Source organism: Furipterus horrens, unplaced genomic scaffold (genome assembly GCF_987537825.1).
Source record: "Furipterus horrens unplaced genomic scaffold, mFurHor1.1.pri manual_scaffold_2, whole genome shotgun sequence".
Taxonomy (NCBI): domain Eukaryota; kingdom Metazoa; phylum Chordata; class Mammalia; order Chiroptera; family Furipteridae; genus Furipterus; species Furipterus horrens.
Window position 1 is genome coordinate 211,964,449 of NW_028327172.1, and position 144,179 is coordinate 212,108,627.

General features: G+C 42.8%; 1 protein-coding gene and 1 long non-coding RNA gene across 3 annotated transcripts; one reads left to right on the forward strand and one right to left on the reverse strand.

Moving 5' to 3' along the window:
- Window positions 1–17,675: 17,675 nt before the first annotated feature.
- Window positions 17,676–19,814, reverse strand: LOC150020351 (uncharacterized). Its single transcript, XR_016509126.1, has 2 exons — window positions 19,741–19,814; window positions 17,676–17,880 (listed from the first exon to the last, which is right to left on the reverse strand). It is a non-coding gene; the product is annotated as an uncharacterized LOC150020351 (long non-coding RNA).
- A 1,165-nt stretch (window positions 19,815–20,979) lies between these two features.
- RAB28 (RAB28, member RAS oncogene family) lies at window positions 20,980–94,348 on the forward strand. 2 transcript variants are annotated; one of them, XM_090267069.1, is made up of 8 exons: window positions 20,980–21,242; window positions 25,668–25,764; window positions 30,931–31,019; window positions 45,716–45,845; window positions 82,607–82,710; window positions 85,668–85,745; window positions 92,655–92,749; window positions 94,004–94,066. In XM_090267069.1, exons 1-7 carry the CDS (start codon window positions 21,168–21,170, stop codon window positions 92,742–92,744), a joined length of 663 nt encoding a protein of 220 aa, XP_090123195.1. In that variant the 5' UTR covers window positions 20,980–21,167; the 3' UTR covers window positions 92,745–92,749; window positions 94,004–94,066. The 2 variants fall into 2 exon arrangements, with proteins under 2 accessions (XP_090123195.1, XP_090123194.1); XM_090267068.1 differs by lacking the exon at window positions 92,655–92,749 and having other exon boundaries at window positions 94,004–94,348.
- The last annotated feature ends 49,831 nt before the right edge of the window (window positions 94,349–144,179 follow it).

Below are 144,179 nucleotides of genomic sequence, written 5' to 3' on the forward strand. Positions count from 1 at the left end.
AGAGAAAGACAAATCCTGTATGATCTCATTTATATGTGGAATCTTAACAAACAAACAACTGAACTTAGGAAAAAAAGCGGTCAAGCTTGTGGTTACCAGAGGTGGAGAGCGGGGGTCGGGGGAGACAGGAAATTAGAAGAAAGATTTCAGAAGGGCCAAACATACAGTCGTAAGATAAATAAGGACCAGGGGTGGAATGTACCACATGGCGACTATAGCGGTGTGATGCATAGGAACGTGGTTAAGAGAGTAAACCCTGTGATTTCTCAAGGAGAAATATCTTTCTTTTTTAAAAAAATTGTATCTCTATGAGAAGATGCATGTTAGCTGAACTTATTGTAGAAATCATTTCACAATAATGTAAGTCAAACCATTATACTGTTTGCCTTAAACTGGTAGGATATGTGTCAATTATGTCTCAGGAAAAGTGAAAAAATTTCAAAAAAGTAAAAAATAATAATAAATTAAATTTAAAATAAATTAAAAGCAAAATAAAATGTATTATGTAATACTTCATGATATGAATTGATACATTTTTTAAATTAGTCAGGCTTATTCACAGGGATATTATAGAAAATATAAAACGGATTGAAGTCATATAAAGTGGGAAAATAATGTGGGGAATAAAATCTTGGTAAGGATTGTCTAAAATTTCTAAAATATAGGAGAAGCATTAAGAACATGTATAGACCAAGGCTCAGTTTATTGGACAAAATAATAATCGGTTTTTCATTAAGGAAAGGCCAGCGCTAGATTGAAACAGTTGCTTCCTGTGCACTCCGCGTGCTTAATAACAGAAGCGCTGCCTTTCTGTTTATCGTCCTATAGAGAAACAGTGTCAATTGATACCTGACGAATGTCAGAGTTTAAACATAGTAATTGAATATGCAGTTTGTCAAGCTATATGACTTTAGCTCGGTGAATACTGTTGCTATAAATGGCTTTTCTGATGAGCCTTCGGAGAAAGCATTCGGCCACCTGCAGCTGTTAAATATCGCCCTGGCACTTTTTCTAAGAGTTGAAGTATTACCCTGAGTTTTGGCCCCATTCCAGTCTGGGCTAATGGCGTGCGTTCTTTCGAAGTTTCCTTTGCAGTTTTAATTGGGTCTGACCCTTTTCTTCACTTTAAGGAGACTTCTCCCCTCAACACCCCCATTCCGGCAGAAAGAGAGGAGACAGTCCTCCCTTCTTCGGCTTAATTTCGGGAGAGTATTACAACATTCTGTACATTAGCAAAGTAATTAAAGGTGAATTTCAACACTGTGCCTGCATAAATGTTGGAGGGCTTTGGCATTTGTGAGTTATAAACGTGGTTTGGTGCGTGCACAGACTCTTTCTTCAAAATATTTCATTTTTGGGTACTTTAGGGGCAATGTACAACCATTATTTTAACTGCGGTGTTTTAAGAGCTTATTTTTTAAAGGGTGGAAATCAAGAATGCCTGATGAGAAGGGTCTGTACAGATATAAAGATTATTACCAAGATAGTAATCTCATTTTGGGGCCTAACTTTCCTTTCTGTATTTGAAGTCCAAGTTCTTTCTCAAAGACCTGTGTGGATTGGCAAATCTGCACTGGAAGCTGTTCCAATTTTAATACCTCTTGCTACTGCCACATCTACTGAATCAAAACTAGACTTGCGTTTAGAGGACATATCAGTCAAATGGTTATTAAGGTTTCCTTAGCTAATACGTTTAAATTTGAGAGGTAGTCACTGTTCAGATTATTTCTGTTTCTGGTTTCTCACCTCCTCTATCACTTCTGGCTGGATCTGCTGCCAAGGTCAACTCCCCATCCTGTTAGGATTGGTAGGGTTACTGGTATTTTGGCATACAGCTGTCCAAGGGAGGGAGGTGGAAGAAAAATAGAGGCATGGCCTTAAAATCATGAAATTTCAGAGTTGGAATCTCAGGACTCACAGTCAGCCACCTTATATTAATCTACTTCATACTTTGTATTTGTAATTTCAAAACTAATATGTGACTATTAAAAATACATATTCTATAATGTGAAAGAATTCACTTTCCTTCTTCCTGTATCCTGCTCTGCCTCAATTCTGGAACCTTCCTGGTGGTAATTACTAACGTTACTTTGCTGTTGGTCCTTCCAGACACTAACACGTTTTTGTACATAATTTTGTGTGATTTATCTCAAACATACCTCTTATGCAATTTTTTTTTACCTTATAAGATTACTTACAGAAGTTTACAAATTAGTGCATATAAATTTAATTATTTTAAATTTGGGGCTTGTAAATCAATACTATGAAGCACCTCTCAAGTGTTGAACGTTTCAGTGTTATAACCACACAGCTTGTCCTCCCTTTCTGTGCATGTGGGATTGTTGCTCTAGAGCAAATACCTGTGAACTAGGCTGTAATCCTCTTATTTTATAATTGAGGCAACCAGGGTCCATAGAGATAAGGTAACCTGCCTAAGGACACGCAGTTTTGGCAAAGGCAGGACCGAAGCACACATCTGATTTTTAGGTCACTCACCTTCCTGTGATAGCCTGTGTGGTGGCTACTTCGATGCTCTGCAAGGTCCTATCTTCATGGCAAATGTTCTCATCCTCAGAGGCTGGGTCATCAGCTTCGACAGCTCGCAGCTACACCCCTCACTGAAAATTGCCCTTGGCTGCAGGAAGCTGCTTTAGCCAAGGTCATGCCCCCATCCAGAGAGTGTCTCCTGGTTCATGATTGGCTGATTGAGGAACACAAGGACCTAGCTCCCTTAGCTCCCTTGTTTCAATCTGGGATGACTCTGAAGAGCCACCCCAGCTCTATAGCATGTTGTGGGGTGTGCTGAGGCCTCCGTTGGAACTGTTTTCAGGGTGGGCTTCTCATTCTGCAGATCTGGATTTCCTTACAGGAGTCTCGCCGGCAAACATGCACACAATTGTCTGGCTCATAGCCTCTTTCCAGAAAACCCCATTCGAGACACCATAAGGTTTTCCATTGTCTTCCTCAAATGTGAAGTTGGAGGTTCAAAGGCAGGGCAAGAAATAATGCTCAGAACTGGGGAGTGTTAACGAGATCCATAGCTCCTGTGGGCGTTAGGACTAAGTCTACGCATTCAAGGCGAACATCGTCCGTAACCCTACAGAGGAAAAGGTGGGGAAAGGGAAGAAGGAGTGAAGACGAAGGTGTGGAGATGAGGGGAGCTGCCTCCAATTGTTTTTGGGAAGAGAGAGAGGCTAAACATCAAGGGTAAATAAATAGATGTGACAGATGGAGAAATTTTACTCACCCGCATTCCTTTTACGTCTATGACTATCTTTTAGGAAGGAGGCAGTGGTAAGTGTGGTGTTCTCCCATTCCCAGCCCACCCCCCCATATGCACCGCCAACATGTGCCATGAGCACAGAGGACAGAGGACGAAGTCCTCTGAATCTGAAGTCCTAGGGAATCAGGGAGAAGCAGGGAGAAGCCAGGATGGCTGGGTGCTGCCTAGAAGAGGGCCAAGAGGGAGAGACCCACGGGGAGAAGACATAACTGTTTCCCTCTGTCAAGCAGGGTGAATTTTGAAGCTTTAATGAATTAAAGTTCAGTGAGCATTTATTATAGATATAGTTCTTCGGTCTTGGAAAGGGGTGCTTTACCTCAGAGAAAAATTTATTGATACTTATAACATTCAAAGATATCTGCCCTCTAGTCCCAGCTCTGCTCTTTATTTCACTCTGATCTCATCCCTTTGTAACACTGAACTAGAACAGCACACGGCACCCAAATCCTACACGCACATGAAGTGTTGTGTTGGTCGGTTGGTTTCTACTTGTTTATTAAATTAAATTGGTTGGGGTGACATTGGTTAATAAAATTACATAGTTTCAGGCACACAGTTCCGTGGTCCATCATCTATAGACTGTATTGTGTGTCTACCACCCAAAGTCAAATCTTTTGTCATCATATATTTGACCCCCTTTGCCCTTTACTATCCTCCTTCCACCCCCTTTTCCCTCCGGTGACCACCATGCCGTTGTCTGTGTGTGTGTAGTTTTACATCCCACATATTAGTGAAATAGTATGGTTTCTAGCTTTTTCTCACTGACTTGTTTCACTTAGCGTAATATTCTCAAGATTAATCCATGTTGTTGCAAATGGCAGTATCTCTTCTTACGACTGAGTAGTATCCCATTGTATGTATGTTCCACGTCTTCTTTATCCAGTCCTCTATCAAAATATCTTTGCGAGTAAATGTTTTCAAAATTTTCAGGTAGACACCTGGAAGAGGGGCTGCTGCATCATATACTCACTCTATTCTTCATTTTCTAAGGAACTTCCCTACTGTTTTGCACAGTGGCTGTTCTGGTTTACATTCCCACCAGCAGTGAATGAGGGGTCCTTTTTCTCCACAGCCTCTCCAGCACTTGTTATGGCCTGTCTTGTTGACAGTAGTCATTCTGACAGGTGCGAGGTGAAACATAACTTTTGAAGGACTAGAAAGTCTAATAGGACTAGTCAACTTGTTGCCTACGGACTATGCAGTTGAAGCCCTCTTCCTCTCACCCTTTCTCAGTCAGTAATTTGGAGTTGGGACGTAGAGGCAGAGTTCATCTCTGCGTGCAATTGGAATTGCAGTGAAGTGATCCTAGGAGCTGAGGCATGGCTGTCTTCCAGGATGGGGCAAGGAAGCAGAGAATACAAGGCTAAGAGAGTGAGTGGCATACGTCACACACACAGAAAAAAACAGACATGAGAAGCAGAGTACTCCCTGGCTTCCTTGTGTATTTCTGGGTCTTGCTTAAAATCCCTGTGAGGCTTACTTCCAGCCTTGTCTGTAGGTTCCATAGGACACCCCTGTATCCCAGTAACAAGTGACTAAGTCTAGTTCACGTTACATTCTGCTACTTTAATCAAGAGTTCTGACTGAGGTATTGGTATGAGAAGCTGGGTTGTGAGCAATAGAAAGAAGAGTAAGACAAATAAACACTTATTATGGGAACAGACTCCCATTTGCTTGACCAGCTGAGGATAAAAGGAAGGCTTTCTTGATAGACCACAAATATGAACACTGGCAAAATAAGTTAATTTAGCTCAGTGGTTAAGAAGGACTCTGAAGGTGGATGGGGTTGGTTGGAATCTCTGCTTTCCTGTTTATGTCTGGGTAAACCTAGAAAAATTATATCATGAATCTGAAATTCAATATTTTAATCTATAAACTAGGGATAATAATACATACTTCATAGCATTAAGGCATTAAATAAGCTAATGTACATAACCTAACAAAAGTCTAGTTCATAATATGAGCTAAAATATAGACAATTAAAAAGTAGAAAATTTAAAACTCTACCTTAATTCTAAATAAGTGGGGCAAATTAGTTGATGTGGTAGGCAGAATTCTATCACAGTGCCCAAGTTCCCTATGCCCTGGTATATACATCCTTTATGTGACTATAATGGGACAGTCACTCCAATGACTAGGTTAGATTATGTATGGCACAGTCAACTTCAAGAATAGATTATCCTGGGTGGGCCTGGACTAATTAGGTGAATCCTTAAACATGACAAGGCTCTTCCTAATGAAAGAGATTTGAAGCACAGGAAGGACTTGATGTCAGGGACATACTTGGTTGCTGGTTTTGAAGTTGGAGGGAGCCACATGATAAAGAATAAAGATGGTTTATGGAAGCTAATTTATCAATGTTTCTTTTGGATTTTTAATCTATGCAAATATATCAACTTCAGATAATGACAGTTTCATTTTTGATCATTATAATTTCTTCATTGTCTTATGTTACGGTGCTAGCTAGAATTGCCAATACATCAATTAATAGTATCAGTGATAGTGAAGATCTGCTTTCCAACCTCAGATAGAAAACTTCCAATATTTTATCACTGTGTATAATATTTGTTATAGGCTCTTTGTAAATTCCTTTATAAGATTCGGGGAATTCCTTTCTATTTCTAGTTTGCTGAAAGTATGAAATAATGTGGAATGCTATTGAACTGTAATCTTTTCTTCTGTCTACTGAGATGCTCATAATTTTTATTCTTTAACCTTGAAGTGTAGTATATTGCACTATTTAAGCCAGGCAAAGAAAGAAAAATACCATATGATATCACCTAACACAGGAAACTAAACAACAACACAAACAAAAGAACTAAATAGAACAAAGAGCAGAATAGCAGTCAATGGGGGGGGAGGGGGGAGGGAGAGAAGGGGGATAAGTAAGGGAGGGGTTTAGTCAAGGAATGTGTATAAATACTCATGGACATGGACAACGGGGAGGGATATAATTGTGGGAGAAGGGGTGGGCTCGGGGGGGGAGCAATGGGGGAAAAATGGGACAACTGTAATTGAAAAACCAAAAAAAAAAAATAAGAAAGAAATACAAATTGGGAGGTACAGAACAGTCACAGGGATATAAAGTACATAACAGGGAATACAGTCAATAATATTGTAATAACTATGTATGGTGCCAGGTGGGTACTGGAAATACCAGGGGACACACTTTGCAAAATATATGATTGCCTAACCATTACATTGTACACCTGAAACCAATACAAAATAATATTGAATGCCAACTGTAACTAAAAAAAAAAAAAAAAAAATTTAGAGTGTTAAACCAACCTTGCATTCCTGGGATAAGCCTGGCTTTATCATGACTTTAAGCCACTCTACTCAATTTCTTCTTTTCTTTTGCTTATATTTTATAATTATGTATTTTAATTTTACTCTTTTAAACACCACAGGATGTTATAATTATCTTATATATTGTTTACTGACATATTTGTCCCTTTCTTTGCTTGTCTTATGTGTCAGTAGATATGGGATGATTTTTTCAGCCTAAATTGTTTCTTAAACATTTTCTTTGAGTAGGTCTAATGGTGCTAAATCATTTTTGTTACCATGAAGTAATCTTCATTATAGCTCCTATCTTTTACACTATTTTCTGTGTATAAGAAATCTTTTCCCTGAAATTAAAGTATAGTTGGAGTCATAGTAATCTCATGGAACAATATGTTTCTTTTTCTTTCTTTTTTTGTAAGTTTATTTTTATTGTTTTTCTATTACAGTTGTCCCACTTTTTCCCCCATTGTTGCCCCCCACCCAACCCACCCCTTCTCCCACAGTCAATCCCCACTCCATTCGTTGTCCATGTCTATGGGTCATTTATACTAGTTCCTTTACTAAACCCTCCCTACTTGCCCCCTTCTCTCCCCTGCCCCGATAACTATTACTCTGTTCCATGTATCTCTGGTTCAGTATTTTCATTTGTTTGTGTTGTTCCTTAGTCTCCCGTATTAGGTGGTATCATATGGTATTTTTCTCTCATTGCCTGGCTTATTTTGCTAAGCATAATTCTCTCTAGTTCCATCCATGTTGTTACAAATGGCAGGAGTTCCTTCTTTCTTTCTTCTGCATAGTATTCCATTGTGTAAATTTACTACAGTTTTTAAATCTACTCATCTACAGGTGGGCACTTAGGCTGTTTCTAGCACTTGGCTATTGTAAATAGTGCTGCTATGGACATAGGGGTGCATAAGTTCTTTTGAATTGGGGTTTCAGGATTCTTTGGGTATAATCCTAGCAGTGGAATTGCTGGTTCAAAAGGCAGTTCCATTTTTAGTTTTTTTTGAGGAAATTCCATAGTGTTTTCCATAGTGGCTGCACCAGTCTGCATTCCCACCAACAGTGCACTAGGGTTCCCTTTTCTCCACATCCTCGCCAGCACTTATTGTTTGTTGATTTGTTGACGATGGCCATTCTGACCAGTGTGAAGTGGTGTCTTATTGTGATTTTAATTTGCATCTCTCTGATGGCTAGTGACGTTGAGCATTCTTTCATATGCCTACGGTCCCTCTGTATATCCTCCTTGGAGAAGTGTTTGTTCAGGTCCTTTGCCCATTTTTTAATTGGACTGTCTGTCTTCTTGGTTTTGAGATGTGTAAGATCTTTTTATATTTTGGAGATCAGTTCCTTATCTGAGGTACCATTGGCAAATATGTTTTCCCATATGGTTGGTTCCCTTTTCATCTTGCTGATTTTTTTTTTTTGTTGTTGTTGTTGTTGTTGAGCAGAAACTCTTTAGTTTGATGTAGTCCCATTTGTTTACTTTTTCCTTTATTTCCCTTGCCTTCGGAAATGTATCAGTGAAAATATTGTTACATGGGATATCTGAAATTTTCCTGCCTATGTTTTCCTCTAGGACTTTTATGCTGTCATGGCTTACATTTAAGTCTTTGATCCATCTTGAGTTTATTCTAGTGTGTGGTGTAAGTTGGTGGTCTAGTTTCACTTTTTTGCATGTCCCTGTCCAGTTCTCCCAGCACCATTTGTTGAGGAGGCTTTTCTTGCTCCATTTTATGTTCCTTTCCCCTTTGTCAAATATTAGTTGACCATAGAGGCCTGGGTTTATTTCTGGGCTCTCTATTCTGTTCCATTGATCTATATGTCTGTTCTGATGCCAGTACCAGACTGTCTTGATTACAGTGGCTTTGCAGTATAGTTTGATGTCAAGTATTGTGATTCCTCCCACTGTGTTCTTCTGTCTCAAGATTGCTGTGGCTATTCAGGGTCTTTTTTGGTTCCATATAAATTTTTGAAGTATTTGTTCTAGGTCTGTGAAGGAGCCCAGAAGGATACGTTTCTTATTAGAGGCACTCATAGCAGGGAAGTTAACATTGTCTCTTGACAAAAGCACAAATCAACTTCATAGTTGACATAATGTTATTGACAGTGCCAAATGCTGAGGGACTGCATTTTCACATGGAACATGAGGACAAGGTTGTTATTGTCCTAGAAGAATCAGAGGGAAAATAAAACTAAAAGAATTATAGAAAAGTCTGAGATCTTTATGTTCAGTATGCGCTCAGGTAAGAACTGTATGCACGTGTGTGTGTGCATTAAAGTGCCATTGTTTATAGTATTTAAGATACAGCCTTTTCTAATTTACCATATCACTTTTCTTAGTTTGAGCTATAACTTTGTATTTATAACTACTTCCCTTTAGAATGGTTTTACCTGCAAAATCTGAACCAGATATCGTGCCACTGTTAATAGATAATTATTCAGTAGCTCTGAAATTAAGTGAATTATATTATATAAATAAAAAAAATGACTTTCTAGATTTCTAGGATGGGTGTTAAATTGCTATTACTCTTTGAAAGCATGCACCCTCCCCTCCGCCCCCCACCCAGGGAGTCACCAGTAGAGAACCTTCACATGCATTCCCATCAGGAAGTATATTTGCTCATTGTCCTAACAAGAGAGTTGATGCTGAGGGTGAGGGTTGTGGTGGGCAGAAGCAGCGTCTCTCAGGAGGCGAGCGTACCATGCAGTGGAGCTCAGAGACAGGTATCCCCCCCCCACCCCAGTACTTCAGCTGTGACCTGAGCTACGGGAGTGCAGCTTCAGCCTAATTGCTGCACAGCAAGGAGTCCCTTCTGGAAACCAGCTGCTTGATCTAGGATTCATTTATCAGGAGGATTATGACTACAAACATTTTCCTAGACTGTTGTGGCCATTCAAAGGGGGGGAGGCGGGAAGAGAGGAGTCTGGGGAACTAATTAGGAAGGAGCGGCTCCCTCTGAGTCTTGACCTTAACCCCACTGAGAAAGTATGGGATTTACTTTACCTAAGTCAGGAAAGAACATAAACAGTTGGCAGAATGCTTTGTGGCATGAGTTCCAGCAAGTAATGAATTGGCCTGATACACAGAGAGAGAGGAGAGAGGGAGGAAAACAAAACACAGGAAAACTCCAAACGCTTTAAAAATAACAATTAAATGTATCGCATGGCAGGAAAATACATTAATTTCAGTCTGTGATTCGCCTATACAATATATGATATAAAAACATAGCTTTTGGGTCTTGGGCAGGTTGTGAAGTGTTACCACAATGAGCCTAGATGTCACTTTCTATTAACTTACTTAGCATATTGTTTTCTCTCTCTGCTTTTTCAGTGCCTTTCATTAGCTTTTACAAGTTCTTCAGCTTTATCTTGTAGGATATTACTTCTTATGCATCTTCTCTCACCTCTCTTCCTCCAACTCTACTTGTAGGCAGTACTTTCTCATCTTAATCTCTATCTTTCTAAATTCCTCTCATTAAAAAAAGTCTCCTAAAAAAAATAAAAAGTCTCCTAAAAAAAAAAAGGTCTCCTGATGTATTTGTGTTCCATTCAGGGTAATTTCATTATACTTATCTGGCAGTTACTGAGCTTATTCAAATGTACTGGTTTAATCCATTCACAGAGATTTTAATTTCAATGATTATAATTTTCATTTCTAAAAGTTCCATTAAAAAAAATCAGAGTATTAGTTTTTGAAAGTCTTTAGTTTTATGTTAGTAGGACTTTGTAGAGCATAGTTGGCAAAACTACTAGTAGCAGAAATTTAGCCTTTTTTCAAGACTATCTTTACTATAACAAGTAAACTGTAGGACAGAAGAAAATGTCATATCTAGGAAGCTCAAATTGACAAAAGAACAAGTACTTGAACATTCTTGTATAGTTTACAGAATTCTTTAAAATAATGGTATTTAATTTCATCTTCAGAGTACACCTGTGAGATGCTTACTCTTATTTCTATTTTATAGGTAACAAAAGTGAGGCTAAGAGACTTACCTAAGGTTTCCAAGGAATAATTAGAGCTGAAATTAAACTCATGTTTTATGAATCTCAATATATTCCATAATTTTCTAAGTATACATACTAAAATAATTTTCAGGTATATGCTACAGGATAGTGGTGATTTGAGTAATCAGGGAAATGCCTGCTTTATTTCACTATATCAAAATAAAACTTTCTTTGGAAAAAGCTAATTAGGTTAGCCCAAGATAACTTAAAATGGTTCCTGAGTAAATGACAATGGATTTTCAGAGTAATTTCTTTTTTTGTACTTATTTTTTTATTTTCACATTTCCTTACTTCCTGCTTTGTTTCTTAAACAACCCCCCCCCTCCTTTAGGGTGTTATGTTCTGTAAAGCAGTTTATAAATTGTAATCTGTAATAATTTAAGCTCTATTACTTTTTAATCTGTTGGGTCATTATGAAGCTGAAATTAGATAATGTCTGCTCAAGTTCCTTACAAAGTGTCTGGTTCATAATGGGCACTCAAACAAACAAACAGAAAAGAGGCATTAGTAAATATTTTTATTTGCTAAGGCAGCATAATAATGAAGTCATAATTCATCTTTTTGTCCCTTACCACATGTATCAGGGCCCTCCAGAGAAACAGGAGCACTAGCTTTTGTGTGTGTGTGTGTGTGTGTGTACAAAGAGAGAGTGAAGGAAAGAGAGCCACAGAGACTGGCTCCTGTGATTTTGAGCGAGGCAGCGCCTCTGAAACTTGAGGTAGACCAGCAGGCTGGAAGCTCAGGCAGCCTATCCGTGTCATAGTCTTGAGGTAGAATTTCCTCTTCTCCAGAAAACTTCAGTTTTAAAAAATTAACCATCACACAGCATGTAATATTAATCCATGGGTTTGCATATACAGGGCTTACATCAAATGTTTTATTAATTTTAGTAATTTTTGTAGGAAAATGCTTTTCACACATCACACCAAACTTTAATTTATCCATGTTTAGTCAGAAGCTAACTCTCTCTCTCTTCACTTCCCTTCCAAAAAAGATATTCCAAAAACATTAGTACCACTGGCTTAACTGTAGTTTGTCATGGTGACTGCTTTACAGGCAAAATTCATTTGAGTATTGATATTCTAATATGCTTACTTGATATACAAATGAGACACTTTAATACTTGGCTCTAACATAGATTTGGGGTTGTACCAAGCACTGTGTATGTATGGTAAGATTCATAACAAACTTATGAAGATTATGTAACTACAACCTCTGTTTTGTAGATGAGGAAACTGAAACTCACTGATTTTAAATTACTTGTCTAAGGTCATAAACATGACTACAAATGGAAATCCCCTCTCCTGGGATCTAGGCTACGACTATAATTAACCCTATGAGCAGCGCTTCATGTTCTTATGATACTAATATATTTTAGTAATAACGACAAAGGCTCCGAGAAAGCTTTATGTGTGTTCTTAAAACACTTCCATGTTGTAAGACTGAACTCTCCATATATGGATGGAGAAACAGACCTTTTGCATGTTGTTAGAAACAAGGACATAGTGACTCTCAAACCAGTGAAAAGTCATTAGTAACAAAGGGCAAATGTAATTAAAGGGTCTTAAGGGCAAATGTAATTAGAGGGTCTCTGAGAAGGGAGCTGACATCACTGGCATATCTACAAACCACAGAAGGGGCATTTAGATAACCGTGTTAGATTGTAACTCCGGAGTAACCAGTAATGGAGAAACGGGGAAGAAGGAGCGGGGAGGGGGAGCTAATTGCGTTAGGGCGGGGAAGCTAATCGCTCTCACTTTAGGGCAAATAAGATAAACACTTTAGGGTGGCAATTTCAGGATGGAAAAGATAATCACTTTAGGGTGGCAATTTCAGGGTGGGGAAGCTAAGACTATAAAACCAGTTTCCTTTGTCTACTTGGGGCGCATTCTCCTGGCTGTGAGGGTGCGCCCGGCTCTGCAGACTCGTGAATAAAGGCCTCGTTTTACTGCTCAAGTCCTGTGTCCCAGTTTTTATTGTGAGCATTTCTCACAATGTGACCCTTTCTATCACGAGGAGCTAAGTATTGGAAATCAGTGCCTTATTGCCTTTCGCTCGCAGAATGCTTCAGTTTTGAAGTAGTGTTTCTGAAATAACACTTTATACAACATTAGTTCTAGACGAGATCAGTCAATATTACCTTGGTCAAAGAAGTTTGGGAAATTTGGGGTTCAAACAGTCCAAAGAGTTCGTTGACTGCCTCTGAGCGTCACACGCTCAAGGGCATTGTCGCTTCCCGAAAGCGGAAGAGCTATGGCGGTTTCCAGGTTTTATTTGAACAGCAATTCATGAGACTGGTGTCCCAGAGAACTCGCTTCTGGGGATGCTATCCCAGAGTTACGAGGACACTTTATAATGATATCTCACGTGCCTGAATGTTTTAAACCTACTTTTAATAGCATAGATAAAACTGGAAGCCCAGATGACAGCCAAGGGCCATCACAGGTCAAGCAGTGACGCTACAGAGGAGCCATATGTAAAACAACGTTTCAGGAGCGATCAGAGTGAAGGACGGCATGTCTTGGAGAACATTCATGCCACTGCCAGGCCATGGAAACGGGAAATCCAGTTTTCTTAAAATCACTGAGTTCTCTGTGTTGGTTCTTAATGGTCAGGGAAATTCACATCCCCAAAGTGCCATAACCAAGTTTCAAATAATATTTTGCATTTGTACCATAGCTTCCATTAAAAAAAAACTTTTCATATTACCTTATTTAACCATGCCAGACTCATTGTAAGCTGTGACGGGTCTGGTTTTCACAGCTGTCGAGGTGACTTCAGAAGTCTCCTGCTTCATTCATTTTTGGTTTTGTCTGGAGCTATGCTTTAGGATTCAGGGAAACACATCCCCAGGCAATGAGGCAGAACTGTGGGCAGCTGGGAAATCGCAGCTCACACGCCAGCCTGGGGTTCTGCTACAAAGAAGGATTTTTTCTTTTCAAAGAAAGGCTCCTCCACGATTATAAAATTAACATGTTTTCTATGTTTGTGGAATCTACTGATCGCATGACAAAGTTCTCATGTACCCACTATAAAAAGACTGTAGGCATTATTTAGTTTTTTTGTTGTTACTAATGTACTTTTTCATGTTTGTTCCCCCTGATTAAAACACACACTCATTCTCACTGTAAAAAGTTTATACAAGACAGAAATATATAACATGGAAAGTGATAACTCTCTAAACTCATTGCTATTAATGGCTCTTAATAACTTGGTTTATATTTTTGTAGGTTTAATATGACTATGCATTTGCTATCAACCATATATGTATAAATGTTTCTCATGTTAATTTAAAAATAACATACTTACAGAAAATTGGACTAATCTCAAAACTGTGCCTTAGTGAAAAGGGACATACCTGTGTGACCACCACCCAAGTAAAAAACATAGCACAATCCCAGTACTCTGAAAGCTTCTCTTGTGCCCTGCTCTTCATCACTATCCTCCTCCTCCTCCTCAGAGGTAACCATTATTTTAATTTCTAATACTAGAGGGTATTTGGGAGAACTTTAAATAAATGAAATCGTGGGAGATACACTCATTTGTGTCTGGCTTCTTTCATTCCACATTACATTGGTGATATTTTTCCATATTGTAACATGTAGTGACTCATTCATTTTCATGGCTGCATCATATCCGATTGTGTGACTGGACCAGTCCTACTGTTGATGAACATTTGGATTGATCTCAGTTTTGAGGAGCTAGGAATAATGCTGTTGTGAACATTCTTGTGCTTGTCTTTGGATGTTATCGTGGTCGGATAGATACTAAGAAATGAAATTGTTGGACTAGAGCATATATCTAGCCCCAGTACATGATGCCAGAGAGGTTGCTGGGGCGGTTACAGAATTTATCCTCTTACCGGCAATGCATGGCAACTTGCATGGTTCCCCACTTCTAACACTTGGCAATGTCAGGCTCTGTAATTTTAGCCATTCTGGAGGGGATGCAGTGGTAGCTCATTGTGGTTTTCCTTTGCATTTACCTCCTTACTAACTTTTTTTGTGTTATTGGCTATTTTGTAGAATAGCCTCATGTCCAATAGTCTATTGGGTTGTGTTTGTTTTTATTTACATAAGTATATTTTCCAATTCTAAATACAAGTCCCTTGTGTGTTACATGTATTGAAAGTATCCTTTTCCACCATGCAGATTTTATTTTCTTAAAAATGTCTTTTGTTAGGCAGAACTCTAAAATTGTATTGTAACTCATTTAATCAACTGTAATTTTAAAGGTTGGTGTCTTTTGTGTCTTTTTAAAGAAATCTTCACTTACTCCAAACTCATGAAAATAGTCTCCTATGCTATCATTTTAAAAAAGATCTTATTTATTTTTTAAAAATACTAAAAAAAAAAATTATTTATTTTTAGAGAGGGGGAGGGAGAAAGAGAGGGAGAGAAACATCGAAGTGTGGTTGCCTCTCGCAGAACCCCCCCCACCCCCAGCTGGGGACCTGGCCCACAACCCAGGCCTGTGCCCCGACAAGGAATTATACCAGCCCTTTCGGTTCGCAGGCCAGTCAGTGCTCAAGTCCCTGAGGCACACCAGCCAGGGCAAAGGTTTCTTACTTTCTGACTTAGCTTTACAAAATGGCTGGACCTGATTTTTGAACATGATGTAAAGTCAAAGTCAAGATTCATTTTGTTCTAAATGACTATCCAAGTGGCCCAGGACTATTATAGAAAAGTGAGTCATTTTTTCACTGCTCTGGAGTGGCATCTTTATGACGAATAAAGAAAAAAAAAGGATATCTCTTGGAATTACAATGATATATATTGACTTTATATCCCACGTGTTTCTGATGGTCTTTTCTGTATTTTCTATCAAACTGTCTTTGGGTTAGTCTAGATATTGTCTTCTGATTTACCTTCTGCCTTATTATTTTTCTCTTCAATTGTGTCTAATCTGCTACTAAATGCACTCACTGGGCTAATTTCAATTCTTGAATTTTTTCATGATTTCCTCTTGATTCTTTTTTATATTTTCACCTTCCCTGACAGAATTCTCAATCGTGTGTCATACACGCCCTCAGACATACCAGCTGTGGGTATAGAAAACATACCCATGTTCTACAGGTGTGCCTCTGTGATGCACTTCCGCTGGCCATACTTCCCCTGCATTTTTAGTCACTCGAGTGACTAAAGTCTTGTTCCTCACACACCAAGGTTTCACTGAGTGCCAGATATTGATTATGGAAAGTGGTGGAGATTATTTGATACCCCTCTGGAGAGAATATAGCTTTGCTTTTGGTGGTTCACTCAGGGGCAGAGCAACCTTGGTTCATCCCACTTCAGTGAGGGGTTTAGATAACTCAAAACTTGACTTCAGTTCCTGTGGTGGGGACGCAGCTTTCAGGGTCTTAATCTGAAAAGCAGGGGTGGGTTTATGAATGTTCCTCTTCTGCTATGTGGCGTGAACTTCCAATGTTCGCCCCTTCTCCTCCCAGCTCTAGGAGACCATTAAAACCAGTCCTTGTCCTCTCTGTCTCTCAACCCTATTCCTGAATCAGCAGATACGTTCTAGGAAGAGGGGCCCTAAATGCTGGCTTCCAATCATTGGGCCTCCTTTGTCTTAGCCCATAATTCCTCATATATCATAGTTTGGCAACTCTCTGTTAACTTGAGACAGATTTTAAAAATATTATGTGCAGTTTTTCTAGTTTTCTCAATGAAAGTATGGGTCCTAACCATTTAATTTATCTTTGGTGGGAGCTTATAAGATCCTAGTCGTACTTTTTGCCACATGAATATCTAAAATTTTATGTATACAAATTATCAGTATTTAATTTTTGACTGAATTTCATACCATGATTAGATGAACTATTTCTACTTCAGGTTATAAATATTTACCCTTTTTTTTAGTTTCTTATGCCTTCCTCTAAGAATATAATTTTACTTTTATGTGAGTAACGAATGAGATAGACATTCTGTTTGAAAAATTAATGCCTAATGAGCAACACCACATTTTTCCTGTTGGTTAGAAGTGCCACATTTACTATCCACTTAATTTTTTCATATATTGGGACTCTTCTAAATTTTTCTTTTGAAGGAACCCATATATCTATTCCAATGCCTGTTCCACATAGTTTTAATTATGGTAGCTTAATAATACTTGAAAAAATCTGGAAATTATAGTCTTTTTTCAATATTAAAAAGAATTAGGCAGGTAACACTTATTTTTCTTTCAGATATTGCAATGGACTGAATTGTGTTCAAAATCTGTTTTAGTTAGCCTGTGCTGTCATAACAAGATTCTGGGTGGCTTAAATAACAGATGTCATGGTAACCCTCAACTTCTTCTCTTTTTTTTGGTATAGTATCCTTTGATGGAGCAGTTTGTAATTTTAATGCAGTTTTTATATTATCCTTTATGATTAACTCTGTCTTGTTCAAGAAATCCTTGAGTATCCCAAGATAAGAAAGGTAGTCATCACGAATAATTTAAATTTTTTCACATTTAGATTCTTAATTCCACTGAACTTTATTTTATATTTTTGTGTGTACATGTATGATGAAATGTAGAATTCCAATTTAATTTCTTCTCCTGTATGGTTTCCAGCAATGATCCTTTTCACCCTTTTATCTACTATCATATATACTCTGTCATATATCAAAGTTTCATGTATGTGGGAGCCCATTTTATGGCGCTCTAGTCTGTTATAATGGTCCATTTGTCCATTCCTGAAATAATAAATACACTATATCTTAATTATTTTAACTTTATGCTCAGTCTTGATATCTGGTAAAGCAAGTTATTTGCCCTTCTTTACCTGGAATATCTCCATTATTCTTCGATCTTTGCCTTTTATATGCATTATTTCAAATTCCATGAAAAATTATATTAGAATTGCATTGACTTCATATATCTTTTGGTAGAATTGCAATATTTTACAATATTGTGTTTCTATGCATGGACATGGGGCATCTCTCCATTTATTTAGTATTTGAACAAAATGTTCAGGTATTTTTAGTCTTCATCCCATCTATCATCTGCTTTTTATAAAAAAAATCTTTATCTGAATCTGAAATTTTTATGTTTGGTTTATGAAATTTCCATGTTTCTCCTTTTATTGGTAAAAAAATTACCAGAAACTTGGTGGATTCAAAGAACCTAAATTTATTCTCTCACCATTTTGGAGGGCAGAAGTCCTAAACCAGTGCTCATGAGACTGAAGTCCAGGTGTTGACAAGGCTGTGCCCTCCCTGGAGACTCCAGGGGGCAAATTAGCTCCTTGGCTCTTCCAGCTTCGAGTAGCTGTGAGCATTCCTTGGCTTGTCACTGCATCACTCCAGTCTCTGCTGCTGTGGTCACAATGGGTCACATTTAGTCCCCTCTAAGGATGCATATGACTGCATTTAGGGCCTGTCCTGATAATCCAGGATAATCTCTCCATCTCAAGATCCTGAATTGACTCACATCAGAAGGATGCTTTTTCCAAATAGGGTAGCGTTTACAGATTCCAGGAATTAGGGCCTGATATTTTGGGGGGTTATTATTTAGTCGACTGCACCTTTCCACCAAATTACAAGTTCCATGGGTGCAGAGCCCTTGCATATTTTGCTCACCTGCATGTGTGTCCTCATTGCTTAGAAGAGTTGTGAACAAGAATGCTTGGCACACAGTTGGCATTTACGTAATTTTGTCAAATCAATCATTAATATAATGAATCAATTTGAAGACCTCTATTATAATGGGGAAGTTCTGTTTTACTCCAGAAGACACACCTGATACCATTAGTTGGAATTTACAAAGGGAGACTTCAGCTCATCTCAGAAAGAATATTCTAATAACCGGGCCACTGTCCAAGTTGCTTCATGAGGGAATAAACTCCTTGAATCTGGATGTATTCCAATAAAATTTGGATTATCATATGTTACGGATTCCAGAAAAGATATTTTAAAATTAAGTGGGAAGTTGGTTTTACAGATAGTCAGGTTTATCTTGTGTAATTACTTTTACTTCTTCACATTTAAAGAACCCTAATTTCTTGTTTCTAGAATTCTTCTCTAAGCATTTTGTTAACTTATTAGTTTTAAGAACATGGGAAAAGATCCCCCTAGTTTATGGCCCTGTGTGGGCATTTCACAGAGGATCCACAGAGACATCTTTGTTTTCCATGGCTCAGCTCTATTTCTCGTTAGCATGGTAAAGCACCATACCAGAAGCTTTCAATGCTAGCCAACAAAGTATTCCATATAGAGGAATATTTATTTCTTTTCAATTTACAAATAGGGCTCCAAGTCTTCAAATCTAATTTTCAACCTGGAATATTGCCATAGGTGTGCAAAACATTGTATTGTCACCAGCTTAATGCAATTGGCTTTTTATTTCATGTAGTAACACTGTCACACGGATGAAACCGAATCCAAATAAATGATGTCTCTACATCAAGGCAGTTGTTTAGGAAATGAATGATTGGACAATGCAAAGTTTCCCTCTAGATTTTCCCTCCTATGAAACTACACATGAAAATCAGTCCCATTACTTTAGCTAAATGTAGGTTTTGGCCAAAATAGTTGTGCCAATTGAGATTTTTCTTTCTTTCTTTTTTTTTTTTTTGGTCTTCAAGTAATGGGATACATCACTAAAGTGCCTTAGTATTATTCCCCGTAGCAAGAAGCCTGGAAGGTAGCCTACGGAAGACTGAGCCGTCCAAACCTTGCACATCCTCATTCAGATAATGACATCCTTTTCTATTTCATTGGTCAGAACTGGATCAGACAGCCCTCTTCATTAAGGAAAAACAAGCCTCTGCACATTAACTTCCCTCATGGACAAAAAGGGGTTAAATCGGTCCTTATCAGATACCGATTCCTGAAACTAATATTTACAAAGTATTTTGCAAAGCCCTTTCACACGCCTTTTTCTTCTAATTCTCATGAACACGCCCAGTGATGTAGACAGTTGTTGTTGGTGGGAACTAGTATTAACTGCGTAACTACTATTGTGGACCAGCCCTATGTACAGATCAGGAGACTGAGTGTCCCTAGGAAACCTAAGGTAACATGGCCGGAGAGCTATGGTGTTCCAGCATGGGACAGATGCTGAGGGTGATCGGCACATTGGTTAATACTGAGTGCGTACTGTGTGCCAAGCTCGGTGCTGTGTGACTGGACATGGCTTAGGACACTTAATTCTCAACCCTGGGAAGGAAGTAGTACCGTGCCTCTCTTTCACAGGTAAGCGAACCGGGGCTCAAGGTCTCACGGTCGGTGAGGGCAGGTCTGAGGTTGGGAACTCCGCGGCTGGCTCCTGGCTGGCCACTTCCTGCTCTCCACTGCTTTCCCGTTCCAACTCGCATTCTATAAAGGACACCGCCTCGGAGCTCAGCTTCCGGTGACTTTCGCCTCCTCACCTGTAAAATGGGATAATTCAACCGCTTTTTAAAATTTAATTTAATTTAATTTTTTTAGGGTTACCACGAGTGAACATGATAATCCATGTCAAGAACTTAATAACGGGACAGATGTGGTAGGCCAGAATTATTACTGTGCATTTTATATCACCTTATTAACATTTATAATTTTGTCTTTTACCCACCCTACTGGATAGCAGTTCTCAAAATTTTGGGTTCAGGGCCCCTCCACAATATTAAGAATTACTGTGAACCCCCAAAAGCCTCTGTTTATTTCAGTTATAGCCATTACCACCGCCTTGATAGGAATACTAGGACATGTTTTAAACAATGATAAGCACATGCTCCCTTAGCTGCCAGTGATGACATACACCTCATGCATCCTTTGGAAGACTTCTCTATGCATACGAGAGAATGAACAAGAAAAAAGCAAAAAAAAAAAAAAAAAAGAAAAGGTGTATTATGATGAAAACAGTTTTGACTTCATCGAACCCCAGGGCTCCTCGGACCACGCTTTGGCAACTCCTGCTCTCGACCACGTGCTTGATGAATGAAATAGCCAATTGGGTGGGTCCAGCTCTCGGGCCCCGCCCCTGCGCGCGCCCCCTGGCAACCGCGTCCGGGGCGCCCCGAGACAGGCCCCGCCCCACCGTGCCCCAGTCCGCGCCCGGCTTCCATGGCAACCAGAGCGCGCATCCCCGGCGTCACCCCCACGGCCCCACGCCCCCGGGCCACACCATTCGCAAAGGGACCCGATCTGGCGGAGGCGTCTACAAGAGCATTGGACGGGCTGCCCGAGCGCCTACTAGGCGTCCACTTCTCCGCCTCGTTGGCAGGAGACGCTTCTTTGTTACCTCGCGCCTGCTGCCCCGGCGGGGGGAGCGCCGCGCCGCGCCGGCCCGCCTCGGACGCCTCCCCGGCCCCAGGCCCGGGAGTGGGCAGGCGCGCCAGGGCGGCGCGCGGTCGGCGCCGGTTGGAGCAGACGGGGGCGTGCGCGCCCTACGTAAAGGGAGGGGGCGGGCCGCGCGGGGGGCCGCGGGCGGGCCGGCAAGATGGCGTCCGGCGAGTGAGCTGTCCGGGCTTTCACCTGCGGCCGCGGAGGCACCCGGGCGGGGGCTTCCACCCGCCACCGCCGCCCGTCTTCCTCTCCCCGCCCCCGGAGCCTCCTCCTTCCCTTCCTCCCCCTGCCTTGGGGGGGCGGTGGGGGGAGGCGGACTCGGTTGCCCGGACACCATGTCGGACTCCGAGGACGAGAGCCAGGACAGGCAACTGAAAATCGTCGTGCTGGGGGACGGCACGTCCGGGAAGGTCAGTCCTCGAGCGGGCTCGCCGCACAGGCCTGCAGGACCGCGGCGCGGCCCCGGGGCTCCCCGCCTCCTCCCGCCGCCCGGCGTCGCCGCAGCGCCCGCGTCCCGGGGCCTCTGGGCCCACCCGGCTGGCCGTGCTCCGGGGCGGGACGCGGAGCAGGCGCTCGGGAAAGGCCGGCGAGAGCTGTCCAGCCCCCACCGACGTTAAAAAAAAAAAAGAAAAATGTCACTTTCCAAGTCCCTGACTGCATCGCGAATCCCTCCGTGCCCTTCGGGACCGGGGCCAGCATCGCCGCCCCAGGAAGCTTCCCAGGGACCTGCCGTGGCTTCTCCTCGGCGGTGGCCCAGGGGCACCCGTGGCCCGTTCGTCCCGCGCCCCCCCGTTTACGTTTCTGAGGTCCCCACCTCCCTGGGCGCCCCCGCGGGCTTGGCTGTGGCGTCAGCTCCCCTGGGGGAGCACTGACTTACGGGGCGGGTCCTTGGAGGGCACCTTGCTGACCTGTTGGTGCGTCCTCCGTCCGCGGGGGGTGGACAGGGGTCGCCGCAAAGCGGGAGGCGGGCACAGAGAGACCCACGCCACGTGGACACCCACAGGCGGCGTTCAGAGCGTGGGTGCGCGCAGCGAACGGTGGTTGCTGCGTCCCGGGCACCGCGCCTGTCCACCCTGGTCCCGGCCCTGCACCTGTCCGCACGGGCTTCGGGCGGATACCCGCCGGGCGCCGCTTCCGGGCCGGGTGCTGTCAGCCTGGCCCAGGGGACCCCTGCCTGGGAGGACAGGCGTGGGCGAGGGGTGGCTGAATGAATGGGAGTGCGTGCGCGCGTGCGTGCGTGGGAGGCAGTGCGTGCTAGGCTGCGGGGCTCCGGGAAGGGAGTAAACTGCCTGGTGTGTGCTCTTTGGAGAGCTCGGTCCGCAGGACCTGAAAGGGGTCGGTGACCCAGCCCCCACATAAAGTGCAGGGGCGCCTTCTTCACACCTGTCGCTTCTGCCAAAGGCTTCAGTCTGTCCCCTTTCTCCCCCCCCCGCCCGTTCCCAGCCAGCGCCCCCGGGCTGGTACTACCGATTTCCCGCTTTCCGCCCCTCCGCGCCGAGTCCCCGGCGCAGTTTGGACCCCGGTTTCCTTGGCGTCTCCCCTGGGGTCTGGCACAGCCCCGCTGCCCCTGTCTTTGGTTCTGAGATTTGAGTTTTCGAGGGCCCCTGGGAAACATGGCATGCGTGCGCAAACTTTGGAGCATTCTGTTAATTTCTTTCTTGCCTTCTGTATTTTATTACTGATTTTTGTTGCCGTTGCTGTTGCGGAGGAAAGACAACTTAGTGTGCTCTGATGACCCGTAAGCGTTTTGGAGAAGAGAAGAAGTTGGGATCACTTTTTCTTTATAAAGTATATGAATTTTTGTACACTTACAACAGTTTTTGAATGGCTGTATTGTTTTAAACCAATCCACATTGTTTCTAACACTCTTATTCAATAAAAATTTGTTACATTTCTAGTTTTATCATCAATCATTTTCTTTTGAATTGCCTTGTAATTTATTTCCTAAGTTTTTACAGTTACATAACAGTTTATTTCCTGTTGACAATTGTGACAATCTGTAACACTAATACACTTGTAAAAAGACAAAACTGCCCGTTATCCTACATTCTATAATTCTTTACACTTTTATTTCTCCCAGTATTTATTGGTTATCATACATCTATTAGTTGAAATTGGTTTATAATTCTGTATGTAGATTTTCCTCTTACTCTGTCATTTATTTGTCTTGCTGTTAGTGTGAATAATTATGGTTTTTCATCTCTGTTTAAAATTCTGTGTAGGACAAAGCATAATTTTTCCCTTTTGTATTGTTGAAGGACTGGCATTCTGTTTCAGAGGATAACAGTGATATTGTTTATGGTGTTTTGACTTAGCTTTCATCGTCTTGATTCATCTACTTTAAAACCTCAAAGACTTTTTCTGCCAGAAATTTTCAGATACAAGCATCAGAAATCTAACCTTTTATCATTATACATATATCAAACTTTTTTCTCCATGCCCCATTTAGCTCTCAGAATTATTGGCCGCTACCAACATTGCCATTCTGTTTCCTTTACTGGCCTTTTCTTTTACCAACTCAACCTCTCTTTCATTCTAATTTGTGTTCTGATTTGACTTTTTCTAGCACTCGTTTGTCCTGCTTGTTCTAACTCAGAGCATTTTGATACATACCGACAGAAGCAACAGATTCTTAAGATGACCACCAACAGTTTCTCCAAGAGAGATTTAGCTCCTCCCCCTACTAACACATGTTTCTACTTCTTTCCTGTTTTGATTCATACTTTTGATTTTATTACATATTTTAAAAGATTTTTTAAGGTAAAATATTTTTTATGATGTCTTTTCAGTGCTAGTAAGTGTAATATGGTTTAAAATTGTTAACAAAAAGTTCACCAAACAAACAAAATAAAAATAAGACTGAATCAGATAAAATGTTTCCGATATAGTAGGTAGTTCACTTTATAATTGTTTAAGAAGGATATTTATACAGTGGCATGTGAGAAATTATTGGATGTGAAAAATAGCACAACTACTACATAATTGAAGAGGAAGTCGTCCTCCTGATTTGGTTGATAACTTTAATTTTTATAGTAATTATAGTAAGGTGTCCAGAGATGATAGAAGAACTCATTTTAATATTTTGTGTTCCCAGTGACCTATATTTTTGGGATATACTTCTTTTCAGTTGAAACTCTAGCTTTATGTTTGCCTCAAAAGTATGAGGGTAGACATTTCTAAGAAAAGAACCATAGAATTCTTCTGAATATTCATTAATATAAAAATATTGAACTTTGAGAATCTTAAAAGTGAAAAATTACCTTAAATAACATGATCTGATGTTACGTATGCTCCGAGTTTTCTCTTTCACTTAAAATACCATTTTAGCCATCCAGATATGTATTAAACATTTTGAAACATCTGTAGTAGTGGTGATGATAGTTATCTCTCTCTAGAACTCTGAACCCTTCACAGATGATTTTGTGTTCTGGTTAAACAAGTTGAATGGCATACGTAAAGCTAAATGAAAAAAAAAAAGGTTTAAAAAGGTGTATTTACCTTTTTAATTATGATTTCTCAGTTTTTATAGTGTTGTTATATGCTTCAAGAAGCCAAATAAATGTTCATTTTGGTGTAGTGGACTTATTTCTCATTGTCTAGCAGAACATCTTTCTTGTAGTGCTCAATAGATATTTGACCAAGTGTCTTAGAAATTTATGAAAATGCTGAGTATTTAACTCATAAAATAATTGGAATTAGGGCATGCAAGTTGCCATTTGTGTGAAAAATAAAGGAATTTTAGGTGTTTTGGGGTAAAGAAATTGAAATCTGGTCTTTTTTTTTTCATTGCTCTACTTATTTCATAATTAATTATAGTAAGCTATCTAGGAAATTTTATCTTAATTTTAAGTACTTTAGGAATTGACATCTAATTTTAACTTTTAAAATAAAAATGCTATTTCTCCTGAACTTTAGGAGTCTGTCCTGAAGAGCATAAAAGCTTCATGAAGCTGCCTTTCTCTTCTATTTGGAAAAGATTACAAATAAATTGTAAATTTAAAATGTTTAAGAAGCTTGTGAGTTGCCTTTTTTCAGTTGTTACCAGAGTGATTAATTATTCTTTTGCTTTGATAAGAAATGGTACTCTTAAAGGAAGCCCTATAGTTTCGAATACATCTTTGAGTTGTTTTTTAAAAAATAAAAATACAGATACTGTATCTATCTGTTCTGGCTGTAATTATTCTATGACTTTTAAGCTTTATGGTTCATGAGTGGAAAATATTTATTTTTGCCTGCTTAATTTTAATCTTAAAAATACCAACTTTTTTTTTTAAACCTACATATTATCAGAGTTATTCTATAGAATTATTTTCATTTAACAGCTTTAATATAGAGAAAAATTAGATACTTAATGATCCTTGTGGTGCGGTGGGGAGAAAAGAAATTCTATAAACAGGCTTTTCCCCTTCTTTAATTATTTCATATTATTGGCTGAGGGCACAAACTACTCAAAATATTTAACCTTAGAAATGAAACTTCTCTGAAATTTGAATCTAACTAATATATATGGATATTAGACTCAGATCTTTTATGAGGATGCTTTAATTTCAAATTCTAATGTCCAGCCACGTGAAGGAGCGTGACAATCATGGGACTTAAGGAGCTCTAACTGATGAGTCTGTTGTCCCCACTGATAGGTGTTGACAAGCGCTGTTTACCTGGCAGAGTGTTAAGTCCCTCCTCCCCTTGTAACTGATTAGAACTGCTTAAAGTAGTTTGTTGGATTAATTGGAGTATGACTATTAAGATTACTTAATAGGATTTAGGAGTGATATTATGTTATATTTCTAAAACAAAGACATTAATTTTGATACTTTGTGCATCAATTTTTTTAGACCTCCTTAGCTACGTGTTTTGCTCAAGAAACTTTTGGGAAACAGTACAAACAAACTATAGGACTGGATTTCTTTTTGAGAAGGATAACATTGCCAGGTAAGAGACTCAAAGCGCAACACAGAAAATTGTGCATATTTTACAATAAGAAGCATAGGCAGAAATGTGTAAAATAAATTTTGGGGTTGCTTCTACATGAAAATATATGTAATCAGTAAATTTATCTTAGGGAGGTTAACTTTCACCAGCATCTACCATGAAGACATTGTCCATGGGTGTGAGAAAGTGTGTGTGCGTGTGTATATATATACATATACCGGTATATATACATGTATGTGTGTGTGTGTATATATATATATATATAGAGAGAGAGAGAGAGAGAGAGAGAGAGACCTCCATTCTCCTGATTTTGTTTACTACACATCTTTTCAAGGATATACAATACTTGCTTATAAACTTCTAAAATGTTTTAAAAATCAAATGCTATACAGTTATCAACAGATATTGTATAAACTAAATGGAAAAGACTGGAAAGGATTATTTTAAGAAATATTATTTTGATTAGCCTCTGCTTCAGTTTTTTGTTTGAAAATTGGACCAGAAGTATAATGTAGCTATGGAACTTCTGTGCTCTAATATGTGAATGCTGTTTTATGCAAGGCAGCATGAAATTGCTGGCATTTAATAGACCACTAAAATTTAGGGTCCCTAGGCACTCATAAAAATACAGTTTGAGCATTCAAGATGTTTCAGTTCACCATGCAAAGAAACTATTTAGATGCCAGTTGCAGCACATTTTGTGGGAAATACAGGGAAATAATAACAAAAAAAGAGTGGTTTCTGTTTTAAGTTAGTTTCTGAACAATTGGGGCTTTAAAATGCTCTGTCCATTCACTGTGATGGTTAAATTATATGTTTAAAGTATTTTATTAAGAGCAGTTTATCTTGATTGACCTTATGAAACAGTGCATCCCTCTCCTCTCTGAGGAAACCCATTTGAATAAAAACGGTTGCAAGTGTTGTGTGAGCATCACATGCTGAAATATGAGTGCTAGTGGAAAGGGTTTCATAGAACCCAGTATTATTGAAATATTTTAATCTCTCAGACACCGCATCTCTCAGACGGGTCTCCGTGAAAGTTTTAGAGCAGCTCATGAAAATTCTTGGCCATTGAAAGTGTTCTGCACATCTTACTAGTAATATACTCTTCCATTTTGTGGTGGTTTGTATTTTTTTAGCTACCAACGAAAAATAAGTTAGAAGATATAGTATGAGAAAAGCATTCTAACTTTCCATTATGGAGTTATTTTCAGCAAGAGGTTTAAATGAGAAACATAGGAATATTTAATTATCTTTTCTTTTAATGTATTCAAAACCAAAAATTTCATTTTATTTTTATTTTTCTCACCCTCGTGGATAGGTTACTGCCATGTTCATAATACTTATAGCATCCCCAGCAAAATGCACACACAAATCTCATAATGCCCATGCTGAAAACTTACTTTTACAGCAATTTTTCCAGAGGTGCCAGTTGTATACAGAAAACCTCACTGTGTATTTAGTTATTGACTGTTTTCTTTTGATGTTAATGAACAAAAGCACCATCTTTCTGTATCATTAATATTGTTTAATTTTTCTGATTTTTTTTAGTTCAAAGACTTAAATAAAGGAGCAAGCGTCTATTCAAACATTAAACACATTTTAAGACTTGTTTTGGACATTTTATGTTTTTGATACATGTGATGATTTCTGACTTGTTGCACAATACTCCCAGTTTTTAAGTTTTGATTACTTTGCAAAAATATTTGGTATTTTTGAAATCCAAAATTATATTATAATATTTTAGAGCTATAAAGTAATTATGTTAAAAAATAACATTAGGAAATGTATATTCAATGAATATAAATTTAAATTTCCTTATTAAGTTTTATTTTGATGGGCAGAGTTCCAGAAAAAGTTTCTTTTTTTTGAAAGGGCAGTTGGTTTTATGCTACTTAATGGATTCAAAATTATGGTAGAAATTTCAATAGGAAAAAATTGTTTTAATGTATCTTGATTTTATATAATTAATAGGGACATTAAGAAAGTGAATACATTACAAAGTACAGAGTATATCCTTAATATGTAACTTTAATTTTAATTCATCATAAGTGGTAAATGTAGGATGATCAGTATTTGCATCATTTACTAAAACGCTGCAGGTAGCAGTATTCGGTTTATAGCAAAGCAGCAGAGCAGCCGCATCTAATCTTTGTTGGTGTTCTAGCAGCTCTTACGTCCATTCAGATTGTTAGCAGTGTAGTACCTCCTGTCCATCCATTCACATTCTCTTCGTGCACATTTTCAAGGTCGTTCCTTTGTAAATACTCATCCATTTTAGTGTATTTCATGATCTGGTATGCTGTATAGTCTGGATGCAACCACTGTGCAGATTTTACTGCTTAAAATAGTGTATCTGTTCGTCAGAGATTCTGCTGATAGAGCTTCTTAAGAGCCTTAGTCAAAATACTTTCAGGAAGCTTGTGGGTACAGCCCAGTAAACAGCCTTCTACTGTGAAAAGGATTTCTGAGTCTTAGGACAAGAAGTGGGCAGACTTGTGTTTTTAGTTCCATCTTGACTGTGCAGCACTTTAAGTAAGGTTAACCAAGGCACCACGTGTACTTCTACAGGGTCACTGTTGAATCCTCTTTGTGGCTTTGAGTCATACCAAAAGCAACTTACCTGTATTTTGTCACCTCATTTATTTTATTTTATTTTTTTCCCTAGTTACATTTCATTTTGTACAGAGGAGCAGGGATTTTGTAGCATTTTTGCATTTGGGGTTAGATTGCTGAAAATTTTAACTCTTTTATTAGTTAGAAGATTATATTCTTGATTTTTAAAAGTATTGCAATATTGGTTATTTCAGTACTTTTATATCACATTATAGGTGTGCCATTTTGAAAATACACGGGGAAGCTTCATGTTTATGCCTGCAAAAACTAAAATGAATGTTGATTTGAATTCCATCTTTATGTGATTTCATTTACTTTTATTTTTATGTGTTAATAAGCCTCAAATTATGGAAATTAAAAATATGTAGTATTTCTAAATATATGAAATAACTATGAACTTAATATTTGTTGAGCTTATAATGATAGTCAAAGTTTTTTGTGGTTTTGGCTCCCATTATATATCAGTGGGTTATCAGTAATGCATAGCTGTTCTTATTTGAGGCACTGACTTATGTGTATTAAGAACACAAGACAATCACAACAAGCAGTGTTTTTTTTGTAAAGGTATGGATTTAAAAAGTACCCTCAACATGCAAATATAAACCTCTTAGATGGAGGCAATTGAATAAACCATTCAGAGTCTTTCAAGTGATTGTCCTCAGAATTTGAAAACATGTAATAACAATCGAATCCCTAACACTGTAGTTGAGGTAGTCCCAACACTTAGTTCAGATAGGATCTGAATATCAGAACCTGAAGGAAACAAGCTTCACAGTTCTTGACGTGAAGTTAAATGATAGAGTTTATTGTCTTTGGAAAAAATGGGATTAGGTCCCTTTTATTAAATTGCCTAAAACTTTACTCTAAAAGGTTAATATTGTTAAACATTGTTTTTTTGAAGTAAACAAATGATTGTAAAGAGTTTTGCAAGTAAAATCAACAGCGAACTGCCTGTTTATCTGAGAGCTTCTGAAAGTATTTGATATAATTCTAGTGGTGGCTAGTCCCATGTCACCGGCTTAATTTGAGACAGCCTTATAGGGGGGTGATTTCAGCTCCAAATCTTGACAAACTTAGATTTTTAAGAGATTAGGTTTATACGAGTTGTTGGACAAGTCTCAGTCTGTGACATTCTGCTTTTCGGGTTCATTGAGCTTCAAGAACATGTCAGGACTTACTCTGGGAGTGTTGGAAGTGTGTGTGCTTGGGCCTGATGGCGGGTGAGAAACTTCAGTAGCTCTCGTTACTGCTAATGGAAGGTCCCCACGCAAACCCTCCACGTGTGGCAGAGGGAGCAGACCTACATCCAAATAACGGGAAGACTGTAATGCATACCAACAGAGCTTGAAGCTAAGGGCAGACCTTGGCCGGTTAGTCCGGAGCCATGCTTTCCTTTTAGTTGCAAAGTTGAATGGTGTGACTAACACTCTTGGTTTGGGTGTTTTACATTGGTATAAAAATTCATATCTTATAGTCCTTTTCTTTTCTATTTCTTTGGTTTATGAAGTGAGATCACTTTTTTTTTTTAGTTTCTGAGTTTTTATTTTCCCTAATTTGCAATCATTTAGAAAGACACAGTTTTTGGTGGGAGAGCTCACTTTGAAGGTACTGAGACTTTGTCTACCTTTGGAGAAAACAGCATAATTTTATTAGGAGAAATAATTTGAAATGTTAAATTAAAACACATATTGAGCATGGACTCTTTTAGTCACTAATTGTTTTGAATAGAGTAGCTTATCATACATTTTTCTATCAACCAAATGTTTTACAAATGAACAAAAAATTTTAAAGATTGCTTTGTATTTTTGAACGCTTCTATAATGCTTGTATATGGAAAAAGATTTGACGTGCTATTTTATGAAGGCATTGCAACACATGTTATAATTTGTCTCAATGGAAATGCTTTGAACAGGTATAAGTGCATCATAATAGTGATATAGGGAGTATGTATCCTACCTCACTTCTGAAAAGGGTTAAATTTGAAAATATGTAGTTTTTTTATTGTGTATACTATTACATATAATGGCTAATATTCAAATTCAAAAACATTAGAAACTGTGGGTCCATTTTTGTTGTCTGTTATCATAGTGTGGGTTTTAGAACCTTTTTGAGTATGGAACTTAACATCAAAATTCATTATGTGCAATAGTGTAGGTTAGTATATAAAGTTCGATTTTTATTTTTAAAGTATATTTCTTACCCCAGGTACAAGTGCTGTATTGTTCTAGTTTCTGTTTAAGAATTTTTTTTTTAATGTTTAAGAAATTTATGAATTAAAGCTTTCTTTATTTTCTTTTGTTTTGAAGGTGATTATAAATGTGGTTCCATGGAAATGGGGTAAAAGTATAAACCTAAATTTCCACTACGATTTCTTTTAATAACATTATTTTATAGTTCCAGAGATCTGACTGTATGGATTTGCAGAAAAAAAGGCAAATTAGGTTCAGGGTTTCGCATGTGATTTAGTGTTCTGTGAAACTGTATTCAGTTGTTATGTTATTACTCATCTTTTTTGTATTCTTATTTTTACATTCTTTTTTTATGTTCTAGGAAACTTGAACGTTACTCTTCAAGTGTGGGACATAGGAGGGCAGACAATAGGAGGCAAGATGCTGGATAAATATATCTATGGAGCACAGGTATGACATGAATTCTGTGCTTGCTCTCATACGGAACATCCTTCCCTCACAGACATACACACAGCTGGGCACACACACACTGTTAACATGAATTCTGTCTAGTAAGTACGGAGACTCAGTTTATATCTGTGCTCATCTTTTGCTTTCGTCTTCCCCAAATTATGTTTGGGATGATTTGGGTCAAAGAACTGGTGCGACTAATATTAATATACTACTTATATTGTCAGCAGTTGAATAAATGGAGTTATAAATGATATTTTGATATTAGCTAACTTCATAATAGTGACTACTTTCAAAATATGTAAGATGAATGAATGAACAATATGGAAAGGGAAAATTTAATTTCACTTTAAGTTGTAAGAACAAAAGGCATATTTTTATGTTTATATTTTTGTGCTGTTAAATAGTCCACTAAATATTTAATAGTTTCCCCGATTTAATAGATATATCAATATATTGTATCAGAAAACTCCGTCGTCGGCAGCCGTCCGTCTCGAGAGACGATGGTGTAGCTTCTTAAGAGTCTATCTGCACCGCCGAGAATGGCTGTGCAGTCCGACTCGGGAGTGACACGGTATCTGTCTCCTCCCGTGTTGAATCGACATCTTGCGATGACGCTGGAGTGTCCTCTCCAGTGAAGCTGAAGCTACAGAGCCTGGGCAGGGTGATATGGAGGGTCTGCTGTTGCCCATGCAGCAGACCCCCCCTCTCTTCGCAGCTGAAGGGTCCAAGGGAAAGATGGAGTCAATACAGCTTGGCTTCAGGTGCGCCGCAGGAGTTGCCGGTGTTGACTACAACGTCAAACCGCCTTAGGGACTCCGGCTCCGGATTTTCTGTCGGGGTTTACTCCCTTAGCCTTTCCCCTGAAGAGGTATGCCGCAAGGCAGCGGAGGTTTTTTGGAGTCAGAGTTTTCCTTCTCTGTATCAGAAAACTAAGTATGCCTAATTATATGTATGAAGCACATGCAATATTTTTACATGATAATGATGTCTTTTCAGAAGGAAATGTATACATGATACAACAGTTATTTAGCAACATGTCATCAGGAGGCTTTGGGGGAGTTCGCCGTTTTCAGTAGGACGGTTAGAGCTTGGTATGTGGGGCCGTGGGGCTCCTAAGAAATGAGTCGGGAAGGCGAAGACAGAGGACGTTAAGCAGTTTGCTTTGTGAACTTTGATGATAAATACTGTGCTTTCATTTGTGATGGAAAATGGAATTTGAATTATTTTATAACATAAATGAGGCTCATACAGTTCTGAATCATCTCTAAAGGTCCTAGAGTATTTTTTTTTGTTTTTTTTTAATTATTGATACATGGATTGGGCTCTCGGACCGCTTTCTCCTTTGCCTTTTCTGCTACGTTATTCTTTGTCTCCTAAAAAGTCTTTGTGCTCGTATAACGTTTTTACTTGTGACCGTATTACTTGATATTTTATACATGTTCATTTTTGTTTTAAAATGTACATCTCACATTTTAGTTTCTGGCTTTATTATTGTTGTTTAATTTTTTGTTTTAAACTGATTATGATTAAAGTGGATATTAAGCTAAAGAAAAATTACAAAATTGCTGAACAGAGATTTGTGGGAATCGACAATCCTGTTTCATTCACATACTTGGTAAAATGAGATTTGAAAATAACCAACTTTCTCCTCTTTGCTCCATTAAAATCTATTTTCAAGGACACCTATTGGATTTTTAAAAAAGTGAAAATTAGATTAGCCAAGCTTCCTATGCTATTTAATTCTGAGTGTCACATATAATATTTTTCCTTTTTTAAATAGTTGTTCTATTACAGTTGCCCCATTTTTCCCCCCATTGTTCTCCCCCACCCCCCACCCCCACCACAGTCAATCCCACCCTGTTGTCATGTCCATGGGTCATTTATACTTGTTCCTTGACTAGACCCTTCCCCTTCTTTCCCCCTGCTTTTTTAGATTTAAAAAAAATTTTTTTAATGGTTTATAGATGTAGCTAGAGTTAGTGGAGAACAGGGAGATTTTATGCATCTGGGTAAATAATATAAAATTCATTTAATAAATTCATTTAAAATTTAAGGGAATATAACACTCATGCAATAGATTCTTTCAATTTTACCATATGTGAAATCATTAAAAAATTTATTGATATACTTAAATTAGTTTGTTAATATTACAAAATTATGGTATATAAAAATTAATATTGATATGAAGTATATATAATATAACCATTTTAAAGTATATGACCAGTGGCATTTAGTACCTTCAAATGTTGTATGACCATTCCCTCCTGTCATTTTGTGCTGTGTATGTTTTATGCTATCACATATCTGCTTGTAATCAGTAGACATTAGTGGGCAAATCTGTAGAAGTTTCAGAAATGTCCATCTTTTTTGAGAGTACTTGAGTGTCGTAAAATGTCTCTATTTTATTCTAATGTACTTCCTATCTGGGGAGGAAACGAGTGTTAGCTCTTTCTTAGAACTTGTCACAGAAGGGTTCTGTTCTAAAGGTGCATGTTGTCTCTTTTCTCTCTGATGGTGCCTTATGTATGTTTTACAATTTCTATGAATGTTATAAGTCTGTACCATATTTTATTAAATCACAATATACTGCAGTATTTCTGAGAAGTTCATGAACATTTTCATGAAATTATCTCAGGAAACTTAAATTTGAGATGATAAAGTGAATTGTTATAAATTCATGATAATAAGTTTTTTCTGCTTTTTAGAGATTCTAAATTAAATGCTATGTAAAATATATAAAGTGCATTTACCAGTAGTTTCTTTTGTTAAAATATGTGTAAATTTTTTATCCAGTCCAGAGAAGCTCTGACTATAATTCACTACCATAAATTGGAGAAAATGTTACTTTTAAGAACAACGCTTTCAAGAACATTCTAATATAGCATTTTAATATATTTAAGAACTTTATATTATGTCATCATATAACTGTTCTTTAAAGTGGATCAGTACTGTTTCTGGAGTTGTTACAGGTGCTGTATGTAGCCTGTCTCGTGACTACCTTAGATTTTAGTGTACACGCCACAGAATAGAACTATTACGTAAATAATGTTTTGATAAGCTCTTTTGAGGATATCAGTATTATTAGGATTCTGTTTTAGTTTCTTTAGCTTATACATTGGGTACAGCAAGAATAATCTTAAACCCATCTGGGCTGTTAAGCTAGTGAATTTATTTTTTAAAAAGCTTTTAACATCCATGAAGAGGCTTATTATTTTACCCTCTTCATTCCCCCCCCCCCAGTATTAAAGCTTTAGTAATAGTCTTGATTAGTGTTGTTTGAAACAAAATTGAATTGACACCCAAGAAAGAATAAGTGAGGTAGTTTGATAAGAACTAGTTCTAAGAATTGAAGTATGTCCCAATTAAATTCCCAGATTTTGAATTACCTTAAAATTTTCTCGGAGTCTTTAGAAAGATGTTATAGGCTACTTTTCGTAGTGGTGCCGAGCAGGCACACAGTATGCAGTGTTTAGGGCCCCGTGACCTGTGGCTAACAGAGGCTCACAACAAACCTCAGAGAAGGGCCGCATGGTTCATTTTCGGAGCTCTTTCCATCCTGGAATCTAAGTGGTTTGCAAACACTGCCCTACTGAGCATAAACTCAATGAAGGATAGTCACTGGGAGGCAGAACATAACTACTGTTCTGTGCCGGTGGCCCCCCCCCCCCCCCCCCCAATGAGCCAGCCTGGTAACCACCAACAAAAGGATTTGGTGTCTCTGTGACAACTGGGGTGAGGTCACATCTGAAAGCGGGACTCCCTGCGACCCTCTGCTATCTTTTACTATGAATTTCCTAGTTGGATATTTGCCAACTAACAACTAATTATATTTACAGGTCTCTCTCGCTTTACTATTTCTCCTTACAGATTGTACTTACTCAGCAAAGTATACGATGCAATGAGGATCGTATCATCTATATGATTTCTTTATATAATTGAAAACTAAAGTAGGTTATTTATCATACAAATTGGGAGAAAAATTCCCTGCGTTTTGAGAATAGAGAACCTTTCATTTTGGGGAAGATTGGATTGTGTGTGTACTTTGCCTTATTAAATTTTAGAAGTAAGTCTCTAAGACCCCCTCCCAGACGGCTGCACAGCCGCTGGTGTGTGTTCCTGAAGACCAGTTGTTCTTTGCAAGGGGTGTCCGTTTGACTCACCAACTCTCCGTGCTCCTTAGGTATGGTGGCGAGTGAAATTGGTGGGAATTAAAGTACTGTACGAAGGAACCTTATGTAATATTTGCTGAAAGTCTTGAGGTTTACAAAGAGAAGGAATTGCAGGGGAAAAGTGAAGTTAAGACACAGAAAATAGAGGAAAGTATTGTTGAAGAATTTGAAGATACAGAAGGATTTATTAAACTTGAAATCTGTTTTTCCAAAAGTCCTGGCAAAAGGATTTGGGAAGAGGAGCACCTGCGTGGTAAAGAGGGCAGAGGAAGCACAGGGCAGTCTGTGGGTAAAGACACAGGAAAAGGATGCGTGGCGGGCGGATACATGGATCGTGATAGAGGGCATCCGGGCGTGAGACGTGGGGTGCGTTTAGATACCCCCAAGATGACCGAGAAAATTATTCCCCGCAGTCGCCATCGTATTCTTTCCAGACTTAAGTTCTTGCCAAGATCGTTGGGTTTCTGAGGGAGCTGGGTTTTTCTTTTGGCTGGGAAGGTTCTGATAGAGTTCTGGAAGGAGTCAGAAGAGGTATGGATGGATCGATGGGGTGCGGGACTCAGGGCTTTCCAGGTGCTTGTATTCCAGGGCCCCGGAGAGGTGAGTGCCTGGAGGTCTGTCTGTGTGCGCCGACGCCGGTGGGCGGAGGCCCTGGCAGTCCGTGGCTGCTCATGGGAGTTTCGGTATTTTGTGTCTTTGAAAGAGTCAGTCCATTTCATTTAAATTGTTAAATCTTAGCCATAGAGTTGTTCATAGTATTCCTTTATTATCCTTTTAAAGTCTGTGGGATCAGTAGTAATGACTTTATTAATTTGTCTCTTTTCTCCTCCCTGCCCCCTCACCCCCCTTTTTTGGGCTAACTTGGCAAGAGTTACCAGCTTTTGGTTTTGTTAACTTTATTTATTGTTTTTCTTTTTTCAGTTTCACTGATCTCTACTGTTACTATTTTTATTTTTTTCTGCTTGCATTAGGCTTAAATTGCTCTTCTTCCTCAGTTTCTAAAGGGGAAGCTCAGGATATTGATATTTCTTCTTTTCTCATGTGTGCATTCAGTGCACTATTATTGCTGCATTCCCAGAGTTTTGGTAGGCTGTGTTCTTGTTAGTTTAAGGTATTAATTTTAACTTCTCTTGAGATTTCTTTTTTGACCCATGTTATTTTAAAGTTGTTTAATTTCCAAATATTTTGAGTTTTTCCAGCTGTCTTTCTATTATTGATTTTTAGTTGAGTTTCATTGTATGCTTTGTATGGTTTCTAGTCTTATAAATTTGTTAAGGTATGTTTCAGGGCCCAGAATGTAGTCTATCTTGGTGAGTGTCTCATGTGAACTTGAGAAGAGTGCAATTCTAATGTATGTTGGACAGACTATTCTGGAAATGTCAAGTAGGTGAAGCTGATTGTTAGTGCTGTTTGGTTCAGTTTACCGATTTTCTGCCTGATGTATCAATTAATGAAAATGGAGTGTTGAAATCTCCAATTATATTACTGAATCTGTAGATTTGGAATTCTTTATAGTTTATCAGTTTTGGTCTCATGTGTTTTGTTATTCTGTTGTTAGTTGAAAGTACATGAAGGATTGTTATGTCTTCTTGGAGAATTGATCCCTTTATCATTATGCCAGTCTTTATACTTTAAACAGTTCTCCTTATTCTGAAGTCTTCTCTTTCTAGAATTAATATAGCAACTCTAGCTTTCTTTTTACTAATTAATGTTAGCATGGTAGTTCTGTCTTCCCTTACTTTTAACCTTTTTTTTTATATTTACAGTGAGTTTCCTGTGGACAATATATAGTTGAGTCTTGGTTTTCATATGCTCTGACAATCTTTTTTTAATTAGTATATTTAGGTCATTCACATTTAAAGTGAATTTTGGTATCGTTGGGTTAATATCATGTTTGCTTTCTATTCCTTGTTGTTGTTCTTTGTTTCTTTTTCTCTTTTGGTCTCTTGTGGTTTTACATTTATCTTTTTACTTTTACCTCCTCCCTTAGCCTATCAATTATGCTTAAATTTTTTTTTTTTTTTTTTTTTTTTTAGTAATTTCTCTAGAGTTTTAAAAGACTTTATTTACTTTTGGAGATAGGGGAAGGGAGGGAGAAAGAGAGGGAGAGAAACATTAATTACCTGCCTCTTGCACACTCCCCAGCTGGGGACCTGGCCTGCGTCCTAGGCATGTGCCCTGAGTGGGAATTGAACTGGTGACCTTCTGGCTTCCAGGCTGGCGCTCATCCACTGAGCCACACCAGCCAGGGCTGCAATATACAGTTTTAACTAATCTAAGTCCATTTTCATGTAACACTATATTGCTTCCCATGTAGTTCAGATATTTCATAAGAGAATATTCTCAATTCATCTCTATTCCTTATGATATCTCTGTCATCATTTCTCTTGTCATATGCTAACATCACTCAATACATTATTACTATTATTAGTTTTAACAGTAAACACTTTTTCCTTCTTTGTTACTCTACCTTTATTTATGGAGAAATCAATTTCTTACCAATGAAATAATTTCCTTCTCCCCGAAGAACCTCTTTTACCATTTCTTCGAGGGCAGGTCTGCTGGTTATGAATTCCCTCAGTTTTTGTCTGTCTGGAAAGTCTATCTCGTCTTCTCTTGTGAAGGATACTTTTACAAATAGAATTCTAGATTTTTTTTTCTAACACTTCAATATTTCACTTCATTCTTTTCCTACATGGCTCCTGATAAGAAATTCTTTGTAATTCGTATACTTATTTCTCTATAGATAAGGTATTTCCCTTACCTCCCGCCCCCGCAGCTTCCTGCAGATTCTCTCTCTGTGTTTGCTTTATGCAATTGGAATATATGATATGACTAAGTGTAGATTTTTTGGTATTTATCCTATTTGGTGCTTTATGAGATTCCTGGATCTGTGGATAGATGTCTTTAGTTACTTTTGGCAATTTCTTGGCATTGTTACTTCAAATATTTTTAAAGCTCTATTCTCTCTCTCTTTTGGTCTTCTCGTTAGGTGTATGATACACCATTCAGAGTTGTCCCATAGTTTTTCGATATTGTTTTATTCATTCTTTTTTTTCTCTTAGCATTTTAGTTTTGGAAGTTACTTTTACCTTCAAGTTCACTGATTCTTTCCTAGTCTGTATTCAGTCTGCTGATGAGCTCATCAGTAGCATTCTTTATTTCTGCTACAACGTTTTTGAAATTTAGTATTTCCTTTTTATTACTCTTTAGTTTCCAACTCTTTGCTTATGTTACTCACCTATTCTTGCATGTTGTCTACCTTAAAAAAATTTTTTTTTCTTTTTTAGAGAGAGGGCAAGGAAGAGAGGGAGAGAGGGAGAGAAGCATTGATTGGTCGCCTTCCATATGCGCTTTGACTGGGGACAAACCCACAACCTAGGCATTTGCCCTGATTGGTAATCAAACACAACCTTTTGGTTTGAAGGACAGTGCCCAGCCAACTGAGGCACACTGGCCAGGGCTTATCTACCCTTTTTATTAGAACTCGTAACATACTAATCTTAGTTATTTTAAATCCTTGGTGTGATTATTACAAAATCTGTATTATATTTGAGTTTGATTATAATGATTGCTTTTTTTTTTTTCAAACTGCCTTTTACTCTTTTAATTTTTTGTTGAAAACTAGACTTACTGTATCGAGTAATAAGAAGTCGGGCAAATAGGCCTTTATTGTGAAGTTTTACGTTAACTTAGCCAGGAGCTGGTCTGTGTTTAATGTTCACTGAAGCTGTGGGTGCCAGAGACATCAAATTGCTCCATGTCCTTGAGTTTTTCACTCCTTTTTTCTGGGTATCTCAAAGAATTCTTCCGTAGTTGAAGTTTGTGTCTTGTAGTTCTTCCAGCTGTAATCCACTGCTATTGTACTGAAGCCCCTGTGGTGCTGTGGTAAACTGTGAGGGAGGGGACACATTTTGTACTCCTATGATTGGGAAATTATTCTGTCCTCTTGTGATTAAGTCATGACTTTTTAGTAGCCTGTGGCCTTCACAGGTGTTTCTTAGCTCTTCTCTCTTAGGTGAAACAGGATGGCTCGAGGGGGCTGGAATTAGGAACTGTCCCTCCTCCATGCCATAACAGAAGACTCAAATTAAGCTTTTTCTCTTGGAGAGGATGCCTTTTTTTTTTTTTACAGATACTGCTTTGGCCATATTTTGCAATGGTTGCTTTCTCCCTTCCCATTGCCAGAGCCATGAGGGAATCATTCTTGGCTACCACGAGGATTTGGTGGGGTTCCTGAAAGTAAAACCCATTACCTCGAAGACTGTGTTCCCCAGGAATTTCTCATTTTCAAACCAGACCACACTCACCCTTGAGTAGTTCATCAAATTTATCATTTAAATGTTTCTACCCTTTACTGGCTCCAATGATTTCTGCTTTAGGTACGACTCTCTGAATATACCTGTCTCTCTAGGTTTCAGGATGGAAATTTGCTTGGTAAACTCAGCTCTGTTATATCTAAGAAAATTTATTTTCAGCTTGTTTAGCTTTTTTATGATCGTAAAGACAGATGGTGACGACTTCCAGTCTCGTTATATGTTGGAGTTGAAACCAAAAGTTGGGGAATTCTTTTTTCTTTACTTAATTATTTTAAAGTTTATTTTTCAATTATATTTGATATACAATATTGTATTAGTTTCAGGTGTACACATAGTGGTTAGACATTTATATACTATATGAAGTGATTACCCTGATAAATTTAGTATCCGTCTGGCCTGGAATTTCTTTTGTATTTTAGTGTGTTTGGTTTTCTTATCTTCCCTTTTCAAATTTCACCATAGTGGTGAAGGTCAAAACTAGTACAAAACTGTCATCTTAGGAGGAAAGATAAAATCATAGTTTTTACATTAAATGGTATTGCAAATGGGGTATATGAACATACAGACGTTTGAGTAGGTGGATAGCTAGATTAATGAAAAAGTGATAATCCTTTTATCTTTCTTATGGATCTTGGAAGATTTATAGCTATTGCTGACTGAGAAATGCCAGGACACATTGTTCTACATCAGGAATCGCAGACTTTTCCGTGAAGAGCCTGATAGAAACTATTTTAGGTTCTTCAGGCTTGCTGTCTATACTTAACTCTGCGGTTGTAGTGCAACAGCAGTTCCTTATTGGTAATACTTAACGTAATGAGTATGAGTACATTTCAGTAGAAGTTTATTTAAAAATATGGGGTGTGAGCTGAATTTGACCTGTGGGCCATAGAATCCCTGGTCTGGATCAGTGGTATTTAATTTTTATTCCATAGCTCTCTGTAATATTGATTATCAAGATATGGTAGCCATGTTTTATTTGCATGTGTTCTCTGTTGACCTGTGTTGAGATGAAGTTTGCATATATTAATTAAAGGGGTTCCAAAAATCTTAAGGTTTAAGAGTCATCATAGGTCAAGGCTCAATTTTTGAATATAAAAACTACCTTAAAACTGCTTTGAAAATGTGATTCTTTTTCAGTAAGAATAGTAATAAAAAATTTCCAGCAATTGTGTTAGTTTTTAATAGTCTATTTTTTATTATTTCACTTAATCACTTAGGCATGGTAAGAATTATAAGGGAGGATGATAGAAGCATTGCCCAAGATCAGTAGATAGTAGAGCCAGGACTGCAACCCAACAGCGGTGTGACTTCCAAGGCAGAGCTCTTTTAACACAATATATTTTCTCTCATGACAGCTGGAGGTGGCATCAATAGATTGAAGATTAGCTTTCTTCAGAGGTCAGTTCTGGGCCTTCTTAATGAGAAAAGGATTGTGCTAATTATTTCAAATAATTCTTTTTTAAATTATATTTTATTGATTATGCTATTAAAGTTGTCCCAATTTTTCCCTCTTTCCCACCTCTACCCAGCACTCCCCACTCCCTCAGGCAGTCCCCACATCATTGTCATGTCCATGGGTCATGCATGTAAGGTCTTTGGCTTCTCTACTTCCTGTGCTGTACTTTACATCCCCATGGCTATTCTGTAACTACCTATTTATACTTCTTAATCCCCTCACCTCTTCACCCATTTCCCCACACCCCCCCCCCCCCCATCTGGTAGTCATCAAAACGCTCTTCATAACCGTGATTTTTTTTTCTGTTCTTGTTTGTTTAGTTTGTTTCTTAGATTCAGTTATGGGTACATATATATTTGCCATTTTATTGTTCATAATTTTGATCTTCTTTTTAAATAAGTCCCTTCAACATTTCATATAATAATGATTTCGTGATGATAAACTCCTTTAGTTTTTTCTTGCCTGGGAAGCTCTTTTATCTACACCCCGATTCTAAATGATACATTTTCTGGGTAGAGCAATCCTGGCTATAGGTACTGGCTTTTTATGACTTTGAATATTTCTTGCCAGTTCCTTCTAGCCTACAAAGTTTCTTTTGAGAAACCAGCTGACACTCTTATGGGAACTCCCCTGTGGGTAACTAATTACTTTTCTCTTGCTGCTTTTAAGAGTCTCTCTTTATCTTTAACCTTTGGCATTTTAATTATGATGTGTCTTGGAGTGGGCTTCTTTGCATCCATCTTGTTCGGAACTCTCTGTGCTTCTTGGACTTGATGTCTATTTCCTTCACCAAATTAGGCAAGTTTTCTTTCATTATTTTTAAAAATAGATTTCCAGTTTATCACTCTTCCTCTTCTCCTTCTGGCACCCCTATGATGTGAATGTTGGACGCTTATAGTTGTCTCAGAGGCTGCTTACACTATCTGCTTTTTTTTTGGATGCTTTTTTCTTCTTGTTCTGATTGGTTGTTTTTCACTTCCTTATGTTCCAAATTATAGATTTAATTCTCAGTTTCATTCACTCTGCTGTTGTTTCCCTGTAAATTGCTCTTTGTTTCAATTAGTGTATCCTTCGTTTCTGACTGGATCTTTATATGCTTTTGATGTCCTAAGTTTCTTGAGCATTCTTATAACAAGTGTTTTGAGCTCTGCATCTGATAGATTGATTGCTCATTGCCATTTTGTTTAGTTCATTTTTTGGAGTTCTCTTCTGTTCTTTCATTTGCCCCATGTATCTTTGTCTCCTCAATTTGTCAGCCTTCCTGTGTTTGTTTCTATGTATTAGGTAGAGCTGCTATGACTCCCTGTCTTGGTAGTGTGGCCTAATGTAGTAGGTGTCCTGTAGGGTCCAGTGACACAGCCTCCCGTATCACTCAAGCTGGGTACTTGAGGTGCACCCCTCAGTTGGGCTGAGTACACCCTCCTTTAGTAGTTGAGCTTTGATTGCTGTTGGCAGGTCAATGGGAGAAATTTACCCAGGCCAGTTAGCAAGGACTGCCTCTGATCACTGGCCACCAACCTCTGCCCTCCCTGCACGATCAGCTGTGTAGGGGCAGGGTGGTGGTGTTCTTATGTGTCTGTAGCTGTCTGTAGGGTGTGCAGACTCTGGGGTGTCCTGGGTGGTGCAGGCCAATTTCAGCCCCTGCCTGTGTTTTGCCTGGGGCACCCTGAATGAGCTATAAAGCAGTCTGAGATGGCTGCTACTTGTGCTGGGCTTGGAGACTCCCAAGCAAAGCCAAGCTGTGAATCTAGGCTGGCTGCTGCTAGTGCTGGGCCAGGGATCACTTAGCAAGAGGTACAGGGTCTGAGGGTTTGGGGCTCATTGAGGCCAGCTGTTACTTGTTTGAGAAGATTTAGGAAGTTGTGAAGCATGAGTCAAGACCAGTCATTCATACTGAAAAAGCCACTTTTAACAGCTTGGGTGGGCCTGTAAGTTGGGTGGGACAGAGCCTCAGGGGATTTCCAAGGTGGGGCAAACAGTGTTAGCCAGGTTGATGGAGTCTCAGATATGGCCCCTACCTGCTGGCTTGTGGCTCTGTAGGGGGAGGGTTCAGAAAAAGGACAGTAGCCTCTGCCCACTTTTCTATCTGGGAGAAAGCTGTCCCCCATCTTTTGCCTTGATGCCAGACACTTCAGATCCTCCCCTTACGCCGCTGGTGCCTTTCAAGTTGCTGCCCAGGGCCGGAGCTCAGAGGGTGTGAGTCTAGAGTAAGTCCATGTGTAGGTTCTTTAAGAGGAACTGCTTGGGACTCCAGAAGTTTCTCCCACCAACTCAATTCCTGCTGGTTTTTGCAGCCAGAAGTTATGGGCACATATCTTCCCTGCACTGGTACCCTGGGCTGCGGGTCCAGTGTGGTGCTGGGACTCTTGGTCCTGAGATGCCGCTCCCAAATTTTTCTCTACGACATGTGGGTGTGGGACCAACCTGTTTTGTGTCCGCACCCCTCCTGTCCGTCTGGGTGCATGTGGTTTCTTTAATTCTGTCCTCGTCAGACTCCCGTTTAACTTGATTTCTGATGGTTCTGAGTCATGGTTATTCTTTAGTTTGGTTGTAATTTTGATGTGGTTGTGCAGGGAGGTGAGCCATGTTTACCTATGCTGCCACCTTGACCGGAAGTTCAAATAATTCTGTGTTGAGCGTTATTTCAGGGCATTTGGGGAGACAGAATTAGATGTCTAAGTTACCAAAAGGAATCAGACAAGTGATTTTGCATAGTTATTGTAGAATATTTAAACTGGAAGGGATCTTAGAGACTGTTTAGTTCAATGACCTAATTTTAGAGGCAAACAACCCAAGACTCAGAGTGTTTGGGGGCCAGCATAGTTTAACAGAAGAGCATGGGACAAAGAAGAAGGGGGGCAAAGACACACGAGCATTCTGGAGTTGACTGCCTGGGTTTGAAGCCAGACATTCAAGTTTGGTCAAGTTAGTTAACCTCTCTGTACTTCAGTTTCCTGTTGTGAGGACTGGAGAATTAAATAAATGATTATGTGCAGAAATAAAAAAGAGTACGTTACTGGGAAGTCATAACATTAGTGTGCTAGAGCCGGCTCGGGAGAGTTATTGTTAAGTTCAGGCATTTTTGTGAGCCAATTGTTGAATGCATTCATGATAAAAAATTATGTATAGACTCATAAATTATATTAGAAACAAATACAGGCTCAAAATGCACTCTGATTACTTTGCCATATATTTTTGTTATCCGTGCTGTGGTGATCGCTTACTTTTGGTGTAGCTGTGGGGTGGAGATGCTGGTCAGTGGTGTCCTCCCCAGCTCTGTGTTAAGTGAAGGGCCTCTGATGGCTTAGAAGTGGCCACAAGGCAGTGTTTACACCTTAGAAGTTGGCAAGTGCTACAGGTATCACCCTTGCCACCCCCACCCCGCTGTCCCCTAAGCCAACCGATTAGTATTTACCAGGATATCTCCGTCCGTGGCTTCTGTGTTGTATATTTGTCTGTTCACGTATTTGGCTTTGCTTCGAGGCAGTTCCTTGAGGTTTGGAATTTATATCCCTAGCACTCCTCACAATCTAGGCATGTAGTTTGTGGAATGAATGAGTGAACTTGATCTTTATTCAGTCTCTGATTCAAACTCTGGCTCAATTCCTTAACTAGCTGGGGAACCTTGGTTATTTTAACCTCTATTTATTAGTAAAAGGAAGATGACGACACTAGCTTCGTATGCTTGTGAGGATTAATGGAAGGCTCTAGATATCTGCCTGGTACATTGTAGGTGTAAAAAAGTAGTCAACATTTATGATTATAACCTAAGAAGAAGGAGACATAAGTGCTTTTAAGGTCCAGACATATATTCTATGCAGAGCTTTGTATTAAGTGTTTAACCACAAACTGGATGAGGATCAAGAATGTGGCACTGTTATTTTTGTGTGTGTACTTACTTCTCCTTCCCACACGAAATAATGGGATATATTAGAAGGAATATGATATATAAGAGGCAGGAAGCAGCCCCTCTGTTATATTTGGCTTTGTTCATGCTCTTATTACAGTATCATGTCCAGTTTTACATTGCTCATTTTAAAGAGGATGTCAAAAAACTGTATGGAGTGTGTCCTGGGGAGAACTAACAACTATGATTAAAGGGATAGAAAATAGGTCCTTTGAGGGAAATTTAAGGAATTGAGTTTGTTTATTCTGGAAAGGAGACGGTAAAGGAGTTTCTTAACTATCTTCAAGTACATGAAGGGTTATTAGAAGGAGGATACTCGCACGTTGTTCTCCAAATGCACAGAGGACCCAAAGAGGAAATGGATGTATTCATTTAAAGAAAATTGTGTTAAAACACTGAAATGGACTATCAAGGGATGTCATGGAATTTCCATTTTTGAAACTATTTAAAAAGAGCAGCAGCAGATGGTTACTTATTGAAAGATTTAAATGTTTGACCTCATGAAAGTAACAGACAGGATTGTAGACCTTGCAACTTTTTCTTCCTCTGTGATACGATTTTCTTACATTTATTGTAACTTAACAAGCATATCCCAGATATCTTATTGGGAAACCACTTATAATTTGGTAAAATTACTGTTTAGCTCACATTGCTGGATTTGGGTTTATCTTGAAGGAAAACACTCAGTGTCATCTGTCTGCTGAATTGAAGTCAGCTTGTATATCAAACAGCACGCACTTGTGCGCAATCCTAGGCATATCTGAAGCATTACGTAAGAGTACATAGCATTGATTTGTTTTCAAGAAGCGCCTTACAAACATCCTGTCACTTTTTTGCGACAGGGAATCCTCTTGGTATATGACATTACAAACTATCAAAGCTTCGAGAATCTAGAAGACTGGTATGCTGCGGTGAAGAAGGTGGGCGAGGAGTCAGAGGTGCAGCCACTGATCGCAGTGGTGGGCAACAAAAGTGAGTTACTAACGCTTCTTTGTATGTAGTAAAGCCTGTTTGCCCGTTCTGTTGCTTTTGTTTCTAAACAGATTCCGAAGTTTGGAAACATAAATGGATACAGCTCTCCTGTAGTAAGGTAATTGCTGGAGGAGAAAATTCCCAAAGATACGCACAGTCTGTTCAGTAACAGTTTTGGTGATTGCTCTGTGACGGCTCTGTCCCTTTGGCCAGTGCCTGTCATGTAGGTTCTGTGCCGACAGTGTGTGTTTTGGCTTCCCGAGGCCTAAGGAGCAGCGTGGACTACTGAGAACAGCAGCACAGCTGCAGATCTTATGATACTGCACTGCAGCGTCAGCTTTGCCCCAGAGATGTTGGGAGATACATTCCATTAAAGGAGCCCCTATTCTAGGCAAGAAAGCAGTGTCTGTGTGGAATCGTGTGTGCATCGTTTCTTGCTCTCATCTCACAGAAAGTTCCTTTCCCGAATTTTTGAGGTTCTGAAATATAGATAATTTTTTCTTTTTCTTTTTTTTGGGGGCGAAAGTGTGTTATAATGGGGGAAGTGTAGTGCTTGGTAAAAATGATAGATAAGTAATTTTTGAGGTCTGTCTTTTGGGCTATGATATACAGCATATAAAAATTATAAGACTGAATGCAGTACAAGACTGTTACGTGGTTCATCATTTTGCACTACAGTTACTTGGAAAAGGATTCCTTAATAAGGATTTTCAAGCATATAAAATATTATGATATGACCTAATCTTTTACAACTACTTGAGAACAGAAAAAGAGAAAATCAATTCAATTAAACCATGGAGGATTTAGGTCAGGAACTGTTTCCTGACTACAAACGTTGTTCAATTGATACCCAAGTATATTACTATAAAGAGAATTATCTTCTCCAAAGGTCCTTACAAGGGTAGTGCATTTTTTCTTGTCTGTAATTATTTAGGAAATAGCACTTCCTGAAGGACTAAACCAAAATTTCTTCATTATGTGTTTTTTTTAATTTAAATTTTATTATTTTATTTTTAAAATATGCCTTATTGATTATGCTGTTACAGTTGTCCCAATTTCTTTTCCCTTTGTCCCCTCCACCCAGTGACCCCCTCCCTCCAGTTGTCCCCCGACCTTAGTCCATGCCCAATGGTTGTGCATATAGTTCTTCTCAACATCTTCCTGTCCACTCCACTCCCTCCTACTATGCTTCTCAATTCCTGCACCGTCTCCCTCCCTCTCCCCCTTCCCCCTCCCTGCTGACCTCCCCCCAATGAGTTCCCCATACCTATGATTCTTTTCCCACTCTCATTGCCTATTTAGTTTGCCTTTGTTTCGGTTCCCTACCTTCTGTTGTTGGTGGTTCATAGTTTTGATTCTTTTTCTCCTAAACAAGTCCCTTTAGCATTTCACATAACAGTGGTTTGGATCTGATGAACTCCTTCAGTTTTACTTTGTCCTGGAAGCACTTTCTCTGCCCTTCTATTCTGAATGACAGCTTCACTGGATAGAGTAATTGTGGTTGTAGGTCTTTGCTTTTCATTCTTTTGAATATTTCTTGCCAGTCCCTTCTTGCTTGCAGAGTTTCTTTTGAGAAATCATCTGATAGTCTTATTGGGACCCCTTTGTATGTAATTCTCTTCTCTCTTGCTGCTTTTAAGAGTCTCTCTTTATCTTTAATTTTTGACATTTTGATTATAATGTGTCTTGGTGTGGTTCTCCCTGGGTCCAGTTTTTTTGGAACTGTCTGTGCTTCCTGGACCTGTAAGTCTGTTTCCTTCCCCAAGTTAGGGAAGTTCTGCCTCAATATTTTTTTACATCATTTTTCAATTTCTAGTTCTTCTTCACATTCTGGCAGCCCTATGATTCAGATGTTGCCCCACTTATAGCTGTCCCATAGGTTTCTGGACCTCTCTTCATTTTCCTCACTTTTTGTTTCCTCTTTCTGCGCTGGTTGACTGTTTGTTCCTTCCCTGTGTTCCGATTTGTTGATTTGATCCCTGGTTTTCTCTCTCTCACCACTAGTTCCAAATGTGTTTTTGTTCGTTTCAGCAGGACTAGCCTTTATTTCTTCCCCATCTTGTTTAAGATCTGCTATTAGGTCTGTAAGCATTTTTATAACCAGAGCTCTGAACTGAGCCTCAGAAAGATTTTCTGTCTGTTGTTTCACTAGATTTGATATTTGCTGGCTGGTCAGCTGCGTCACCGGATCTCTATCATGATCTGTGCCATCCTGACAGTTTTGTGTTTACCTTTGCTTCCTGGGCGGGGCTGTCACACCTCCTATGCTATAGGGGGCGGGGCTCCGTGCACTTATCACAACTGGGTGACCCTCCTCACCACGCTGTGGCATATTCTGCGAGGGTGGGGTTCCAAGATGGATTCCTGCCGTTTACTCTCCGCTGAGAGACTGGGAGCCTCTTCCTCCATCTCTACCCCCTCCGGGCCTCACAGTCCAAGGCAATGGGGATCTGCCTTCCCGGCATTGGAATTACAGGCTGACAGGTCTGGTCTGCAGCTTGGGGTGCTCCCTAGACGCTTCTCACCTCCCCTTAAATACGGGTGTCTGTGCTCACCGCTGCCATCACAGCTTGACCTCTCCGTCCCGGCCTCACCCCTCCTACCCGTCCGGACGAGCACCACTTCTTTATAACTTCATACGTTGGACTTCCATGTAGATTTATTTTCTAGAACCTCTGGTTATTTCTGGTTTGCAGTGGTTGTATTCCTTCTTAGTTGTGGAGGGAAACGGAGCATGTCAGTCTAGGCCTCCATCTTGGCCGGAAGTCCCATTATGTGGTTTTCCACACTTAGGTGAACATTTAATAAATCCAAGTCTTACTTTAAAATCCATACAAAACAGGTGTGAATATCATTTCTCTGAAGAGTTAAAAATACAAGTTTTATATTGCTTTTAGAAAACCATATTACATATCATAGGATGGCTACCTTGAGTAAAAGATACAGGTTTTTTTTTAAGCTTTAGTTAAATTTTGCTCTATTTTATAATTCCAATTGAGTGAATCAGATACTTTTCAATTCATTGAAATGCCCCTTTACAAAACATGAATCTGATGAGCTTAGTTTCTATTTCTAAGTGGAACTTTTCATTTTAGAAGGTAATTTCTTGGTCATTATGTCACCAAAGCATTAGCTTATTTTATGGTTAAATTTATGCTTTATTTGAGGTTTCCCATCACCTTTTGGGAAATTATAGAGTAGGGAAGGGATGGAGGTTGGGATTTGTTTTCATTTCTTTCAGGATATAGCCTGACTACCCTCTGGAGTGGACCCTGGCTGGTTTAGCTCAGTGGATTGAGCGTCGGCCTGCGAGCTAAGTGTCGCTGGTTCGATCTTCCAGTCAGGGTACATCAGAGAAGGAAAACTCTGACTCCAAAAAACCTCCGCTGCCTTGCGGCATACCTCTTCAGGGGAAAGGCTAAGGGAGTAAACCCCGACAGAAAATCCGGAGCCGGAGTCCCTAAGGCGGTTTGACGTTGTAGTCAACACCGGCAACTCCTGCGGCGCACCTGAAGCCAAGCTGTATTGACTCCGTCTTTCCCTTGGACCCTTCAGCTGCGAAGAGAGGGGGGGCCTGCTGCATGGGCAACAGCAGACCCTCCATATCACCCTGCCCAGGCTCTGTAGCTTCAGTAGAAGCTACACCATCGTCTCTCGAGACGGACGGATGCCGACGACGACCCTCTGGAGTAATGGTGTAGTTGTGCATAATTATACACATCATGTGTTTATGCTGTCCTATGAGACATCCACTGTCGGTCATTGTCACAGACAGGATATCAGACTCGATGGGCTGCTAGACTGTGCTGGTTATGCCGTGTCTAGGTGAAAAAAATTATGTAAGTTATATGAATTTATGCAAAAATTATTGTAGTGTTATGTTTGAGATTCAATAGCATAAAAACCAAGAGTTTTTTCACTTTTGGCTTAGCTCTATCCCCTTTCTTGTATTTATAATGCTCTCTTTCAGAATGTGATCGTGTAGTAGAGTATGCATTCACACAGAATCTTACATAGGTAAAATGAAGAGATTATAAATGAACGTTTTCCTGAATGTTATTTACTGTATAATCTGTCACTGGCCCAATTTCATATGATCACATAATGAAGGGGACGGCAATTTGTGTTTCTCAGTTGATATGGCAGTATGCATTCATTTTCTTCCGGGGGGTAAATTATATTAAAGAGCAAAGACTTTTACTTACTTGTTGAAGGCAAAGAGAAAGAAATGTAATGGGGAGATATCGGAACCTGATTATTACGCTGATTGTCTACACGAGTCCTCTTCCGCCTGAATGTGCGTTTTAAGACTCATCCTTGTGTCCTAGTCTTTGCCACTTTAACATACGGCATATGTTGAGCAGAAAGAAGTGCAGGCTGTGAATGTATTGGCAGCAGTAGCCAGCTTTCAGTGAAAGTTTAGTATTAGAAAATTTCCACACAAAGTGTGTGTTTGTGCGTGTGCATGCACATGTGTGATTTGTTCCATAGTAAGAGCTTGTAATTAGTAATAAAAGAAATGGCTTTTTATTAAAATTCAGCAAACCCAGAAATTCGGGCTGAGGGTTGAGGACAGTCTTAGGTAAGGGCAAATGATGGATTTATTTTTGTCAAAAACCGAGCTTTCCTGTGTTTAGTGTGAAGAGTAGCGAGTAGAAGTGGCCCGCAGGGAGGGGCAGCTGCCCTCACGACGTAGACAGAGTTGGTAATCGGCAGATTAGTTCAGTGTATGGTGCTTAGAGGTATATAATGCTTAAAGCAGACGTAGTGAACTTATTTTATTCCATATTCTGAGAGGCTTCAAGAGATCAGTTAGTATTCTTTCTTCGTACTGATTCAGCTTTTAATGAAGGGTTGAGTGTGGTTAAGATCACAGCACTTTGCGTTCAGACAGACTGTGCTTGCAAGCCCAGTTTCTTCCCTTTACAGCACTGTGATATCAGACAAGCTACTCTGTAGCTCTCAGCCTCCATTTCCTCATCCGGAAACAAGGGTAATAGCTTCTGTTTGATGAAGTTGGTTTTAAAAAGTTAAATGAGATGTTACATGAAAAGCACTTGGAATGTGGCCTTACCCGATGTAAGTGCTCAATAATAGTTATTATTACCTTAATCATGGTAGCCTTTTAAAAAAATCCTCACCTGAGGATATGTTTTTTGATGTTACAGAGAGAGGGAGAGATATAGAAAAAGTGAAGGGGAGAGAGAGAGAGAGTGGGGGAGAGAGAGAGAGAAACAGAAACATTGATGTGAGAGAGAAACATCCGTCACTTACCTTCCATACGTGCTCTGACAGGAGATCGAAGCCGCAGCCTTTCGGTGTGTGGGAGAGCGTTCCAACCAGCTGAGCCACCCGGCCAGGGCAGTGGTAGGAGCCTTTCCAAAGCGCGGACTGTAGCCTTAATTTGAATGACCGGAAATTATGTCAGTGGAGCTGGAAATAGAAGTGTTCCAGAAGTGGCCTTCTTTTGTTCCGGATTAATAGTCCTCAGACCATGTGTCGGGTAGGGCAGTCATTCAGTCAACATTCCTGTGTGCCAGCTGTGCGCATTCGGCTGCCACGGCGTGTGTGCACAGAGGTTGCGCCAGAGCGGGTCTTGGACTTGCTAACGTAGGTCTGACTTTTGATTTTTTTCTCTACCATAGTCAAGTTTTCTAAAAATTTGACTGCCCTTTTTTGCTGTTCAGTTATTACAATAATAAATACAGTATGTCCAAATATTCACAGAACACCCTACTTTTCCACAGTGAGTAAAAATAAATTCCTGGGAGGTAGATTTCAAAATGAGAAAGAGGGTAAGTCATTTACTTACTCCGTGCAATTTACGGGAAGTTCCGTTGAAATTTGATGATGTTTACAGCCACGTGTAGAGTGAGATCTCTGACAGGCTACAGATTGGCCACATGAGCGTGGAGCGACAGTTACATTGCCATTTAGGGTAACCTCTGCAATGCAGGGAGCCAGAGCCACCAGGCCTCAGACTCGGTTCCCTGGCCTTGGAGATCCTGCTCTCCCAGCATTGGGACACTCACTTGATCCGAGCCTGCATCGAAGCGCCTAGGGATTTTCAGTTCATGTCCATTTAGGGGCTTAATTCAGGCGGACCTTGGCCATGGCCTAACATAGCCCCGTCACCGCTCATGTGAACTACTGCAGTAGCCCCGTTGCTGTTCTTCGTGCTCCTGGCTTTGCTCTTCTACAGCCCAGTTCCCAAATGGGAAACCATAATATATGACTGGTCTGCTAAGACCCTCTAGCGCTTTCTCATCACACTTAGAATGAAATCCAAACTCCTGATTCAAGTTTGTCAAGCACTAGGTGATCTGACACCTCATCTTGTACTACATGCTCCCTTCCCACTCTATGTATAAAGCACATTTGTCTTTTTTTCAATTCCTAAAACATTCCAAGTTAATTTGCACCTTAGGGTTTGCTCTGCTTGAAAGGCTTTTCCTTCTGGTCTTTGCTTGTCTGGCTCCATCTGGTCACTTGGATCTCATCTTAAATGTCCTCTCTTCATTTGCCTCCCTCAACCACTCAATCTAAAGGAGCCACCTAGACACTTTCTTTCAGGACATTCTGTTTCTGTTATCGGCATGTTCTCATTGCCATCTGATACTGTTGTTCGTTTCTTGTCTGTCTTTCCCCACTAAAGTCTGAGCCCGGTGAAAGCTACGGACCCCATCACTTAGAACAGTGCTCGAATGAATGAATACTGAATGAATTTGCATAAAGTCCTTTTCATGAAGGCTGTGGAAATTAGAAGTGTTTATGGCCTGGGATGTGTTATTCAAGGAAAATGGGTTTCTTAATAAGGAAAAATACATATGTAGGTACAGGGAATCTGTTAGATGACCTTCAGGTCCAAGGGGCCTACTGAACTCCATCATGGTGAATAACATCAGAGAGTTTCTCAGGAAATACACTGGAGTTTTAACTGTACTGGGTCATGTTTGAGAAAAAATGTCATAGGTTTTTATGCCGTGGATTTAGAGTAAATGACTATAAGAGAATTAAGAATTTTCTTTTTATCCCCTGACATGTGACTTTTATATAATGGTAGAACCCTTCACTCCTGACTTTTTAAAGTAATTTTTTATTTTTGTGTTTAATTTCAAAAATCATAATCTGTACTGAAGTACAATTTTAACCCCCCCTCCCCCACAGTGTTTCAGGAAAGATTCAAATTGAAATGAAATAAAATGAACATTCAGGAGTATTAATTGTTTTAAAGAGTAATTTTAAATTTAATCCCTGTTTTATGATCACATGCCTTTTTAATTTGTCATTTTGCTATTTTCTGTCTTTAAGCTGTTATGTTTTCCTATTATCTGATCCATCCGCTAGTTTCTCCCCTGACGAGCCAACATTCTCAGTTGGATAGATTGTAAACAGAAATTAACAGGGGTTGCATAGGAGCTGCCCTCCTCCTGATTTATAGGTTCTTAGTTAGTGGAGAGATTGTGGTTATCCGTAACTTGTATTGGAGGTAGGAATTATCACACGCCGGGACGGAGTGGATGGATGAATGATTTCTGCTCTTAAAGATATTAACCAGATCCTTTCCCAAATAAAGACTAATAACTCAGCTTTTTAAACAATCTTCATGACAGATGAGGGCATCGAGAAGAGTGCATCAACACTAATTAACAATGTTGAATGTATATTCTTCTTAACAGTGATTGATTGTTCCTGGAGTACTGTCTCTGCCCAGGAAGTGATGTTTTACACTGCCAGGTTCAAAGGTTACATTTTAATGTACCCTGTAATTTGTATTCTCTGAACTCAGTGGAAATGTATTAGTAAAACAAGTAAATTTCAAGTTGGAAGTTTTACTGATGCTCTCAGTAAAATTATAACAAAGCTTTTAAAAGACTATTCTTTTTCTTCATAACAGAGGAGTATAAGAGGTGGTTATATATCCATTTTGGAAAACTTCACGGGACTTTACACGGAAGTACTTTCCTATACTGTGACTCTTTTGAGTTTTCAAAAATTCTTATTTTATGTGGCGAGTAGAAATGTGAAGCTATAAAGTAGGTAACATTTACTTGGATTTCCATTTTAAAGGATTCATATTAACTTCTATAAGATTTATCATATACAATATTATAACAGTGAATGAGTGAGTCATCAGTTTGCTTAAGAGAGTTTATAATTTATAAGGCATAAAAACTTTTGAGGATTTGAAGGGTTCGTTTTGTTTATACATTCTAGATTAAACCATTCTGTCCCCTTTTCTATTTGTTTTAATACTTTGGGCTTTTGGGGTTTTTTTGGCCTGGGAAGAACATCCCAAAGAATCATTTTCAAGTGTCTTTTTCAGATGGACCTACAGCCAGTTGCTTTATTATTATTATTATTATTTTGATTTTTCCTGTCTTTGCATGAATTTGGCAAATAGAGCTACGATTATTTACTTACTGGAAGATGCTGATAGCATCTTATTCTGATACTAATAGCATCAGTATTCTGTGTACTGAGTGAGATAATATTTTAATATATACACTCAAGGCTGTTCTCTTCCATGTACTGTCAGAGCATTTGGTAGTATTCCAAACTTAATTGGTTGAGTAGTTTTTTCAAATTAAATGCATAAGCTTGCATTCAGACTGGTATTGTGCCTGATAATTATTGGGGAAGAAAATGGCAAATGAATGCTTTTTCATACTACTAATTGAAAATGATTTTTCACCTGATTGTTGTTGCAGTGATGTTATTATGCCATTTCATAGTTACTTTTTTAGATAGTCTACTTCAGATCATTCTGACAGCATTACAGTTTACGTAGCCTGAGAAGTAGTAAGGTGTCTGTGGTTTTGTTTTGGGGAATTGCCTATGAACATCTATCTCCACGTAGATGCCTAAGTACCTCAAAACAAATAGTAATCTGTTCATGATTTTTGTTCCATCTTCTTGTTGTCATGTTAAAGTTTATTAAGTGTTAAAAGAGCACAATCCACTTTTTGTTCTTTTTATGATGAATCTCTGATTTTAAATTTTAAAAGAAATTACTTTTTAAATTTTAAATTAATATTCAATAAAATATTAAAAGAGCAAAACTATAAAAACATTTCTTTTTGAAAGGGAGATTTGAAATTTTATTACTATAACCTAAGCCCTTTAAAAAATTGTATTTGCAGTGATTGCGGAACAAATCCAATATGGATTAAAGGAATACTAGAGTGGGGATCGGAAAACCTCAGCTTTTGTTCTGGTGCTGTTATTTCACCTAGCTGTGTGACCTTGGGCAGTTTACTTAATCACTTCGGATTGTCCCCAAGTATAAATTGAGGGATGATACTAGGTAATCACAAGTACCTCTATTCCTAAAATATAATGACTCAAACTCTGTTTAGTCAGTCTGCTCAATCGAATGTATTTATTACCACACAGTTTACAGAGAGTTTAATTTTAACTCTGTTAGTTTAAACGTTGTCTTATCTTTGCAGAGGTCATTTCTTAGGCTCATTTTATTATTAAGTTGTTAGATTATTAAAAGTCCTTTTTTAATGTTAATAAATCTAGCTAAGATTTATTGAATTTTTACTGTTTGCCAGACACAATTTAGAAATATGGCCAATTCTGGAATGTTTGGGGGGACCTCTAAAAATAACATTTTTAACTTAAAATTGTTCTTATGCTTAGAATTTATTTTTATTTTCTGTGGCATTATTTTGTAAAATTTCACTTCATGTCTAGTTTTTGCAGTATAAATAAATCGATTCAGCAGGTATTTTCTTTGTTTGCTGTCTTATGTCTTTATTCATTCACTCATTTAACAGACAGCCCTTGAGTATGTATGTGTGTGTCGGTGTTAGGGATACAGAAATGGACAGACAGACAAAATCCCTGTTCTCACCTTGCTGTGTTCCCGGTAGAGGAAGATCAGCGATAAATAAATAAGCAAAACAGATACTGTGTTAAACGGTGGCAAGTGCTGTGTAGGCAGACGAAGCGGGGAAGAGAGACAAAGGAGGTCTTGGAGGAGAGTGTCGGGGTTTTAAGCGTGGCGCTCAGGGGGAGTCTGAGGAGGTGGCGTCTGAACAAAGGCGGTGGGGGGGGTGGGTGCTGCGCGTCAGTGGGCGAAGAGGCACCCAGGCAGAGGGCAGAAGGAGCCACGAGGGCCCCGCCGTAGTACTTTGGGCTTATTCCCCCCAGGAGCTGTGAGGAGGCTCACGTGTGTGGCCGTGTGTGTGGCCATGTCTAAGGAATAGGGAGTGAAAGAACAGTGCAGGAGGTTAAGTTAGGTTCTGCCTCACGACGGACGGTCCTAGGAGGGGGACGGATCAGCAGCGACTTCGGAGGCCATTGCCAGGGCTTGGACGTTTACTCCGTGAGACGGGAAGCCGCTGCAGGCTTGGGGCAGAGGGAAGAGATTTAACCTGAAAGGGCCACTACGGTTCTTGTTTTGGGACTGGACTGCGGCGGGTAAGCCAGGTGAGAAGTGCTGGCGGCATGGAGCAGTGACAGCACCGTGAGCAGCGAGCAGTGCGGGGCTCCTGGGTGTGTTCTGAAAGGAGCCGTGATGGGTTTCTTACCGAACGGTTGTGGAGCGGAGGGCAGAAGATAAAGCCAAGGGGTTTTGCCCAAGCATCTCGAACGTTGAAGTTCAGTTTACTGAGGTGAGAAAGAATACGGGAGAACAAACTTCGGGTGAGGATTAAAAGTCTGATTTTGGAGATGTTAATTCAGTTTGGGGTACTTAAGCATCTATGTGGAGATGCTTAGTAGGCGATTGGATACGTGAGCCTAGAGCTCAGGGGGCAAGGTGAGGTCTAGAGATGGAAGCCCAGGCTCTACAGCACGTTGATGATGGTTAAATCCTTGAGCGCGGATGAACTTCAAGTAGGAGTGAGTATAAAAAGGGACAGGGCTCAACGATGAGTTCTCGGGGTGTAGCCATGCTTTTAACGTTTGGGGGAGGGAAGAGGGATCAGCGGTAGAATTGCAGTGTGGTTATTGGGGGTAGGAGGAAAGCCGTGAGTGATGTGTCCTGGAAGCCAAGGGTGTTTTAGGGACAAGGGAGTGACCAGCAGATGGGGGTCGAGGATGGCTGGTAGAGTCAGTGGTGACGTTGTCAGGCAGGGCCTTGGAGCCGTGGGGTAGAAGGTGATGAGGGCGAGTTTAAGAGGGAAGGGAAGGGACGGGACTGTAGACAGTGGGTAGAGGCAACATGTGTGTCACGCTGCCATACGAGGGGGTTACAGAGGAGGCAGCCGGTGGAGGGGACGTGGGTCAGAACTCCGGTGTTTTTAGAGGACGGGAGGCTTGACAGCGTGTTTTACGTTCATGGGAAGGAAGAGAGAGAGACTTAGGAGGGCAGTCTCTGTGCAAACACTCGATAATATAAAATGTTCTGTTTTAGATAGTTTTGGATGAGCCATCTCCTTTCCTTATTCTTCAGTTCATTGCACTGATTCTGAGTAAGAAAAAAGGAAGAATAGCAGGAGTCTGTGAGAACTTTCTCAATTCCTAAGCTCTTCCTAGAGGGATAAGGACTAGGACACGAGACTAGATAGTTTCTTGTTTGATTTTAATAATTATTAGCTATTTTCTGTTGTTTAAACTTTGAACAACAGAATTCATCTGAAAAAGGCACCTTTTTAGCACAGTTTTTCCCTGTGGAGTTATGCAGGGGTTCTTTAATTAGCGCTCCATGAAGGCAGAGACGCTCGTTCACAGCCGTCTGCTGTCTAGCCCAGAGAAAGTGCTCAGTAAATACTACTTGTTACCTCTGACTACCCAATTATCAGTTAGTTCTCTACCTCAGTGAAAGATGGAACTACAGGTATTTCGTTATGGTAAAGTGAACACAAGAACAAAGCTTTTGTAAAATTCCAAGCCCAGGTTTTCATCTGGAAGAAGAGTTTAATAATGGACTCATTTGGTATTTATGAGTTATTACCATGTAAAATCACATAAAAAGCCTTTCACATTACACACCGTTCTTTTGAAAACTAAACTCTTAGTCCTAATTGGTTTCTTAATCTTCATTCAAAATTTTAATTTTAATGAGAAATTTTATTTTTCCTTATGGATATTTATTTTATGGTGTGTTCTAGCACTTTACTGTAGAGACAGTGTGAGCACAGACTTCTGAGGAAGACGTTTTAGGTCCAGGTATGGACTCACCTATTATGTAACCATGATAAGGTACTTGCCTTCTTTGTAACTCAGTTTCCTTGTCTCTGAGGTGGAAGTAATAACCTCACCTACCTCATAGGAAGGTTGTTGTAGGAACTGAATATAGATAAAATTCCTAGAACCGTGTCTACTTACATGTATAGTAGGTGCTGTAGGTGTTGGTTGTTGTCCTGTGTCCTTGTTACAGGTAATCAGAGGAGGCTTTGTGGAGTCATTCTGTCTCCATTTATCCATCTGTCTCTTTTTAATTTAAGGATTTAAAACTCAAAAACATTTAAAAATTTAAAATACTTTTGAAATACATAAATATTGATTAAAATTCTGGTTATATTATATTATTATTATTATATTATATTATAGTTAGTATTTGGAAGCCGGCCTTCCCTTCACTTAGACTTTAGAAGTGTATTTTTCTGAAAAATTATTTAAATTCAATTGATGGAGTCAATATAGTTTTGATATTCAATCTGAATGGTGAAAGCTGGTATACAGTTGCCATGAATTTTTATCTCAAGTTTATTTTGCTCTGTAGACATGTGTCTAATAAAAAAAAAGATGCTGCATAAACCATCGTTTGAGTTTGAATGTGCTTCTGTTTTTGGTTGAGGTATAAATGTTATTTCTGGCTGTGTCCTTCATACTTAGCTCTTCTTACAACAAATGGAAAGGCCTTAATTGTACCTAAGGGAATAGTTAATCCACAGTGGACATACATATGGTGGACAAAAGTGGAGTCTAGTAAATGAAATAAAATTAGAAATGATAAACATATGAATGCTTACAGAGTCTGGCAGCTATGAAAGATAGAGTATTGTTTGAGGTTAGCAAATTCTGTGTGTGGCATAATAATAATAATTCTTTTCTTGGCAGTTTGTGTTGTATATGTACTTATAAGTTTGATTAAAAGACATGCTCTCAGCTTAGGTATTGTCTTTTTTTTTTATTGTGTACTGAGCTTTGTGATGTGACTTTGTTGTCAACAATAGAGGCTGACGATCTCACACTTTTGAGAAGTTATTGCTCCTTTGATTGGGAGCAGTTAATTAGCGTTAACCCAGAACAGCCCCTGGGCTTTCTGGGTATGCGGCTGCCCTGCTCCAGCGAAAGGTTAAGTATTAATGGAAAATGGTCACAGCCCTTTTACTCAAAGAAAACATGTTACTTGTAAGTTTTCTTTTGATTTTACATTTACAGTTATACTGAATGTCTTCATTCATTTAGCCATCCATAAAGCAAATATTGTTGCACATGCAGCGGGTAATAAGTCTTTTCAGGACTTCTTGTGTGGTATGTCACAGACCATTAACTGCAAGTAACCACCTGACTGAGGGCAGCCTGGAAGCATCATTATAGTGAAGGAAGCTTTTATTTAGGTATCACTGCAGCACATTGATTTATTGGAATGTCACCAGTTGCTGCGAGGAAGATTTATTCTCATTATCATTTAGGGAATGGGAGAGATTAGCTGGTGTATACTGTAAAAGAGATATATATTGCTAACAGTGGCAAAAACTGAGAATAAATGTTATTCTGGTCTTTATTTTATCTAACAGTTTCTTTTAAAGAATTAATTAGCTGGTTAATTAGGCTAAATTAGGCGACTTTTTTATGATGCTTTCAGTCTATGTGTGATTCTATATATGTGTTCAAGGCTTGTTCTAATTTATCCCTAATTTGAAATACCTTGAAATTAAGCAGCACAGAAAGGCAGTAGGAAAATTAACATAACTATTTAATTCTTGAAGTAATAAGTTCTATCTGTTAGTACATAGCTACTTCCTAGGCACATATATATTATGAATCTAACCTGGAGGAAACTTGTCTTTTTGTGGGAGTAAGATTAACATAATGAACAAAAAGTATGGAAGAAAGACAACATATAATTTAGGTCTATTATATCAGTGGGGGGGAAATTGTCAGCTAAGGGTTACGAAGAATGTGGAACTTAAACTTAGTCTTTGAAAGCTAGTAAGGTTTGGATACATAAATGCAAGGACTGAATTTCGGGCAAAATGCAGCATGTTAAGATAAAGTGTATTTAGAGAGGTTGACAGAAATGTAGAATCCCTGAGAATTTGATTCATGGAATTGTGATTCCTCCTGCCTTTTTCTTTTTTTCCAGACTGCTTTGAATATTCTATAGTTCTTGCTTTTCCATATGAATTTTAGGATCAGCTTGTCATTTCTGAAAATAAGTCAGCTGGGAATCTGATAGGTATGGTGCTGAATCTGTAGATCGATTTGAGGAGTATTGTCATCTTAATAATATTAAGTCTTTCAATCCATGAACATGGGGAGTCTTTCTATTTAATTAGTTTTACTTTAAACGCTACAAAACTCTGCTGAAAGAAATTAGAGACTGAAATTTGCACTTCTTTTGTTAAACTTATTCCTAAATATTTTATCCTTTTTGATGCTATCATACTATAATAAATGGAAATGTTTTCTTAATTTCCTTTTTTGGATTGTTCATTGCTAGTGTAAAGAAATGCAAATGATTTTTGTATATTGGTTCTACAAACTTGCTGAGCTAGTTTATTAGCTCCAATAGTTTTTTTTTTTAATGAATTCTTTAAGATTTCAACATATAAGATCATCACATCTGCAAGTAGAGATCATTTTCCTTCTTCCTTTCCTTTCCATTGTGAATGCCTTTTAATACTTTTTCTTGCCAGATTGCCTCAGCTGGCACCTCCATTTAATAGAGGTGATGAGCGGATATATTTCTGCCATGCTTTTATCCTGAAAGTGTTGGGTTTTGTCAAATGCGTTTTCTGTATCTGCTGAGTAAGTCATTTGTTTTTTTTCCCCCTTTATTCCAGTGTAATTGTGAATATTCTCAATCAACCTATCTTCATGTCAACAAGCTGACTGTGCTCTCTTTGTGCTCTTCCTGGAAGCACTTCCTGGTCTAGAAAGTACCTCCAGGTAGAAAGAGTGATAATAACGCTCACCTTATTTGTTTCTCATCTCTCAGGGATTACTCCGTCTAATGTTCAGTGTCTACTTTATGCATTTTGTGAGTTTTCTAGTTGTTTATCGCAGAAGGAAAATCTTGTCCCAGTTATTTTGCCATAGCTGGAAGCAGTGATATTTTAAGAAGGTTTTTATGTCTTAAAAAAAATTTTTTTTAAACTAATATTTTGGGTTAGCTGTTTTTTTGAAGAGAGGTTCAAAAATTAGAAATAGTCAGAAAAACTCAACGGTAGATCAGTACATTTCAGAATATCAGCTCTATTGGAAATTCTGGTCATTTGGATCATGAGACTGAGCCATTTTCTTACACCATATACATCTTGATGTCAAGCAAAGCCAGGAGAAGAAGGATGATTTTATGATGATTAAAAACACACAAATTGAAAATATGTTTAAGACTAGTCTTGAGACTCTAAACCTCTAAAGTTTGTGTTGTACCCCTATAGGGTGAAATATATTCTCGTTAGTCATAATCATGAGAATAAAGGTTACCTTGACTAAAGCTAATAGTAAAATATTTTAAAGGTCAACCAAATATTTTGATTAATACTGTTGAATAACATGAGTGTAATCTCATCAGTGCAAGCAGGGTAATATATGTATTTAGCAAACATCTGTTGAGGGCCTGATTTGTCTACTCATCAAGCTAAATACTGGGACTACGAGAAGAATAAGTCATGGTCGCTATGCTTAAAGACCTGATAGTTTTCAAGATACAGCCATAAAATTACAAGGAAGGCTGGATTTCTAAGGTTAAAAATGGACAGTGACTAGTTTATAAACAGGCAGGGAAAGATGGGATATCAATAGGGATCAAGGTAAAGGATCAAGTACCACGTAAAGATTATTGTGTAAAAGTCGAAGTCATAAATGTGGGTGGAGCTTTTTTTAGGGCCTTATGAAAGCGTTTTATTTCTTCCTCCTGCTTCTCAGTGCATCAGGGTCTCACTTCACATTACCCTCCTCAGACTGGGTGAGACTAAATGGTAAACTAAGACTAACAAGGTAAGTTTTGCTCTACCTTCCCTTCCCTACTAAGGTTTTTGCCTTGTTGAATCTTTATGTAAATCTCTTAGGAATTCTTTCCAGGGATGGGAATGTCACAGTATTTTTTCTGATATCTTCTTGGGCAAGGGAAGCAAAAAAAAAATTAAACAAATGGAACGACATAAAGCTAAAAAAGTTTTACACAGTGAAGGAAAGCAGCAACAAACTGGATCGAAGAAGATATTTGCCAATGATAACATCCAACAAGGCATTAATATCCAAAATTTATAAAGAACTCAGACAACTCAGCACCAAAAAAAAAGATCCAATTAAAAAATGGGCAGAGGACCTGAATAGACACTTCTCCAAAGAGGACACACAGATGGCCGACAGACATATGAAAAGATGCTCAACTTCACTAATCATCAGAGAAATGCAAATTAAAACCACAATGAGAAATCACCTCACACCTGTCAGAATGGCCATCATCAATAAATCAACAGAAAACAAGTGCTGGCGAGGATGTGGAGAAAAGGGAACCCAAGTGCACTATTGGTGGGAATGCAGACTGGTGCAGCCACTGTGGAAAGCAGTGTGGAGGTTCCTCAAAAAATTAAAAATGGAACTTTCCTTATAACCCAGCAGTTTTACTTCTGGGTATTTATCTGAAGATACCCGAGACACTAATTTGAAAGAATATGTGCACCCCTGTGTTCATTGCATTACTTACAATGGCCAAGCTAGGGAAGCAGCCCGTGGCCATCAATAGATGAGCAGATAAAAATACAGTGTACATAGACACAATGGAATATCACTTGGCCATAAAAAGAATGAAATATTGCTATTTGAGACAATGTGGGTGGACCTAGAGGGTATTGTAGTAAATGAAATAAGTCAGCCAGAGAAACACAAATACTATATGATTTCACTTATCCGTGTATGTGGAACCTGAAGAACAAAATAAAGGAACAAACAAAATTGAAATAGACTTATAGATACAGAGAACAGACTGATGATTGCCAGAAGAGTAGGGTGTTGAGGGGCTGGGTGAAAAATGTGTTGGGATTAAGAAGTAGTAATTGGTAGTTAAAAAACAGTCACAGGGATGTAAAATAAAGCACAGGGAATATAGTCAGTAATACTGTAATAACTATGTGTGGTGCCAGGTGGGCACCTGGAATGTTGGGGGGAACACTTTGTGAAGTATGTACATGATTGTCTGATCCCTGTGCTGTGCACCTGAAACTAGTCCAGAGTAGTACTGAATGTAAACTGTAATTGAAAAAAAAAATGATGGAATGCCAGCGGTTCTCTTGGTTATAACGATACAATCAGGCAAAATTTTGCCCTCTTCACTTTTAGCATTATCTCCAGCTTAAATCTGTAGAGATAATAGATTTGAAAACTTAAGCTTTAATTTCCTTTTCTTTTTTAGCTCACTGTTTCACTGCTATAATACAAGCAGATGTTGAGAGGGAATGGAAGAGGAGATTAGTTCTTCCAAGTGATAATCCCGTGAGGATCATCACTTGTGTATTGTTTGGAATTAATGCAATTCCAGTTTATGACTATTGTATTGTAAGATTTTTCTTGCCACAGAATTCTGTACACATGTTAAACAGACAAAAAGACCCAACAAAACTGCCAAGTCCTGTAAAAGTGAAAAACTTTGCCAGAGGTTTAGTTTCTATTCATGCTTCATAATGCTAACTTCATCAGGATCTTGAAAAGAATGTACATGGGCCAAGTTCGGCTCAGTTGTACACACACACAAACACACACATGCACACACCTTTAATGGAAGATCTTGAGTGCTTTTCATGATACTAGAGATTGAATTTGCTAATGTTTAAGATTCTAAAATAGAAAGATCTGAATTAAAATACTGTGAAGGATTTTAGGAAAATAGCATTTGTTGATATAGTTTGATATGGCCTTTGGTCCTTATTTTTAGTAATATCCAAAGGAGCTTAATTCCAGAATCAATTGTCTGCCTGCCTATACTCTTTTTAAAAAATTAATACAGATCTTTTTAGAGCAGTTTAAAGTTCATAACAAAATTGAGGGGGAGCTACGTATACCCCCACATCGTGTTTCCTCCCTCCCTTGTTAACACCCTCACAAGAGTGGTATGTTTGTTACAGTTGATGAACTTACACTGATACATGATAATCCCTCAGGGTCAGTAGTTTCCATTATGATTTACTGTTGGTTTTATACATTCTTTAGGTTTGAACACATACAGAAAGGCAAGTAGCCATCATGGTTTACAGAGTATTTTCACTGCCCTAAAAATCCTCTGTGCTCCCCCCATTCATCCTCCTCCCCCAGCCCCTGACAACCACTGATCTTTTTACATCTCCACTGGTTTGCCTTTTGCCAGGACATCACACGTTTTTGAATCATCCAGTATGCAGTCCTTTAAGGTTATCTTCTTCCAGTTAGCATTGCATCTAAAGCTCCTCCGTGACCTTTCCTGGCTTCATAGCTCATTTCTTTCTAGCACAGTTTATCCCTGCACCTACTGAAGGGCATCTTGGTTGCTTTTCAGTTTTGGCAATTAGAGATAAAGCTACTATAAACATCATCGTGTAGGTTTTTGCGTGGATATAGTCTTTCAGATCATTTAGGCAGTTACCAAGGAGTGCGATTGCTGGATTGTACGGTAAGGGTATGTTTCATTTTGCAGGAACCCATTGAACTCTTCCAAGATGGCTGTACCCCTTTGCATTCCCACCAGCCATGACCTGGGGTTCCCGTGCCCGTTGCCCCACATCCTCGCCCGCATTTGGTGATGTCGGTGTTTCAGGCTTTGACCACTCGGGTAGGTTACAGCGGGATGCTGTTTTAGTTTCCGTTTCCCTGACGGTATGTGGTGTGGAGAGACTTTTCATGTGCTGCTTTCCATTGCCGTCTGTGCATCTTCTTCGGCGAGGCGTCTGCTGAGGGCGTTGGCCCCTTTTTCAACTGGGCTGTTTGTTTTCTCAGCGTTGAGTTTTAAGAGGTTTTCGTATATTTTGGTTGACACTACTTAATCAAATGTGTCTTTTGCAAATATTTCCTGCCAGTCTGGGTCTTGTCTTCTCATTCTTTTGACATTGTTTTTACCAGAGCACACGTTTTTAATTTTAATGCTGTCTAGCTTATCCGTTTTTACAGTTATGTTATGTAGCTTTGGTGTTGTATCTAAAAGGTCATGGCCATACCCAAGGCCATCTGTGTTTCTCCTCTGTTGTCTTGGATGGGGTTTTACTTTTGCACTTCACATTTAGGCCTTTGATCCATTTTGAGTTAATTTTTTGTGCAGAGTATAAGGGTGTCCAGTCGTTCTAGCACCAGTAGTTAAAAAGACTCTCTGCTCCATTGTACTGTCTTTGCTTCTTTGGCGAAGATCAGTTGACTGTGTTTATATGGGATTTTACCTGGTCTGTCTGCTCTGTTTCATCGGTCTGTTTGTCTGTTCTTTTGCAAGACCACATAGTCTTGATTGCTAGAGCGTTCTAGTAAATCTTGAAGTTGGGTCGCGTCAGTCCTTTACCTTTGCTCTTCTTTTTCAGCATGGCTTTTGGCTATTCTGGGTCTTCTGCCTTTCCATATAAACTATACTAAGTTTGTCAATATCCTCAAAATAACTTGTTGGGATTTTGATTGGGGTTGCATTAAATCTGTAGATCAAATCGGATGGAGCTGACATCTTGATGATATTGAGTCTTCTACCCATGAACATGGAATAACTCTCCATTTACACTGGGGAACACAATTTTTGTTAAGTTAGATCTGACAGTTTTTGACTAACTTTTGGTATCTGAATCCAAAAGTGACCCCAGTTTTTCTCTATCACGTCAACTTTTTAAGGTACAGGATACCCTCCCTTTGTTCCAAAAATCATACAAAATGTACATACAAAGGAAAATAAAGAAAAAATTACCTGAATATACTGTTTAGTTAGAGTTCTTTTATTCATATAAGGCTATATATTGTTACTGTAAGTCAAATTGTGTGCAAGTAGTAAAGTTCTGCTACCAAACCTACATATTAAAGTATTTTATCTTTTCAAACGACAGGCTAGGAAATGCCAAAATGAGATACTTGACACAATCTCCTTCAGTTGGCAAAGCTTTCACAAATTGTTTCACGAGACCCAATTTTATGTGCAGAGGTGGGAATATAATGTTCTTTCTGTCAACAAGCAGCTCATGTAGAATATTTGGATGACCAGGTTTGAGGTCAGATCTTGTAGGCCAGTTCCACTCCACCCAGTGCTTCTCACGAGCTCTGCTGTCCCACATACACAGAAAACAGGGATACTTGGTGTATCCGCATTGCTGACCAAGAAGGAAGCGGACAATTAGAAGGTCAACCCAGATGATCCAATTGTGCTTGTGATGCTGCAGCAGATCAGTGACTCTCTTTATGCCTTCATATTCTTCACAAAAACGCTGTCCTTCCTTCCTTCTCACTTTGAGAACAGTCTGCGGTTATGTGGGGGCGCTGACCTGGGCCTGCGGTGGCATCGGGCTCGGTTGGCTTGGCCAAACCGGCAATGCGTGTTTCCTAAGATTCCCTTCCCTGTATTGTTTTGGTTAGCGTTGGTGATAGGAGACATTTTGATTAGATTATAAGGAGTAAGGGGAGTGGCAGGCATGCCTTTCGACTCTCTGAGGTCGTCAGTCCTGAGTACTAGGCTCTGTGAGAGGTCTCACATCGTGTCATTGATTTGCCAGGTCACCTTGTAGGAGTGGAGAGCAAATGATCCAGCAGTTTCTTCAGCCCCGGCCAGACGTCCCTCTTCACCTTCTCTGAACACTTGCCCTGCACACACAGCTCCCCAGTGCGGGGTACAAGCTTCTCCCTTAGGTCCCCCTCGGCGTTAGGGTTGGAGATGGTAAGAGACACGTGTGAGTTCCAGTTTGTCACCGCCAGTTCCTGTTGTCCTCAGAGTAAAGTTGGTTCTCGTGTGTTTCCGTTTTCTTCATCGACTGCGGCTCATCTTCACAGGTTCCAGCTTGTCCCTGCTCTTCTCCTGCCCTGTTTCCTTTCTGACTGCTGGTCTGGCTGCCCTAGAGCGACTGCAGGCTCAGAACTGGTGCAGAGGCAAGAGCCTGCCCCTGCCATTCCAGCAGCCCTCGCAGCTCTGTCAGGTCCGGCCCCTGTAATAAGTCCTGCCTTATCCCTCCTCCTGCTGCTTCTGCTTGATTGAACCACAACGGATCCACCCTACCTGGTCCAGGGTTCGTACTCGAAACTTTGGTATTAGATCTGTATTTAGAGAGTTGTTCCTACCATCTCCTATTAAATTTGCTCTTTGTGTTTTAATCTTCGCACATTTTCCTTTTTTTTTTTAGTGCTGCTATATATTCTTATTTTTAATATTTCATTTTTAATATTTCATCTGGCATATCAGGGATATTTTGAACCTTAAATAATGGTTTGGATTAAAAAATATTTATTGTGCTTAGATAGTTAGATTTAAATATTTAAACAGGCATAACAATCTTTTAAAAACAATAGAAATCTTTTTATCACAAGACCTGTGTAACAAAATGGTGAGTGGGGGAGTGTACAAAACACCCCAAAGAAGCTTTATGTTTAGATGACCTAGAGTGAGACAGAAGGTGCGGGGATTAAGCAAAGCAGAGCAAAGCAAAGCAAAATAAAAAGAACAACAAAATTTTATACAGAAGACAGTACTGGGGTTACCGGAGGGAAAGAGGGCAGGGCAAGGAAGAAGAGGGTAAAGGGGGAATAAATTGTCATAGAAGGGGACTTGTCTTTGGGGGGTGAACCCATAATACAATATACAGATGATGTATTACCGAATTGTACAATTGAAATGTATATAATTTTATTAACCAAAGTCACCCCAATACATTCAATAAAAACTAAAAATAAAAAGAATTCAACTGCAGAGTAATTGATGACAGTGAGAAGAATATGCTCAGAAGGAATGTAAATAAATGGACATCACTGATTTTAAATATGCTTTTCATATAAATTATCTCTGAAGAGTAAGAAAAACAGGAGTACTATTTTAAATCAGTGCTATGGAAGGGCATAGTGAGAGAAATTTGACAACTACAGGCGGATGTATTTCCGTGTTATGCTATAGATGTGTAATGTAATGGGGTAGGATCAATTACAAAGTAAGGTCTAAAACATTTCTTTTTGTCAGCTTTAAAGTTTGTACACCTGTTTCAGTGACATATAATTCTTTATCGGTATTGGTTTGTGTATCTTTTGTTTTCAACATAATTATTTAATATCAGAGGTAGTACAATTTGATTTCTGAGGTTGATTTTTTGTGGCAATAGACAGAATTATTTGTAGCTATTCAGGTTAATTAGCCCCAAATGAGATTTTATTTTATTTTTTAAATATATGTTATTGCTTCTGCTATTACAGTTGTCCTAATTTTTACCCCTTTACCCCCCTCAGCCCAGTATTCCCCATTCCCTCCAACCACCCTCTTCCTTAGTTCACGTCCATGGGTTGTGCATGTAAGTTCTTTGGCTTCACGTTTCCTATATTATTCTTAACACCCCCCTGCCTATTTTGTACCAACTGATTATGCTTCTTAGTCCCTGCACCATTTCCCCATTTCTCCCCCTCCCCCTCCCCACTGGTCACTCTCCCAGTGATCGCCACACCTATGGTTCTGTTCCTGTTCTGGTTGTTTGCTTAGTTTGTTTTTTTAGATTCAGTTGTTGATAATTGTGAATTTGTTGCCATTTTAGTGTTCACAGTTTTGATCTTCTTTTTCTTAAATAAGCCCCTTTAACATTTCATATAATAATGGCCTGGTGATGATGAACTCCTTTAGCTTTACCTTGTCTGGGAAGCACTTCCTCTGCCCTTCCATTCCAAATGATAGCCTTGCTGGATAGAGTGATCCTGGTTGTAAGTCCCAGCTTTTCATCGCTTTGAACACTTCTTGCCAGTCCCTTTTTGCCTGCAAAGTTTCTTTTGAGAACTCAGCTGACAGTCTTATAGGCACCCCTTTGTAGGTAACTCTTTGCTTTGCTCTTGTTGCTTTTAAGATTCTCTCTTTATCTTTAACCTTTGGCATTTTAATCATGATGTGTCTTAGTGTGGTCCTTTTTGGGTCTAGATTGTTTGGGACTCTCTTTGCTTCCTGGACTTGTATGTCTATTTCCTTCACCAAATTAGGGAAGTTTTCTTTCATTATTTTTCAGATACGTTTTCAATTTCTTGCTCTTTCTCTTCTTCTGACATCCCTGTGATTTGGATGTTGGTACATTTGGAGATGTCCCAGAGGCTTCTTGTTCAATCCTCGTTTTTTTAAAATTCTCTTTTCATCTTTCTGTTCTGATCAAATGCTTTTTTTCCCTCATTTATAAATTGTTGATTTGATACTCAGTTTTGTTCCCTCTATGGTAGGTTCCCTGTCAATTTTTCTTTTATTTCACTTAATGTAACCTTCATTTCTGCCTGGGTCTTTTTTATGCTGTTGCTGTATTCAGTGAGTTCTCCCAATAACCAGTATTTTGAACTCTGTATCTGATAGGTTGGTTTAATTTAATTCTTTTTTCTGGGGTTTTGTTCTGTTCTTTCACTTGGGCCATATTTCTTTGTCTCCTCAGTTTGGCAGGCTCCCTGTGTTTGTTTCTGTGTATTAGGCAGAGCTGCTTTAACTCCCTGTCTTAGTAGCATGGCCTATTGTAGAAGAATGGACCTGTAAATCGTGCAGGGTGGAGCCTTAGGTTAATGCCAGGGTGGGGCAACCCATTTCATGGCTCCGTGTGGGCAGAGTGCTCAGAGAGGGGACAGTGCCCCTGTCTGGCTTCTGGAGGTCTCCCCAGGATGAATCTTGTCCCCAGCACTTGCCCCGTTTCCAGCCTGTATGCCACTTGTACCCTTCCAGCTGTTGCCCTGAATCGGAGTCCCAGAGGGGGTGGTCTGCATAAGTCCGAAGTCCATGTTGGCTCTTTAAAAGGAGTCTCTTGATAATCTGGCAGTTTCCTCCGCCTCCCGACACTCACTGGTTTTTATAGCCTGAACTTGTGGGAACTTAGCGTCCTGTCTCTGGAACCCTGGGCTGCTGGGTGTTTTGGTTTGGGGACTGGGACTTCTCGCTCCCGGGATGTACCCCTCCTGCTTTTTATCCCTCACACCTGAGTGTGGGGCCGCCTCCCTGTGCCACCCCCGCAACTCCCTGCCTCTGTGGCCTCTCCGCCTCTCTCTGTGTTTCCGCCCCTCCTACCCATCTGGGTGAATGCGGCTTCTTTTAATCCTTGGTGGTTGAATTTATATACCACTCGATTTTCTGTTGGTTCTGGGTGATAACTTGTTTTGTAGTTTAGATGTAATTTTTTTTTGTAGTGTGCGAGGAGGTGAAGCATGTTTACCTATGCCTCTGTCTTGACCAGAAGTCCAAATGAGATTGTATTGCAGTGCTTGATATTCTTCTGAGACACTTATCTATGAAAGAAAATGTAATAACGATTGTTAACAAATTAATTCCTAGCGCGTAGATCCAAAAAAATGGTACTAAATTTTAATAAAATATAAATTTAGGACTAACTATAACTTCATAGACTGCAAGTTACCATTGATATGCTTGTTTAAAAAAAATTACTTTGGCCCTGGCCATTGTGGCTTGGCTGGGCATCGTCCTGCAAAGGGAACGGTTACTGGTTCGATTCCCAGGCAGGGCACACGCCTGAGTTGCAGGCCAGGTCCCTGGTTGGGGTCATGAGAGAGACAACCAATCGATGTTTCTCTCTCACATTCATGTTTCTCTCTCCCTTCCCCCCAAGTCTCCTCTCTCTAAAAATAAATAAATAAAATTAAAAAATTACTTTTATTTCCATATTTTTATATCTTACATTGAAGTATTAGCATAGTGAATTTTAAAAAAATATCACTTGTGTAAAACATTCTAAGACATTATACTAAGAATTATTCTAGAATTATTCTCTAATGGATTTTTTAGGATTTAAAGTAAAGAATGTCATTACATATTCAATTTAGAAAATCTGGAAAATGCAGAAATCTATGGAGAGAAAAAATCTCATGATTATACCTCACATATGTGTATATAGTCTTTCAGTCTTTTCCACATGTAAGTTTTTTGTTTTTTTTTTTTTACTTAAAGTTTTTAGCCCACATATTTTTTCTTATTATGTAGACATTTTCTTTTTTTTTGAAGCTTTGTTTTGAAGAGCTACATAAAATTTCTACTGGTTGGATGCCCAATAGTCTTATCTTTCCCCCATTTTTGATGATTTCTTTGTGATTATTTCTGAATTAAAAAAATGACTTTTACAATGTATTAAAAAGAGAGAAAAATGAACCAGGTGTCAAAGTTAAATGTATAATAGATCCCAGTCAATTGAGAAAGTGGTGGATTTGTCTATTAAAGACAGAATAGAAGATTATTGTTAGTGCCCTAACATGAAAAGCTATTGTGCTCATTCATTGTAAATATTCCTGCTAGAGTCTTCATCTGTTCTTCAAACAGTAAATATTCTAAAAGAAGGGACATCACCCTGACAGGTGAGGCTCAGTCGGTTGGGCATTGGTCCCGCCAAGTGCAAAGTCGCTGGTTTGCTTCCGGGTCAGGGCACGTGCCTAGGTTGCTTGTTTGGTCCTGTTTGGGGCAAGTGCCGGGGGCAACAGTTTGGTATTTCTCCCTCACATCGATGTTTCTTTCCCTCTCTTTTCTCCCTCCTCCCCATCCCCCCAAATAAATAAATGAAAGAAAGAGAATCAGAGCTTAGTAATTTCCCTTATCATTGCTCTTAATATTCATTAAGAAATCTCAGAATTTTATTTATAAATACTGGTTGTATTTTTGACATATAATGGAGGAGGGGTGTCAGTTTTTCTGATTAAAAGTTTTTTTCCTGGAATAGTCAATAAAAGAAGTCTAGTTTTTGACAGTCTCAGAATCAGGTGATTCATTCTCATGAGAACAGTTTTCTGTCTGAGAACGGTAGTTCTCAGTGGGTTTTCTGTAGTCTCTTGAACCTACAGTGTAACAGCTTGCTTTTGCCTCTTTTGAGTATAGACTCATGTGTTTCTTGTTTCAGTTTTATAGAACACATCGCACCCATGACATATACTTCCGAGGTTTGAGTTTGAATTAGGGGCTGTATTTGAATTTATTTTACAGTTAAAGTGTATCATTAAGTAACACACCCTGGGACAAGAAAGACTACTAGTTTTAAGTCAGATATTCTTAGGTTTGGGATTTTGGCTATGTGCATTTGTTTTCTTCTAAGCCAGAAAATTTTCAGTTAATCTTCCAACACAAGCTATTTACATTTCAAATATGGGTTTACATTTTCATTAGGAGACAGAGATTTTCCTATATAAGAAAGATGACCCTTTTGCAAATGAATACCTAAATGTGAAGTTTTAAAAATCTTGTCCTGAGTGGTTATTAAATCTATTTTAGAATTTTCTGTAGTTCTGGATTAGCCAGAAAGTACAGAGTGGTCAGTGCACTTTAACAAAAACAAGGCAAAATGACATGTATCTGAAAGCAAACAAAAAAGTAGTTAGTGTTGTTAAAACTTATCAACTGAATTTTATTTTAGTTTCTGTAAAAAATTTTTTTTTTTTTTGCTTTAAAACTGAACAGCAAAGATAGTTGTAAAATTTTATTTCCATCTTTATCCCAGCTTTTCCCTCAGTGCTGCCATTTATATCCATAGTTATAATTTGATATGCTACTATATCGACACACTGAACTAGATTCTTTGTCAGTGAAGATGAGTGTTTTCTAGGTTTGCAAGTAAGGTCTCCCTCTTTTTAAGCATTAAAGGTTAATGGTTGCTGTTCTGTATTTTAGTAAGAATTGGTAAAATTGATTAAATTTTACATATAAGTCTTAGATTTAGGAATGAAGTTTTCTTCTTTCAAAAGTTTTCTTTTAGGAATTGTGTACTTGTCTCTATTCTTAAAGTTGATCTATTATTATTATTATTATTATTATTATTATTTTAGAGGAAGCATTCTTTTGACAGTTGTCCTACTATTTATATCTTGGCTTATTGACATTGGGCTAGCACCATCTTCAGTTTGTTACATTACAGTTTAATATTAAAGTCTAAGGGATATTTTATAATTAAGAAAATGCTCTCTGTTTTTATGAGAATTTTTTTTTTATTTTTCTAAAATCAGTTTGGTTAAAATGTGTTGTGTTCTTTTTTTATTCTCACTGAAGGACAGGGGGCACACTGAGGCCAGATGCTGCTAGTCTGAGAGATTATAGCAAACGCTGAGGCAATAAGCCAAGACAGGCCATTTGTATGAAAAGCCACTGGCAACAGCTTTGATGGGCCTGAAATTTGGTGGGGCAGGGCTTCAGGGAATCATCAGGGCAGAGCAAACAGTGATAGCCAGGTAGATGGAGACTCAGGTATGGTGCTTGCATGCTGGTTCTGTGGGGGAACAGCTCAGAAAAGGAACAGTGGCCTCTGCCAGCACTTACGTCTGAGAGAAAGCTGCTGCTCCAGCTCTCGCCTTCATGCCAGACACTTCGTTTCTCCCCATATGTCACAGGGGCCTTTTGAACTGCTGCCTGAGCGCTGGAGCTCAGAGGGAGGGAGTCCGAGTGTGTTTGTACTTGAGCCGTTTAAGAAGAACTGCCTGGGGCTCCAACAGCTTTTTGTCTAATTCAGCCCACAATTTCCGCTGGTTTTTATAGCCAGAATTTGTGGGGACTTCTTTTCCCAGCACTGGAACCCTGGGCTGAGGCGCTTGGTGTGATAGCTAAATAAATTGAGGAAATGATATGATTTCTTTCATATTCCCCTCCCTGTCCTCTTGATACTGCCTGCTGGTGTTTTCTGGGGTCTCCACAGAGTTAACTATTTATCATTACTGCTTCAGAATCCTTCTAGGTCCGTTTGTGGGTATACGAGACTATACAGTAGAAGTACAATGCAAAATGATCAGGCAAATCTTGTAGCATTAGGAGAAATCTGTAAAGTTGTTGGAAAATTACTAAAAGCAAAGTAATTAGCAAAGGAGGGTCTGGCAGAATCTGATGATAAATAATTGAAGAGAAAATCTACAAGGCTCAGGAGATATATAAGTGGGTCAAAAAAAAATAATTTGATAATTAAATGATTAATAGAGATCCTTGGGAAAAATTATGAAAACCATTAATTTTTTTATAACAGTGACCCTTCTTTATGATGATATGAAAAAAATTAGGTTTGAAGAGAAGACTGTCAAATTATTAATGTAATTTTAATAGGTATTTTTAACTATAGTGATGTATACACACAGAAGAGTATGTGAAATACATGTATACTTTAAAGAATAGCTATTCCTGGATCAGGACATAGAGGATTGTCAAGCTCCTCAGAGGCCTGCCTACCAGGTACCTTTATTAATCCTCTTTCTACCTTTAGAGGTAACTGTTATCTTTTATACTGATCTTTTCCTTGTTCTATTACTTTTTTTAGTTTCATCATATCTGTATACTTCTCTAAGCAATATTTGTCATTTTTAATTTTCATGTGAATGCTAGAATTTTTGGGTATTTCTTTGTGTCTTGCCGTTTTTGCTCATCATATCAATGTTTATGATATTCCTACTGTGATGTGAGACTCTAGTTAATTAATTTTGAGTCTGTATTATATGCCTATAAAATGAAGGAAAATACATTATTTTAGACACAGTGTTTTTGTGTTTTTTCTAAGACCCTAAAAATATTTTTTTTTACTTAGCAAATACTTTGTAAGTGACTACTGTACTATGTATGCACTTGTTGTTTTTAGCTGCGTGTGACCAAAGAACCAAGTAAGTGAAGCATAAACAATAGTGAACCTAGTATCGCAGCGTGTTTGATTTCACAAAATCTTAATTTCTGTGGCTCTAACATACCATGAAAGATTGAAAAGGGAAATTCTAACCTGAGGGGGATGTTTAGGACAGATATAGCAAATGTGCTTCCTCTGCGCTTAAGATAAACACTTAAAACAGTAGAAAATGGGAAAAGGAAAGAAGAGACATTTCACAAAGATATAAAAACTAGTATGCAGGGAAGATGGTAAACTGCACAAAGGTTTTACATTCGTACTGGAATTAAAGCCATGTCTTTGGTGAGACCCTTTTTTTCTTTATCTGTTTGTACAACCCAGTGATTTACAGGTAGTTACATTTTTTAAGAAGGTTGGTTCAAGAATCTAGAAAACCAAAGTCACGTTCTGTAAGTTTTTATTTTCTTGCATTACCAGTTCTTCTAATACAGTATGATTTACTATGTCATCAGAGAAAGACAGCATTAGAGGGTGTACATGGCAGGGTAAAATTAAACACATGCTCACAATCAAATTAATGTATTTCATCTGTCTTCAACTAATAACAATCTGTCATGTTATCTATCTGAGTAGGAGCATAAACAGTTTATTTTGTGTTTGGAGTAACTTCCTGGAGGTAGTTAATGTGACAAGTAGTTTGTTTGAATTGAGTATAACCAGATCAACACTCTAGATGTTTCCTTGATAACCTAAAAATTACTGTGAAAATCTCTACAAGTGCTATATTTGTGTTTTGCTTCTACTTTAAGTTAGATAGGACATATTTTAGTCAATTCACTGAAAATATTCTGTTTCTGACATCATATGTGAACTGAGGAGCAAGAATAGTTCATACTTTTAATGTGTTTTTCCATTGACAGGAAATAGACAATGATATAATTAATTAGCATCATATAATACTTTCCATTAAAAAAACATGAAGTAATACATTCTGGTATGAATAAAAATGTCATATTCATTATAGAGTATGTTCTTATAGCATGTTGAAAATGAATATTTAGGAAGATAGGAATATTATAAAGTCTTAAGGCCGGTATTAAAAGTAATGTGTCTTGTAATGTTTTTAAGAATTCTATATTTTACTTAACTTAAAAATTTACATCAGTCTGATCAGTAGCCCTGATTATTATTATACATTTGCTGTATCTAGTTTTTAAACTATTGTTATAGTTGGTAGTATATTTTCGAAAGTTACTCTGTTCATTATATTAGTAAGCCCATAGGTAGATGCAATGGAGGTCCTGAAAAGGGGTGCCTGAATGCCAGTGAACAAATAGGTCTTAGAAAGAGAAGTTGTCACAAGAAACCATCAACCAAAGGAAAAGTCATCCTACTGAACAGGAGAAGATATTTGCCAATGATACGTATGTTAAGGGTCAATATCCAAAATTTATAAAGAACTCAGATAACTCAATACCAAAAAAAAAAAAAAAAAAAAAAAAAAAAATCCAGTTAAAAAATGGGCAGAGAACCTAAATAAATACTTCTCCAAGTAGGACATACAGAGGACCAATAGACTGGAAAAGATACTGTAAATCACGAATCACCAGGGAAATGCAAATTAAAGCCACAATTAGATATAAACTCATACCTGACAGAGTGGCCATCATCAATAAATCAGCAAACAACAAGTGCTGGCGAGGATGTGGAGAAACGGGAACCCTAGTGCACTGTTGGTGGGAATGCAGACTGGTGCAGCCACTGCGGAAACCAGTGTGGAGTTTCCTCAAAAAATTAAAAATGGAACTGCCTTAGGAGCCAGCAATTTTACTTCTGGGTATATATCTGAAGAGACCCAAAACAATAATTTGAAGGAATATGTGCATCCCTATGTTCATTGCAGCATTATTAACAATAGCCAAGATACGGAAGCAACTCAAGGGCCCATCAGTAGATAAGTGGGTAAAAAAGTAGCAATACATACATGAGATACAATGGAATATTACTCACCCATGAAAAGAATGAACTCTCCCCATTTGAGACAGCATGGATGCACCTGGAAGGTGTTTTGCTAAATGAAATAAGCCAGATAAAGACAAATGCCATATGATTTCACGTATATGTGGAATCTAAAGAACACGATGAACGAACAAACAGAACAGAAACAAGTTTATAGATACAGAGAACAGAGTAACGGTTGCCAGATCGGAGGGCGTTTGGGGGCTGGGTAAAAAAGGTGATGGGATTAAGAAGTACTAATGGGTAGATGCAAGATCATCACAGGGATGTAAACTAAAGCACAGGGAACATAGTCGGTAATATTGCAATAACTGATGGTGCTGGGTGGGCACCTGGAATGTTGGGGGGAGCACTTTGTAAAGTATATGATTGTCTGATCACTATGCTGTATACCTGCAACTAATACAAAATAATGTGAATGCAAACTAATTGAAAAATAAAATTAAAAAAAATAGTTGCATAGACTTATCTGATCAGCATGAGTGTGTGTTTTCAACATCAAAATATATACATAATTTTAAGCACATTTAATAAGTTATTAAAGGTATTTTACTTGTCATGTTCGGGCCAATCATGATGGATCATTTTTCAGTTGTAATTTCACAATCTGTATGTACAGCTGCAAGTACTTTGTAAAGGACTTTATAAAATCAATGCTAAGGCAAAGTGTATCTTATTTTATGATCTTATGGGCTCAGTTTTATGGTTTATTGTTATTAATGAATACTTTTAAAGTGCTAATAAGTAATAATCATATATAATTCCCCTTTTTATAATAAGCATTTAAAGTTTGTATATCTTTATTCTTTTAATTAAAGTTTCAGAAAAAAATTAGACGTAAGTGCTCATCACCAAAGCTGATACTCTCTGCGTTGTTTATTTACTTATATGTTTATTTTATTCTTCTTTGGAGAGACACCAACTGGGTCTGGAATAACCGTTTTGACAAATAGGTGAAGCGTCATTCCGATCTCATATGCACAAAAAAGTAAGGCTCAGAGTGACTTAAACAAAGTCCCAATACCAGCCATCAGTAGCACCAGCTTCTAGTCTTAATTTCTGAGGCACTTCCACTGGGTCTGCAGTAGTTTACAAAAAGATATCAATAAAATTCCTCTATTCTTTAGCATCTTTCTCAAACAAAAGTTCTTCAACTTCTTGTTCCGTCTCTTGGTTCTCCCACAAGAGCAGTGCTGTCTTCCCCTGAAGCCCTCGGAGGTGTTGATTTTTTCCTTCTGTATATACCTTATCACTAGGATGAAAGGAGGGATCGGTGGCCTTGTCTGTGGTCCTCTTTTCAGATCATTCTTTATCTTCCGTAAAAGCCCTTAGATTTGATTATCAAGCCATATGATTATACCTCCTGCCACTCGTATTTGTTGGCCAACACCTATATCATTTCCTTGAGTTTTCTTGAAGATTTGGGCTCCTCGGTTACAGTCGCTCTGTTACTATGCTGTCATAATTCTTAGTAATTTCAATACTAATACAGATTATTCTAGGACCTTGGTCTCTCAGTTTGCTGAATTCTCTACCTCCAGTCATGCTGTGCCCCCCACACATCTGCACAAACATAGTTATTCTGAAGACCTAAACTGACCTTGATATCAGTTTCTGCACCCTCTTTCTAATACCAAGTTCATGCATCCCATTCTCTATTTATTATATGCCGTCTTTCCAGCTCCCTTCCTTTAGTCACCCAACTTCAATAATTTAAAAATCCAGATAAGACCTTAAAATCAACTTAGATTCTGTTTCGTAAATGTAGTAATCACTGCATTGCATGTACTCTCTTCAGCTCACCTGTTTTTCTTTTCACTTGTTGTACAAGGTTGGGAAAGCCTTAGCTCACATGCAAAGTTCTCTCCACCCACGGAACTAAATGAGTGTGGCTGGAACAAACCCACAACTACACTGTCTCATTTTAAACCAGGTTAACTATCTTCCAGTGACTTTTCTATATTTTTCAAATCCCGTGTCAAATCCATTAGCAAACCCTATTTACTTTTTATTCCAAAGATACTTTGAGAATCTGCCCCACTTTTTATTACCTCTGGGGCTCCCCACTCCAGCCCTACTCCCCATCCTCTCTTTCTTAGAATGTCGTTCCCTCGGCATTGTCTTTGCTTTACCTTTGTCCCTGTGCAGTTTATTCTCAATAAAGAGCCAAGAACCTTTTAAAATGTGAGTGAGATTATAACTTTTGTGTTTTTTTTAATCACAGCCCTCCATTAACTTCCCATCTCTTAGAGGGGCCTGCACACTCGGCGTGATGTGGCCCTGGCTTCTTAATACGTTGCGTGCGGGTGGCGAGAATTCTCGTCATTTCTAAAAGGCATTTAAATTCCCTGGGACGCAGTATGTTGGGCCGCATTACCCACTGTTTCCCTCCCTTTCCCACTCGCTGTAGCCACGCTGTCCTCCAGGCTTTTCCTTGCAGCTGCTAGAAATGACCTCCTCTAGGGCCTTCGCGCTTGCAGCCCGCTCTGCCTGGAAGGCTTTCCCCCACGTTTCCTTGCTCCTCAGCCGGCCTAAGATTTTTCACCTACCTGTTTAAAATAGTGCTGCCTCTCATGTACCCTTTATTTTTCTTCACAAAATCTATCAGCGTTTTCCATACTGTATATTTTACTTGTTGGTCCTTCGTTCTTCATTCAAATGTAAGCTCTTGGCTATGTCTGCAGTGTCCAGGACAGTGCCTGATGCTCAAATATTGGTTGAATGACCGAATGGATGATCAGTATCATAATTATCTGTTGAAATGGTTAAGTGCATGGTTAAGCAGGATGCGTGGGTTGGCCAAAAAGTTCAAATGTTTTTTTCTGTAAGATGGCTCTAATAGCGCGGAGCTGTCTTTAACTTCATTTGAAACAATTTTGTTAGATTATATTGTGACAGCTGTCAGATCAGTGTGCATTTAAAAAAAAAAAACTTACCAAAATTGGTGAATTTTTGTGTGGCCATTTTGATATTGAAGATGGGAGAAGATATGCAACATTGTTGGCATATTATTCTTTATTATTTCAAGAAAGATAAAAACGCAACGGAAATGCAAACAAAGATTTGTGCAGGTGTAGAGAAGGTGCTGTGGCTGATCAAACATGGTTTGAGAAGTTTTGTGCTGGGGATTTCTAGCTGGATGATGCTCAAAATATACAAATCAACGAAGTTATTGGTGAAAATGAAAAATGTGTGTGTTTTTTACAAAAAGGCATATATACAGTATTAACGCCTCTGTCTTTCAGTTACTTAGATGTTGGAAGGATATACCCAACATGTTAACAATAGTTATCTTGCGTTGATGGCATTTTAGATTTCATTTTCATCCTTGTTTTTTTTTTGAATATTTGGGAAATGAGCATATATTACTGTTATTAGGAAATTTTAATTCCATTTTTAAAAATATAACAGCTACGCCCTTGCCCATGTGGCTCAGTTGGTTGGAGCGTTGTTCTGTAACCAAAAGGTTGCGGGATCCATTCTTGGTCAGGACACATACCTAGGTTGTGGGTTCGATTCCTGGTCAGGGCACGTACCATCTCCGGTCTGAGTGAGTATGGGAGGCAACCAATTGATGTTTCTCTCTTGCATTGATGTTTTACTCTCTCCCTTCCTCTCTGTTTATAAGAATGAGAAAATGTCCTCGGATGAGGATAAAAAAAATACATATATGTGTGTGCGTGTATGTTTATATGTATATGTATAATACCTACAAAAATATGTGGTTCACTGAAGGACATAAAGGAAATTATAGCAGTGAGAGTGTTACGACATGTATGATAGGTAGGTACTGGATAATCATTTTAAGAATGCTCTTAAAAATAAAAGAAAAAAATAAAATGGAAAGAAAAAAGATTTTTCTAGTGTCTCACTATAACTTTATCTTCAGAATTTACATTTCTGGATTATTTAGAATGAAGTACTCTAGTAACTGAGCCCTCTTAAATGTTGCCCAGTAAATTCTAACACAGAAAAGAAAACTTTGTAGTGAGTTCTACAAGGGCCTTTAAAAAAAATCTCTGCTTTTTCATTTTTTCAGAGTCTCAGTTATTTGAAATAATTTATATATCTTTAGTGGTCTTTTATGTTCATAATACTGGTGGTAGCCTTTAAAACTTTATTTATTTATTTATTTTTTCTTTACTTTTCTTTATTTTTAAAATTGTTTTTCCATTACAGTTGTCCCATTTTTTCCCCCACTGGTGGTGGCTTTTTGAAGACATGGATTGTATCTTTTTCATCTTTGGGTTCTTACTACCTAGTACAGTACTTGGTATATAATAGGCACTCAATAAATGTTTGTTGAATAAATGCTTCTCCCTCACCCCCAGTTGGTCAGTGACATATTTGTCTTTTATTGCTATTTTTATTGGGAAGAAACCTTTTCCTTGGATAGTGAATCCTCCAATGCTGTAAACTCATGTGGTGGTTCAGGAGTTGTGGGGAGGGCCAGAAAGAGGGGGAGAAAGAGAAAGAAAACCATTGAACAATGATAGACGGTTCCATTTGAAAAGACACACACACACACACACAAAGTGACAAACTTCATTGAAAAAAATATTAGACAGTGATTTCATTGGGGTTTTTTCCTAGTGACATGCTTTGTTCTTACTCTTGTTGAATTAGGAAAGTATTTTAGCTTTAATATTATGATAACCTAGATATATAACTGTCAGTGCTGTTAGCTTAGTATTTTAGTCTTCTACAAATCGGTGCCTGTGGTATCTGTTCATTTTTGGGCTGTTACTGTAAATAAGATCTCAGTGGTGTTTAAGGAACAGCAGCTTGTGGCCAGAAGAGGAAAAAGTTCCATATTATTCAAGCTAAGCAATATGAATGGGACTCAGGAATCCCTCCACTAAGTAAAAATCTCCTAGCGAAAGATCTCTTAAGCCTACAAACTAAAGACCTTCAATATAATTTTAAATAAAACCTCTTATGTAAAATGAGAGCACTTTTAGTTGATAATCAATTGACACTATTATGTAGGCTTACTAGATTTGCAAATTTACAAGTTTTTACAAGTCAGTTGGGTCCCTTCCTCAGGAAATCAATTTAACTTTTTTTCCCTATATTGACTCAAAGAACCTAGTTGTCCTTAAATCCTGCGAATATATTTGCCTTATAATTTGATGGCATTGAGTCAACACCCTTATAGGGTTTCTAGTGTTGTAAAAAGAGAAGCTGTTCAATAAAGGATCACATTTGAAAAAATAGACCGTGCTGGATAAAACCAGTACTGGATATGAACACTGCTTTGCTTTAAAGCACCTACAAGTACTCAAGGAAATAAATGCTTGCTCTCTACTTTCCAAATAAATACTTAGGTTTGGAAAGCAGCTGAGCTCTGTCTTTAAATAATAAACCATGGCTTTAAGTAAATTAAATAAACCGAAATATTGGTATTGTCTAGCATAAAATTAATTATGTATTTGTGTGAACATCAATATTTATAAAAATTGCAGAACTAATTAATTATTATAGTAATTGAACTGTTTCAATCAAATATGCTTCGGTAAGTGCATCTTTCAATTAATCATTATGTTTAAACTTATTGTACTAAATATATATATATTTGAGTATCATCAATGTGCCTGAAGCTATATAGATAATAAGAATGATAACTTTCATTTTTTGAGCACTTATCAGTGTTGGTCTTTGTTCACTATACATGGATTAATTCTCAAACACTCCATATAAGGTAGGTATATTTGTAGTCTTGGTTTTTAGATTTAGAGATTGAGGCATAAAGAAATTAAGGAAATCACCCAAGATTACGCAGCTAGTGTCTAAGCTGTGGTATAATATTGGAAAATAAGTCAAACTTAAACATGTTAAAATGTGTTGATTGACTCTAATATTAATTTTTTTTTCTGTTTTTGTTCACCCTTCTAGTTGATTTGGAGCATTTGCGAACAGTGAAACCTGAAAAACACTTACGGTTTTGCCAGGAGAATGGTTTTAGTAGCCACTTTGTCTCGGCAAAGACAGGAGACTCTGTAAGTAAAATAATGGATTTTGAATGTTATGAGGTTTACTTTTACTTAATAATATTCATAGGAAGTATACTTCCATTATTTAACTTTTGCAACAAATTAATGCTTATTGAAGACATAAAATAAAATAGATATGTTTATTCTGTGTATATTACTTTTATAATTCATATAACATAATTTTATGGTTATCTCGAGTATTAGATAAGAGTTTGAAAAGAATATAAATGATCCACAATCTCAGCATTCAGAGATAGCCATTCATAAGCTCATATGATTCCTTCTAGTCTTCTTTTTCTTTAAAAAAATTTTTTTTAGTATATTTTATTGATTATGCTATTACAGTAGCCCAGTTTCTCTTACCTTTGCTCCCCTCTACCTATTTACCCCCCTACCCTCCAGCAATCTCACCCCCCTTAGTTCATGTCCATGGATCACGCATATAAGTTCTTTGGTTTCACCCTTTCCTGTATTATTCTTAACTTCTCCCTGTCTATTTTGAGCCTACTAATTATGCTTCTTAGTCCCTGCACCATTTCCCCATTTCTCCCCCGTCCCCCTCCCAGCTGATATCCCTCCAAATGATCCCCATACCTATGATTCTGTTCCTGTTCTGGTTGTTTGCTTATTTTGTTTTTGTTTTTATTTTATTTTATTTATTTTATTTTTATTTTTAGATTCTGTTGTTCATAGTTGTGTTTGTTATAATTTCCATGTTCACAATTTTGATCCTCTTTTTCTTAAATAAGCCCCTATAGCATTTCATATAATGATGGCTTGGTGATGATGAACTCCTTCAGCTTTACCTTGTCTGGGAAGCACCTCATCTGCCCTTCCATTCTAAATGATAGCTTTGCTGGATAGAGTAATCTAGGTTGTAGGTCCTTTCTTTTCATCACATTGAATACTTCTTGCCAGTCCCTTCTTGCCTATAAAGTTTCTTTTGAGAAATCAGCTGATAGTCTTATAGGCACCCCTTTGTAGGTAACTTTCTTCTTTTCTCTTGCTGCTTTTAAGATTCTCTCTTTACCTTTAACCTTTGTCATTTTAATTGTAATGTGTCTTGGTATGGTTCTCTTGTGGTCCAACTTGTTTGGGACTCTGTGCTTCTTCGACTTGTATGTCTATTTCCTTCGTCAAATTAGGGAGGTTTTCCTTTATTATTTTCTCGCATAAGTTTTTAATTTCTTGCTCTTCCTCTTCTCCTTCTGGACCCTTATGATTTGGATGTGGGCATGTTTAAAGTTGTCCCAGAGGTTCCTAAGCCTCTCCTCATGTTTTTCTATTCTTTTTTTCCTCCTTCTGTACTAGTTGACTATTTTTTTCTTCCTTATGTTCTCAATCATTGATTTGAACCCCGGTTTCATTCCTTTTACCATTGGTTTCATGTGATTTTCCTTCATTTCACTTAGTATAGCCTTCATTTGTTTCCTGTTTTACTTAATCTTGTCTGTCAAGCCTGTGAGCATCTTTATCACCAGTGTTTTAAACTCTGCAACTGTTAGGTTGGCTATCTATCTCCTCATCTGTGAGGTTGGCTATCTTCTCATCGCTTAGTTCTCCCACTGGAACCTTGATCTGCTCCCTCCTTTGGGCCATACTTCTCTGCCTCTTCAACTTGACAGCTTCCTTTGTTTGCCTCTGCATCTCGGGAAGAGCTGTCGCTCCTGTTACGTTGTAAGGGGTGGAGCCTTAGGGATTCGTCAGTACAGGGCGACCTGTATTCCCACATTGTGGCGCTGTATGTCGGGGAGAGGTCTGAGAGGGAACAATGCCACCTGCTTAGCATTCACCCCTTTTCCACCAAACAAAGCGACTCTGCTGAGAGACCAGGAGCTCCCTCCGCCACTCCATCTCCCACTGGTTTTCACAGTCAGAAGCAATGTGGCTTTATTCTCCCCCAACGGCGGCATCATGAGCTGCCCCGTCTGGCCCGGGGCTGTGATGGTTCCCAGGTTTCCTAACTCACTTTTCCAGTGTTTGACTCCACTTTCCACTGGCCGGCCCCAGCCACGGTGCTGCCGCTGCTGGTGGAGGTGCTGCTGCCCCCGGGCCTCCTCAGGCGTCGCTGGCCCGGAGCTGCTGCTGCCGGTGTCCTGCCCGGGAGCCGTCAGTACTGCCACCACTGCCACCACTGCCGCCGCCACCACCCCGTGCCCTCTCCGCCTGGGTCTGCCCCTCCTACCTGTCTGGATGAGTATTTCCTCTTTATTTCTTAGTTGGACTTGTTTCAGTTCGATTTTCTGGAACTTCTGATTGATTTTTATAATTTATGAGGTAGTTGTAGTTCTTAGTTGTGAAGGGAGACTCAGTGTGAGAGCACACTTATGAAGCAAAAGTAAGGTAACCTCTGGGTTGGAGCTCTAGGAATCAGATTGGGTTCAGCATAAGCTGACTCTGTATAAAAAGTCTGTTTACAGAAAAGTGTTTGTAGTTTTTTGTTTACGTGTAACGGAGAAAATTGTTCCTTGACTCTGAGCTGATAAAATAACAGTGAGGATTTCCAAGTTGTTTTGCTTAAGAGATGTGGAGAATTAATTGGCTTGATGAGAGCCCCAATTATTAAAGGGCGGGCAAAGGCCGGATCACAAGGCCGGGGTGGAGTTGGCAGTGAGAGACCCAGGCAGTCAAGTGCCAGCTAACGTCGTCTCATTTCCTTCACCTGTAATTATCATAATTGTCTTATGTTAAATCTTTAAAAATGTAAGTTTTTAGGGACAAATATATATGTTTAGACCAATTCACTGAATTTCATGAATGTTCAAATGATGTGTTTAATCATTAAAAAATATATTACATTTAAAATTTTGCTGTATTTGACAAATAAAGCTATTTTTGGAATAACCTGGCATATCATATTTTAGCTATTCTTGCTGTTTATCATTGTTTAGAAAGTTAAATTTACTTGAAGGTAACTTAAGCATGCCTGTTTTAAATCATTTAAACCTATTTTTGGTATGTAGGTCTTCCTGTGTTTTCAGAAAGTTGCTGCTGAAATCCTTGGAATCAAGTTAAACAAAGCAGAAATAGAACAGTCACAGGTGATTATATTGAACTTTATATTTTAAAGAATAATTTCTTTCTTAAAAGGTATTAATTTCCACCCCTGAATTCTTTAACATTTATGTATCCTATGTACATATCCCTAAAAATCCTAGAAACAGATTGTGTGTATGAATGATTCACTGTTTATTGCAGAAGACAGAGGCGTAAACTTTTTGCAAAATTATTGTATCCTTGAAACTTCATTTTGTCCTTTTTGTAGGAAAAATGAGATTAATATAATACAACTTTCATTAATGGGTAAATAATGGGTTAAGGGACTGATCATATTGCTTTGTATTTAAGTTTTTCCAGGATTACTGTACAATATTTTAAAAATATTTTATATGAAATCCCTACTATTTGTTAAAGTAAGTCTTAATTAGAGTTTTCTCCACTTGGCGTCTTCCATGTTTGCTTTGGTAAAACATTATTTTTTCAGTTTTTTAAAAGTCTGTACATTCTGTACTTTAAAACATCCTTTAGTGATACTGATTGTTGATGTTATTTTATTGTTAATTTAATAATGGTATAGATTATTGAGGATTTCTGAATTCTTTCTCTAGTCCTAGTCAATTTTCTGAGATAAAGAAGTAAACATGAATACCAACAGTCAAGCATTTAGAAACACCACTCTAATAGTACACCGATTTACATGTTTGATAGAATAAAAGATCAGGGCAAGAGCCTATCGCTTGAAGTTAAACTTCAGAAGTGATTTGCTTAGAAGCAACAAATAAATTACATTTTTCCAGAATCCCTTCCACTCTATTCCCACCTCATGCGGCTAAAAAGGTGTGATCATCTTTTCCATCCTTAAATTTTTCTTTAATTCTTTTGAGTTAGTTCAGCGTCTTATTTCTGTGGTTACTGTGTATGTGTATTATATGTGTTTTAAAACAGCTAGAGCCATTATTTATTAAAGATTGTTATGCTCTTGTGGCTGTTTTTAGGACTTCTGCTACTTTTATTTCTCATTATTCAAAAGAATTTATTTGAGCACTCAGCTATGGCCAGGAACAGTCTTAAGATATTTTGTGCCGTGTGAGTTGCTCCCAGACACGTAAAAACACTTACTTGTGTTGGCCCAGGTGGTGGGTTACAAGAAAGAGAGACCATCCTAATTTGCTTGATTGCATAGAACTTGGCAGACCAAGTGCATTTTCTGCTTTTTAGTCTTTATTTCTGAGTGGCGTCTGGGAAAGGATGGCTGGTTAGAGAGTCCATGAATGATGATCAGATCATTATAAATGATGTATTGATCATGCATTATATTATGTGGTATAGTGTTGGGTCTGATGATGATTTAAAGGAGTTTAAGATGTGGCCCCTACCTTATATTAAGAAAATTAATATATCAATATTATGTGCCAGGCACTGTGTTATCTACTTAATCCCCGTAATAACTCTGTGGAGCAGGCGGCATTTCGTTTTATTTCATGGGCAGGAGACAGACCGTGGAGAGGCTGAGGAACTTTAGGTCCACCATCTGTGGTTAGGCGGTGGTGGGGCCAGGATCTGAACAGGATTGACAGCGGTGCCCCTGGACTTTGCACTCTGCTGTACTGAGAGAAGAGTGACCCGGCATTTTGGGGGGGGTGCGGGGGTGTGTTAAGAAAATGGCTGGAAGAGAACCTGGCATGAACAAGGTGAAAAGCCTAGGTTGTATTTTGGAAAAAGAGGAGCAGTTTGGTTAAAATTAATGACTATTTGTGTTGGAGTGTAGAAGGAATTTGAGAAAAGATTATGGAGATTTATGAATGCCAAGATGATAAATTTTATCTACCATATTGACGGTGGGAAATAATTTTTAAAGCCAGGAAATAAGTGAAAGGAGTTTTTAGGTAAGATTTGTCTAAGGGGGTATCTGTGTGTGGTCAAATGGGAAAGAGACTGGAGCGAGGAGCGCAGGTTGTCGACCCCAGCGTGATGAGGGCGGGAATCCGAGTGGAAGGAGGAAGTGGGTGTAAGGGGTGTTTCTACGAGGAATCAGCAGGCCTCATGGAGAGATGGATAAGAGAGAGAAGGAGGAGTCCAAGCCACTGGCGTTTCTCACCTGCAGGGATGAGAAAGGGGAGACCCCGTGACTGGTGGCCTCCAGGACGAGAAAGCGTTCTGTGCCTCGGATCCGTGGCCGTGCTCAGCCGCAGCGCTGACTCAGGGGGATGAAGCGCCTTGGGTACTTCTGAAAGGCAATACTTTACGGAAGCTAGGAGCCGTATTAATATTCTTTGTGCAGTCTTAGTCACACTTAACATCTAGGCGTGTTTTAACTGAAGAGGTATCAGATGTGTTAACTGCATAGTGCTCTGACCTCCCTGTACATATCCTACCTTGTTTGTTAGAGCACCCCATCTTGTTTATTATATAATGAGGTTTAAATCAGTCTTCAGTTGGTTGCTGGCATTTATTGGGTTGGTCAAAAAGTCCGTTACACTTTTTCTGTAAAATAAAAGACACATTTTTCATTTTCACCAGTAACTATTAATTTGGACATTTTGAGTATGCCGGCTGTCTCCCACTATTGGCCTCTAGAGGGTAGAGGTCAGGGATGCTGCTAAACGTCTCCCAATGCATAAGACAGCCCCGCAGCAAAGAATTATTTGGCCAAAATGTCAATAGTACCAAGAAACTTCGGAACCCATTCTGACACGCTCGATCAGCCACAGCGCCTTCTCCGCACACGGCACACGTCTTTCCTTGTGTTTCAGATGCGTTTTTACCTTTCTTGCAATAATAAAGTACAATACACCAAAAATGTTGAGTGTCTTTTTCATTCTTCAGTATTAAAATGGCTGCACAAAAATTCACCAGTTTTGATAAGTTTTTTTTAATGCACGCTGATACGACAGCTGTCACAATACAGTCTAACAAAGTTGTTTCAAATGAAGTTAAACAACTAAGTGCTACTAGAGATATTTAGGAAAAACAACAACGAACTTCTTGGCCAACCCGATACTTTGAATCCATTTATTTGGAGATGAATTCAAGACACTAGAATATTTCTCTAGTTGTCAGAACCCTTTATGCGGGGAAGCCTCAATTTCTTTTTCTGAACCCAATGAATTTGGTGCCTTTGCCAATTGAAATATTGATTTCGCCATTAACATTGCTCAGTGGAAGCGCTTTTGAAAGTTCATTTCTTAAAAAGACGTTTCTAAGAATACACTTGGCAAGCCACATTGAGCACAGTGTTCTTTTTAAAATTGAAATATATTTGACATATAATGAGAGAATTAAGATGTATAACATGTTAATTTGGTACACTTATGTATTGTAATGTGAATGCCATTGTAGTTATAATAAGTACCTCTATAACATTACATAATGATTTCTTTTTAGTAGTTGGGATAATTAAGTTCTAGGCTCTCAGCAGGTTTGATAATTATTCACCGTACTCTCCATGATATCTCTGGGACTTATGTGCTACTCACTGTAAGTTTGTACCCTTAAACAGTATCTGTCCTGTCCCCCTGCCTCTCATGCCCTGGTAAACACCATTTTACGCTCTGTTTTTACAAGTTGGGCTTTTTAAAGTTCTACCTGTGATATCATACAGCACTTGTTTTTCTCTTTGTGATTTACTTAACGTAATGTGCTCAGGGGTCATCCGTGCTGTCACAAGTGACAGAATGTCCTCCTTCCTCACAGCTGAGTAGTAATCCCATCGTGTGTGTGTGTGTGTGTGTGTGTGTGTGCACCACATTTTATTTTTCCGTTATTCTGTTGTTGGGCACTTAGGTTGTTTCCATATCTCGGCTGTTGTAAATAATACTGTGATGGACACGGTTGTGCATATATCTTTTTGAATTAGTGTTTTCATTCTCTTCGGATACCCAGAGTTGGACAGTTGGGTAATGTGGCAGTCCTGTATTTAATTTTTAGAGGAACATCCATAGTGTTTTTATAGTGGCTGCACCGTTTTACAGTCCCACCGACAGTGCACGAGGGTTCCCTTTCTCCGCATCCTCCCCAGGACATCTCTTGCATTCTTGATGGTAGTCATTCTGACAGATGTGCGGTGATAGCTCATCGTGGTGTTGATTTGCATTTCCCTGATGCTTAGTGAGATTGAGCATCTTCTTTATGTACTTGTCGGCCATTTGGATGTCAAGGTCTAAGAAAAAAGATAATGAGGTTCAGATTTTATGTTTTTTTGTTTATATATGCAAGGTATACATTAAAACAAAATATACATGGAGAGGGGGAGGAAGAGGTGGAAGAAAGAAGGAAGGAAGGAGGAAAAGAAGGATGAAGAGCGGGAGGGAAGGAGTGAAGGGAGAGAGAGAGAGTGAGGGAGAGCGAGCTCGTGCCTGGTTCTGTGGGTTTTATGTCATTTAAAAGATTCCTGAGGGACTTCGATGTAATGTTTGAAAGTGTTTTTATTTATTTATTTTATAGAAAAGGAGGTAGATGGTAGACTCACTAGTCACGTGAAAATTGATTCTACAATAATTTAGTTGGTGATGAATATTTGTAATAAGGCTTTAGTCTCATTCCATTCACTGATTGTTGAAAGAGAGTACTTTAGTTCTAACCTGGATCGTTCCTGGTTGGGAGTCATATAAAATGAGTTATCAGCATATTGTGCCAGTTTTGTAAGGAAGAGAAAGGGGAAGAGGGAGAAGAGAAAGGGAATGCAGTTTATGAATGCAGCAAACACTTTTTGAAGGTCCGCTTCGTGCCAGGGACCACACTAGAATCTGGGGATATGGAGATGAGGAAGTTGAAGTCCTTGTCCTCAAGGAACTCCCAGCATACATAGGGGCAGACAGATATTTAAACAAGTAACTATACTCTGGTTCCATTTCTCACAATTCCCAATTTAGTTAACAGTTTTACTTTCATTTTTTATCCGTTCTCCTCTTTCCCCCACCCCCATCCATCCTTCTCTGAGATAGTGTGAAAGGTGGTAGTAGTTGTTAACCATTGTCCTGGTTTCCCAGATTGTTCAGATTTTTTTCTGTTTACAAAGTAGTGAACCTTTAGGATAAAAAATAAATTTAATACTGCTATGACATTCAGCTCTTTAATAATGCAATGGAAGTCTTAAAAGAAAATGCATAGTCTTATATCTTCTTTTGGTCTACATTGCTGTCTGGCATAATAAGGGCGAAACTTCGTAACTTTGCGTTCAAGCACAAAGCTCCTTTCCTCTAAGGGCCACTTCGTTATTTTCGCCCCATTGACTAATAGCAGAGAACAACTGAGTGTACTTTGTGGCTCCAAAAATAAAAGTTGATGCTTTGTAGGTACCATTTTCTCTGAAAATTCCAGTGAATGACTTTTAAACAAACCAAGTACTGTGAAATCACCTGCCAGAAGTTTATAGTGTGGAAATTCTGCTTTGTTCCTCATAGAAAGCAAAGCCTTGGTTTTGGTTTCCAGTTCAGAAAGATGTTGCCTTCTTAGTTCTTCATTAATTTGATAAAAAGTAATGGTGAATATCCGAGCCATTTATGTTAGTTGATACTTTGACCAAATATCTTGACCAGAAGTCAGTAACTTGGTTGTGTTTATAGGACGGGGTTTAAACTAACATTTTGGAGGAGAAAAGAGTTGCTTACTGGTTATGAAAATCCCTTTTCTTTATTGTCATGAAACGGTTCGGTTTGGGGAGGGAGATAATTGTGTTCAGCTTCCCCCCATCGCACCCCTCCCCAGTACCTCGTGCTGTAGTTGGTGGTGTCAGGCTGCGCGCCTAGTGAGTCGGGTCTTGTCCGCAAGTCACTCCTGCTCGCTGGGAGGCCGGCGCGGGGCCCGCTCAGAGCTGATACGCCCGCGTCCTGCTCACTTGCTCAGCTGTTTGCTCAGCCTTTATAAGTGTCATCCCAGCCGGCAGCCTTGTTAGCATGCTTCTCTGCACGTGTGAATTATTAGATACCGTGATGAAGCGAGAGTTTTCTGAAATAAGATTTGACACTGAAAAAAAAAAGGAGGGATAGTGTCAAGTTGAAATCTTTGGAGAGCGTGTTATATTTGTCATGTTTTCTTGTCATAGTCTGAATTTTCATCCTAAGGGTTATAGCAAACAAAAACCTAACACAGTAGTTTTGATTCTTTATTTAGCAAAACTCTTTAGATATTTGAAGAAAAACAAAACAAAACAGCTGTTGTGCTTAAATACTGCATGGCAGGATTTTTTCCAATGATAGAAAAGTACGTTTTGAACTAGCTTATTGGTCTATGGAACTTGGAACTGCGGATGTCGGCCGCGAGGAGCAGGCAGTGCGCACCCACAGGACGTCTTTGACATGCAGTAAGTGTCATTGAACGTAAAAACTGTAAGCGCCATGTGGCTTCCTCTGATCTGCGCATCCTCCACCCGCCTTCAGAGAGCGCTGATTACTCCCTCCTCACGTTCCCACAGCATACGGCTACCAGTAAAGCACTTACCTCGTGTCTCATATCTGTGTACGTACTTCTCCTCCCATTAGGGCCACAGCGACTTGTGAACAGACCCTGCGTGATTTGCCTGCACGTTTCCAGTGTAGAGTGACCGGCGCACAGCAGACCCTCAGTGACGGCTGTTGCCGCAAATGGAATGAACTCTTGCACTGCACTTTAGCATAGGAAAGCGGCGTGATTCTTAGTTGTTCTCTGAAATACTGGGAGTTATATATGTGCTTTGTAATTGGAATGTCAAAACTAGAACTCACAACTTGTGGGAAGTTCAGTAGACATGTCTATTTTAACACGTAGACAGAGTGATAGAGAATAATGTTTCTTGGGTCCTTGTTTATTTTCTTTCCTTTTATATGTCTATATCCTGCTGTTTTCTTCTGTGACACGTTTAAATTTATGTGTGTATTTCTTTTCCTACATTGGTGTTCCCTTCTATTGTCAATCATTGAACATACTTTCTGTTTTTTCTTCTTCATTTTCTTTATGTTGTACGGAATTAACAGCGTATTGTCAGGGCAGAAATAGTGAAGTACCCAGAAGAAGATCGTCAGCGTACCAACTCTGCCCAGAGTAGACTCTGTTCAGTACAGTAGTGCAGGTATTAACGGATAAATTATTGCAATTTGGGGGAGGAGGGTGGTGAGAATGAGTGAATGCTATCTTGTTCTTCTCCCCTTATGAATAGAGAAGTTCCAGTGATTATTGTACATTATTGGAATTAATATTGCATACGTCCTGTTTTAGAACTTTGAAAAATTGATCCTTTGCCAGGAGACTTATGAATTAAACAAGAAATTGGGAACAAATTAAAATAACATTTCAGTTACTTTCACACATATTTGTCTTTATGGTTGTGTTTATTACATGTGCAGTGAAGTGGAGAAGTGAGGCATTTATTTCATTATTCATTCCTTAACCATTTTTTCCTGAAATAGCCTGGTAATTGAAAGAGTATTTTTAAAATTTGCCTTGAATTACCCTTCTTTGTATGCTTGTATGTGCAGGCTATGTAAAAGCATTAAAAACAGTTAAGTATTTGTTTTAAATTAAATTATTACTTAGAGATGAATATTAGGGCATATTGCTAAGCTTATCATTTAAGATAATCTTTGAATGTGGGTTAGAGGGGAGGGAGGGTTAAAAGTATCTTTTGGTTTAAATTATTTTGAAAACATGCAGCAATTGTCTAAATTTCTCATGCTGCATTTTGTTAGTCATTGTTCATATATAACCCATTAGTGAGCTGTTTGGAAGTAAGTTAGGTAGTTGGGAGAAGGTTTTAAAAACTGGCAAACTTTTGAATGTTGGGTTGCTCAAAACATCTCTCCTTCATATGTGATTCCTCTTGAACATTTATTCCGCTTCTCACCGGCTCCCTGATTGCTGTAAACATTCTAAAAAAAGTTGTGGCTGGGGATAGTGGTTGATGGAAATATTAATAAATAATGATACTTCTTCCTTTGAAATAATGAAGTCTTGTCTATCAGTTAAAATGTGTGAATGATTAGTTTTAATTCCTTTGCTTTAAGTTAAAATCGGGGTTTAATATTTTGTATTAATTTATCAGTTTTTTATTAGACTTGTGATACCCTCAAGCTTATGTCGTAAAATCAGGGAAGACTGAAAAATGAAATTGTTATTAGATACTTAGGAAAAAAACGCCAGCCCCCTTTTCCTCCAACCCCAGCTCTGCAAGTTTGTTCTGGTTGATTCTTTTAATATCAGTTCCTGCTTCATTTATGATGTCTGTCATCAGGGGTTCACCTAAGTTCAGAAAATAAAAGTATACTTTAAGGAACTCTTTCTCAATGTTCTGATGTCCTGATAATAACTCTGTTTTCTTTTATGACAGAGGGTGGTGAAGGCAGACATCGTAAACTACAACCAGGAGCCTGTGTCAAGAACTGTTAACCCTCCTAGAAGCTCTTTGTGTGCGGTTCAGTGAGCGCCGGTTTCTTTGTCCTGCCTGGTCTGGCCGCCCCGCGCCTCTGTGTGGGCCGAGGACCCGGGCACTTGCCTTATCAGCACCCATCTCTGTAGTTCAGCTCACACTTCCCTCCCGGCCTGCCTCGTCACGCGCGCTGCCCCCCAGCCGCAGGCAGCTCCGTGGACTGGAAGGAATTCAGCTACGGGACCACACACTTTGAATTCAGAATGGAAAGCCCATTCTCTGGAATTACACTGCTTCATTGGAAAAGAGTAGCGTTGGTTCTCTTTAATGTCCCCTCGTCTTTTTTTCCCTGAGGTCAGTTTTTTAAACAACTATGGAAGCTATCCAAGTCTTGATCATCAGCCAGGATTTTGCCACAGCACGTTTTCATTCTCTTATCTGAACTCGCGCGTGGCAGAGTATGCTTCGGAGTACGAACATTTAAACCAGTGATATATTTTTATCTACAAATCCTAAAGAAGGAAAGTCTTTTGCTATCTGTTGTGAGCGAAAACATATAAAGCTGTATCTAACTGAAAATGCTTGAAATAAAGCTGAAATAGAAATATATTTTTTTCATTTTTAAGAAAGCACCTAAATGGTTTACATTGTGTGTACAGCTCACCGAGTGGCGAGTGTCTGGTATTGTGCTTTTATCGCCGGACCATGGACGTTGTGTCCTGCGGAGCACTCAGGTGAGAGGGCTTCCCGAGTCTGGGTGGATGGCCCGCTGCTGCTCCCCGCGGCCCGGCGCCCGCAGACCGCCTGCGAGGGCTCCCGGGGCGAGCTACGCCTGTCGTTGGGTCGCGGTGGGTCGGATTTGTACCTGATGTTCAGACGCTTTCCTCCTGCAAATAAATTTATTTAAACTACGTGTTGGGGGGATTTTTCTCTGGCTGCTTTTTTTTTTTTACTTACCGCACACAAAGTGTATTTAGCTGTAACATCAGTGAGTGTGTGAAGTTTAATACCCAGCTAGTGGTTTAGGGTTATGAGGTTACTGTGTTGTGGTGACTCAGTCCAGCCTCGGCAGCCTGGCATTTCGGGGTGCGTGGCCGTGCGTCCTCCCTCTCTCTTTTCTCCCGTCAGTCTTCTGCGCGCGCTCTCCCTCTGCACACGGAGACTCCCTCCTGTGTGCTGCGTGCTGCCCCGCCTTCCTGTCTTTCTGCACAGGCCCCTCTGCCCGGAGCTCCCCTCTCCTCTGCAGGTGTCTGCCCTCCGCCAGCCGAGCCGGCCTGCAGTCATCACGAGGACAGGGCTCTGTCCTGGTCACGGTTATGTCTGCTTTTGGTGCTGAGGCACAGTGCCTGGCATGGCGGGTGCGTTGTATTTGCCACATCGGAACAGGAATGAGTGCTGCCCCTCCACAGAGTCTCCTCGTCTTCACAGCCAGGAGTTCCTCGTGAGTACCTCTCGGACGGCCATTACCCCTTCCTGCCTTGAACGACAGTCGTTTGTGTCCTTGTGTTTTATTGTTTAATAGGACACGAGCTTAAGGAAGGGCAGTTCTGGGTCTGCCCTGGTCCATGTCTCTCAGGAGTGCCCAGGCAGGGTGCCTTTCACAATTGCTGCTGAAAGTGTGTGCAGAAATTTTGGACACCTCATTTTACAGCTGTAAGAAATTTTAGAAAACTTGTGACTTCACATCCTGTGTGGCTAACGAAACTGAAGTTCGGAGAGAAAAAATAACTTGCCAGGGGTCATGGAATCCCAGAGCCAGACATCACAGGAAATCTTCTATCTCTAGGCCAGGGTCGACACTGGTAAAGAGTGATTTGAAATTTAAGAAAGTTTTAAAATTGTGATTGCTGTGCTAATTAGTCCGTGAGTCCAATCTTATTCTACTTTAATTTTTATATTTTTCATTGTATAGCAATTAAACATCCTTTAAAAAAAATCTTCATCTGAGGATATGTTTATTAACTTTAGAGAGACAGGAAGGGGGAGAGAGAGAGACGTCTGTCGGTTGCCTCCCGTATGTACCCTGACTGGGCGTCCAACCCATGACTTTCTGGGGTACAGGATGGCACTCTGCTCAACTGCGCCACCGGCCTGGGACTAAGCATCCTTTTAATAAGCCTTTCAAGGTTGTAGGCCCTTCAAGGTAATTTAGTTTATCCTTCTTGTGCTGCTAAGTGTTCTAGGGAGGACATATTTTCTCTATATTCTTTAGGAGGATGTAAAGTTGAATAAAAGAGATCTCAGCCCTCAAGGACCTTCCAGTCTTGTAGGAGCGGCTTCTGTTTTTGCTGCCGTGGCTGCAAAGGCTGTGATTGATCGGAGTCTATTCAATGAACCTGCCCTAGGTTTACACTCAGTAAGAGGCGAGGCCATGCTCTTCTGGTCATTTTGTGCTGTTCTTACGTCTGCCTGAGAACTGGGGGATGTTCAGTGTTTTTCAGTCCAAGTATTGCAGTATTCCAAGGTGTGACTTCCCACATGTATGTGTGATGGCACAAGCTAAGTGCTACAGGCATGCTGTAGGAGTCAGAAGGAACTTACAGAACACTTCAGTTGTGTGTTTATACAGTTAGAGCACCGAGTGGAACTGACCAGGGGTAGAGGAATGGCCTTTGTAGGGTTGCTCTGTCCTGGGCGTTTCCAGGCACTGGTCACAGGAGGTATTTTCTTCTCATTCCAGTCTATGACACGGGTGTCATTGTCCTCATTTTACGCATGAGGACACTGAAGTTGAGAGTCACTGATAACCCCAAGTCCTGGAGTCAGTGGTAGAGCCAGGGTCCCCACAGAACCGTTCGTGTCTGAGCTAGGACGGGGGAGGCCGGGTCACCTGCAGGCCGCCTGCCTTTTGTGACGCTCACACAGCTGACCTCCTTCCTGAGAGCTGACAGGCCCGGGTGTGAAGCTGTTCCTGTGGGAAGTGACAGTGGCCAGTGCTGGGCCGTCCGCCTTCTCCCACACTGACCACCTGGAGCAGCAGTGTCTCCAAAGAGCCTGACGGGGGGGTGTGCCCGCTGCTCCCCGAGGGGAGGGCGGAGAATCGCCCCTCCCCTGCCCGCCTTGGGCCTCGCTGGGCTTGTGCCTCTCCCAGCTGAACTTGACCGGTGCAGTCACGGAGAGCCTTCTGGCTTGAGGACGGCAGGCACAGCGAACGTGCAATATAGCGACTGGCCAGAGCAGCCTTCTGAATTCCATATTACAATTTTCCCCATACCTCAGGTTTTATTTTTGAAACGAAAACGTTGGACTCATGCTTATTTTACTTTGTTACCTCTCCTGTCCACAGTTTTTAATTTAAAAAATTACAAGCCTTTCCGTCTAGTTTTAGGCACTTTGTCTCCTGAAGGCTCGTGCTATAAAGTTTCAGACTCATTGTGGTCACTTCTGCTGCTTATTGAACTTCTGAAAAACACAAAAGTTTTCAGCCAGAACTGGTCATTGGACGTTGCCTTTCAAGTGCACCCTCTATTATGTGTGGCAAACCGCTGTGGGGTGGGTTTTGGAGCGGTCCAGAGGGCTCCTGGGACTGCTTTATTATTCCAGAAGGAGGTAAGCCAGGGCCCTTTAAAGTCGATTACTGCAACAATGTGATGGGGCATAATCATTTGTGTGTCCTTTAAAAATAGAAAGGTTTTCTGGCCATAACCCATGCAAATGATTGCTGTACTGTTGGACATCCTGAAAAACAGTTGCAAGATTCAAAGGAAATGGAAATGCGGACCCACTGAGCATTGTGGTGGACGTCTGTCCGCGGCCTCCCCCTCATCCCGGTCACCACTTCTCCCAACAGCAGTGCCCCGGCTTCCTGTTGGGGCCCTTCTCCATTTCCAGCCACTCGCTGCTCTAGAAGTAGAGCCTCATTGGCTTCCACACATTAAAATATTGTTTCCTCCTGGCCTCCGTGGTGGGCTCAGAAATGAGTAAATAACCCCACTGGAGCTAATGAAACTGGAGGGGGTATTTGCTGAGGGTTCTGGAAGAGAAACCAGTTTTTTTAAAAAAAGGGGGGAAGAGGAGAAGCTTCTATCCCCTGAGGTCCGCTGGACTCTGACTACTGGCCTTGAACGAGAAGGACTAGCCCTGAGCAATGCTGGCAGCCATCTTGAACACAAGGAGAGAGCCTGCCCAGCTCCAGAGCTGTCACCAAGGGAGCCAGCAGAGGTGAAAAGTGGGGAGCATCTGGTCCCTGACACTGAGCCCAGATCAAGCCACACCACAGCATGACTCAGTTGGTCATGATTTTGGCTGGTGTTGGTTTTTTTTTGTTGTTGTTACTTCTTACATAAGACCATTATTTACCCGGTCTCTGCTTAGCACCAAAGATAGAGGTGAACCCGATCTGTGTTTTGTACTCAAGATCTTAGTCTAGGCACATGTATAACTCAGCGAAATGTGATCAGACTGTTCATTGCTTCACTAAAACGATAATATAGGAAGACGTGGCTTCACAGCAAGTGTGAAAAAAAATGGATTTCCGATAACTGGAATCAGGATAAACAGTTAACAGAATTGCCTTCAAGAGCTAATGTAATCTTATGCTATGTTAACGCAAAAAGAATCTGTTCTGTGACTTGGTTTGTGCATATAAATCACCTGGAGAGTCTTGATTCAGTAGATCCGGGATGGGGTTTGAGGTTCCGCATTTATAACAAGCTCCCAAGGGACACTTAACGCTGCTGGCTTTTGAGGAAATTAGGAGCGAAACTTCTTTGTCCTAGTTTTTCAGAGAGCAAAGTGGTGGCATGGAAGCTCGGCCCTAGGGACGCACAGTGCCTGGGGCACGGCATCTGCCTGCCCTCAGGTAGCAGGCGTCCTGGCCCCTGGGTATCAGGAGAGAACCCCTCCTGGCAGATGGTGGGCAGGGGCTCAGAGCAGGTCAGCTCTGGCCACACAGGGCCGAGGGGGCGCTGAGACAGGACTCGAAGGGGCAGCGAGGCCCCGACTGACAGCGCTGGGTGGGACGGCCTCCCCTCCCAGCACCCGGCCTGGGGAGCCGGCCTTTCGGCGGGGCAGGGCCTTTGGGCTGAGCGCAGAACAGCACACATTCCATTCGGCCGGGCCCTTCCCCGCGTCAGCTTTCCACGCCGGAGAGCTGGAAATGAGGAAAGGCAGACTATTTGTTTTCCCGTTCTGCTTCCAAGTCGTGCTGAACGTCCTCAGGCCTCCCACGCTGTGGACCGAGGCAGACGCAGGCTGGAGGTCAGGCTGAGGGAGGCAGGCGTTGCTGGCACCGCCCAGATGCCAGCTCCGTCCGTCACTGGTGCCCAGGCCTGCTGACGTGGCCTCCTTAAGCCTTCACCCACCTGGGCCCACGGGCTGCTCAGGGACAGGGGTCCTAGCCGGTGGCTCTTGGGCCTCTTCCCCTTTTCCACATTGCTGCTCAGGTTGCTTCAGCAGCCTGCTTCCTTACCTCCACAGTCTGCTGCACACACGGCCGTGACAATGAACTTGACCCATGGCTTTGAATTGAGTCGCTCTTGTTCTGGACTCCTCAGTGGCTCCTCATGTCCTTTTCTGTCAAAGGACAATGACTTGCTCAGCCTGACGTTCAGAATCCTCTCACTGCTTTCCCATTCTTCCTCCTGAGACATCTGTTTACTTCTCCTCTGGTGACAGCTTTGTTCTTGCAAGTGGTCCCTCTCCTCTGTGTGTCTGCTGGGATTTCCTCTACGGAAAGAGGGACCCTGAGGAGGCAAATGGGAAAACCTGCTTCTTCTCTTGGCTCAAAAAGCCATTGGCTGGGTGACCCATCACACCAGTTAGTGTCCTTGGGCTGTTTCCTGGGACCCTGGTCGTGGAGGGCCGTGGTAGGTGCCCTTTGTCGTCATGTTTGTACTGATGCAGCGTACAGGTACTGAACTCTTTGCAAACATCTTTACGCTGTATGTAGATTGTAGTCAGCCTGGGTCCCTCCCTCTTGGGTTAACCAGTGTGACCCTTAGAGTACTGAAGGCAAGATGGTGTGTGACTTCCCAGGTGAGGTCACAAGAGGCACTGCAAGCCTCCACCTCAGTCCCTCAAACTGCTCCTTCTGAGGGAAGCCAGACACCGTGCCATGCAGACACTCAAGCAGCGGTGCGGAGAGGGCCAGCGGAAGAACACGTCCCCCCAACAGTCAGCAGCAGCTGGCAAGTGAATCCCCGGCTTCTCATCTGATTGCAACCATAGCAGATACCTCGAGCTAGAAGCACCCAGCCGAAATGCCTCTAAGTCCTGGTCCGCAGAAATTAGGGGAGAGAAACCCTTACTGTTGTTGAAGCCACCAGTACAAAGGGCATGTGCATGATCTCTGACAGATGGGGAAACTGAGGCTAAGGGCGGTTTAGTAGCCTGTCCAAGGTTTTACAGTCAGGGAGGGGTGGAACAAGGACCCAAACCCAGCACTGTCTGGCCCAGAAGCAGGGTCACTGACCTGGCTAGCCCCCCTCCACCCCCCCACAGCACTGACGTGGGCTGACTTTTATCAACCGCCCTGAGCAAAGGCAGATAGGACCTCTGTACCGTCACGAAGCCTTGTGCCTTTTTTCCTGGTTGCCTCTATTTTGGTCTTAACATATTTTAGTAACGTCGGATTGTTTCTTATACACCCGGTAAATAGCCTTAGCAACCTTCCATTCAAAGCCGTTTATTCTAACTTGAGTTGTGTAAAGCCACAGCACACAAGTGGCGTATTAAAACAAAAGTAATCAACCTTCCCTGCAAGGAGCCTTTGTTTGCCTTATGTCCCTCTCCCTTCCTCTGAAGCCCAAGTCCTCCGCACCAGCACCCCCTCCCTTTCGGGCAGAACTTCACTGAGTAAGCCCTCTCGCGCCCTTCGCTTGTACACGGAAGCGAATCCCCCAGCCTTGCGGCCGACCACGCTTCACTGGGGAGCCCCGGCTAGCAGCACAGGCGATCTGGTGGCCCCACCACGCCACCCCGCAGACCTGAGGCTGCTCGTCGCCCTCCCCGCGCGGCCCGCAGGAACCCTGTTGTTTTCGTCTGCCTGGCGCCTGGCACCGAAGAGGCACCCAATAAAGGTTTATTGAATGGGTGAAGCCTATCTGTATCGCAGGTTGTCATGACGAACTGTAAACAGCCCCTGGGGCAAGCTAGGGAGCACTGTCCTGGAGACGGGCAGCAGAGTCCCTTAGCCACTAACCAGTTATGCGACCTTGGGCAGATTCTTCCCTGTCTGCCGAGGCTCTGTTTCCTTATCTGACATGAGTTTGCGGGGTGGCGTATCAGGCATCTCAAATCTGGGTGATTATCAGAATCGCGTGCAGAGCTTTAAAAAATAAACCCTGGCTTGAGGGCTCCACCCCAGATTGCAGAGTCCTGGATTCTGTTCGGAAACCAGTGAGCAAACTCATCTCTCTGTGTACCTACCTCTCCCTTAAGTAACCAAAAACATACGCCAGCTTTGAAACCTCAGTTTGCACATGTGTAAAATGGGGGTGATAACCACGGTGACTGCCCTGAAGACTTCATAGGGCTAAGAGACTAATCAAGGGGAGAAGGGCCTCAAAACCTTCTCACAATTCCAAACAAGTCCACGCACTATTGGTCATTTTACCTACTTTTCCGCGTGTGACTTGGAGTCCCCGTTTATTGGCGCCCCAACGCTAATAGAGCCCCTCGTTGCCCCTGCCCCCGTTATGGGTAGGTGATCCTTGCTGAGGCCTGTCCTGTGCTTCTCCCACTGGCAGTTCAGAGTTCCTTGAAGTGACCTCACTTGTTTCTCACTTGGGGGCGGGGCGTTGTCTCTTTCCAGCTGCCCCAAGGCTCTTGGCTCTTGAGCCAACTTAACCATTTCTTCTCACGCTCCTCCACCCCCGTTACGGCCCTTATCCCGATCCTCTGACACTTTCTCAAATCTGTCTTCTAAAATTGGCAGGTGGCCCACCAATAGATTGGCTAGGTGCCCTGTGTTTGGGTCAGGGAGTAGAGATGATGCTGAAGAAGCTGACAGAAAGCTGAGTGAACCAAGATGTGGGTGCTGTCTCATTACTTCTACAACCAGAGACAGAGGGGACCTAGTCCGGTGCCTCCTTGGTGCCATCTTTGGAGGCTGAGCGCTGACGATTGTTGACGGTGAGGAACAGGAGAAGGAAGGCAGAGGGAAGGCATCGAGGACTTGTGGAGTAGGTGCTCTGCTCCAGGTACCATGCCAGACACTTCGTACATATTTTTCATGACAGCCAAGCTTTATAGCACACCTACTTTCCGTGCGGTTTTCGTTGGCCACCGATCTAATCCGCATCCCGGGCCTCAGTGGGCATTGTGATTCTCAGCTTCCACGTCACAGAGCTGAGCCTTGGGGAAGTAAAATGCCCCGCCCAATGTCACCGTCAGCAAGATGCAGAACCAGGATTTGAACCCTACTCTTTGTGACTCCAGAGTTTGTCCTTCCCGACGGAAATCGTGTTTCTTCATGCCCTGTATTTAGCATTTACATCTCCAGGGGAATGCTTGAACCTAGAATAGGATTTCTTTTACGTTTTTGGAGCCAAAAATTATTTAAATTTTATGGCTAGGAAAAATGTAAACTCACACGTTCAGCAGACCAGAGATGATAAAGTATGCATTTGTCAAATAAAATTCTTTGCTGTGATCAAGTAAATCATTCCTTGGCCTTGTGAAAAATGAGGCCTCACTTGCACTGTTTTCACTTCAGCCTTCGCTAATATTTCTGTTATCTCCATTAGGGATTACCATGACGAATGCCTTTTATTCGCATCGTTAAGCACTTTGGCGAGTGTGTGAGCACCTCGAGCACCGTAAGTCCCAGGGGAGTGAAACAGCGTGGCCTCCTGGAGAGAAGAAACGTCGTGAGCGCCTCTGACAGGTTGGGGTTAGTGTCCTGTCTCTGCCACTCTCTCGCCGGGCAAACTTCATCAAATTCCTGAGCTCCCCTGGGTCTCAGTTTACTCACGTGGAAAAAAACATAGATGATGATACTTATCTCACTGAGTAACTGCGAGGATGGAATGAGATGACATACTTGTAGCACTTTGCCGTGTTCCTGGCGTGAAGTCCGTGCCGAATAAATGCCATGGCTTTTATTGGAAGCACGGTCCTAGTCACTGGTTATTTAGCAACATGTCCAGGGCTCCCTTTAGTTATTAGTCCATTGGGCAGCAAGATTGAGTGTAGACCTTACTGTCTGGTGGGCCTCACCTGCTGATGTACTTCTTCCCCCGTTAGAAATAGGTCTGACAGTAGGTGGTTGAAGCTCCTTAATGGGTGTATCTGTTGGCTGCAAGTAACAGAGTTTCTAACTTAAAGTGTCTTGAACAATTTAAAATATTGATCACCTCTTACAATGAGTATTCTCATGGTGAAACAATTCTGGGTTTGTTTAGGTTGCTCAAAGAAACCGTTAAGTTTCCAGATTCTTTCTTTTGCCATTTTCAGTCTGTTGGCTATTAGGCTGTCCCCCTCAGAGTCCCAAGATGGTTGCAGTAATGCCGGGCATCACATCTTTATAGCATAGAACTGGAGGTCCAAAAGAGGAAAGGGTCTACTCCATCCTCATGTCTCCCTCAAAGAAAGAAGTAAAATTTCCCCAGAACGTCACTTACAAGAAGACTTTTCAGCCCTTTTATTGGCCAGAATTTTATGAGATGCTTAGCCCAGTTCAGTGGAAAGGGAAATGATTAGGGCCAGTGATTCTCAGCTCTGGCCAAGAATGAATTAGGAGCCTTTAAAACACAGATGTCTAGGTTCTACCCCTAGAGATTAATTTATTTGGGCTCAGTTGGGAATCTGTGTATGTGTGCGTGTGTGCGCGTGTGTGCATGCATGTGTCTGTATACTCCCAAGAAGCTCTGATGAGCATCTAGCATTGAGAATCATTGGTTAAACTCTCCATGTTTCACCCCCTTGAGTGGGGAGCATCTTAGTGTTCACTGATGCACATGACCGTGAGATATCCGAGTTCTGGAAAGGGGCGTGTGGTTATTTGGTAGACATCCAAAAAGGACATGTTAAACTCTGACAGGTCTGAGAGGACTCCAGGTCTGGCACCTGTAACTTGCATGAGTTTGGTTAAGTCAGTCTCTCTGAGCCTCAGTTTGTTATGCAAACAATGAAGAAAATCCTACCTACCTCCTGGAGTAGAGTGTTAAGGTTAAATGTGACCAAGGAAGTGAGAACATTTGACACAGCTCAGGGCTCAGTACATGTTAGGGGACGTCCCTGGAGGTCAGATATTCCTGTCCAGATCAGAAAGTGTAATTGGTCCTGCCCTGGAGTCCCTGTGGCCTTTGCAGTGTGGTGGTGACCTGCATACCTGACCAAAGCAACAGCAGCAGCAGAGTTCGCCTGTGCTGTTGGGACAGGAGCCTCAGCACACAGTCGGTCAGAAAGAAGCCCCAGACAGGGCTGGGAGGGAGGTGCTTGGCGACCGTGTAGGAAGGAGTAAGGTGTGAGTTCTGGCTGGATCCTAGGGTGTATCAGAGCCTGCAGAACCCATGCTTAACTGCTTAATGGAAGCTCTGGGCATGGCCAGCCTCTTCCCTGTCAACCCGGTGGCCTCTTTATCTGCCTACTGTCCAGGAAAAGAGTTAAGTGTAAACTAACAGTTCCTGAAAATGGGTTGTCAAGTCACTGAACCAATATGTTACAGTTAATCTGTTAAAAACGGCAAGGCTCCCCGTTTGTAAACATCTCCTTGATAAGCCCTTTATAGCATATACAACCTGGGAAAATGAATGGCGCCCTACCAGCCGTCATGGAGTCACGGTCCCCCTGTGCTTGCCCACGTGACCTCCCAGTTCAGCCCAGTCCAGCCCAACCCAGCCCAACTCACTTGGGCCCACCCGAGCAGAGCCCAGAGCTGCTCCTGAGCTGGGACCCAGGATTCCCAAGGGGGAGCAGGTGAAGACCTCTGCCTTCAGAAGACTCAGGGAGTGGGGCATGAGTAACTCAGGGAGACTGCCCAGTATTGGGGCGTGCTTGTGAACTGAAAAGTCAGGCAACCCAGGGCTTGGGTCCTGGTTCTCAAGCTCCAAGCTGAGTGGCTTTGGAAAGTGAATGAGTCGCATCCTATATGTGTTTAACTTCTGTAGACTTAGCCCACAGACTTGGTAAAAGTGCGTGAGAAGAAGGGGGGCTACTACCAATAGCCCGCTGGGCTGTTAGTGACAGCCGCCCCAGAGCGAGGGGGGGAGGCGGGACTCTGCTGCCCTCGTCAGCGTGGGCTCTGCCTGTCTCTGTGCCCCGGCATCGTGCTGTGGTGGGGTGGGGTCAAGCGTGTAGGGCAGTTGTATTTGACTGCAGACCTCTTGCTGGGCTTGCTGACTTTGGACCCCAAGTCCCGTGTAAGGTGTGATTCCATTCTATCACCCCAACATGGTGGTGGCCCCGCCTGGGCCATGCTATGCCATTTTATCTTCCAAAGTGGGGGTGGGGGGGATTCGGTTTTCCCCCAATTACCCTTCTCTCCTAGAACCGAATACAGAGCCCTACGCCTAATAAATTAACACTAAAATGAACACGTGGTGCCTGTCTGCTCCCACCTTCTCCTTAAATGGGAGCAGAGGCAGGAACATTCCACTGTGACTCACCCCCCTAACCACGTTGGTCAGCTCAGCACTGAGTTCCTGACCCGAACAGACCAGTGAGTTCCTTCCCTAGGATTACTGAATTTAGAAATGGAACAGTGGCTTAGAAATAAAATATGGAGGCACAGTTTTTGATGGCATTCAAACCCCTGGTTCTAGTATATCCTGGAGTCCAAAGACCTGTCTGTCCTTGAGGGAGACCCAGCATCCTTGTAAGAAACTCACATGCTTACGGTTCAAGGTAGGTTTCAGTCACGTGCAAGCAAAGCAGTTCTAAGCAACACGACAATTTAGATCAGAAAACGTCCCATGTCACTTGGATCAAAGGTTCAAGAGAGACTCATTGGCAGAGATTCTCACAGGCGGTCCTGCCTCGAGCCCGGTTGGAAGATACTGGCGTGGCCACAGAGCTGAGGTGATGAGCTGGTCGTCACAGGCCTGGGCCGTCAGGGCGCGGAGTCACGCCAGCTGTGTGTTCTCCATGGCGACACTCTCTCAGGCCCGCCAGTGACGGTGCGCTGGTTGTGTGTCCTCCGGCAGCGGCACTTTGGGGAGATGGCCCAGCTCCGACTCTTCGGTTCGTTCTGACCCAGGACACAGGGCTCCCGTTCCACCGCTTTTGGTAAAATGATAACAAACTATTTTGAGAGGCAGTAACGGGCCCGAGGGTTAGAAGACCTGAGTTCTAGTTTCCTCCGTGCTTAGCAGCACTCGGTCTCATTGCTCTGGGGCTCCACTGACGGGTTTGTAAAATGAGGCTGTTAGACTAGAAATGGACCAGGAGGTCTGTCTTGCCCACTAACTACTTCCACATTCTCACCCAAATTACCATGCAATGTTCCGGGCACAAACTCGGGAGTGCAAGAAATATACCTTTCTTTTTCCACAAGGAATTTCATTTCTGTCCCAAGCCGCATTTACACTTGAGTGGTCGGTCCCATCTTTACCCAGGGCCACTCACAAATTCTGGAAGCTTCCTAGAGGCTGATCCACTTGGCTCTTACCACCATCTGCCGTCAGCAGCATCCACAGACGTGTCCCTTGTTATCCTGTTTTGTCCTCAGTTGTTGTTGGTTAAGTAACTTGCGCAGGGTCTCACATAATTTGTGAAAGGTGCAACCTAGCCCTGGCTGGTGTGGCGCAGTGGACTGAGTGCTGGCCTGAGAACCGAAAGGCACCGGTTCAATTCCCAGCCAGGGCACAGCCCTGGGTTGCGGGCCAGGTCCCTCACCGATCTGTGTATCTCTCACACATCAATGTTGCTCTTCTTCTCTTTCTCCCTCCCTTCCCCTCTCTCTGAAAATAAACAAAATCTTTAAAAAATGCAAATCCAAGCTGCAAAATTCTAAAGTTCACATAGTTGTAAATATAGATTATATATAGATATTTTTTCATAGGTAGATTTAAGATATATACATATACGTACACATGTGGGGCCTTTTAATAAATTCTCAAAAGTTGGTAAAGTAAGTTTCTTTACCCCCATTTCTCAAATGTAGAGCCTGAAGCTCCATTTCTGTAATTGTGAGGCCCTAATAAAGAATACTTGGCAATCCTAACTTAGTTCTGTCTCATCCCAACCCCAGGGTTCTCCCCCTAAAATTCCTGTCTCAATTACATTTTAAAACGTAGGCGAGGCCTTAGGCACAGTGGCGAATGGAACACATGCTAACTTCAGGGCTGGCGGGCACCTCGGCCACCTGCCCTGTGGTGAGGACAGAAGCTGTCCTGTGGGTTGGAAGCGGTTCTTGGACATTCCAGCTGAAGGCCTGTATTCATGCCAGTGGCAGCTCCAGATTCTTCTGGGAAAGGGCTGTGAAGGAAAAGGTGAGGAGTAAATTATGGGGCAGGGGATGCTTCCATCACGGTAACCTGAAGGATGGGAGGAAGCTTTCCAGCAGAGGGAAATGCTGTCCGGAGCCTGAATTCTTGGGTACATAGAAGAATGAGAATCGTTGTCTATGGAAAAACTTGGCTATCATCAAATAAGTCCTGCTTTAACTTTAAAGTCTTTTTTTTTCAGAACAAATTTAGTAAACTTTTGAAAATCAAAGACCAAGTGCTAAGAAGCACCCCCCAAATCTTCATACCTTAACAGAAGCAAAGTTGGTGTTAATGTCCCACAAAACTTTCTGAAGTTTCTCTTAAAAAGGATTATAACTCTTGAATTGCTAATCACTCATCTTTTTCATTTGGCGTTATTTTATAACTCATTTTTTTTTTCACATGGCCACATATTTTTATGAGTGCAAAATATTTCATGTGATCCCGTCGGCAGCCGTCCGTCTCGAGAGACGATGGTGTAGCTTCTTAAGAGTCTATCTGCACCGCCGAGAATGGCTGTGCAGTCCGACTCGGGAGTGACACGGTATCTGTCTCCTCCCGTGTTGAATCGACATCTTACGATGACGCTGGAGTGTCCTCTCCAGTGAAGCTGAAGCTACAGAGCCTGGGCAGGGTGATATGGAGGGTCTGCTGTTGCCCATGCAGCAGACCCCCCCTCTCTTCGCAGCTGAAGGGTCCAAGGGAAAGACGGAGTCAATACAGCTTGGCTTCAGGTGCGCCGCAGGAGTTGCCGGTGTTGACTACAACGTCAAACCGCCTTAGGGACTCCGGCTCCGGATTTTCTGTCGGGGTTTACTCCCTTAGCCTTTCCCCTGAAGAGGTATGCCGCAAGGCAGCGGAGGTTTTTTGGAGTCAGAGTTTTCCTTCTCTGATGTGCCCTGACTGGAAGATCGAACCAGCGACACTTAGCTCGCAGGCCGACGCTCAATCCACTGAGCCAAACCAGCCAGGGAGATTTCATGTGATAGGTATAACATAATTGTACAATCGTTTACCTATTTGGGGGCGGAGAGGGTCTCCCTGGCCTTTTACCTCGGGTCAGGGCGCACTGTGCAATCTCTGCCCCGACAGAGCGGCCTCTGTGCCTCGCCTGCGTCTTCTCCTGGCCTCCGAGGGGAGCCCCGTCACCCATTCTCTCCGCCTGTGCTGCCAGCCGCCCGCCTGGGCACCTCCTGTGGGATCCTGTAGAGTCTGCGATCCCATCTCTCTCCTGCGTTTTCGACTCTTTAACGGTCATGTGTAAGATTCTCCTGTCCTGAAACATCCGCCTTTCTTTGACCTTGAGTCCCTCAGTTACCTCTCCAGTGTCCCTCTCCTCACCCCCACATCATATCTCAGGGCATCGCGGCTTCTGTTGCTTCCGTCCCACTAGACTTGCCCTTGCGAAGACCGCCAGCTGGTGCCCGAGGACCGTTGTCAGGGCGCATCTTTAGGACCTTGCTTTTCCTCCTGGCTCCTGTGGCCTCGGTGACGTCGCTGTCCTGGTCTCTGAGCTGCGCTCCGACCTGTGTGTGTCTGGCGTCCGCCTCCTGGCACCGGTCTGCCCCACCCCATCCTTCCCGGCGCTGCTCCCCAGGGTCTCATTCTCGGCCCTCCCCTCTCCTCACTGTAGAGATTCTCTTTCCCTGGACTTGCATTCACTCTGGGTGTTAACTTGCAGCAAGTTGCTGACGCTCCCCTCTGTGTGTACCCCCAGCGCTTCTCCTCAGCTTTGCTCAGGCTTCCAGTTCACAGATACTTACCAGGACTGTTACGTGTGCCAGGGTGCGCTCTTGAGCAGATTTAAAGAGGGGGGCAGCATGGCCCCCTCTGACGTCACATGTCCGCGTTCTGTTGGTATCTCACTCCGATGACACACTTGCCGCCGACGCTGGACTCATTCTGCTGCCGCTCTCCCACGCAGACCTGCTTCTCCGCCTGGGCCCTGCCATCGCCCTCCAGCTCCGGGCCCGACCAGGGCCGGCTCTCACCTCAGTCTGCATGGCCGATGATTCTCGTAATGAGCGGTTTTGAACCTGTGTGTCGGCCTTCTCCGTGCGCACCACAGCTCCCTCCCTGGCCCTCCTCTCCTACCTATTCTTCTGCAGTAATTTTCTCATGGACCTCAGGGCTTTTAGGGTGGTTCCTAAACACAAACATGGTGATGCCGCCCTGTAGTTAAAACTTGTGGTGGCGTCTCATTCCACGTGGGAGAAGCTCCAGGTACACGACTCCCTCTGCAGCCTGGCGCTGCTTACCCCATGGCTGTTTTTCTGCCATTCTGCATCTCACACGCTAAGCTTCATAGCACTGATCTGCTATAATTGCTTCGTAGGCGCATTGTTCCCTTTGCCTGTAATCCTGTACCCCAATTTCTCACGTGCTCAGTTCTCTCCCTCCCCACCTTCCTGGGCTTGCTCCTCCTGAGCTCTGCGCAGTTTCTAGCAGCTTCTACTTGCCTTTTTCACAGTGTAGTGAAACATCACATTGTTCATCGGTCCACATGTCTGTCTGCCTTAGGAATTCAAGTAAATGTTGAACAAATTTTAAAAATTTCGTGTGCGCGCCTTAGCAATTCTATGTTAGTTACCGATCACTCTAGTTCAGAACAACTTGTGGGGTTTCCCATTATAAAACCTGGGGAAAAACATGTCCACGGCATCGTCCAAAGTTGCCCAACTGGACCGAGAGTTAGGATTTCACCTCTGACCTCCTAACCTCCCATCCCAGGCACTGACTTTGCGACCACAGCAAAGCTCCCAGAATTTCAAGGCACTGGACAAACTCTCTGCCCCGCAGATTAATTTTAGAGTCATTGAAATTCTGCCAGCTCTGGGGGAAGTGATTGGGAGCCAGTCTGACAACCAGCAAAGGAGGAAATTACTCTGTGTCTATTTCGAGATGAGAGAGTTGTAACCACGGGCCCTCCCCGAGTGATGCTGTTCGAAAAAACATAAATTTAATACTTTCATGAAACTCAATCTCCTAACCATAAGTGTTTCAGGGCTCTCTTTGATGTTCAGGAAAAATAGTCTGGTGCCAATGTCTTCTGCACATATGGTGTGAAAGCCTCCTTGCTCGTGGGCCCGGTCCGGGCTCCGCCACTGTCTAGGAGGAAGTGTTAATATTTGTTGCAATAACTCAAACGTTAATTCGTTTAGTACCCACTATGTGCAAAACACACTGAGTTGCTGGAGGAGGAACACAGGTTTCTGGGTCAGGCGAAAGGTGTTTGAATCTCGTCTTGGCCCCTCACTGGTCTCAGGTCGTTGGCAAAGCATTCTTCCCTGGGGTGTTCACACGTACCTTTCAGGGAGACAGGAGGCATTATGTGGGAGAAAGAACAAGAAAGAGGCTGCCTAGCACAGTGCCCGGCACCTAAATCTTTCTTTAAAAAAGAAAAGATCTAGGAAAATCCTGTTCCTGACTAATATAATTTGGGTTCACAATTGTGGCTTTTGTTACAAACAGCATTAAAAACCATTAGGGATGCGTTAATTAGAAATGTATTTGGCGGCCCCCCACCCCTCCAGGGGCAGGTCAGGAAATGGTTAAGAGCGGACTCCTTGGGAAAAATAAAAGCCTGACCTGTAGTGTTTGCTGATTTCCACGGTGGCGATAACTCCTGCCCTGGCTGACTTCGGGCGCCCCGTGTGATGGGACTGCGTGTGCGGTTGGGAAGACCTGTAATGTCTCGCACCGTGTGGAGCTGGGGGCTGGGGGCTGTGTCCCCGCCACTCAGATACAGGAGGTGTGTCCAGCCCCAAGAGCACAGTAGAGTTTGTGAAATATTTGTACCATAATTTATTAAAATTTAATTTTTAATCATGCTTATGTTTAATCGCTGGCCCGCAGAGACCCTGGAAGTGTCACAGTCCCCTCTCAGGAGCTAGATGGGTCCGCTCCAGCACACCCCACACACAGTTCCTCCTGCGCTTTGTTTGCCTCCAGTGGCGAGACGTTCAGGGGTGGGCAGCCAGGGCTGGGGGCGCGGGAAAGCCACCCGGGACCCGGCACCGTTCTGAGGACAAGTCCTTCGTCCTCGTGGGTCTTGTCGCACGACTGCGAGATGGCTGCGGCCCCTCCACATTCCGCCTCCACGGCCCCGGCAGCGAGGAGGAAGGGCAGGAAGGATGGCGTGGATGTCCAGTCGCCGCTGTAACGAGGGCCCGCGCGTGTAACGCAGAAGCAGCGGGCGCTGAAAGCCACGCAGGTTTCTGATCGGCGGCCCCGGGGGTCGGACGTCTGGGACGGTTCTCACCGCGCCCACGTCGCGGAGCCCACGGGCTGCAGGGGAACCCGCCGCCTCGCCCTCCGCGGCTTCGAGAGGGGCCCGGGCTCCTTGGCACGTGCAGCCCTTCGCCTGCAAAGCCGGGGCCGCAGCAGCTCCAGCCTCTGCTCACGTCGCTCTGCCGCCACCTTCTCCCACTCCTCCGCCCCTGAGAGCCCTGCGCGAATTTTGGTCCTTTCGGGATAATCCAGGATAACCCCCCCATTTTAGGGTCCTTACCTAAATCCCATCGGCAGGGTCCCCCTTTTTTTCCCTGCAGTATGGGATTTTATATTTTTATTTTTAAGTAATTTTATTGATTATGCTGTTACAGTTGTCCTAATTTTCCCCCTTTACCCCCCCTCTTCCCTCCAGCAGCCCCCCTTAGTTTATGTCCGTGGGTTATGTGTGTAAGTACTTGGGCTTCACCCTTTCCTATATTATTCTTGACTTCCCCCTGTCTTATTTTCTACCTGCCAGTTATGCTTCTTAGTCCCTGCACCATTTCCCCATTTCTCCCCCTCCCCCCTCCCAGCTGATAACCCTCCAAGTGATCCCCATACCTATGATTCTGTTCCTATTCTGGTTTGCTTAGTTGGTTTTTGTTTTTTAGATTCAGTTGTTGATAGTTGTGACTTTGTTGCCACTTTACTGTTCATACTTTTGATCTTCTTTTTCTTAAGTAAGTCCCTTTGACATTTCATATAATAATGTCTTGGTGATGATGAGGTCCTTCAGCTTTACCTTGTCTGGGAAGCACTTCATCTGCCCTTCTATTCCAAATGATGGCTTTGCTGGATAGAGTAATCTTGGTTGTAGGTCCTTGCTTTTCATCACCTTGAATACTTCTTGCCAGCCCGTACAGCTCAATTTTCTCATGGTTCTGGTTTTTGTTTTTGAGATCTGTTTGCAATTCATTCTGCGGTTGTGCAAGGAGGCGAAGCATGTCTACTTATGCCTCCATCTTGACCAGAAGTTCTGCAGAGTCTCTTTTGCCAGAGAAGGAAGTTTCACTAATTCCAGTAATGAGGACATGAACAACCTTGGGGGCCATTGTTCTGCCCTTCATGGACACCTTCACCAGGGGCCATTTTCTACTTCCCATGGACTATCACAAGGCCTTCCCTGGTTCTGGGCAAGGTAGGAGATGTTTAGCTGTTAGAACAATCTAGAAAATGTGGCTGAAGTAGCAGGGGCTGGAAACGGCAGTTGCTCAGCCAGCCGGTGGTGTCTGTAACGTGGGAAAGAACTAACAAGTCACCAAGCAGGTCTCTCCAAGGGGAATACAGCTCACAATCTGCTAGTTGTTTTTCAAACACAGGCTACTACCCTAAATTAGTACTTGGTGGGTCTACTATATTTTAGGTCATTGTTCAAGGATGAGTCCTTGCCTGCCCTCCCCTCTCCTCTCCTTTCTCTCTTTATCTCCGCTTCCCAGCCTGGCTTCCGGCATGCAGGAGACAAAGCAGATGAGTTCCTGGGCTCACTTTCATGTCTTTCACAGGGCAGATGGGGGGGTGAACCCCTCTTCTCTTCAGATCAAGGGGGAGGGAATAGGACATAGCACTGTGGCCCGCTGCCCTCACCCGTCCACCATTAATCACGGTGGAAAATTTATGTCCCTGGGCTCTTCCATCCATTTCTCAATTGTTTAGACATTGAGAGGGCAGTGGGGGGTGGGGAGGGGTTAAGCACCCACAGACATCTGACTTAGGGAGCAGCGTCACCTGCAGTGGGGGGACTTCACGGTGCTGACACAGGAGCTGCTCACTGGCTCTGCCGTGTGCCTGTGCTTTTCTACACGACAGGACGTGTGACACAGAAAAGCTGACAACTGGAAGAGCCCTTGGTCACCACCTTGGCCACTGCGAAGAGAACGGGACACCAGAGACAATGGTCCTGTCGTGTCAGGCAGGCCCTTCTCCGGCGGGTGGGCAGTGAACACTGGAACGCGACAAGGCCACACGGTGTTTTTCATATTCCGTAGCAGCGCTGAGGCTGTCCCGCCCCGCCAGGCAGTGTCCCTCCGTAAGGTAAGACGTTTGCTGTCCCGCCAGTGTCCCTCCGTAAGGTAAGACGTTTCAGAACGTACTGCCCTCAGACGCTCTGTGTCCCTCAGAAGCTGCCAGGCTTCTTTGTCGTGACAAGGACGCTGAGTAACGGCGCGTCTCTGTGTCTGAAGCTCAGTGTCGCTGTTTCCTTCCTTTCTTCCCCAGCGCTGGTCTGTCTGCTGTGCTAACCTGTCTGTAGGTGGGTGCCTCCCCCATCGTCGGGGCAAAGGAGGCGAAGTAGAAGCAATGTGAAAACTGGAAGAGTGGGCAGGCACGAGGGCAGCGGGCCACGGAGCTCTGGGAGCCCAAGGGCAGCCTGGGCAGTCCGGGGCGCAGGGGACTGAGAAGCCACATGCGGAAAGAGGCCGAGCCACAGAAAGGGGGCGGCCATTTGGATAAACACTGACATCTCTATATAGTGCTGAGGCCGGAGGAGGCCCGGAAGGAATTTTCGGGGGAGAGCTATTATAGACTAAGAACTTCCCTTTTGAGCCTCTCTAAACAAGGGCTTCATACGCAGATGGAGCAGTGTGGTTTTTGCTGCTGCTTCTCCCCTTTGAAACCACATCGCTGCATAAACGAAGCCAGCGTCTCCGGAGGGAGCTGGGAAGCCGGCGGACAAAACATGGGCCTCGAATGGCCCCTTCAGCCCTTGAGACTGCAGGGCCTTACCATTTTGACACTGAGGTTCAATTTTTCTTTGTCCCTTCCTGTTCCCTGCCACCCGGTGGGAGCCTGGATCGCACAGATTCTTGCGAACCCACTTACACACGATGGAAATGGGAGCCTTTAGGATGGAAACTTGATTCACGGGGGTGACTTCAGCCATGTCTTGGTGACGGGGCATCATCTTAATGAAGGGTCGGGGCCAGGAAAACCAGAGACTCTCAACCTGGGTATATGATTATTGTTTAAAGACATGTGAAAAGTGTGTAAAGTACAGATTCTTTAAAAAAAAAAAAAACGGTGGTAAGCCCTGGCCAGGAGGCGGCTGGTTGGAGCATCGTCCCAGACACCAGAAGGTTGCAGGTTTGATCGCCGGTCGGGGCACACACCTCGGTTGCAGGTTCGATCCCCGGTCAGGGTGGGTACAGGAGGCAACTGGTCGATGTTTCTCTCTCAATTTCTTCCTCTTCCTCTCTCTCTAAAATCAATAAGCATATTCTCAGGTGAGGATTAAAAACATAGTGGTAAAATGCATAGCACATAAAATTTACCATTTTCATCATTTTTGCATGTACAGTTCAGAGGCTTCGAGTATATTCATGTTGTTCACCCATCGCCAACATACACCTCCGGAACGTCCCCGGCTTCCCAAATGGAAACTCTGTCCCTATCCAACAGTAGTTCCCCATGTTCCCTCCCCAGCCTCCGACCTCGACCATTCTGCACCATTCTGCTTTCGGTCTCCAGCGACCTCGTGGGCATGGGATCACACGGCATTCGTCCTTCTGTGCCTGGTTTATTTCACTGGACATGATGTCTGTAAGCTTCATCCTCGTCGCAGCCTGTGTCACGATCCCCTTCCCTTTGACGACCAGATGGCCTGCCATTGTATGCGTGTTCCTTCTTTCCTTGGTCCATTAATCTGTTGTGAAGTCCGGTCTTATTGCGGTTCATGCTCTTTGGCCACTTGTGTTGCTTCTTCGGAGAAATGGCAGTGCATCCCCTTTGCCTCTCCTTTCAGCCAGGTTGTCTGCTTTTCTGTTGTCGTGCTGCGTACAGGACAGAGTCTTGGATAACAGACCGGGAAAGGGCGATAACTGTGACTCGTATAGTATTTAACCACCAGCAGATAGAGCTTCCCACCTTTTCCTCCTGTCAGGCCCAAGATTGTAAGGAATCATTCACATCGATCTGTGTCTGGAATATTCCAAACTCGTTTCATTACCTTTCAGTTAAAAGGTGTTCATGGAAACAGTGTAGCATGTTATAGAAAGAGTGAATGCAGAGAGAGAAGGCTTGGAAGTCTGGCAGCTGGTCTCAGGTAGGGCCTGCAGCAGTAGAACCCAACCCAGTGTTCCCATGTCCCGATTATCTTCCGGCCGCTGCTGGGCAGAGCCTCTTTTGGCCTGCCGGCTGGCACGTCTGCCTGTGGCTCTCTGCATGCGATGCTGTGAAATAGGAAAATAAAGCAGCTCTGCCTTATTGCTGCCGGGGGGGAAATCCCAGCTCCCAGGCTCTCCTCAAAGTCTCACAAATGGTTCTGAGAATCCCAAGAAGCAGGCACGGCTTGTGTCCTGTAGGAACTCTGTCCTTTGCAGGGCTGTCGCTTCAGCTTTGCTCCTCTGCCACTCTTGACTTCTTGAGCAACGTAGCTCGTGGACTCTGCCCGTCCAAGCCTTCTCCGGGGCTGCGGATGCCCATCCGAGCCTGCCTCCAGGCCGCTGAAACCGGCCCCCAGCACACGTGTCTGGGCGCCGCCCTGGCCGCGGCCTGCAGGGTTGCAGGCTCCCGGCTCTTGTCCCGTGTTTCTAACGTGTTGCTCCTTCGTGGCTCCCTACGGCAGCCCCCTGACCGCAGAGCAGGACACAGCCCTGCGTACAGGACCTGAGGGCTGTCTGGGCGGTCCACAGAGCCACCCCGCCAGTGCAAGCACCTTGCTCTCTGCTCAGACTTGCAGAAAGGTGCTCGCTCTCTTTAGGGTGAGTTTCTCACCAGGACCCTCTTCTCTGTCCTCCTCATTAAACTGTATCCCACTGGGCCCCTCTGTTTCTCCCTCATCACCAGCGTGGGCACAGAAGAGAAAACCACTATATTTAGCTACAGTTTTTCATACTCCCATTTTCCTCTTGAGATGATTCTAGCAGGAAGGTTCTTCCATATCTCAAATTGCAAGATCTGAATTTTATTTCTCCAATGTGATTAGTCCCACATATCTTGGCATTTTATCTTAACGTGTTTATATATATATACATGTATAAATGAAGGAACGTATTTATTTCCCAACCCTCCCAGGGAGATTTAATTGAGTTTGGAGTCTTCCTGGAATTAAAGGACAGTGTGACATATTTATTATTTTGCTAGGTTCCTCTGCATATTACCCTAACAAACAGCTCTGTGGAGGAGAAACCAAAGCCAGCCTGCATAACACCGGGACTCACAGAGGGTGGAAGGCAAAGTACTGTGCTCTTTGCAGAAATGTTTCCTTCTGGCTTGGCTTTAAATGGTGTTTCAATCAAAAATGTAAGAGAAGGGTACTAATTCCTTAATGAACAAAAGTTATTTTGAATATTATATTGCTTTTATTTTTATTCTGCTTTGGACCAAAGTATTTTATTGATACTGTATTAAAATCACTATTCAGAAAGTTATAAAAGAAAAAAAAAAAAAGGAAGAGGAACTCGTGGTTCATTTAACAGACCTGTTAGTGAAAGGACCTCTGGAAGCATATTCAGCCTTTGCGTTATATCGATAGGGAAACTGGTCACGTGGGGACAATGACTGGCTTGAACTCCAGCCATAAGAGCCAGATGTCCCTTGTGCCTGAGTAATCCTGTGCAAGCAGTTCTGGATCCTAGTTGTTATCCTCGGACCGTTTGCTAATGGTTGTTACTGACTAGTAATTGCTCATGTTGTTTAGCTCTCCAGGGCCTCACGTTTTAACATGGAGCAGGAACTTAATGCGTAAGAAGAAGACTTTGACAGTAAAATCAGCTTTATTCTAAAACCACCTAGAAAATGGTACAGAGAAGGGCACTTACTTAGGGTCTTTGAAAGGACTCCAGCCTCCAACATAATATACAGCAGGCTCTTGAAATTATGTGAATTGTTTTATGTGTGGGTAGGTATATGTGTTTTCTTTAGGGAGCAGATCTGTTTATACCGGTCTCTCTTGGTTGGATAAGACAAGACACCTTGATCGTAAAGGTAATTTATTGGCTTATTTTTCATGGACTCGTACTCAGGACCCGAACAGCTTCCAGAATGGCAGAAGATGGTTGCTGTTTCTCTTTTCCCCGTCTCTCAGTATGGCTCACCTCCCCCTTCCTTCTGATTTGGGGTTCTTTCTGCTTATTGGACAAAAAGACCGCCGGGGACCCCATGCTCGCACTTTGTCGCTTAGTGCTGCCCAGCGGGGAGAGAATGACTCTCAGCACCCTGTACGGGCCACGCAGACAGGCCTTCCCCTTTCACTGGGACGAGAGCTCTGGGCTCTGGGGATCAGTCTGGGTCACATCTGCACTCCATTCCCACTCACTGATGTTGAGAGTCTTACAGAAGAACCCCATGGGGTCCTACACAGGCACCAGAAGGAGGGAGATCGGAAACACATGAAACAGGTAAAGCTGTAGCAGACAGAGGCCACCATTCAGCAGGTTCTCAAAGGGTCTGTGATCAGAAAGGTTAAGAACCTAAGGTGTTCTTTGGGGCAAGGGGCGTAACAGTAAGTACTCTCCCGACCGAACTTAAGAAGATAGAACATTTGGTTTTAATACGGGAACAGATTTTTTGCTTCAGCCACACAAGCGTGCTCGGAGTACTCACTCTGTAACATAAATGTGTTTGTGATTTCATTTTTTTATTAGGACACATACTGTGTTTGGGTTCACTTCGTCTGCACAATCTACCGATAGGGTCATTGTCAATTTACTTGGAGCAAATGAAACACTTCCGTTTTCTGTAAAATGTAACCTGCACACCGCACGGTTTCTTTGCGGCCTGCCTGTCTGGCTGTGCGTCCCCGAAGGGCTGCCAGGCGCAATTTCCATCCGTCAGAACTCAGGAGGGTCCTAATCCCGGGAGACCTCAAATGCACGATGTCATTCCCCTCGGCCTCGGTGCCTGGGAACCCAGCTGCGCTGCATGCACTGGGGGCTCGGACCCTTACAGAATTACATGAACCCTCAATGCGCTTCATCGTCCTCTCGGGAATTTTAAGAAGTCATGCTTTGGATCATCTTAAAGGGAGAGTACCCTTTGCAGGGATGGGGAGAAAACGACCCCTCAGGACAAGGCAGATTAGACAGTGTTTGCTGTGGACAGGATCCCCGAGGAGAAGGGAACGAGCTGGCACTGCTGTTCACAGGGAATCTGTTCTGATGCTGCACCGAGCCCCTTCTGGGGGCGTCCCGGGCGTCTGTTGGGAGGGACATTAAACTCCAGGGCTGTCCGTATGGGAGGTTAGGTGGCGTGGGATGGGGTGATGGAGCTGCAAGGAGGAGGGCAAAAGGAAGGAGAGAGCCTGAGTGTCAGGTGGCCCCGGCCCAGTGCTGCCCAGCTCTCCTGTCTGCGGGTCACGGCGCTGGGTCAGGAGCCCCCCAGACCTTGTGGAGTGCGGGGCGATGCCCCAGCCACTGAGCCCCACTGGCCAGGACTGGATTTCTTGTGTTTTTTTTATTCTTAAGTTAGTTCCAGTGTAGTCGTAGCACATGCTCTGAGTTCATTATTTTATTTCTTTTGAATTTTTGAGACTTGCCTTGTGGTCCAGCATGGGATAATGTTTTATCTGTACTTAAAAAGGAAGTGTCCTCTGAAGTTATGGGATGTAGAAAATGCCAACCAGGTCAAGTCAGTTCAACGCAGAGGACACCTAGACTGAAACTCAAATAGTAAGTGTGATGAGGTGTTGGCTTCTACCCAGGAGAACTGCGCTACGTGGACTGTGAAGGCCATTGCACAGTGCGTGGGAGGGGGGAGTGCCAGGTCTCTGTAACTCCCTGGCCCTCTGTCCTGCAGGTGCCAGGAAGCGCTCTCTGAGAGCCCCCCCCCCCCCCCCCGCTTACCATGCCCCATTACGTCCTCACAGATGACCTCAGTCTCCTCCGCTCCCCGACGTGCCTCCCGTGGGGCCAGCGTGCCTGTGTGTCTTCAGCCCTCAACAGCCCACTGCCCTGCTCCCTTAGCTGGCTCTCCTGTGTCCCCTGCCTCCAGGCCTTTGCTGAGGCTCTTCTATCGGCCCGGAGGGACTTCCTTACTAGAGAACACCTCATCTTTCAAAAGCCTGCAGAGACCTCTGTGATGCGCCCTATGCGGAATGAATCTCCATCTGTACGATAGCCCTGCACTTTGTAAATATCCCCATGACAGAACCTCAGCGGAGAAGCCAACAGAGTCTCCAGGGTGTGGGTTCCTGGGCCCGGTGCCCCGTGCTAGGATCACAGGTGAATCAGGAAGTTTGCAGCTGTACCGGAACTGCCAGTTGGCATGGCGTCTCCCTCTAGAGCAGCGGTTCTCAGCCTGTGGGTCGCGACCCCTTTGGGGGTCGAACGACCCTTTCACAGGGGTCGCCTAAGGCCATCGGAAAACACATACATAATTACATATTGTTTTTGTGATTCATCACTATGCTTCAATTATGTTCAATTTGTAACAATGAAAATACATCCTGCCTATCAGATATTTACATTACGATTCATAACAGTAGCAAAATGACAGTTATGAAGTAGCAACGAAAATAATTTTATGGTTGGGGGTCACCACAACATGAGGTACTGTATGAAAAAGGTCGCGGCATGAGGGAGGTTGAGAACCACTGCTCTAGACCGTCTCCCGTGGCCTAATGAGGACAGATCTGAGTCTTCTGCTCCTTCGGTTCCACAAGAATCTAGCATTAGACATGACACATAACAGAGGCTTAGGCATTTGCAAAGCCAAGTCATGCTAAGAATAGGTCCTTCACTCTTGGGGCTTGTTGATGTCAGCAGTGTGTTTGGGATTCCATGGATACCAAAGAGTGGATTCATCACCACGGTTGTGATGAAGTTCCAGCCGCAAGGTTTGTGCCCTCAGGAATGAGAAGTCGTTCCTCTATGTCTGGAGTTATGCTTAGGATCATGCAACTGTAGAATCTTATCTCAGAGATCAGTTAATTAATCCAGTATTTCCCACGGGGTGCGTATGTTTGACTGATGGAATACAAGATATATTTTAGTGGTAGATAGATGAATTTTTATATAGCTATATGTTTTGAATGTGTATTAAAAAAATATACGTAGCATACCCATGATGGTATTGTTTAACTAGAGAGTAAGTAGAAAGGCAAACATTAGATACTCATGTTTGAAACGGTAGAAGAGTTGATATGGAGAAGTGGTAAAAATCAGGAAGGTGGTACATGACTGAGAACAGCTTGCTTATTTTGCAGATGACTAAACCAAGGCAAGGAAGCGTTTGGCTCGAGGTCCCAGAGCTTGTGAGTGGCTGAGCAGGAATGAAGTCCCTGACCACCTTGGTGTCCAGTTGGGGAAGTTTCTAGGCCACGCTCCTAGCCCCAGGTGTCCGTAGAGAAGCCCAGATCGGAGAGCAGGAATTCAGGCGTGGGCGCCAGGTGGCCCCCTTGGAGCCGGAGAGGAGCGTGGGGGTGGTGGGGGAGGAAACCAAAGTGAACAGAGGGGCCTGGAGGGCGATAATAAGCCTTCAGTTCAGCCTGGCTGCCGCCGCTGCCGGTGGCCTGGCCCCGGTGACTGCTCATCTTTGCGGGGGGCGGGGTGGAAGCTGGGCTTCAAGAGAGGCTGCTGCCCTTCGTGGGGTGTGAATGCCAGTGGGCCTGGTGCGAGGAAAGGGCCAAGTGAGGGGATGTTTTAAATTCATCTGCAGACACTGTCTCTTTTTTATTTGGTTATGCCATGTAGTGCCCTGGGTGCTTTTGGATTGCAGGTGTGTTTTCATCCCACTGGGGGAAACGTTCCTCTGGGAATTGGATTGGAAGGGGTAAGAGAAGAGACTCCTACTATCCTCGTATGAGCTGCTGCCCACCCACCCCGGCCAAACAGTGTGGCCAAGAACAAACTGGACTCTCCCCAGAACTGGAGAGAACCCTGACCTTGTGCAGAGGGACCCATGAGCTCCCTGGGCGCTGCAGTTGCCTGCCTCTCCTGAGAGTGAATGTAGTTTTGGGTGCCCTGACTTCCTTGGAAGGGTGTCTTCTTGACTGGAGGATCTCCCAAGGAAGGATTCAATGCAGGAAAGCCTGCCCTCCGGGCTCTTATTGGGGAGCCTTTGTTTTTTTTCCCCTTGTTCAACAGATACGTACTGGGGACTTGCTTACTATGTGTCAGATGCTATCTTGGGCCCTCTGATGGAGGGAAGCTAGGTAAGATCCCTGCCCTCTTGCATTTTACTGCGAGGCACCGATTTATGGGCAAAGATGGGACCAGAGTCGGCGCCGGCTGTAATCAGCACCACGGAGCAGAGACATCGGGGGTGAGCTAGGCAATGCTAGGGGAGCCCCGGTTTAGACAGGGCGCCCAGATGCATGGGAGGAAGTGACCGTGAGTTGAGGCCAGAAGAAGGGGGCCGCCACCACGTGGGCAGAGGGAGCAAGCGGAAGGGTTGGAGGTGGGAGAGACTGGCACCTCTCCGGAAGGCCAGTGTGGCCGAGTGGGCGGGGAGGAGCCGCCTGGGGAGCAGGCCGAGCCTGACCCCTGGTCCCCGTAGGCCGAGGTAAGCAGGCCGGACTGTCTTGGAAGGGCCCTGGGAAGCCACTGCAGAGCTCAGCAGCGGAGGCCCAGCGCCAGTGCTCACGGATGGACGAGGAGGTGGTCGGGCAGCCCCACTCCGGGGGACCCCAGCCCAAGCCTCAGAAAGTGCACTGGGGCTGTGTCACATTCCCTGTCCTGCTGGGCTTGGAGAAAAACGTCCATCTTGTATAGAGGGACGCTAAGTAAGAGCCTGTAGGCCTCCTTGCAGATAACGAAATCTCATTCAAGATATAAAGCTTTATTTGAAATAACTCCAATGAGAAGTTTCCTTTAAAGGCCAATATCAGGGGACAAAGACTGTCTTCTGAAGAACAACATCTGTTTTGGGAATGAAAGAACCATTTCTGGGGTGCTTTCCCTTTTGGCTGCCCGGATACCTAGGGTATAGTCTATGGCCCTCAAAGAAATGGATGCAGCCTGCATAGCCTGCGCACTCTGGTTCTCTTCCCCATTTTTGGTCTTGGCTTCCACTGGAAAAAACATGGCCTTCCAGGTCCTGACTTTCTCACATCTTTTCTGCACTGAATCAGCCATAAGTTAAAGAATGCTCCCTTCCCTCACGGTTCCTCTTAGTCCGCTGAGCTGCTGCGGCCCCGGCCAGCGCCCCTCCTGTCCTCCGGCCCTCCACAGTCTCCTCCTTCGGGGCCCAGGGCAGTGCCATGTCCTCCGAGCGCTGCCCCAGACGGTGACTCTCCTCCCCACCTCTGCAGCTCCCCTGGGGAGCACCACACTGTTGAGTCTCAGCCTCTGACTCACATTCTTCTTGCGTGTTAGTCTGCTTTCTCTGGTTAGGTTATACTTTTAAACCCGCCTGTAAAACCAGCATTGAGCAGAGCCGCCTGCCGGGAGGTAGGTCTTTACAAAAACTGGCCTCTTAATGCTCACAGCAAACCTGCGGGGGGAGTATTGTTTCCATGTATCAGACTAGAAAACTGAGGCTTAGATGTTGGCTGTAAAGGCGCCCAGTGGGCAAGTGGATAGAGCCAGGATTCACACCCTGTCTGGCTCCTAAGCCTGTCTCCTCGGGCCACACGCCGTCTTGTGTTTCTGAGTTCACTGTGGGCTTCCAGCAAGGGCTGCTTCTTACATAACCATGGGGCCGTGCCCACCTGCTCTGCAGCCTGAAATTCTTCCCACAAGAGTAGGATTCTATTCAGGGTAAGAAACCAGACCTCCATGCAAGTGACTTTCCCCAAATCACTTTCAACCCTTCTACTCAGACTTATCAGGCACACCATGGGTCCCATCTCAGATGCCAGCGAGGACACAGAGGGGTCTGACCCACGGTCTCTGTCCTCAAAGAGCCCACCATCAAGATCCTGCCCGAGGCATCTGCTTTGCTGCAGGGGGCAGTGCTTGTTAAAGTAGCAGAGAGACAGGGAGGGAGCGAAGATGCTGTTCAAGGACTGGGCTACCCTTTAATGCATTCCTTTGGGAGAGACATTGTTGAGTGTCTGATGTGTGCCAGGCATTGTTCCTGGCACAGGGAGTCAGTGGAGGGGCTCAGCCTGGAGCCAGGAATCTGTTAGCATCCGAGCACTAGCATTTGGGAGATTCCCGTCACCGCTCTGAGCCTTACCTTCCCCTTCTGTAAGACGGGCATCGTAACATCCTTGACAGTGGAGGGAATCAGAGGGGAGAAGGGAGAAGCGGGTGTGAAAGTGTTTGAAGAAGGGGAGGGCATGGGACAGGTGCAAAAGTTTGTTGTACTTCCTCAACTGGTCACTTACCAGTGAGGGCACGTGGGAAACAGTTCAGGGCTGTCTGTTCAGTGCCTTCCAGGGTCTTCCTCCACTCGAGTCATTTGTCGTAAGAATCACAGATTCTCGGCCCATTGTAGACCTACTGAACTAGAGTTTCTAAAGATGGGACTCACGAGTTCATTTTAGCTCTCCCCAGCCGATTCTCACGCGCCTCAAAGCTTGAGAATCACAGTTACAGGGAAAAACGCCTCCACTACGATGGGCACAGCGTTGCTTATCTCAGAATCTGAGTGGATACTGGTCAGGCAGGCGTTGACCTGAGAGTCCCAGGAGTGGGTAGAAATCGATGGAATGTCCCGTGGCCGTGGCCATGGCCAAGCCAAGAAAACCAAATTGAATTTAAAAGTGAGTATGATGCTGGAAACTGCAGGTGGGTAGGGGGATGGAGCTAGGAGGCAAAGCAGGAGCAAAGCGGGTGGGTCTAGATGAGCCCCACCCACCCTCCAGAGCGTGGGCCTGGAGGGAGGGCAGCTGGCAGTGCTTGGGCCGCCTCCAGTGACAAGACGGGTGCAGCGGGCAGAGTCGGTCAGTGACTGGAGCAGAGACTCTGCAGGGGACCACCCCGTGGTGAACGTGCTAGAAAGGCAAGTTGGATCCACATCATTCCTGTCCAGCCCTGGCCTGGGAGGGACGCGCAGCGGCCGGGGCCTCCGTCTGCACGATCAGCCTTTCTTTGTTCTCAACAGCCTCTGCCCTCTTGCTTCTGAATCCTCACCGCCACGTAGGTGGCAATGGATCCACAATGGACATGTTTTTATTAGAGTAATGGTACCACTTTCTGCAGAAAAGAGCATGCAATTTTGTTAATGAAAGTCATGTGTCGAGAGAGGGGTGGATGGGAACTTCTGGGTCTGGTTTGGCCCCAGCTCAAAACCTTCCGGGAAAACACAAACTTTCAGGGCCACACCCAGAAAGTCCCATTTACCTCTGTCAGGCCCATCTGCTTTGCATTAGAGAAATAATAACAGTCCTCTCCCAGTGCCCTTTCATAAATATAAAATGTGTAATAAAATGGTTATTAGAAGGTAATCAATGGTGCTTATGTTTTCGTTTGTGAGGACGTTGATGGTGAATTTGTGCATAAGCCCGTGACCGACTGGGAGGGATCCTTGCGGCAATGACTGGCCCAAGCCAGTGTTACACCTCGGCCCTTGGCGGGTTGGAGGGCAGGGCCCCGGAGAGTTCTCTCTTCTTCCCGGGGAGCATGTCTGTGAATCCTCACACTGGAGGGCGAGAGAAGACCAGCTCCAGGATTCGTCCAGGGAAAACCACACCTGCTTCATAGCTTTACAGCTGGGATTAAATGAACGAACGCTGATAAAGGGTATAAACCCAATGGGCTTCACACGGCCCGGGTTTGTGCCCCCTCCCCGCATCTCCCCATATGGCCTTGTTTGAGGATGTCAGGGCAGCTTGTAAAATATTAAGAAAATTAAGAGCATTATTTAAGAAAGTCAAAACCTTCACATTGAGGAAGCCCACGTGATTTTCTCTTTCACTCCTAAAGTATTCATTGGTGGCTCCTCACAATTTAGAACGTGCTCTGGTAATATCACCTATGAAAGCTAGAAGGACCTGACCTGTCGGTTACTTTATGAACCTGAGTTAGATTTTTGTTTTAAATGTATTCACTTAAAAATAATGATGTTTGTCTTTATCATCAGATTGCAAAATCCTCAGAAATAAGAACCATGTCTCTCTTTTACTTCTGTCTTTTTCAATATACAGCAGAGTATTGGGAGCTCATTAGAGATGAATACGTGTTTGTTGATTAGTTACTGATTGCTACATCAATATTTTGTTGCTAATTTACTCTTCTGTTTTTCTTTTCTTTTTTTAATTCAGCAAGCCTTTATTGGCAGGTACTGTGCTGGCTACAGGGGCGTAGGACAAACTAACATCATACAAGTAGCTAACTTCTTTTGAGGACCTGCTCTGTGCTGGAGCCATTCTAAACCCTTTGTGTATATTAACCCTTTAATTCTCACAACAGTTCTGTGGGCATCTCAGATATATGGGCTGGGGAATGCAGGTGGCCTGACTCCGGCACCTGTGCCCTTAATCACTGCAACACAGCTGCCTAATGAATAAATAAATGAGGCCTGGTCCCTACTCTCAAAGGGCTTCCCATCAAAGGGAGGCCAGGGCTTGGAGTGGAACGATGAATAGTAGATACAGACCTCTAGAGTGAGGTTTCATGAGAGAGAAGGCTGCAGAAACGGGCCAGGGCCGGATGCTGAGGACCCAGGAGGCCCAGAGAAAGGTTGGGTGAGTTGGCCTTCCAGAAATTCCACTGAATGAGGCCCATACCTACAGAGCTCTCATCTTTGTTTCTCAGGATGGGCTCCCTCCCTCCCTTGTGCAGCCTATGGAGTTGCGTGGGCTCCATGTTGGAATCAGACCCTCAGAGCTGCATGCCTTCGAGGTAGTGGTTAAGCTCCACCCGCAATGCCCTAGTCCTAGGAGAATGTCATTCATCTCTGCTCACATCCTCCCAGTGCCGAAGACCTCACTACTTGACCAGACCGCCCATTCCATCATTGGGCAGCCCTGAAACAACCTCTCCCCAACAGCTGATACGATGGTGTTCTGCCTTTCCCCACAGGTCAGCCCTTCTTGGGTTCCCTTAGTCAAGCCTTCTCCATGACAGCACTGACAGATCCTTCATCTGTTTATCAGAAGACGTGGTTTTTAGACTTCATTTGTTCATTTATTCATTCAGCAAACACTGAGCTAGCTCTGGGAGACGCAAAGATGATTTAAACCTTGTCTCTGCTCTCAAAGAATTCACAGTATTGGGGGGAAACCCAGATTGTCCAGCCAGTTTGATGGGAGCTACAGCGGCTGCCTGAGAAAGGACCTAGAGGATCAGAGAGGAGAAAACGCACTTCCCAGAGGCGTTAGCCTCTTGGCCCTTCTCACAATATTGTTCCCTGTGGTTTGTGCCTCTTCTCCCCGGGTGTCATCAAATGCACCAATGGCTTCAAACACACACACGTGTGACCTGACTCCAAAATCCCTCCTTCGAGCTCAAACCCCTCCCCAGAATCCCACACTTGGTTGTCCATGTGCCTCCTGGACCCCATCATTGGGGATCCCAAAGTCACTTCCAACTCAACACATCACCAACCAAATCCACGGTCTTCCCTTTAAGACAGTCTCAGATGGGGTAAGACAATTTACCTGTTATCACACAGCAAAGAAGTAACAGTGACCAGATTCAAACCCAGCACAATCCAGCCCCCTTCTGCCTCACTCTGTGGTCTTTGGGACAAGAAACTAGAGAAGAAACAGTCTTTCCCTTTTGTTTGATGTCTTTCCTCTGTGGGGCCCTCTTTTGCTGTGTGCCTCTTGGTATCTTGGTGCACCTTTCCAGAAGGCTCCTGCTCATTAAAAAACCAATGCTGATCACTTCTTTCTTCCTGAGGCCTTCATATGTTTAGCTCCAGCTTTCACATGTGACTCATGATGGCAGAGCGGAGCTGGTCCCAGCCCTCACTATAGATTCAGTTCTATCACGTGATCCTAGTGCTTTACACCAGAGATGGGATCTGTTTTACCCTCCGGTGTATCTCTAGGTCCTAGAGTAGTGCATAGCTTATCGCGGATGCTCAGCATCTGCTTACTGATTGAATGGATGCTGTCTCTATCCCAGGCCAAAATATAGTGCTTGAAAGTGCGTGCATTTAAAAGTCAGCCAAGTTTGAAAGGAAGTCCTGTCGTTCAGAATGCAATCCAAGTCAGCATCTATTTATCGAGCATCTCTACTCGACCAGGCCTCATGCTGGGCACCTGGACTTCAGCGAGGAGTAAGACACAGCCATGCGCTGCAGGCAGCTCCGAGGGGATGGCTGGAAGGTCGGAGGCAGGAGCGGTGAGGATGCTGGGAAGCGGAGCCCTGATTGTGCAGCATTGTGATTGGGATAAGGCATGGGGTGCTGGCCTGGCATGGAGGAGGGAGAGAGAGATGGGAATGGGGTGACGAGGTTCAGTGACCCAGACCTGGAGATCCTCAGCTAACTTTCCGAAGACTAAGGATGCCTTTCTTGGTCTGTCTCGGGTGGAAGGGAAACTTCTCCCAGCACCTTAAAGAGAAGTAAAATCTGCAATTGCAGTGTCTCTGAGCTGAAAGAGGTATTTGGCAACATCTAGGCCAGTGGATTTCCAACTTCCTTCTAGTAGCAGAAACTTCCACCTAAATCTGACCAGGACACCCACTTGGTGAAACCATCCCAATAGAGTCTCTTTGACAGTTCAGAAACCATGATCTAGGCCAAGCCTCACTTTCGGGTGAGGAAACCTAGGATCAAAGTCCCAGCGCACGCCAGTGGCAGAGCCGACTGCCGTTCCCAGGTGTCAGCCCTGCGCCGTGGGCTTGGCGGTTTGGTGGTCCACTGTCCGACAGCACAGCCGGCCGGGCCTGAGATTAACCATCAGGCGCAAGAAGCAATTACACTGTGCACAGGCGAGATCCGCTCGTCCCATTCTCCCTCCCTGCGGCTATGTCAAAACATGCGGGCAGGATCCTGCTTCTTCTCACATTTTAAAAACATACAGTGGACTTGTGTTTACAATACTGCGAAGGGATGTGACGGGGAACAGGAGAGCTCACCGCCCCCTGGAAGAGCCACCCTGTCTTCTCCCCGGCGCTCTCCATCCCAGACCACAAGCTCTTGAAACGCTCCCCTCTGGGCTTTAATTCAGAGAGTTTTGCCAGGGGATGCCTCTGAGCTTCGGGTCTTAAACAATGTTCTACATTGTGCAAACAAACAGCATCAACAATGATCTGACCCTTGGATCTGAACCACGTCTGTCTGGGCCACTCAGCCTGGAATTCTTGCAGTGGGTGTGGAGGGAAAACATGTTCCTTACATTTCCAGACTGAGACCCCATTTATCTGCTTCTGTGGGAGTATTGGTGGGCTTCTGAGCTCTCTTGGCCTCAGCTGTCCCATCTGAAAAATGGCAGAAGCTAGGGAGCTTTGAACTCACTCCCTGGTTTTCATACTTCAGTGTGTGTGTGTGTGTGTGTGTGTTGTAGTAAAATTTCTTTTTAAAATAAAATCTTAAAGGCAAATTTAGAATATAAAATCAATTAAAGCCAAGCCCTACTGGTTCCAGCAGGAAGAAAGGTCTCAGCCAGCACCATCTCCTCTGCCTGAGGGCCCTGGGGCTATCTCTGTGGATCCTTAGGGGCCTCAGAGTGTGGTTGGATACCACGGGCTGTATGATTTCTCATGTCCGTTCATGCTCAGATATTCTGTGATCCCACAATATAATTGTAACTGCTAAGTCACAGTTGTGACTGCAAAAATATGTAGGGATGTGTGTGTATGTGTGTGTGTATGAGAGAATGTGTATGTATTGTCATTTCATTTTGTCTAGATATTGCATTTTTCTAAAATTAAGACAATTATTTTTAGAGTAGTTTAAGGTTCACAGAAAAATTAAAGGTAAGGTACAGAGATTTCCTAGAATTTCCCCCACGCGTGTAACCTCTCCCATTATCAACATTTCTCACCTCAGTGTTAGTTACGCTTGTTAAAATTGAGTAGACTTCGTTGGCAAATTATGATCACCCCAAATCCACAGATGGCATCACAGTTTGCTCTTTGTGTTGTACACTCTATGGGTTTGGGCAAATGTATAACGACTTGTACTCACCATTAGAGAATCAAACAGAGTACTTTCACAGTCCTAGAAATCCCATTCCATTTTAAGACATTATATTTTTAACTAATTTTTTTCTTGATTGCAAGAGTAAAATATACTCATTTTTAGAAATTAAATCAGTATACGGTAAAAAATAATATGACATCCTGCTCCTCTAAATTGAAATTATACCAAATTGAAATTATACTTAAACGACTGTTATTTCCAGGTAGAAAGAGCGCAATGCAAACAACCAAATGAATGAAGTTACTTGGTTTTACAGGTGGGAGATGATGGCAGCCTCTCTCCAGTGTGTGCGTCCCTTCACGGGATTTCATATCCACGTATGGGAACCCACTGGATCCTCAGACTTCTGGGAAAAGGACGTAAAAAGAGAAGGTTTCTCAGAGGAGGAGAGAACATGCCTAAGATGCCACAGTGAGGATAGGGAGAACCAGAAGTAGAACCCTTCAAGATGGCTTTAATCTGAGAAAATCCACCCTTCCCTCAACGCCTCTTCGAATTTTTCTTTTTTTCTTTTCCTTTCGCTCTCTTTTGCTTTTGCCGTAACATTGGGCAGGAGTTTTGTGTCCTCATCCTCACTTCTTATTGCCACTCTCCACCTCAAATCCATCCCTGTGCCAATTCCTTCTCCCCTTTCCAATGACCCAGCTGACCTCTCAGACTCCCAGAGTCCAGGAAGGGAGTTACTCTGGTAACCTAAGTCACCACAGGGTGAAGGATGAAGAAGGTAATTGACACTCAGCATCAAGATCACCCTCTTTCTGGTGTGCCACCCGGTACTGCAGAGGATATAAAGCTAAGAGAACTATGTTTCCCAGACTCCCTTGCAGCTAGAGTTCTAGGTCCAGGTTAGGTTCAGCTGGTAGGTGCACTTTTGGAGATTGGAAAAGTGAATGTGAAGCAACATCTCCCTGTAGTTAGTGGCAAATCCAGTAAATAACAACAGCTAAGCTTTCTACAGCTCTTTAAGGGTTAGGAACACATTCCTTGATGCCATCTTTTGAGCAGTCATCTTCTGCCATGCACATAATCTAAGTTTCCTCAGTTTCATTTCATTTTCAAGCTGGAAGTAGAAGTAAGAAGAATACCTGCTTCCTAGGGTTTTTAAGATTTCATGAGATGATTCATGGGAAGTACTCAGCACATGCCTGGCACAGGGCGGGAACTGGTGCATTTCATTCCTTTTCCATTTCTTCCTCTGCATGAGGCCTTGGTGCATCTTACCTGCACTGGATTGCAGTGCCTGCCTGGAAAGCCAACACAGGCCAGTGTTTCCCGAATGGTTCTGTGGAACACCTATAGCCGTCTCCTCAGTTACTGGGGATCCGAGCGCACAGTTTGAGAAACACTGCCCTAGACTATTATTCCTAGAAAGACTCTTAGAGATCTTTGAGTCTGCAATCTCCCCATGATAGGAAAACGAAGGCCTCCAAAGAGAAAAATGACCTTTCTATGGTTATTTGGCAAGTGACGTGCAGGGATTCCTGGTTTTTCTAATCTCAGGGTCTGGAAGAAAACTCACTAATCTTTCTGAGCCTTAATTTCCTTTTCTTTAAAATGGTTATAATATTATAAGCCTGTTCTTCCTACCTCAAATGTAACACTTTCCTTACACCGGCTCTGGAGGACCAGAAGGAAGGCAGCCAGTGGGGGACCTGGGAGCAGAGCTCTCCAGGTGTCTGAAGGCTGGAACAGATGCCGGAGGTGAGGCTGGGTTGGTGAGGGCTGAGGTCTGCTGGGGGCCAGCCCCCATCACTGGTGGGCCATGCAGCTCAGCATAAGCAGGTTGGAGCAAGGGTAAGGGAGGATCGCTTGGGGACCCGATTTCTAATCCTGTCTCTGCCAAAAAGTAGCTGGGTCACCTCAGGCATGTCACAGTGTAGCCCTGGCTTCAGTTTCTTTATCTGTCAAATGGGAGCACAAATCCTGCCCTTCCCCCAAAGTGTGCTGTGATGGGGTGTGGTTTAGTGTGTGAGCTGCCCTCCGATGTCCTCGTTTCAAAGCGCAGTGATGAACCGCAACCGCCCCAGGCCCTTCCCGGTCTTGGGGCAGCAGGGATGAGGGACCCGCAAGGCAAACCCTGTGCCGGCCCCGTGGACAACGCGCCCAGGGGAGCGGGTCTGCTTTTTCTTCTCGCGGGCTCCAGCCTTCAAGCCTTTGGACTGAGTGCCAACAATAATTCATCAGGAACGCTTTACAGCTCAGCGTTACAAAACCTGTTAGGAGACAGATCGCCCACAGGACAGGCTTGAGAAGGAAGCATGTTCAGGGCTGGTGACCTCAAGATGATTAATGATTTTTCGCAGGGTGAACTCTGTCCTCCGCCTCCCATGAGCTGTGTGCTCCCTCCCAGCCTCACCAGCTTGTATGCAGGAGGAGGAGGAGGGTGTAAGGAGGGGGTGGGGTGGGGCACCTCAAGTCAAAGCCTACAGATCATAAAGAAAATGTGGGGACAAGGACCCCGTGTTAGACATACAGAAACGTCTTCTTGTTGTGATTTTTTTTCTTTTTCCTTATGCAAAAGCAGCAATGCATGTTTTCTATCTTGAAATAGGTACAGTCTGTCTCGACTCTTAAGTGAGCTCATTCTGTTGTTCGTTCTGCACAAGGCCCTGTGCTTACTTACACCCTTCGTTCTCAGGATCATCGCCTGTCTCGTCTCCGTGGACCCAAACCGCAACTTTACTGAATGTGGGATGAAGCAGAAAAGGAAATCATGATTTTATTTTTCTGTTTTCAAAGTCACGGTAACTTGATTTTTACTTTGTTAGATTTAAAAAAGTGTACAACTGTGACATATGCTATTTTTTAAAAATTGTTGCTCTATTATAGTTGTTCCATTTCCCCCCCATTGCTCTCCCCTGCCCCGCCCCCCTCTCCCCTCTGGGGGGCAGGAGCGGAGGTATGCGGGTGACCGGGAGGGTTTTGGCCGGGGCGGGGGAGGGAGACTGGAGACCTGGGAGCAGGCTCTGGGGACATCTCCAGCCTTCATGCCATTTTAACAAACCCAGCGTATAGATAGCATTACAGAAAGAAACATTTGTGACCTCGTCTCGTACCCTTCTGCGGCCCCTCACCCCTGGGGTCAGCAAGGTTAGGGCAGCGCCACCCTTGGAAGTAGCTTCTTCACGTGACCCTGAGCAATGTTTGCAAATACACTCCTTCGGAGCGCAGGCGCTCAGGTGCAAACTGAGGGGGAGAGCAGGCCTTGCCAGTTTCGTGGGAAAAGCACATTGATGATGATGAGGCCGATAGGTAGTATGTATTGACTGTTGTAGTACACACATGTGTTGTTTAGTCCTGACACTGGCTAAAGGAGGTGCTTACTAACATTACTCCCCTTTTATAGAAGAGAAAACTGAGCCACGGGGTAAGATTGGAAGTGGTGGGACCAGGGTTGGAGTCCGGGAGGTCTCCCCCCCGCCCCTGCGCTCTGCTGCATGGACTTTTCTCAATTCTGAGTCTTTCTCCTGCAGGAATTTCTAATTCTTAAAGCCCCATTGGCATCCCTGAATGCCTGCTTGCAAGTCCTTACAGGCAACAAAGTCAGTGAGAAGGAGGTAAGTGCTTAGTACAGGGGAAGGGGCCAGTCTCCAAGCTCACCGTGACAGCTCCTGTCTCCGTGGGTCCTTGTTCTGGATGACGCCTGATCTTATGAACACATATAACTGACAGCTCCTGAAACTGCTTCTATTCCAGAAACCTCATTAACTGTATCACCACTTCTAGGTCTCTTGCCTGACTTTTAGGTGCTCCGACAACATCTGAACAAGTTTGAGAGGCACTGGGTTTGACCCTGAGGTTCTTTTTTTTTTTTTTTTTTTTCAAATTTAATTTAATTGTTGTTCTATTACAGTTGTCTCAAAGTCTCCCCAGTTGCTCCCCACTGCCCCGTCCCCTCCCTGCTCCCATAGTCAGTCCCCACCCTGTTGTCCATGTCCCTGGGTCTTAGACACATGATCCTCGTCTACTCTTCCCTTTCTTCCCTCTCTTATCCCCCTCCCCTCTCTCCTCCAGACACTGTCAGGCTGTTCTTGGTTTCCACGCCTCTGGTTCTGTTTTGCTTGCTTGTCTGTTTTTTTTTTCATTAGGCTCCTCTTGTAGGTGAGATCATATGGTATTTGTCTCTCGTCACCTGGCTTATTTCACTTACCATAATACTCACCAGTGTCATCCACACTGTCGTGAAGGGTAGGAGTCCCTTCTTTCTCTCTGCTGCATAGTACTCCATGGTGTAGATGTACCACCACAGTTTTTGATCCACTCATTTACTAATGACTCTTTCCATGACTTGGTTATTGTAAATAATGTTGCTATGAACACAGGGGTGCATAGGTTCTTTTGAATTGGTATTTCAGGCTTCTTAGGTTATAATCCCAGCAGTGGAATTGCGGGATCAAAAAGCAGTTCCATTTTTAGTTTGTTGAGGAAATCCCATACTGTTTTCCACAGTGGCTGCCCCAGTCTGCATTCCCACCAGCAGTGCACAAGGGTTCCCGTTTCTCCACATCCTCGCCAGCACTTGTTGTTTGTTGATTTGTTGACGATGGCCATTCTGACAGGTGTGAGGTGATATCGCATTGTGGTTTTTATTTGCGTCTCTCTGATGGCCAGTGATGTTGAGCATTCTTTCATATGGCTATGGACCCTCTGTATGTCCTTCTTGGAGAAGTGTTTGTTCAGGTCCTTTGTCCATTTTTTAATTGGATTGCTTGTCTTCTGGTGTTGAGTTGTATGAGTTCTTTACACATTTTAGAGATCAAAGCCTGTCCGAGGTCTCATTGACAAATATAATTTCCCATATGGTTGGTTCCCTTTTCATTTTGATGACGTTTTCTTTAGCCATGCAGAAGCTTTTGAATTTGATGTAGACCCTGGGGTCTCGATAGCTGTGTGTAAAGCTATTTGTGAACACACATCCAGTGATTGTATTATACAAGCTGTCAAAAGGTCAGTAATAGCAAAATATTTAAGAGCACGAGCTCTGGGGTCAGGGCCTCGTTACAATGATGCCTCTTCCTTACAGCGGTCATGTGACCTGGGGCCTCAGTTTCCTCACGTGTAAATTGGGGAGGATAGTACCACTTATTTCATAGAATTGGAATCAGGACTATTTGAAATAATGCTCAGGAAAAATTTAATTTAGTGCCTGGCAAATAGTAAAGACTTCATGCATAAAAGCTGATAGAATGAAAACAATAGTTTATTATATCCGCTCGGATTTTTTCCCTTCATTCCCACTAATTCATTTTGAAGAATAATTACCCAAAACTTATTCATCATTTCACACTAGATGAAGCTGATATTACACGGCCCTTAGAAAGTGTTGCCGAGCCCGAGGAGTCCTGCACTGCAGAAGCAGGAAAAGAGAAAAGGAAACGGGACAACTTGTAAAGCGCATCCTCTGTAGGATTGTAAGTGAGCGGTCGGACGGGGCTGTCCCGCCCACGGCCAGCTGTGGTGGGGAACGGGTTATGTGTTGCATGACCTGTGCTTGTTCTGGCAAAACACGGCCAGGCCAGGCCCACCTTTGGAGGGGGCAGGGGTCCACCTAAAGCCCCAGACACATACCCATGTCTCTCTGAGATAAAGGGCCCAGGGGAATGAGAGTGGACACCCAAGCAGCGTGGGACCTACGCCGACCCCCGAAGAAAAGCTGGCACTTGTGATCTGGATGGGAGCGGGGTGTGGCCAGGCCAGAGGCGGGGTGAGCTTGCACCCTGGCGGGAAGCGGCCTGACTGGCCGTGGTTCAGTGCGTAGGGTTTTGAAATTGGTAGACATGGACCGCAAGTGGGAAGCCGTATGAAAATATTTGAACTTCTCCTGTGAGAAATGGGGAGCCAGTGAAGATTTCCTTTTCGATCCCAGGAAGAGAGAAGACCATGTTTGCAAAAAGCATTCCAGGACAAAGGAAAATGAAAAATGATAGAATATTTTAAAAAACAAGGACCTTTTGAGCTTTCTAAGGCATTAGCCAAAGGTTTCACAGACACACATGTCTTCCTGGTAGGATCTTTTCAAAGGCAGCAATGGTGGGTCAAGCCCTTCTCAAGCTTGGAATCTCTCTGACTTCTCCTGCCTCATCTCTCCTCTGCCTCTCTTGTCTTCTTTTCTATCTTTCCGACTGCATCCAGCCAGAGAAATTTCCCTACTTTCAAGTGTTCAAGTGATTAGACTGGACACACCTTCATAATCGAAGGTAATCTCCCTATTTTCAAGCCCATAAACTTAATCACATTTCCAGCCCATTTTGCCACATGACATGACAGTCACAGGTTCTGTGGACTAGCACGTGGTAATCATCAGCGGGCCATTTTTCACCCACACAGAATATCATTCCACAGATCTTTCAAGTCATGGAGAGGAGCAAGAGAGAGGAGGTAGGTCCTGAAGGGAAAGCGGCTCCCAGGCGCCAAAGGATGTTGGAAAACGTTGGGTGTCTCAGGGACGTCAGGTGCCAGAGTAACTGCACAGGTGGGCCGCCGGGGACACTGGGCAGCTGCTCGGCAGCCTGACAAACCCCGAAAAGCCTTTCTGGTGTGAACAGGAAGGTAAACTGGGCAGCAAGGAAGCCCAAGTAGGAAAAAAAGGGCCTTTCTCTTTAGTTTCATGAACAGGTCTGATCATGCGTGTGACAGCGTGAGAGCGGGGCGACATGGCAGCTTCATAGACAAACACTGAGCTATGTGTGCTCTTTTATGTTACCTGCTTTAATGTGGTTCTGCGGTAAGAGTCCCAGCATGCTTGTTTCATATTGCAGACATTCTCATGAGTGAGAGAGTCGGGGTGGATAAGAAATAAGGTAGGCTGTGCAATTCTGTATCTAGGGCGATCTGATTATGTTAAGACAAAAAAAAAAAAAAAATGCATGGGTTAAAGCCTGGAAAAAATATGGTGAAATGATGGCCATGGCTCCCTCTGGGAGGCGGGGCAACAAGTAACTTTTCTTTCTGCATCTATACTGTTTCTCATACTGTCTAAGTTTCGACCATAAGCACATATGATTGGATCAACTAGAAAAAAAAAATCACAAAATCGTGCAGGCTGATGAAAGATAAATGTTGTCCACATGTTTTGTTGTGGTTCAGGGCGCCCTTGTTTTGGACCTACCCCGACCTGATTTCCCCATTGGGAAGGAGACTGGGCTCTTCCCACAGAGCAGATCAAGGCCAGGCAGGTGCCTTCCCCGTCCCAGGGCTGGGCTGGGCTGGGCTGTGCTGCCGCTGGACACAAGCCCTGGCTCCTGCCTGAAGAAAACAAGGGAGCCTGATACCGACCCGGGGAACCTGATGAGAAATGGTCATGGTGAGCGTGTGGCATTCATGGAGCAGCTGGCATGAAAGGTCACACTGAGGATGGAATCTGTCTTCCTTGAGCACCGCAAATCAGGCATGGAAGCAGGGAAGGATGGACCCCACCAGGAGGATGGCAGACAGAGGGACACAGAGCCAGAGAGACAGGGCAAGGATACAGAAAGGAGCAGACGAAGGCGAGAAACAAGGAGAGAAAGAGACAGAAGGCGACGGGAGATGTGAGAGAAAGGCAGTAAGAGAGAAACAGAGGCAGAGTAACAGAGGGAGGAAACACGAGGCTGCGTGTGGGGGCGGGGAAGGGAGGCGAAGGCAGAAGGAGCGGAAGAGGCGGTGAGGCAGGCGGCGACGGGCAGCAAGCAGGAATAAAAGGGCGTGGAGACAGACACAGAGATACTTGCAATGAGAGTGCAGGATGAGTGAGCCGGAGACAGAGACACGCAGGGACACAAAGGCGATACAAAGGCTCCGAGAGACGGAGACAGACGGCGGCCGATGGCGAGAGAGGCAGCAGGTGGAAGGACGGTGAGCAGGGCTGTTCCCGGCAGGCGTGTCGGGGCACCCGTGTCTGCGGGGTCCCTGTGGTAGCACTTGCTCACAATGGTCTCACAGCCGTGCGTAGCCTGTGCTGAAACCCAGTTCTTTCCCGGCGTTAGTGCTATTAAGAAACACAAAACGCATGTGTATAGCAATAGAATTTATTAATCCATCCTCTAGTTGCTGTTTTCACCATCACTTCACCCAGTCGGGTCCCTAAGATGGTACGATGGGCCTTAAACGGGACTGTTACTGCTCAGTTTCTTCACGAGGAATCTGAGAACCCTTCTTCTGGCGGCACTTCTGGCGAACCACTGACCGGTGGTGAAAGCCAAAGCGTCCGTACTCTGTCAGTTCGTTATCCAGTCGTCAGTGAGCTGTGCTGGGGGGATGGGGGCATGTGAAAGCCGCCTAACATGTCGGTGGGCACTGAGCACCCACCGTGGGCAAAGGGGCTGTGGTGGGGGAGGTACAGTGACAGCCAAGCCTTGATTTCTGTCCTCGAAAAGCTTCTACTTCAGCTGGGAGCCTAAACTCACAGAAACACATAAGGACAGCTCAGCTGTTCCTTGGAGCTTTAGGGAGGCTTAGTTCAAAGACCCAAAGTTTTGGGGGTGAGAATCCAGAGCCCCCCTTGCAATCTCTGCAAATTCTCGATCTTCTTTCTCAGAGCCTCCTCTGTGTCTGCTCCTGTGACTCTGGGGCCATCTTGGATTGGCTCAGGGCCAGTGGGAGACAGACAGACCTTGGCCCCTTGGCCGTGTTATTTATCCAAAAAGTCCTACTCATATAGGTAAATGTTATAAGTTTAGTAACTTTACTAAAGATTTGAGAGTAGAGAGGGAGAATTCTGTCTCTCAGCACCCGGCTTTTCGCTGCCTTGCAAGCTTCCCACCATTGGCTTCGTTGCCTTCAGATTCCTCACCCAGACCCGTGGACGCCCTTCTGGGAACCACACTCTGGGATGCAGAGTTTAAGGTCCTTTCCAGTGAGGCTTGGCCTCACCCCGCTGCTTAGCCTTCCCCAGATCTCTGGAAATCGAGTAGCAGGAACATTTCCATATTCCCCCACACAAGAGACAATCAGGGAGGCACCTGGTCTGAGCCGTGAAGTCATTGGGAAGCAGAAGGAGAAGAAGAGGGTGGGGAGCTGTCAGGGAAGATAATGGAAGACCTTGTTCTGGAGATGGGTTTCTGGAAAGCTCCAGAGCTCTGGGAAGGGGGATGGAATCTGCTCCCCAAGCTGTCCAGCCAACCTGCCTGCTTCTCTCTCTGCATCCACCAGAGGCTGACCGGAGAGTCAGAGCTGAACGCCTACTCAGCCCTGACCTAGAGACTTCTCCTCCCTGAGCCACTGGCAAGGAATGGCCAGAAGGGCCAACAAGCCTGTGCTTGCCTGTTCAGAAACTCCCGCTTCTCTCGTTACGGGCTCGCTTAGTGAGAAGACAGAGTTTGCCCTAGCTTTCACTTCCAGCGCTAAGAAACCAGCCCGTCCCCAGACTAAGATGGCGTGGCAGAAGAATTTGCTTTGTGTGTGTTTCCAGCTGCCTTTTGGTACGGCTCATTCTTTTACACAACTGATAGTTTAATGTTTATCAAATGCAACAATGCATGCAGCCCTGAATGGAAACCATAACAGCGTGATTCCCTGTCTCCTGGGCCTCCTTCCTTGGAGGGCGTGATATTCCTCGGGGACCTCTGAAGTCCTCGGACATGTCTGTCTTCTGTGTGCTGCCCAAGTGAGGTTTTCATTGACATGTATGAATTATGTTCCAAAACTATGTCCAGAGGCTTTCCACTGACTTCTGCTAACACAGGTGTTACGTCTTCTGGCCTGGGCCAAATTTGCCAGTTTACATTCTTACTTTCCAGTCATTCACTTTGATATATGCCTGCATATTCATCTGTCACAAATGAGTTTTTAAAAATAAGAGGCCAGAAAAGAGAGGGAGCAGGAGAGGGAGGACAGACAGGCGGGAGCACTGTGTTAGTCTGAAGAACCAGCCCCCAGGCTCTTCCCTGGCCCCGACCTACATAACAACGTAGACAGCTCCGTTCAGAAGAACGTCCGTTGCCCCAGCTGTAAATCAGGGGTAATTATAATCCCTCTCTCTGACCTTGCAGGCTTCACACGAGGATCAGATGTGCTGGCGGCCTTGAAAGTCCTTTGAAGGCTGAAGATGCGAGACAAACAACGGCCGTTCACTGCGCTGTCGACTTCATGCCAGGCACGGGGGATGCGCTTCACCGCGATTACTTAGTTGAATCTCCGCAAGTGGATGGGGCAGGTACTTCTAGTCCTATTTTACACACGAGGGAACTAAGACTTTATGAAGTTAAGGAAATTACCCACGACCACACATCTTAAGAAAATGTAAGCCTTCTGACTAATTCCTTAGCACGAGGAGATTTTAATCTATCTTCCTCCTCGTTTTCCTTCTTTTCCTCTTCCGCCTCCACCTCCTCCTCCTTTCCTTGTTGCGGACTCTGCAGGAAGTGTGGCCCTCATTAGGGTTGTCACCACGTCCTCCTCCTTGTGGTAAATTTGTACTTCCTTGCCCTTTTTGGAAATCAGCTACAGCCATGTAATTGGCTTTGACCAATGACATTTGAACAGAAATGGCATGTCTCTTCTGGGCAGAAAGTTAAAAAAAAAAAAATTCATGCATGATTTTCCACATTCCCTTCTCACTTTTGGAAACATGTATGTAACTGAAGTGTTTATCTCCCTAGACTGTTAAGTGATTAGGATGAATGAAGCTCCCCCCTACTGACCCCCGCTGCCCTCCCCCGACCTCTCACTGAATTGGAGATGTGCATACACATACAATCTTTGTGTGTTTGTGTGCTTAAATTTATGAGATTTCAGCTTTGTTTGTTATGGCAGCATAACGGAGCCCATCCTGACTGACATGGGAAACAAACCTGTTGGGAAAGGCATTACCAGGGGAAAGAGCAGACTGAAACAGGAGTAGCACTGGCACGTGGGAGTGCCCAGATTTGGGTACTGCTGCCAACTGACGTGGCGCACTGGGGCATCTCGGTTAATTATATTGGAAACCAAGGAAGGCGGAGTCCGTTTTTTTCAGTGATGTTTAAGAGATAGAGCTCGTGGAAGTCACAGCATTCCTAGCAGGATTCAGGAAGTACAGGTTCACATGGCAAGTAACTATTTATTATGCTCTGCTAAGTCTCACACCATCTCACAAAGACAAGAGGCAGGTATACGGAATATTTGAGAAGAATGGCTTTTAGAAAAACTTGTGATTTTCAATATATTTATTTAACTTCCCTTCATCAAACCACGTTAGTTACAAAATAGGAAGACTTTATGATTTCTTGGATTTTTTTCACTGGGACACTGTGTCCAGTCCCAAGACACGGACATTCTGTGGATGCGTGGTTCAAGACTCGTCAGACGACAGAAAGGCTTCCTGTTTCTCCTCTGCTAGAATGCCCTTGAACTCCGAGCCTGTGGGCCTCAAACTTTTCCTCATCCCCTTTCACCAAAAATGCCACTTGTGGCTAATGAGGTGACTGGCGGCTAAGGTAATGAACTCTGGAGGCTTGAAAAGAACGATATCACAGCAGGTTAAGGGCCCTGGAGGAGAGCCTGCGTGCTGGTAGGCCGCCGCACGAGAACTGGGCCACGTGAGCTGGAGAGCGGCCCGCCGTCCCTGTCTCCTCTGTATCTCTGACCGCCCCACTCCTGCGCGGCCCTGCAGCCACTGCCAGCTCTGGTCAGAGCTGTTTCAATCACCTCCCAAAGGGCACCCCTCCCACCAGGGCTGGGGCCAGGCTGAGCCCGGGGAGGCACCTAGGACACAGCACTTAAGGGAGGCGTCCGCTCTCAGGCACCGACTCCACGCTTGGACCGCAGTGAGAAGGGGTGTCTCCTTAAATGTGTGGCTCTGGGTGCTGCCCGCCCCTCCCCCACTGCCTGCCAGGTAGCCAGAGCGCTCCGCCCCCAGGGTACAACGGCCTCTCTGGTTTACCCATCAGGTCATTGAGTTTTGATTAAGGGAGTCATTGACTTAACACTGACAGAGTCAGGACTGTGCTGGGTGCTGGGATTAGAATGAGGAGCGAGATGGCCGTGTTCCTGTCCTCCTGCTGCTGACGTTCGAGGGACGATGACAGACAGGACCCTGTGACCGAACAGGAATAGAGAGAAACCAGACATTGTGAAAAGTGCTGTAGAAGAAGCAGACAAGGGCTGAACCTCCAGATGGGCCAGGGCGGGGCCTGCACTAGATGGAGTGGACGAGGAAGGTTCCCGAGGAGGTGACAGTTAGCAGAGTGGCCGGTGGAGCAGCCAGCTCTCCAACCAGGGGAGAAGTGACTTCCAGGCAGAGGAAAGAGCCGCGTGAAGACCCTGGGGCAGGAGTGGGCGTGGCCTGGTCCAGGACCAGACTGGGGAGCAGTCACGTGGGTGAGCAGAGGGAGGGGGAGACGGAGCAGGGCCTGACTGCGCAATGCCTCGGACGTCACTCCAAGCGTAGTGAAGGGACATCCAAGAGTCTGTGCCGAGAAGTGGCCCGGCTAGATGGATGTTCGGAAACTATCACTTCCTCTGCTGTGTAGAACCCAGCGTGGAAGAGGCATGACTGGACAAGGAGACCAGTGTGCAGGCCCATTGGAGGCAGAAGCTGCTGCTGGCGATCTGGGCCCGGGCGCAGACACCGGAGACAGAAGAGGACAAACGCGCGTGCCTTTGGTGAGCGGTGCACAGAGGCTGTTCGCTATTTGGATGTGCGTGTGCGTGTGTGTTGTTGAGTAGGGAGGGATGGGTGAGCGGACGGGAAGGGCCAGAAACCCCTGGCGTAAGAGAGAAGGTGTGGATGCCGCAGAGGAGCAAAGCAGGGCTGGGCGAAGGAGCGGGCAGCAGGTACACGCTTGGGGCCGGGCGGGTTTGCGGTAATGAGTGCACATCTGCATGGAGATGTCAGGTAGGCAGCTGGAGTGCGCACGAGAGGTGGGGGCTGGAAGTGTGAATGTGGGAACCCCCGGCTTATAGACAGATGGCACCTGCAGTCATAGAAACAGTTTCTGCTTCTGGCCAAGATAGAGTAACAGGAAGCAGATTTGCGCTCACCTCTGAGAAGACAAAGGCTGCATAGGACGTAGAAGAGCAGGTCTCGCACATCAAACCCTAGGCAGTGCGGGGCAGTGGTCCCTGAGTGGTTTTTCCAGTGCCCTGCCTGGCGACTCCCCAGGATGAAGTGCAGGGGAGGGGAAGTCAGGCGCACTGGAGAGGTGTCCCTGCGTGGAGATGACAGAGCTGGGAGCCCCGGGAGGCCGAAGAGGGTGGAATCTGTGCTGGAGAGGAGAGCTGCGCAGGGTGTGCCCATGACAGGCGCGGGACCCAGCTGCCCTCCTGGCTGCCTCTGCCTCCAGCGGCAGCGGTCTGCTGTCTGCTATAGCCCCGGGCAGCCACGCGTGGGTGGAAGGCTCCTGCTCAGCTCCAGGCTTCACGTGCTGAGCCTGATACTGCCCCCTCACACCGCATGACCCTCTTTCCACCGTACTCGGGGATTTCTGGTGGCCCTGGCTGACTTTCGGCCCAGAGCCCAGCAGGCCTGACTTCCCTCCCCACTCATGGCTGTGTGTTCCTCTTCCACGTGTGCCCTGTAGGGGCAGAGACCTTGTTTTGAAATACAGGTATTTTTCTTTTAAGTCTTTCATATACCTCTTACTGCTATTTTTGTTTTTTAGAGAAGGGTGCGTGTTTAAGACAATCCTTGTCTCTTTCTTCCTGGATCTCCCAGGAGCACCTGATTATCTTCCTTGACCCACGATCTTTCTTCTTTGGCTTTTGTGACCCCACTTCACCTAGTTTTCTCTTGCCGGCCAGGCCCTGCTCCAGGGATCCGCCCCTGGCAACAGCCTCTCTGTCAGTTCCGGTGTCTCAGGTCCCGGCCTCTGACTCTGGGCCCCTCCACCTGCAAGTCCATGAGGCACTCCCAACTCTACATGTTCAAGATCCGGACCCTGAAACTTTCACCTAAAACCTGCTCCACCACCCGTATTCCAGGGTGTGGTAAATGGCACCCCATAAAACAAGCTATTTAAGCCAGTAGCCAGAGTGCTATCACGGGTTCCTTCTCATTCCTCTTAAATCTGGCACATCTAATAAACTGCCTTCTTATAAGTCTCGCACCTGTAACCCACGTATGTCCTGGCTGTTGGCTTTTGCCTTGAAGTTCGCCTTGGCTTAGATTCATAGAGAAAAAAACAACAACAAACCCCCCCAGCAATCTGGCGATCAAAAACAAAAATTTAAAGTACTTTTAACCTTTACTGAATTCTATAAAGAACTAAAGAGAGGTCTCTTTCATAATACGCAGCAACCGTTGCCATTGGCTTGTCACATTTTTGTCTCTCTCTTTCTTTATCTAGAGCGACACTTATCTCTTGATCTCTTTATCTACCTGTCTATCTTCTTCTACCTAGTCATGGATCTTAACTAGACCTGAACAGCTGCTCTCTTGTTGTTTTTTTTTTTTCTTGAGAAGCTCCCAAGCTCTTCAAATGCAGCCTGCTATTATCCCCGTCCCCAAGGATCTTTCATTTCTTTTTCCCTCTGTTGTTTCATGATCTACTTCAGATTCTTTCTGCTGTAAATCAATCCCATAATCATCTGTACCTCTCAGACTTTTCTCTAATTCATAGCTAGCTCCTCTAGCACCAAAAAAGGCTAAGAATTGAGTATATTCACAGACATGTCTTTGGAAAGGA

Bases quoted from the DNA above. Each gene is read 5' to 3' on its own strand.
- RAB28 (XM_090267068.1), top strand. From the start codon at position 21,168: ATGTCGGACTCCGAGGACGAGAGCCAGGACAGGCAACTGAAAATCGTC. The intron at 21,243-25,667 runs GTCAGTCCTCGA...CAATTTTTTTAG, and splicing joins GGGACGGCACGTCCGGGAAG to ACCTCCTTAGCTACGTGTTT. The intron at 82,711-85,667 runs GTAAGTAAAATA...TTTGGTATGTAG, and splicing joins CGGCAAAGACAGGAGACTCT to GTCTTCCTGTGTTTTCAGAA.